A 134,059-nucleotide genomic window follows, 5' to 3' on the forward strand; every position below is an offset into this window, starting at 1 on the left:
TCTATATTTACTGTTGTTACATCCTAATTTTTCAACCGACCATCCATTGATGTAAAACTGTCACTGTAACCGTAACAAAAGTCAAATTACAGCAACCACTGCTATAGTTCTCAAATATTCATGGAGATGTCTTTTTTGGATCGATGATGAAATTTGGAATCCGGCCTAGATTACATAAAACCACTTGGAATGCAGGGCAAATTTTAAATAAATCATTATCCCTTTTTAAACTTCAGTTACACCCATCATCACTCTAGTCAATTTCTAGTGCTTATTAATAAAAACATGGATTAGTACTCAGACGTAATAGAAAAAAAAAATCATGAATAGGTTTTGCACTCACCTTTCACTGTATTCGTCCATATGAGCATACGATTGCACTGAATTTTCTTCGATGAGAAATTTCACTCTTTGGTAAAATGATGCTGTAACGGAAGGAGGTTGCTTACGAAGTAGAACCTCTACTGGGTCATTGGATGCCAAACACATAATGTGCTGTGCACAGATTGGATGGGTACAACACTCGCTATCGGAACAGTCGGTCATTCCATCTGTGAATATTAGATAATAATATGTGTAATGTTAAATTTTAAATAATGAATATTTTACAAACAACTTGCGCTCAACTACTAAATCACAGACAAACAGACGTAACTCATCATTGTGTATCTTCGTTCATGCATTTAACGGTTGATTTGAATATTATCAGTTCCACGAACTACTCGCCGCAGCGCTGGCATCGGATCACTTTGACGTTTCTATATATTCTATTGAACTTTTATGCAATATTGTTTATGAGTTAGCGAGCAAGCTTGTTTTGCGCGAGAAGCCAGAGAGATGTCGTTACTGAGGTTATATGTTTTGAGATACTATGTTTTCAAGAACAAGTTTTTCAAAGAGTTACGTCTGTTTGTCTGTGACTAAATAATCCCCAGATTATGTATAGAATCATTATATTCAGAAGCTGATTATTACGGTTACCTTACAACAATTTCAACAACAAGCTTATTCCATGTGTAGTTAACTCTCCCTTACTCGATATTCTGTATCTCGATAATTTTCCTAACTCGATGATTTTCAAAGTCCCTGCAATTTTACAAGAATTACTCCTTTCCTAACTGAATATATCCCTATCATGATGTCTCCCTTATCCGATGAATATTTATTAATTTCGCTTTGTATTTTTACCACCATTTATTTATTTTTTTCGATAATTTTAGATGAATTCGTAGCACTGCGATTCAAAATTATGCATAATTGTGATCTACTAAAACGATTGAAGTATAATATCATGATAATTTTTAGGTCGATTAATGTAACAAGTTTACAAATAAAACATTAAATTATGCTTTCAATTTCATATCAAACTTAAAGTTAAATAGACTATTTTATTCATGATTAATATGAGGAAATTTAGAAATTACGGTTTTTCTTCAGTTGTTCTGAATTTCAGAATCTCCTTTAGTTGATAGTTGAATATCGGGTTAGAGCGAGTTGACTGTATCAAGGTATAAATAATAATAACAATAAAAGGAACGTACTGCTGTATTTTGTTTTCCTTGTTGCTAATCTCTGCGGCTGAAAGCCTCTTTAACAAAGAAACCTAATAGAGGCGAACCAGCCTTTAGGCTGAAAACCTCTTAAATAAAAAAAAAGAAAGAAACCTAATCTAATCAGCTAAATTCTATTGTTCCTTCCTAATGAAAATTAAATCAATAATGCATTACTTTAGATTTAATTTTATAATATAGTCATGGAACACGTATGCGAAATATACTTTAATTAGTTTACTAGAGTAAGTGAAGTATTATGAAGTATTTCTGATGCAATATCATTGTTATCATTTTTTTTTCCTTTGATTTGTTTTCCGTCGATCTTGTTTTCCGTGCTGAGCACCAAAGCTACCGACGCCAGGAAGGCAGCTCTCACACCTGGACCCTACCTATCGACCCATCAACTCATGAACCGGGGACCAACGGCTTTACTTCCCTTCCGAAGGAAGGCGTGATCAGAGATGTTATGTCTCAGAACATCCCGGCGGCGCCGACTGGGATTGAACCCAGGCCTGCTAGGGTGAGAGGCAATCACGCTTACCACTACACCACCGGCGCCGCTGTCGTTATCATATGTATCATATTGTCCAACCAATTAGATTCATTTATATATTACTGATCAGAAAGCTGGAAAGATAACCGTTTTTAACCTAGACGCATCTAAGATAAATCTGAGTTCTAGATTATTCATCCATAAACAATCTTTTAATATGATAAAAAAAAAATCTCCTCCTATGGTGAAATCCTTTATGTATTCTACGTAATGAGCATTCTATTTCGCTCGCTTAAACAACCCAAAAATGACTTAAACTATTAATCTCACAAAAGCTAACGACACAATTGTAGTAGACAAAGCAGAAGAAAAGAAAATAAATATTTGTTCATTGAGGCTTACCATTATCATTATCGGTATTATCTTTGCAGCTCAACTCCAGTGCAATGGAGCAATCCGTTCCAGCCCAACCTTCGATGCAGACACATCGATACTCGCCATCCTCCAGTGTGCATTGGCCGTGACGAGAACAACCATTGTCACAGCCGGCTGTGGAGAAAGAAGCAAAAAAACGGATAGTATTTGTTTTGTTGACGGTTTATAATAATTTATTTGATAAGGCTCAATCGAATTAACTTTACAGAGCCGAGGATTCTTGGTTACTATACAATACATCTTAAAACTATAGTCATAAGGTACAAAACAATAAACACTTTATCTTCCGCTATCCAAAAAGCCTCTTCAGTCAGAACGGGAGTCGCTTTCAGTGGTTTCATTAAATGGCAGTATTGCCAAGTGGGTCAAAGCGCTTCCATTGCAGCAATGGACGCAAAACGTGGTCAGCACTCACACACTCATCACTAAACGGTTGCCTTCCAAAGTCGATGACGCATCGACCGAAAGAACTGCTGATGAAGAACAATGAGGAGGACCACACAATGGTTGCTGCCGAGAAAACATACGATCGCGTTGCACGCATCGAAAGTGGCCTGCTTTTGTCGACAGCCGAGTGAATACGGTTTTTTTTTTTTTTTTTTGTTTTTCTTTATTTAACATCGGTCTCTGTTCCGCAATCTAGTGCCAATCACCGACGGACATCGATTGCCATCCATTGACGGCAACCGAATGTGCAGGAAGGCAGCTTCCACACCTGCGTAGGATATCGCACCCATTCACAACACACATGGGCCGGGACCAACGGCTTTACTTCCCTTCCGAAGGAAAACGTGACCAGAGATCCCAAAAATCCCACCGACCTCGGCTGGGATTGAACCCAGACCCATTGGGGTGTTAAAAAGCAGTCACGCTTACCACTACAGGGTGCGTGACGAATTTTTGCAGTAAATGGCATATTTGAGAAAAAATACACCAGTTAGTTATTCCAGCAATGAATTTTGTGCGATTTCTTTCGCAACATATGGAAGTTGTAAGTAAATTTATTCAAAAAAATTGCCTTCCCTTTCGACGACTGTAGTTAGATGCTTCCGGAAACTGCAGTATGCACGTTTTAAAATGTTTCGATCCATAGATGTCATCACTGCCTTGATTTTAGCTTTTAGCGACTTAAGTGTGGTGTGAGGGGTTCTATTGGTATCCCGTTGGACGACGCCCTATACAAAATAATCCAACGGATTGATATCGGGACTGCTTGGGGGCCAAATTTCTTCCTCCCAAATTTACGAAATATTTTCCGTAAGTCATTTCTGTGCTTTATTAGCAGTATGAGCAGGTGCTCCGTCTTATCACTTTCCCAAGCCTTTTTTTAATATTATACACTGTTCTTTCAGACACATTTACCGACCGAATTATTTCTTTCATGCATACTCCGGCGCGCAACAAAGCGACAACGGCTGACAGATTGCTCTCTTGTTTCGACATCTTTACGTTTACTCAACATTGCCTTGCTTCCAACATTAGAATCATATCTCAAGCAATTGACTGTTTCATGGCCCCTCCTTGCATCAATCATATCTTTCGATGGATAATTCGTCGAACGAGGTTGTAGATATGATCACTGTGCTACAGTGGAGCTGCCGTAGTCTAGTGCCTAAACTAGACTCGTTCAAATTTTTACTCCACAATTCTGAATGTGATATATTTGCTCTCTGTGAAACATGGCTTTCTTCCGATAAAGAACTCAACTTCCACGATTTTAACATTATTCGCCTGGATAGAGACGATTCTTATGGAGAAGTACTTTTAGGGATCAAAAGGAGCTATCCTTTCTACAAAATTTCCCTTCCTGCTCTATCAGGCGTCAAAATCGTCGCTTGCCAAATAAATGTGAAGAACAAAAATCTTTGCATAGCTTCAGAATATGTTCCACCCAGAACCTCCATTAGCCGTAGCCAACTCTGGAATCTAGTTTCGATTCTTCCATCCCCAGTATTATTTCTGGGTGATATGAACTCCCATGGTACGGGTGGGGCGATCTATACGATGACAATAGAGCGGCTATTTTTTACGATTTATGTGACGATTTCAACTTGACTATTTTGAACACTGGTGAAGTGACACGTATAGCTAAACCTCCGGCTCGAGAAAGCCGACTCGACATATCTTTGTGTTCAAGATCACTATCATTGGATTGACTGTGGAAGGTTATCAATGACCCCCATGGTAGCGATCATTTGCCAATCATCATTTCATTTAAGTGTGGCCCTCAATCTGCAGAACCATCTCGAGTTCCATTTGATCTTACAAGGAACATCGACTGGCAGAAATATGCAACGGCGGTGACAATCGGTATCGAATCAATAGATACGCTCCCACCATTGGGAGAATATCGATTCCCCGCCGATTTGATATACAAAAGCTCAATGGAAGCACAAAAAAGAAAAGTTCCAAGTGCACCCTTCAAAAGGAGACAAACCACAACTGGATGGGACGAAGATTGCACAAAATTGTATGTAGAAAAATCTGATACTTTCAAAGCTTTTCGTAGACACAAAACCTCCACAGACTTCGAGGAATATTCAAAGCTTGAGGCAAAGCTGAAACAATTAATCAAAGCAAAAAAACGCGGTTATTGGCGCAATTTCATTGAGGGACTCTCACGAGAAACCTCAATGAACACCTTGTGGAGGGTGGCTCGCAACATGGATATTCGATTTCGCTAAAAAGGTCTGTCCGGACTCAGTTCCAGCACAACACATTCTTCGAGAAGCGTCTCCGAGCGGCAGCTCTCTGGATAGACCATTCACAATGCTGGAATTCTCTATGGCTCTTCTTTCATCGAACAACTCCTCACCGGGAAGCGATATGATTAAATTCAATCTTCTGATAAATCTCCCAGATATCGCTAAAAGACGCTTGCTAGACTTATTTAATTCCTTACTAGAAAACAACATTATACCGCCTGAATGGAGACAGGTCAAAGTAATAGCATTCGAAAACCTGGCAAACCAGCGTCTGACCATAATTCATACCGTCCGATTGCGATGCTTTCGTGCATTGGGAAATTGTTGGAGAAAATGATCCTTCGGAGACTCGATCAGTGGGTCGAAACAAATAACTTGCTATCAAATACACAGTTTGGGTTCCGCAAGAGCAAAGGAACAAACGATTGTCTAGCGCTGCTTTCCACAGATATTCAACTGGCCTTTGCGCACAAGGAGCAATTGGCTTCAGTATTCTTGGACATTAAGGGGGCTTTTGATTCAGTTTCCATTGAAATCCTGTCAGACAATCTGCACAGATGTGGACTTTCTGGAATTTTAAATAATTTCTTGTACAATTTGTTGTCAGAAAAGCAAACGAACTTTTCCCTTGGACAACTGATAACTTCCAGAATTAGCTAAATGGGCCTGTCCCAAGGCTCATGTCTCAGCCCTCTTCTTTATAACTTTAATGTCAAAGATATCGACAACTGTTTGGCAGAACAATGCACGCTTAGACAACTTGCAGATGACGGTGTGGTTTCCGTAAGAGGTTCACATGCCGTGGACTTGCAAGGACCATTGCAAAGCTCCTTAGATAACTTGCCTTCTTAGGCTAGGAATCTAGGGATCGAATTCTCGCCGCAGAAAACTGAACTTGTAGTGTTTACTCGAAAGCGGTACCCAGCCCAAATGCAGCTTAATCTTTTGGGCAGAAACATTACCCAATCATTGTCTTTCAAGTACCTTGGGGTCTGGTTTGATTCAAAGTGCACTTGGAATACCCATATTACGTATTTGAAGCAAAAATGTCAGCAAAGGATCAACTTTCTCCGTTCAATTTGCGGCACATGGCAATTTGCTCATCCGGGAGACCTCATTACGCTTTATAAAACAACTATTCTCTCTGTTCTAGAGAACGGCTCTTTCTGCTTTCTCTCGGCAAGAAAAAGTCACCTAATAAAATTGGAACGAATTCAATATCGTTGTCTGCGTATTGCCCTTGGCTGTATGCACTCAACGCATAACATGAGTCTCGAGGTTCTGGCAGGAGTAACACCCCTCCAGAACCGTTTCTGGGAGCTCTCTCTCAGAATACTAATCAAATGCGGAGTGACGAACACACTTATAATTGCAAATTTTGAAGAAATTCTTGGGCTGAACACACAATTTCGATTTATGAGAATCTACCACCACTACATATCGTCGGATATGTGTCTTCCTTGTTATACTCCAGACCGTGTTCACTTCACCAATCGCAGTTCCTCAATTGAATATGATCTGACCATGAAACAAGCAACTCATGGGATTCCCGATCAACTTCGACCTATTATTATCCCACGTATTTTTACTGAAAAGTACCAACAAGCCAATTGCATGAAAAGATATTTTACAGACGGGTCCCGTTTAAATGGATCCACTGGCTTCGGTGTCTTCAATGAAAACTCTAGCGCCTTCCGCAAACTTCAGGAACCTTGTTTCGTTTTTGTTGCTGAGCTGGCAGCAATCAACTTCGCATTGGGGATGATTTCCAATATGCCCACAGACCATTACTTCATCTTCTCGGATAGTCTCAGTTCGATTGAGGCTATTCGGTCGATGAAACAAGGTAGGCACTCATCTTATTTCCTTTCAAAGGTAAGGGAGCAGATGAGTGTACTGGCCGAAAGATCATATATGATTACCTTTGTATGGGTCCCCTCACATTGCTCAATCCCAGGCAATGGGAAGGCGGAATTTCACACGATGAATTTTACCATTTAGTGCGTCAGAGTACCCTTTCGAGTTGGCAAACCGATTGGGTTACTGGAAATCTTGGACGGTGGTTACATTCAATTATTCCTAATGTTTCTTCGAGAGCGTGGTTTAAAGGCTTGGGCTTAAGTCGTGACTTCATTCGGGTGATGAGTAGACTTATGTCGAACCACTACTCGCTAGATGCTCATCTCAATAGAATAAACCTCGTGGACAGCAACATCTGTCGGTGTGGAAACGGTTACGATGACATCGAACACGCAGTTTGGCAATGTACGGATAATGACGCCGCCAGAGAGCGACTTTTGAATAACCTCGAGGCCCAAGGAAGACAACCCTATGTTCCTATCAGAGACGTGTTGGCAACCCGTGATCTCTGCTATATGCAGTCCGTTTATGTGTTTCTTCAAATGTCTAGTATAAGAATTTAATTCCTTTGTCTTTTGTCTCTCTTTATTAGTTTTTGTTTGTCTTGTCCCCCCGTCTCGATGATTCTCATCGTCGCCCACTGGTCACCATAGCCGGTCGAACTCCAGACGAAGCTAGAACAGCACTACCATACTGGCGACAACGCTCTGATGAGACAACGAAACCCTACCCCAAGCTCCTCCCCTGATCCTATCCTTCGAAAATGTACCCTTCTAACCTCGAGTAAGCCGCGAGTAATCGGCCCAACTCCTACTAGACATAGAATTAAGTGAATTTTGTTACAAACAGTGAACAATGAATTATCGGCTCCGTAAAGCTAACGCGATTGAGCCTTCCAAATAAACGAAATGGATAAAAAAAAGCATAGTTTTAAAAATAACACTAGTTTACAAAACAACATAAAAAGTGTGAACTTTAGTGGTTGACCCACGTTTCTAATGCAAAATCCTACGCTGAATTCAATGCCGTGGTCAGAAAAAATTAAAGTAGAGCCATTTTTGAGATATACAAAAATTTTGATTTTTTGAATTTTGGACAAAAGTACGATTACTAAAATGTCAATATCTTTAGAACTAAAGCACCAATTTTGAATCTTTTTTATGAAAGTGAAGCTAAATAAATTTGCTATCGTTCATTAGAATATTATGTCTTAATTAAAAATTTAATTTTGAAGTCATTTAAAAATTTACAGCATTTTTTTTTATTTATCCTGCGAATTTTCCATAAAAATCTTGTTTTAATCAACATTTTTAATGGGATAAAAAGATTAAAAAAATCATCCCATAATTTATTCTTAAAGTCCATTAAAAATTGGAGAAAATGAGCCTTTAATGGATGAAATCGGTTGGAAATTGTTGAAGTTATGAAATTTTTTGTAAAATCATGGAAATTGAATGTTCCAAGATTGGCCGTTGTCCCGCTCCTAGGTTCATGCACCACTTCCATTAAGCCTTTCTGCGGACGTGTACGCATACGGTGCATTTCACTAACACTACCAGCTGTCACGCAAAATTAAATGGGATATTTTCAACAATATAATTTACGCTAGTGTTTGTGAGACCGCTCGGCGAGAACCTAACCCAACCAACTCAATTTGACAGCTTTCTTTCTTTAACATTGCTTAACGATGTATACGACAAAACGTGAATTCAAGTGTAAAAATGATCCTCAAAAGTTTTGTTACGCGTGTGGCAACTATATATTTACAAAATCGGTCAATTTCACTGCTTCGTTGCAAACTGCATACAGGCTTTATTTTAAAATTGATCCTGGAGACTTTGACGAACCGTGGATTCCAAAAGTATTATGTAGTTCGTGCAAAACGTGCTTGGCTAGGTGGATGTCAGGCGCAAGGTAAATTGATTTTTTGAATTACTTTCATATAAACAATTTATGTACAGCATGGTAGTGCTTTGTTCTTTCCTGATCGACATTATCTTACTTCATCTATTTTTGATAAGTGTTAATGTCTTACTTACTAACTCACTTATTTGTTATCTGTCAGTCGCTATTTGTCCTTTGACATGCCCACCATATGGCGTCGACCGTTTTGTCATGCAACGGATTGTTATTTCTGCTTGACAAAAGTTAAGCAACAAGGACGTCACAAAACAGTTGAGTATCCACAAGTGGCTTCTATGACAAAACCTGTTCCACATTCAAGTTCGGTCCCGTATCCTGTTTATCCAAAGCGGAAACGAGCGCCCTCTGTTGAATCGACCGTTACAAAAAGTGAGGAGGAATTCAAGGAGGAATGCGAGGAAGACTTCGAGGTGGAATTGGAAAGAAACCCAAAACTGTTTACACAATCCGAATTTAATGATTTAGTGCGAGATCTCGACTTATCGAAGGAGAAATCCGAATTGCTGGCATCACGCTTGAAAGAACACAACATGCTGAGCAAGGAGGTCAAAATTTCTTGTCACAGGAATCGTCACAAGAAATTCGACAAATATTATTCTACAAAGGACAAGGCATGTTTTTGCCATGACGTAAACGGCTTGTTTGAAGAGTTTGGTGAGCCATATGATCCAGCTGAATGGCGTTTATTCATCGATAGCAGCAAGTTGAGCTTGAAAGCCGTTTTACTGCATCAAGGGAATGAGAAACCTTCTATTCCATTAGCTCATGCCGTTAATATGAAGGAAACGTATGAATCAATGGCTCTTAAAGTGGTTGCCATGTTGACTGGATTGCAACAGGGATACACAAAATATATGTGTTTTTTGTGTAAATGGGACAGTCGAGCTCGTAAGGAACACTACGTCCGAAAAGATTGGCCAAAGCGGGATAATTTCACAATTGGTAAAGACAACGTTAAAAATGATCTTGTGGTAAAAGAACGCATAATACTTCCACCACTACATATAAAACTTGGGCTATTCAAAAATTTCATCAAAGCGTTGCAAAAAGAAGGGCCGGCATTCCAGTACTTGAAATCAGTATTTCCAAATTTATCTGACGCCAAGATAAAGGAAGGTGTATTTGTTGGCCCACAGATCAAAAAACTGCTCAATGATTCCGCATTCAATACAGTTTTGACACCTGATGAGGAAGAAGCGTGGAAATCGTTCCAGCGTGTTGTCACAACCTTTTTAGGAAATTTCAGAAGCCCAGATAATGAGAAAGCCGTCGATGAATTGCTCAAAAATTATGAGAAAATAGGTATAAATCAAAAATATTGTGTTTGTTACATATAATTAATTTCAAATCCTTTTATTTCACTGAACACAGGTGTGAATATGTCTTTGAAGATACATTTCCTACATTCTCACATGGATTTTTTCCCGGAAAATCTTGGTGACGAGAGTGATGAGCACGGCGAACGTTTTCACCAACAAATGAAGATGATGAAACGTCGTTACCAAGGGTTTTGGGATGAAGCAATGATGGGTTACTATTGTTGGTTTCTGATTCGAGAAACAAGTTCAAAACATCGAAGACAAAGTCATTCGATTCTCAATCATTTTTAATAAAACCTAAATAAATTTCTTTTGTATCAACTCGGTTTTAAATCCTGATATGCCTTAATCAAATTGATATGTAGAGAAAAGAATCTCCCATGAAAACTTTACATGCGATGTGGATGCTTACAACGACACCTAGAAAAGGAACTCTAAAGCTGTTGTATTTCAGCAACATTTTTAAGTGTTTTACAAAAATGCTCATAACTTCGACAATTTCCAACCGATTTCATCCATTAAAGGCTCATTTTCTCCGGTTTTGAATGGACTTTAAGAATAAATTATGGAATGATTTTTTGAATCTCTTTATCCCATTAAAAATGTTGATTAAAACAAGATTTTTATGGAAAATTCGCAGGAAAAATAAAAAAAAATGCTGTAAATTTTTAAATGACTTCAAAATTAAATTTTTAATTAAGACATAATATTCTAATGAACGATAGCAAATTTATTTAGCTTCACTTTCATAAAAAAAGATTTAAAATTGGTGCACTAGTTCCAAAGATATTGACATTTTAGTAATCGTACTTTTGTCCAAAATTAAAAAAATCAAAATTTTTGTATATCTCAAAAATGGCTCTACTTTTATTTTTTCTGACCACGGCATTGAATTCAGCGTAGAATTTTGCATTGGAAATGATCATCACCTTACTGAGTTCAAAAATGCTGTAAACTAGTGTAATTTGACTAAGAAATCGCATGATGATATCCTTGACGCACATTTTATAAAAACAGACAATAAGACTAATCGACTCTTCCTTGTTCAAGGAGGATTTGTTTCCACAGAGAAACAATCGAGTTTAACAATAAGTTCAGATTCAGATTCTGATTTTTACGGATTCGCAGAGGTTCCTGCTTTTGAGGTAGATAGACCCTCTAGTGCAGTAGAACCAGAGTGGAAATCGAAGCGTCGCACGAAGAAGCGAAGTCAAGAAGATTATGTTTATTATGGAATTTTAGATTCGTTCGAAGATGTTGAATTTTGTTAAGTCGATAATAGCTTTATGTAATTGCATACAAAAAATAAGTTTTAAATCAGTTAAACTTTTGATCATTAGCCTAAGGCTTTTCCTAAGGAAGGAGGAGTTGTGGTGGCAAGATAAAAAGACCCCACTTTCGGTAGAAACGATATTTCTTCTCAATTGAACGTTGCTTAGAGAATCGAGCAAATGAGAGAGCTTGCATGTAGCCATCGATGATAAATAAATCATTAGTACTTTGCAGACAATCGAGAGCAGTCTTGTTTTAATTATTTAGAAGAACGTCTGCCTTTATCAGATTAACTGTCCAGTTCTGATTCGTATCAGATTAACTGTCCAGTTCAGATTCATTTTCTTGCTCAAGATTTCTCTATCAATTTTTTGACCAAGCTTTCTCATTATTTTTCTTTTCAAGTGAAACTTTTCTCAAGCAGAAGGCTAGTTAAAAACAAAAATGGGAATTTGATTTGATTTTCTTTTGACTGATCCTTTTTTTCCTTGATTTGTTTTCCATGCTGAGCATCAATGCGACCGACGCCAGGGACGCAGCTCCCACACCTGAACCCTACACGGAACCGAAAAATTACCCAAAATTAAGTTCTTTTCACTCATCTCCCATGTTCCGTTCAATAAGCTAATTTTCAGTAAACCGCTTATATATACATTTTACTACGGTAAAAATAATTACTTACTCGTAAGTTTTTTCTATCCATAATTAAGTTCAATTGACTCAAATTTGAGAATATCTCATATACTCACTAGTAGTTTATTGAACGATAATCATGAAAAAGTCGAATCTCTCCTTCCCGTTTTTGACAACAGTGAGAGTGGGATGCAAAACTCAAAATTACCCAAAATTAAGTAAAAAATAACTTAAATTTAGGGTAATTTTTTTCTCCGTGTACCTATCGACCCATCAACTCATAAAACGGGGACCAACGGCTTTACTTCCATGGCGTGCGCAGCCCTCTTCATGTGGGGAGGCTCGCTTTATAGCTTTGAGGACGCCAATAATTTTGAAGAGTAAATGTTTACTTACTTACATTTTCCTTGCTTTCCAAATTTTCACGATTTCCTTTGAAAAATTTCGAGGTTTAACGAAATCTTTAAAAAAATGTTGTTTATATCTTATCAAAAATTTAGTTTATAAAGTAAATAATTTAACACTGAGACGAAGATCTCTTTAAAATAATTCATCCACTGAATTATGTTTTGAACTCCACGTCCAAGTACAAGAGAAAAAACTTTCAATGCACCAAAAGCTAACCATTTAGCTAACACTAAGTTTAAAGCGGTTTCACAAGAATGACCATCCTGGTATCCCAATTGTTTCGGTATCAACAAACAGTTATTATTTAATTATTCTAACAGTTGGCCTTTTACAACAAGTTCCAAAATTTTCTCTAATGTGTGCAAAATGTTGATGGGACGAAACTCTTCGGCTTCAATCGTCCCAGCCAGTTTTTTTATAGGAACTAAAGATTCTTTCCAAATTTGAGCACTTGCCCAGATTGCAATGATTGATTAATGAGGTTCAGCTCGTGAATAACTCTAGCATTAATATTATCTACTCCAACCGTTTTTCCTAAAGAAAAGCAAATATTTTTAAGTTCATCTAATGTAATTGGGTGAAAACCAGCAAATCTATAGTTCTATCGGCTGTTTTATGTCATCCGGTATATTGACCAGTTCAATAGATTGATTGATCAGTGAAACGCTCTCCACGAAATAGTCATAACACTTAGAAGCAATTGCTGGTTCTATCTGTTCTAATATTGGTCATTCCTGCTCAAGTGGGTACACCATCTGTGGTCTATGTCACCGATTTGAGCCAAACTTGGCTAATACGCTTATTTTGGCATTCTGAACAAAGACCTTTTTTATTTTGCACTAAATGTGCCTAGATCCCTCTTGACTACAACCCTGGATTTTCACGATTTTTTTTTTTGAATTTCATCTTTCAAAAAAGATTACTCCACAACCAAATAAGCTATTCGTGATCTTAGAACGTCAATTTGAAGGTTTTTTTTTAATGTAGATTCTTGTAGTTGTACCCTCATTTTGTTTTTGTTATAGTAACTATAGTAAACAGGATAATCACCGGCAGGTATCGAAATTGTCAAAAAATTACCTATTTTCATCATGGGTGGGATTTTTTATTTCTTAATATTTTGGGCTCAAATTTTCACCACACTTTGGAAAACTCTTCTAAAATGTGTTTCCAAGGGCAAATGATTTGGACAAATAGTTTTTGAGTGAGAGGTATTTTTGAGCTTTTCTGGTAAAAAATCAATGCTTTTAAATATATTTTAATTTTTTTCTTGAATTCCTTCACGCTAATGGCACAATCATATTTTTATGGTATTTTTCACATTTTCTGGGCTGGATTCTCGTTATATGAAATCATAACTACCTCATTTATTTACTTCTGTCCATAATTCAATTTTGGTCCTAAAAGTGAAAAATACGTTCCTATGGGATACAACCAGAACGTCGTACTTCTACGATGAAATCAGATAGATTAGCAGATATACAAAATTTCAGTTATGGATGACTGCTGCAGGTACAACTGATTCTTTGACATAAATAGTGTGAGTGCCTCAAATGTGACAAACAAGCAGCAGCTTTATATCATAGAGGTAACTCTAAGACCACAAGGCCCTGAAAATAAAAAATAAAATCAAATTCAATAAAAAAAAAGACCCCTAGCGGCCCCCTATTGCAACAGAGATGGTTGAAGCCATCATTTTTAAAATGCAAAAGAGAAGCATGCATATCATCAAAGTTAAAAAAAAATCAAAGCAACTAAAGACCGCTTGCGCCCTTGTTGCTTCAGTGACATTTTTACCAGCAGTTACAATTTCATCAAACATTACAAACGCTTTCTATTTGTATTAGTATAACCAAAATTTAAAAAAATATCAAATTCAATGAAATACCCCTACACAGCAATACATAAATTTTAGTAATGATGATGATTGCGTTCTTTTTGGCATGTAATATTACACCATATTTTCGACACGATTGAAGTGTATCCACTTTGACGTGATATTAAAATTGACTTTTTGCTGTGTAGTGCCCCCTGTTGCATCAGGGATATTTGAAACCGCACATCCAATTTTCTCATTTTTCAAACAGCCTCCAGCATTCCGGTCAAGTCGCATCGGTCTCGTTGTACGACACTATCATTTGAGTTTCGAGTTTTTCCCCACGCGAGGGTTTTTTCTCGCCAAAGTTAGTTGGCATAGTGTTAAGACAACTAGTGCGCGAGTCAGGAAGCCGTTAATGATTAGCCGAGTGCTTTCATTACGGTCCAGCTTTAACCCAGCATCATCGCAACATCATCAGCAAAATCATCACCACTATCGGTACATCACACCATCGATAGCAAGAACGAAAGAGCGTCATATTGCCTACCGAGTCGACCGAGGCACACCAGCATCGAGATTATTGACTCTGCAGCCGTCCTATCTTTCCAGTCTGCTGCCGCCTCAGTGCAATAGGTATAAATTATTTGGCTTGTTTTGTTCTCGACAGTATCGCATCTCCCTTGTTTCCCTGGTCCAATATTAGGCTGGTGTTTAATTAGGGTGATCCATTTTTTTTTCTCTTGATTTTTTTTTGTATCACTTAGGGTGATCCAAAATTTTGTAAATAGTTTGTATTTTTTTTCTTCTTGTTTTTTTTTTCTTCTTTCCCATGTATTACTCTTTAGTAGAGTGAAACTATATCAACTTGTTTATATATATATATATATATATAAAAAAGTTATAGTGTGTCTCAGAATTTCATGAAAATTGGTATAGTTCTTCCTTATCAAAAAATATTAGACTCGTATTTTTTTATTGCGCCATTAGGGTGACCATTTCCGTGTTAGGGTGGTCCAAAATTAATTTTTTTTCAAAAATGTATTTTTTCAAAAATTTATAACTTCTGAACCTCTTGACCGACCTTTCAAATGAAAGATGTTTTAATGTAGTTTTTAGAAAAAATATGAAACACTCGAGATATTTGATTTTGTAGGAAAAAAATATGTTACAAATGCTTTTTCTTGATTTTCGATTTTCTTGATTTCGATGTCGGAGAAGCAGTTTTGGAGATACAATTTTTTTAAAATAAAAAAATTATTGTTCCGCAATATATGCACCACACGTGCATGGAAACGATGAAGACGCAAGGTAGTTCACAATGCGTCTCCATCGAGTCACAGCAGCTGTGACTAATGAAATCTATGAGTAACTTACAAGCTGGGTGCAACATTCAGTTCAGCCTGGAGGCTGTCCATAAACCACGTAGACCAATTTTTAAACATTGCAGATCCTACCTCCCCCCTCGTATACTTTACTAAAATTTTAAAATATTTTTACCGAGCGTATACTGTGGCTGGACTCCCCTCCCCCATTGAAGTCTTCGTGGCTTTAAAACAGGCCCCAGTTTGACATTATTAATTTTGGTATCAAAATTCTGGGAGAAGTACTTAAATGCTACAAATAATGACGAGGTCGAAGAAAAATAAGTAAAACATGAAGCATTTATTTTCTTTAATTACAATTTCACACATTTTTCTTCCGTTGAAAATGAATACCGTTTGACAATAATATACTTTTCGTTTTGAGGCTTAAAACTATGGAATGACTGTGTCCCCGAAATTTGGTTCACATGTATATAACGGTTTTTCAATTTTCTTTCCATTTTATTGTAATCGGATTCCGAAAAAAACTGATAGTGTATTTTTGAATCTGGCTTAGAAATAGCTCATGAGTAAAGTTCTTGGGCCGTTGTTATATGGTGGCCTTGCAAACTCGCTTTCGCAGCGTTTCGTTTTAATACTCCTCCCAAAGCATCACAAGGGCCCTTTCCATGACAAGTTGCGAAAAAATTCCACTCGGCAGCAATGCCAAAATCTTTTTGCATGTTGCATAAATTAAAAGCGGTCATTTTATTTTTATATTGGCTTCCTGATCCATCTGAGAAAAAGTAAATCTGTTGTAAGCTTGGCAATTTACATTTTATGAACGCTAGAAATAAACGAACTGCGACATGATTATGTTTAGTGAAATCAGCAATTGCAATAAAACTAGTAAATTTCAAATCGTTAGATTCTTCGTCTTTAAAATAAATAGCACAAGGGTGAATAGTACATTGGGCGTTCGCCCAATGAAAGCCTTGAACTGCATCCTGCACAACGAAAGAATAATTCTCCGAAAAATCACAGATTATGATGCATTCTGTAGCTTTCAAATTGCTTTTGACGTGTTTCATGTAATTTGCCTGTTGCTCAGCTATAAAGTTATGCGGCAATAAATTGAATAATTTTTCTATAAAAGTATCAATAAATTCCTGTGTGTCCATTTGAACTAAGTCCATAATGCATCTCTCTACTTGACGCCATTGTTTGAATTGTATTGATTCAACATGTCCGTTACTAAACGGCGCCGGTGGTGTAGTGGTAAGCGTGATTACCTCTCACCCCAGCAGGCCTGGGTACAATCCCAGTCGGCGCCGCCGGGATGTTCTGAGGCATAACATCTCTGATCACGCCTTCCTTCGGATGGGAAGTAAAGCCGTTGGTCCCCGGTTCATGAGTTGATGGGTCGATAGGTAGGGTCCAGGTGTGAGAGCTGCCTTCCTGGCACGTCGGTAGCATTGGTGCTCAGCACGGAAAACAAGATCGACGGAAAAAACAAACCAAAAGAAAAAAAAAAAAAAAAAACATGTCCGTTACTAAGAATAGTAATTAGTTCTGTGGCCAAAATTTGCGTTCCTGAACAATTTTTGCAACACTGCAGCCAGCATTGTTCACTTGGATTTTGACAAATTATTTTTTTTAAACAAATCGTGATAGGAATCAACACCATCTGGGAGTGATTGTCTGCTTTGTAGTGTTTTAAAAATAAGTTTAACGTTCTGATGATATATACAAACGCATACGGTATGCGTGCCACTTGTCCCTGCCAAAATGCAGTGTTTCGGACGGTTACTGGCGAACATGGAAAATCCTATTTTAATATCAGGATATGTATTTTTAAAGATGGAGTACGCTTCCTGCAAGTTACACAAAACTAATCTTCTTTGTACGTAGATTCCGCCTTCATCATTTTTAGATATTACATAATTTCTTTTCCCCGGACAAACACGACTTATATCGTCACTATTGTAAAAATCACGAACAAGCATTATCGTTGGTTCTCCTAATGAAGCTCTGCTTAACCTCTTTACAGGCACCGACATTATTCCTTTCTCTTGCTGCAGTGCTTTTGCTTGGTTGGCCATATGTTGAGAAACATTGAACTCCTTCATAATTCTATATGTAGACCAACTTTTGGGAAGTGTGGTTAAAATCCTGTATCGCTCATTGCTGTCTCTTGTTTCTTTATATTTATCCTTAAGTTGTATAAGGAATTCATTTTCGTCCGACAAAGGTGCGTTGTAGGTGGTAACGATCGATTCAGAACTGGTTGTTTCCACTGATTCTGAAAATAAATATAAAAAATTGATTATTAGAAAAAAAAACATTCAAATGATTTATTTTTTATTATTTACCTTGGCAGGGAAAAGGAACCATTCTGGACTGTCCCGCAACGGAAATTGATTCAATGCTGGTTGCTTCGATGGACTCTGAAAAATGATTGCAAAAAAGAAGAGTTTAAGCTAGTAGTTAGAAGAAAAGAATTGAAATTTAAAGAAGAATCACATGAATTTTCAAATAACGTACCTGCAGCAGCGATTCTGGATGGTCCTGCAACGGCTTCTTCGGTCACGGCATCATTGGGTTCATATAGTTTGTGGTAGCATCGTTGACAAATGAAGGAGCTACTCTCATCTATTTTAATCTTTTTTTTCCCTGCATAATCGTACAATTTATTGGTGATTTTTCTGGCACATGAACTCAACATCCAAACATCACACATTGAACACTTACGTTTCATTTTTAGACATTCTTCAATTCAACTGTTCTAGTAGGAAACTTTGATTTCTAACTGATCATTTCTTTGATAACATTCGTTGTTTTATGTGAAGCATTATATCGTACCTACGAGTGAGTGATATACCTACGAGTCTAAGCTGTAACTCATAGGTATATCACCTGTTCGTAAGCAATGACGTCACTTCAAACAGCTGTTTCAGGTAAATAGATGAATATTGCGAATAAATACAAACACCACCAAACATTTCCAAATGTCACTAACACCGCGAAGCCTATTGGGCTGGAGCTTATGTAAAAGTCATTGCCTACGAACGAGTGATTTACCTATGAGGTACAGCTTGGACTCTTAGGTACTGATGCAACATGCAAAAAAATTTTGGCATTGCTGCCGTGTGGCATTTTTTCGCAACTTGTCATGGAAAAGGCCCTATGGGAGGAGTATTGAAACGAAACGCTTTAAAATTTGAGTATACGAAGCGAAAGGTAGGATCTGCAATGTTTAAAACATGGTCTACGTGGTTTATGGACAGCCCGCAGGTTGAACTGAATGTTGCACCCAGCTTGTAAGTTACTCATAGATTTCATTAGTCACAGCTGCTGTGACTCGATGGAGACGCATTGTGAACTACCTTGCGTCTTCATCGTTTCCATGCACGTGTGGTGCATATATTGCGGAACAATAATTTTTTATTTAAAAAAAATTGTATCTCCAAAACTGCTTCTCCGACATCGCTAATTTTTTGTTATGTTATGTAAAATTAAATGATCTTTCAATTAAAAATACTAAAATAAGAAGTTGTTGAAGACCCTCGCAGTGAAAATCAAGAAAAAGCTTTTGTAACATATTCTTTTCCTACAAAATCAAATATCTCTGAGTGTTTCATAATTTTTCTTAAAACAACATTAAAACATCTTTCATTTGAAGGGTTAATCGTAAAAATCGGTCAAGAGGTTCAGAAGTTATAAAATTTGGAAAAAATACATTTTTGAAAAAAAATGATTTTTTGGACCACCCTAACACGGAAATGGTCACCCTAATGGCGCAATAAAAAAATACGAGTCTAATATTTTTTGATAAGGAAGAACTATACCAATTTTCATGAAATTCTGAGACCCACTACAACTTTTTTCTATGGAATTGCTATATATATATATATATATATATATATATATATATATATATATATATTTATATATATATATATTCTTTTTTTTCCATTTTTGATATTATTTGAAATTACTGTTATTATTTGTAAAAAAAATACCAAAAACACCATTGCAGCGATATTTAACCGAAATGGATGAAAATGATAAAGGCGGGGGATGGTCGCTTTCCATCTCAGACGACGAAACTCTTAATTCCACCTTAGTTTGAGTCCCATCTCATTGCTCAATTCCGGGTAATGAGAAAGCGGACTCGCTAGCTAAGGTGGGCGCTATGGAAGGCGATATTTTTGATCGACAAATCGCCTTTGCGGAATTTTTTTCAATTACCCGTCAGCACGTCCTCACCAACTGGCAACAAAAATGGAATGAGAGTGATCTGGGAAGATGGTTACATTCTATTCTCCCACAGGTATCGAACAAGCCATGGTTCAAAGGATTGGACATGAGCCGTGACTTTATACGTGTCATGTCAAGGCTTATGTCCAATCACTACTCGTTAGAATCGCATTTCTTCCGAATCGGGCTCGCAGGCAGCAATTTGTGTGCTTGTGGTAGTGGCTATCACGATATCGACCACGTGCTTTGGTCATGCACTTTACATTGTGTTGCTAGATCCGAGTTATCCGCATCCCTCAGGGCCCGAGGAAAACAACCTATGCGGCCCGTTAGAGACATCTTGGCGAGCCAAGATCTCGACTATTGCAATTTAATGTATGTGTTTTTAAAACGGATAGATCTGAGGATTTAGTAGTTAGTGTCATCTTGCGTTCTCCCAAGTTGTTAGCTGCCCATCGGTGTACCCCCATGTTTGTCTTTTTCATCAGAGTGTCGCTTAGTTCGAGATCAAGAGCATATTGCTCTCCAAACCTTGTGTTCTCAATCCCTATCGGCTCCGCAAAGCTACGGCAAATGAGCCTGGAAAAATAAACGCATTATTAAAAAAAAAAACAAACAAAGAAACGCCCTCCAGAAACATGCATATAATCAAAGTAAACAAGAAACAATCAAATTCAATTCAAATTCAATTGCTGCAGTGACATTGAATCCAACAATTACAATTTCATCAAACATTACAAACGCTTTTCAGTTGCATAAGTATCATCAAAGCATGAAATAAAACTCAAACAAAGATTCCTAACACCCCCTGTTGCGAACCAACAATGCTGAATTCTGGAAACAATCTTAACGCCCTGCAAAAGCATGCATATCAACAAAGTAAAAATATCAAATTCCATTAAAGACCCTTTAGCGCCCCTGTTGCTTCAGCAACATTAAAACCAGCATTTCCAATTTTATCAGACATTACAAGCGCCTTTCAGTTGCATAAGTATCATCAAGATATGCAAAAGAATTTCAATAGAGACTCCTAGCGCACCCTGTCACAAACCAATAATTACAATTTCAGGAAAGGGGCTGTCCATGAACTACGTAGACAGTTAATGGGGGTGGGGGTTGACAATTATCCACGGCCCATACAAATTTTAATTTTTTTGTATGGACAATTATCTACGCAGGGGGAGGGGGGTCAAGAATCTCAAAAAAACTGTCTACGTAGTTTATGAACAGGCCCAAAACAAAAATAAAAAATAAAATCAAATTCAATTAAAGATCACTTGCCCCTGTTACTTCAGGGACATTAAAACAAACATTTCCAATTTCATAATACATTACAAACACTTTTCAGTTTCATTAATATCACCAAAGTTAACAAAATATCAAATTCAATTAAAGACCTCTAGCGCCCCTTGTTGCAGCAGAGATATTTGAAACCACACATCCAATTTCCCCATTTTTCAAACGCCCTCCACGAGCATGCTGATCATAAAAATAAAAAAACAAAAAAATAAATTCAATTAAAGCCCCCAAGTTCTATTGCTTCAGTGACATTAAATCCAACAATTACAATTTCGTCATACAAAAGTTTTCCAATTGCATTGGTATCAAAGTATGAAAAAAATCAAATTAAGATTCCTAGCGCCAATAATTCCAATTTGAGGAAACGAAAATTAAACAATAAAATAAAATTCAACTAAAGACTACTTGCTTCCCCAAGCAGCACACTTCCATCGAAATAAGTTGCTGCAACTTGATTGTGACTGGAATGGGTTGCACACAAGCAACCACAATTGTTCAGTGACAAGTGTGCTGCTAGGGTCAGTGACATTAAACCAGCAGTTCAAATTTCATAAAACATAACAAACGCCTTTCAGTTGCATAAGTGTCATGAAGGTATCAAAAAGAAATTAAATGAAGATTTCTAGCGCCTTCTATTACAATTCAATAATTACAATTGCAGGAAACCAAAAATTGAAAATAAAATCAAATTCATTTTAAGACCCCTAGCGCTCTTTTTTGCTTCAGGAACATTAAAACCAACATTTCCAATTTAATCAAAAATTATAAATGCTTTCCAGTTACATTAGTATCACCACCAAACTATAAAAAACAACAAATTATATTAAAGACCTCTAGCGCCCCTCTGTTGCATCAGAGGTATTTGAAACCACACATCCAATTTCCCATTTTTCAAACGCCCTCCACGAGCATGTTCATCATCAAAATAAACACAAAAAATTCAATTCAATTATAGACCCCTAGCGCCCCCTGTTACAAACCAACAATTTCAATTTCAGGAAACAAAAATTAAAAAATAAAATCAAATTCAACTAAAGACCCCAGCGCCCCTTTGGTTCAAGGAAATTAAAAGCAAAAATTCAAATTTTCACAAACTTCACAAGCGCCTTAAATTTGCATTAGTATCTTTAATAAGAAATAAAAACAAATACTCTTAGCGTCCCATAATGCAAACCATTTGAATTTAATAAAAAAATCAAAACGCCTTCCAGAAGCATGTTTATCATCAATGAAAATATATTTGAAATCAAATTCAACTAAAGAAACCATCACATTAAACAAATGATATATATGTGTCAGACTCACAGTTCTTATGTGTACACACAAAATTCATGTGTAACCACACATACTATTTATTTAACTAATAAATTTCATGTGTACTTCTGATAAGATTCTGTTTATGTATGGACACATGAAAATCATGTGGAATTTTTCATGGAAATTCGCCAATAAAAATGTGTCGAATTTTATGAGTGTAGCGCCCCCAGTTGTAAACTAACCATTCTTATTTCACGAAACATTCTAACAGCATCCAGAAGCATGCATGTCATCAAAGTAAAAAAAATATATATATAAAATTTAATCAAATACCCCTGGTGCCCTCTTGTAGAATTAGAGATATTAAAAATCACACTTTTAATTTCCTTATTTTCCAAACGCCTTGCAGTTTCATGAGTATCATCAAAATAAAAAACAAATCAAATTTAAATTAAATACTCCTAGCGCCCCCTGTAGCTTGTTGTTATTTAAAAACAAAATCTTAATTTTTAATTTCTCCGCCGAATTTGATTTTGCATAAAAATTATAAAATAAATCAAGTGTGTATGTGTATGAAACAATAGGAGGGGTTAATAGTAAAGATCTAGCATAAGGAGAATCAGGAGGGCGCATGGGGTATAGAAACACAGATCATTTGGAGGGGCCATGGGGGAGGCCCCTTGCTTCACATCAATACGAACTCAATTTTTGCAGATGAGCAGTTTGGATTTCTCCATGGGCATTCATCTACTCATCAACTATTTAGAGTTACCAATTTAATTCACTCAAACAAATCTGAAGGCTGCTCTTCTAGACATATAAAAATCATTCGACAGTGCTTGGCATGAAGCTTGTTCAAATTGTTATGAAATTTGTTCAAAATTATTTTACTGACGGAACTCTGTAGGTAAATTATCAAAATTCCAAATCTGAACGACTACCTGTTAAGTGCACCCGACACGCCAATTTTTATTGACAATAATCTATTGTAAATACATTATATATTGACGTGAATACATCGATATTGACAAAATTTATGTATTCACATCATCAATAATATTGTCAATACTTGTAAGTATTGACAATATTTCTTACCAAGTGGGGTTCACTTTAGAGCAGGAGTTCTTCGGGGTAACATTTTTGGGCCTATATTATATAACATTTTCACTTTGAACCTCCTTGATTTGCCTCAGGGTTGCCACAAATCTTTGTTCGCTGATGACACAGGCATTTCCGCTAAAGGAAGAAGTCTTCGTTTTATTTTCAGCAGACTACCAAAAAATTTTACATATTTTCTCTTCTCCCAACGCTTCTAAAACTCAACTTATAATATTTCCACATAGGCCTAGAGCTATCTCTTTGAAACCTAGCAGTAGTCACATAGTCACTATGAACGGAGTTCTAATTTCTTGTTCAAGTCAAGTGAATTACCTTGGCAGTACTTGACCAAAAATTTACTTTCAAAGTTCACATTAGGGGCATTCAAGCCAAATGTAATAAATATATAAACAATTTGTATCATCTTATAAACAAGAAATCCAAAATTTGCCTGAAGAATAAACTTCTAATATTTAAACAAGTTTTTAGATCGGCCATGCTTTATGCTGTGTCAATACGTTTCCAGTTGTTGCACTACCAGGAAAAAGCACTTCAAAGGATTCCAAGTTTTGAAGATGATTTTAAAGTTGCCTCCCTGGTACAGTACTATCGAGGTGCATCGAATTTCGAATGTTGAGACTTTAGAACAAATGTCCAAGAAAATAATTAATTATTTCATGCAACAATCATTGCAATCCTCAATTGCAACAATGTATTCCCTTCCTATTTAGATAAGATTTAGTTTATGTTTTTAGTTTTAAAATGTCAATTGTTATACTGACCTGCAGGTATAACAAACCTGTTTTTAATTCTGAATTACCAAGGCAGGAACAATATAAAAACACTTAGATATATATCATAACAATTAAGGCTGGTTAGTAGCTGTAGTAGCTGGAGCACCTAGGTTAAACAATTAAATGTTATTTATTTGAATTTATAACAACTAAAGAGTTAAAAAAAGAAGCATAAACATCGTTTATGGTGCACCACGAGATAGTAAAATGTATCGAAATGGGTCGCTCAGGTTGTTAGTCATTAACGTATGTTAACGTATTCAATGGGGATTTGCTTGAAGACTTTAACGGATTTCTTCTTCTTCTTCTTCTTTTTCTTCACATTTAAAGTTTTTTGTTTATCGCATATTAGCTAATTACGTGCTTTGTGTTTTATATGAAATTTCAAAATTATTAATTGAGAGCTTTCGATGTCTACAGCTTTTTTGCATTAGCCTAATTGTGTGACAAGTACAATCATACTCTATGCCCAGCAACCCGGAGGCAACTTGACAACTATATATTGCCCCGACAATTTGATGCTGGTGGTTCTGTCAAACTCACAAATTTCAGAAGTGTTATCTAATTAGAACGAATGCCGGAATGATGTACAGTAAATAAAATATAAGTTTAAAATTCATTTGTTTACGGTGCGTGGTGACATCTACTATTTTTAAGTGGGTACGTGAAACTAACACCCTGTCGGAGGCTTGATGCTCAGGGATGTCAAGAAAATTTACAATCCGAGACCGGACTGGGAATCGAATAAAGCTACCTCCAGCCTGGTATTGCTTTGTAGTTGCGCCTTTACCGACTGAGCTAAAGGAGGCCAATCGTCATTGACATCCCTGGTTGCACTCAACGAACGAATGATTTCTCATGTTTTATTCTTTAAAAAAATATGCTTTCAATTAATACTTCTATCCTTGCAGTCCAGATTATTTTGGTACATCTTGCTTTAAATTCGATATTTTCGTGTATTTAGTATTAAGTATCTCATATAGCTACGTAATCGCGCACGGGAGGGATCCCTACGTTGTGTTGTTTATCTTTCAATTTCTGATCCCGATCAAGATGGATAGTAATGAAACGCATCTATTGCTTCGCCGTCCTGCCATGTCGGAAGCCCGAGCAGGAAAAAATAACTTATTAATACCAAATTCAGATATGAAAATAGCATAATTGGCAACCTAAATATGGTATTAGTGAGGCTGACATAAGAGGTAACATACCAAAAATAATACCTCAAAAATGTTCTACGAATCACGAACTAATAAATAATTTAGTTATTACAATAACAAACAGATAACAGACGCTTTTTTAGATGCCAGAATACCAAAGTTTGTTATTTTGAAGGTCATTTAATACCAATTCAATAACTCGACTGACTGAACCCGAGCAGGAATGAATATCTCGATACTTTAAATTGGTATGGATGAATACCAAAAAATAATACCAAAAAAATGTTCCCATAATACTATTCCAATACTAATTTATGATAATGTAATACCTGAGCAATACTACACAGGTATTCTTCTGGTATTCAAGTATCAATTTTTGGTATTTACAAAGTATTTTCCATGTAATTTTTTGGTATTATTCTTTGGTATTTTACCTCTTATGTCATGCTAGTCAATACCAAATTTTGGTATCAGATCAGAATCAGGTATCCATTAGTTGTTTTCTCCTGCTCGGGAAGGTTCACATTTTGTTGTTTTGGTATTCATTTGATATTTTACAAAATATTTCGATAACTGAATAATACCAAAACAAGGTTTTATACCACAAGCATACCGAAATCTTATATCATACCGCATTAAGATATTAATTTGTTATCGATTAGTTATCGGTTCCTGCTCGGGAGCATACGACACACTAATTTATTGTTGCTTTGTTTTGTATAGTGTAGTGGTACAGTGGGTAGGGTAGTTGCACATATAGATGACATTGCACAAACACTACGCAATGTTAGCAGTCTATGGTATATAAATCGCTAGACCATGCGAAAACTGGTGCAATTTTGAAACAGTGTTATAACTGGTGCATCTTCGCTATACGTTGGAATTGTCTTCTTCTATAGATACAGTCAACGCTCCACAACTTGATGTCCACTAGCTCGATATCGAGTTATAGAACCATAGTAAAAATTAATTTCATGGTTACTGTGATAACGATTTCCTATGGGATTGTTATTCTATAACTCGATGGTCCCTTTAATCGATTTGTAGAGAGTTCACTTTATATTCAAGTGAGAATGTAATATGCCAGAATAACGGATGGTTGAAGTTGTACTTACGTAACGTGCAATGTCGTCCATTCCATCCCTGCGAGCATACACAGGTTCCATTTTTACATTGACCATGCTCGGCACATCTTGCATCACAAGTCAGCTGATCACATAAGCTTCCGGTCCATCCTTGGTTACACCGGCAACGTCCTGATTCACATATGCCATTTGGACCGCAATCAAGGCTGCATACGGCTGTGGAAGCAAGATGTAATAATCATATTTAGAGATGCCGATTCGATAACTGGCACCGATATGTGTACTGACAATAAACTTGCCTGAAGCAGAAATAACTTAATTTGAAATATGTACCTTGAGAACAATCCACTCCGGCCCAGTGACGGTCACATACACATGATCCTGTCTCCAGGTCGTAAGTGCCATGATCGGAACATGTAGGAAGACATTGATATACTTGCTGATCAACGATGCTACAATCATCTCCTTGCCAACCAGCCTTACAATAACACTGCCCTGACACACACGTTCCATGGCCAGAGCACGATGGGTCGATACAGTCCGCTGCGCAACGATTTATGGTTAATTATTAGTTTTTGAAAGATTCATGCTTAGCTTGTTTTTAGTTTACAGTGTCAACATATATGTATGTAACATGCATGATCATGAATGCGATAAAGGTAATTTCTAGTACTTACGTTGCTCGCAGTATAATCCTTTCCAGCCTCGTTCACAGTGGCAGTCACCTTCAATGCATCGTCCATGATTAGAGCAGCTAGGAAGTTCACACTCGGCCACCGGTATATCACACTCGGAGCCTTTCCATCCTTCTTCGCAATGACATACACCACCCCCATAGTGACCATGAGATGAGCACAGCACCGGACACACGCCTGCAATATTAAATATTAAATAAATCTGTGATATATCTGATCCAGATTAGCAGTACAGTTTCCCATCTTCGTTCGTATCCGTTACACCATTAGCGTAATTTATTATTTTTAAAAATGTTTTGATTTTAAAGAAAATAATTCGTCTTTTTGCCATTCTCGTATATCTAGGGTACATACACCTTCAAAATTATATGGTGTTATTGTTTTTGTACACCAACGAACTGATATTTCAAAAAAAAAAAAATCTTCAGTTGAGTGACACTGAGGTAAGTTTGTTTGATTGCAGTTTTTTGGTACATATGGGATATTTTGATTTTCAAAGGAGGTTAGTGTTATCTTAGCATAATGCAATTATGCTTTATCCGGCCAAAACACGTAGTTTCCGTCTGCGTGATGTTTTTGAAGAAATATAATCAATATTTTCTTCAAACATTGATTTTGGTACACACGTTTAGAAAAATTCATGTAAATTTAAGTGTTCTGAGACTGACATATACGAGCGTCAATTTTGACATAAAATTGAGTAATAATAGACGCGAAATTCAACTCAATCAAACGTACTTTTCGTCGAGTCACGAACTTTTCAGTCTCGGAGCACTTAATTTTACATGACATGTTTGTTTACGTCTCATCCTTCATGTCAAAGATTGATTCCTTCACATGTAAAATTAGGTGTTTCTAAGTGTGCACTTCTTGGTTGATAGCCAAACCGCTGGGCTTGAACCATGGCTTATAAATTCCTCTCTCCGATATGGCAATATACACCATCACTTCACCGGAATTTGAGATTTTGAGAGAGGAAAGTAACTTCCATCATCCAAAACGAGAAATTTTCTTGAGGGTTTTTTGTCATCCAACGGCATTGAGTTTTCACGTTCGAAATTTGTTGATCGGTGTATTCTGGCGCTCTTGATTTGTTTCGACAAACTATTCCTATCCTTTTCAACGCTTTAGATCATTCCGTATCGAGCGCTGAGTCGGTTAGCACGGGCCCGGTCTCTCACACGACATTAAGTATTAGTTGTGTTTTTTTTCCACCCGCGTGGTTTTTTTTCGCATCACAGTGCAGTGTCCAGGTGATAAGCGCGCGTGTCTCGGAAGCACCGAAATTCGGCGAGCCCGTTTATTTCGAGTGTCCATCTTTACCCATCCCGGTGAAAGATCACCATCATCACGACGTCTCCATTGTATCGCAGTTATCGACGTCTCCATTGTATCGCCACCTGCAGCTGCAAGCAAGCAGCAGTAAACGGCATAAGTATAATAGGATAGTTTTTTTTCGATTGCCTTGCTATTGTATAGCAAAGTTGCCTTGTGACAGTTTTTTTTTTTTTTTTTTTTTTTTTTTTTTTTTTTTTTTTTTTTTTTTTTTTTTTTTAACTCTTTATTTGTTTCAAATTCAAAATAAATTACATTTCATTTTAACCTAGGTGCTCCAGTTACTGCAGTAACGTACCAGCCTTAATTGTTATGATATATATCTAAGTGTTTTTACATTGTTCATGTCTTGGCAATTCAGTATTTTAAACAGGTTTTTTAACCTGCATGTCAGTATAACAATTGATATCTTAAAACTAAAAACTAAAACTAAATCTTATCTAAGTATAAAGGGAATTAATCGTTGCAATTGAGGATTGCAACGATTTTTGCCTGAAATTATTAATTATTTTGTTGGACATTTGTGCTAAAGTCTCAACATTCGAAATTCTATGTACCTCGGTAGTACTGTACCAGGGAGGCAACTTCAAAATCATTTTCAGAACTTTGTTCTGAATCCTTTGAAGTGCTTTTTTCCTGGTAGTGCAACAACAAGACCATATTGGCACAGCGTAAAGCATGGCCGGTCTAAAAACTTGTTTAAATATTAGAAGTTTATTCGTCAGGCAAAGTTTGGATTTCCTGTTTATAAGAGGATACAAACATTTTATATATTTATTACATTTGGCTTGAATGCTCTCAATGTGATCTTTAAAAGTTAATTTTTGGTCAAGAACTAATCCAAGATATTTCACTTGGTTTGACCAGGAAATTGGAACTCCGTTCATAGTGACTATGTGACTACTAATAGGTTTCAAAAACGAAGCTCTAGGCTTATGTGGAAATATTATAAGTTGAGTTTTGGAAGCGTTGGGAGAAATCTTCCATTTTTGTAAATAAGAAGAGAAAATATCTAAACTTTTCTGCAGTCTGCTGCAAATAACACGAAGACTTCTTCCTTTAGCGGAAATGCCTGTGTCATCAGCGAACAAAGATTTGTGGCAACCCTGAGGCAAATCAGGGAGGTCCGAAGTAAAAATGTTATACAATATAGGCCCAAGAATGCTACCCTGAGGAACTCCTGCCCTAACAGGTAGTCGATTAGATTTGGAATTTTGATAATTTACTTGGAAGAGTTCTGTCAGTTAAATAATTTTGAACTAATTTCATAATATAAAGTGGAAAATTAAACTTTTTCAATTTAGCAATCGAACCTTCATGCCAAACACTGTCGAATGCTTTTTCTATGTCTAGAAGAGCAACTCCAGTTGAGTGGCCTTCAGATTTGTTTGAACGAATTAAATTGTTAACTCTTAAGAGTTGATGAGTAGTTGAATGCCCATGGCGAAATCCAAACTGCTCATCTGCAAAAATTGAGTTCGTATTGATGTGAAGCATCATTCTATTCAAAATTATCTTTTCAAAAAGTTTACTTATTGAAGAAAGCAAACTTATTGGACGGTAGCTAGAAGCTTCAGCTGGATTTTTATCCGGCTTCAAAACTGGAACAACTTTTGCATTTTTCCATTTATCAAGAAAGTATGCCAAATGGAAACATCTGTTAAATAATTTTACCAAGAAAGACAAGGTACTCTCTGGGAGTTTTTTGATGAGGATATAGAAAATTCCCTCATCACCTGGAGCTTTCATATTTTGAAAATTTTTAATTATAGACCTTACTTCGTCCAAATCAGTCCCCCAGGAATCATCAAAAATATTTTCCTGAGAGAAAATATTCAGAAAATCCCGAGCAACCTGATTCTCAATAGGACTAGTAAGACCCAAACTGAAATTATGGGAACTCTCGAATTGCTTAGCAAGTTTCTGAGCTTTTTCCAAATTTGTGATCAAAATTTTACCACCTTCTTTAAGCGCTGGAATAGGCTTTTGAGGTTTTTTCAAAATTTTTGTGAGTTTCCAAAAGGGTTTGGAACTCGGGTCTAATTTAGAAATATTATTTTCAAAAGTTTTGTTCCTCAGGGCAGAGAATCGCTTTTTAATTTGTTTTTGCAAATCCCGCCAGATAACTTTCATGGCAGGATCGCGTGTTCTTTGATATTGTCTCCTACGGACATTTTTAAGACGGATCAAGAGCTGAAGATCATCGTCTATTATAATTGAATCGAATTTAATCTCGCATTTTGGTACTGAGGCAGCTCTTGCTTCAACTATAGAAGTAGTCAGAGATTCAAGAGCATAATTAATTTCATCTTTGGTTTGCAAAGGAATGTTTGGATCGAAGTTATATTCCATAAATGTTCGATACTGCTCCCAATCAGCTCTATGGTAATTGAAAGTAGAGCTGTTGGGATTACAAATTATTTCTTGGGATATTTCAAAAGTTACTGGAAGGTGATCAGAACCGAAGTCAGCATGGGTAACCAATTGGCTACAAAGTTGACATGAATCAGTTAAGACCAAATCAATAGTGGAGGGATTTCTTGCAGAAGAAAAGCATGTTGGGCTGTTTGGATATTGAATAGTGTAATAACCTGCAGAACAATCATCAAACAGAATATTACCATTGGAATTGCTTTGAGCATTATTCCATGAGCGGTGTTTTGCATTAAAATCACCAATAATGAAGAATTTAGACCTATGACGCGTAAGTTTCTGGAGGTCACCCTTGAGAAAATTCTTTTGCTGGCCTACGCATTGGAATGGCAAATAGGCAGCTATAAACGTAAGTTTTCCAAATTATGTTTCAACAGAAACTCCCAAAGTTTCAAAAACTTTGGTTTCAAATGAAGAAAGAATTTTATGTTTGATTCGTCTATGAATAATGATGGCAACGCCACCACAGGGTCCATCAAGACGATCATTTCTATAAATCAAGTAATTTGCGTCCTTCTTAACCTTATGGGCAGGTTTAAGGAACGTTTCAGTTATAACGGTAATATGCACGTTATGAACTCTAAAAAAGTTAAATAGCTCGTCTTCATTATCTTTAAGAGATCGAGCATTCCAATTTACAATATTTAAAGCTTTAAAATCCATTACTGAATTTTAAAGTCATGACAATATTATTTGCAAATTTTACTCCAGTTTGAATAGCATCAAACATGGAGTTAGATTTAAGCATATCAGAAATCATGTCAATTAATGAATTCTGTAAAAATTCCATTTTGGGGGCAGTAATGCTTCCTAAGTCAAAATTGTCAAAATTTCCGTTAGAACGGTGGTTAGTATTTTGATTTCTACCCGCTGCAATAGCAGCATAGGTAGCTCCATTAACTCGCTGAACATTGTTAGCAGCGAGGGGAGTAGGTACAGATGAAACATTTGAAGCAGGGGAGATATTTGTACCTACGGGTACGAATGTAGAATTTGTTCCTCGCTGACCGTTGTTAACAGCAGAGGAATTTGTACCTGGTCGGAAACGTGGAGCGTTTCCTACCTGACGGTTAGAACGAGATTGTAGGATCGCTTTGCGAGTCTTACATTCCCAAAAATTGGATTTGTGGTTTTCATCACAATTTGAACATTTAAATTTCTTAGGATCTTCCTTCACAGGACAGTCGTCCTTTGCGTGAGAGGAATCACCACAATTCATGCATTTAGCTGGCATGTAGCAATTTTTAGTTCCGTGACCCCATCCCTGGCACTTACGGCACTGGGTGAGGTTTTGGAAATTTCCTCCAGTCTTCCTGAAGTGTTCCCACTTCACTCGGACATGGAGCATAAGGCTAGCTTTTTCTAAGGCCTTAAGGTTGTTTAGTTCACTAGATTTGAAGTGAACTAAATAAAAATCATTAGAAATCCCGTTGCGCGAATCTCCAGGACGGGATTTCATTTTCATTTTGATTACTTGGAGTGGCACAACTCCAAGTAATTTTGCCAGTTCATCTTTGATCTGATCCAGGGATTCACCACTGGGCAGTCCTTTCATGACAACCTTGAACACACGTTCAGTTTTGGTGTCGTAAGTAAAAAATTTGTGCTTCTTCTCAGTAAGATACTTGAGAAGACATTTAAATCCGTCCAAGGTTTCAGCCAATACACGGCATTCACCTCGACGTCCAATTTGTAGTGAAAACTTAACTTTCACGAAATTCAAAAGTTCCATGCGAAGAGCATGGAAATCGGTAGTGGTTATCACAATAGAGGGAATCTTTTCCTTCTAGAATTTTTCTTGGATGATGGATCATTCTCATCATCCGTGAGCAAATCAAATTGATTACTCAAATTAATTTCATCAGAAGGGGGGTCAAGAGTTTGCCCCTTTCTTTTGCGTTTAGGCGCCATGGCGGCAGTAATTTTTTATCCAAATCGACTTCCAAGCAGATTACTATAAGAATCTGAAGGATCGAAGAGGAATTTTCCAAATCGATATCCAAGAAGGATTACCTCGGGTAGGGTCCAAACAAGGATCGAAGAGGAATAAGAGTTGAACAAGGTAGAAAATTTTTACAGGTTGAGCACTGAAAAGTGCTGTTTAAATTTGTTGTAGCTTTAGGTAGTAGTAACACTTCCTTCAGCAAAAAGCAAATAGATCCGCACGGCAAGAGAGCACGATGTGGACTGCCTTGTGGCAGTGTGCTCTCCCTAATAAAGTGGGGCATTTTTGCAATTATTAAAAAGTTAATTTTTTTTTTAATAATTGTTTTTTGATGATTTTTTTTTGTATGGTTGCTCGCACACCGGGCTGAGAAACATTAACAACTAGTAGTTAAGTAAATTAATTGGTGAAGGTTATTTTTAAGTTTTTTTTTTCAATTTTTAAGCGGTTGTGCACCGCTTTTGCGCAACACTTATGGTGTCTTCGGATGCCTACGTTGCGCGAACCAGATACTACCAACCGTCTTCGAAAGGACCATGGGTTGTCTTTTTTCAGCCCAAAAATTAACCTTTGAAAACTCTCGAAATTACGAGAGACTTGCTGCGAAAGTATCCGGGAATCTTGGTACACAAGGAAAGATTCAACAAACAGCGGGTAGAGGCACCGACTTATGATGTGGCAAATAAAATTGCTGAACACGAGCTTTTTAGTGTTGAGTATAACATCTACATCCCTTCTCGAGATGTGGAGATAGAAGGCGTGGTCTCCGACGCGAGTCTGACTGTCGAGGACTTGAAACGTGCCTCGGGAAGTTTTAAAAGCTCCACATTCGCTACCGCGCTAGTGAAGATACTGGATGTAAGGTAACTGCATTCAGCATCTTTGCTAGACGGTAAAAAAGTTTATCGGCATTCAGACTTGTTTCGGGTGACTTTCGCTGGTTCAGTTCTCCCAAACTTTGTTAAAATTGATGGGGCTTTTTTTCCGGTGCGGCTGTTTGTACAGAGGGTATAGAATTGTACCAACTGCAAAAAGCCTTTGCGGCAACAAAACTCGTTGAAGCAAATGTGGTGAAAACCACAAAGAGGATACATATATGCTCAAATGGTGAAGGCTGCAGAGCCGTCCAAGAGGCAAACCAATTTTCGATTTTGTCAGCTGAAGAATCGGACTCTGACTCATCCGATGAAGGTGATTCTACGGTGGTACACGCACCTTCAAAAATGGACGGATCCTCAAAAAGAAAATGCTCCTCCCCGAAAGTGCGCCGTAAGAAAACAAAAGTCACCTCCAGAAGATTGGCAAATTCCCAGGGTAATGGGGATTATAAAACTAAACCGAAGGCTCCTGCTGAGCCAATCCCTGGATGCAGCAGGAATTTTCCACCATTGCCAAAAAAAGATAAGAAAAATAATAAAGCTGCTCCTCAAACTTCTCAAAAGAAATCCAAGTCCGAACGAGGTTTGCTAGCTTTTTTGGACATTGTGGAATTCATATTAAACATGTTCATCATACAAGACCCTCTAAGAAGCTTAGTTTCTGCCTTGCTTCCAACGGTAGAATCATATCTTAAGCAATTGGCTGTTTCATGGCCCCTCCTTGCATCAATCATATCTTTCGATGGATAATTCGTCGAACGAGGTTGAAGATATGATCACTGTGCTGCAGTGGAACTGCCGTAGTCTAGTGCCTAAACTAGACTCGTTCAAATTTTTACTTCACAATTCTGATTGTGATATATTTGCTCTCTGTGAAACATGGCTTTCTTCCGATAAAGAACTCAATTTCCACGATTTTAACATTATACGCGTGGATAGAGACGATTCTTATGGTGGAGTACTTTTAGGAATCAAAAAGTGCTACCCTTTCAACAAAATTTCCCTTCCTGCTCTATCAGGCGTCGAAATCGTCGCTTGTCAAATAAATGTGAAGAACAAAGACTTTTGCATAGCTTCAGTATATGTTCCACCAAGAACCTCTATTAGCCGTAGTCAACTCTGGAATCTAGTTTCGATTCTTCCATCCCCAGTATTAATTCTGGGTGATATGAACTCCCATGGTACTGGGTGGGGCGATCTATATGATGACAATAGAGCGGCTATTTTTTACGATTTATGCGACGATTTCAACTTGACTATTTTGAACACTGGTGAAGCGACACGTATAGCAAAACCTCAGGCTCGAGAAAGTCGACTCGACATATCTTTGTGTTCAAGATCGCTATCATTGGATTGTCTGTGGAAGGTTATCAATGATCCCCATGGTAGCGATCATTTGCCAATCATCATTTCAATTAAGTGTGCCCCTCACTCTGCAGAACCATCTCGAGTTCCATTTGATCTTACAAGGAACATAGATTAGCATAAATATGCAACGGCGGTGACAATCGGTGCCGAATCAATAGATACGCTTCCACCATTGGAAGAATATCGATTCCTCGCCGATTTGATTTACAAAAGTTCACTGGAAGCACAAAAAAGAAAAGTTCCAAGTGCTCCCTTCAAAAGGAGACCAGCCACACCTGGATGGGACGAAGAATGCACAAAATTGTAAGTAGAAAAATCTGATGCTTTCAATGCTTTTCGTAGACACAAAACCTCCACATACTTCGAGGAATATTCAAAGCTAGAGGCAAAGCTGAAACAATTAGTCAAATAAAAGAAACACGGTTATTGGCGCAATTTCGACGAGGGACTCTCACGAGAAACCTCAATGAACACCTTGTGGAGGGTGGCTCGGAACATGCGTAATCGCTCATCTTCTAATGAGAGTGACTCCAACCGATGGATATTCGATTTCGCTAAAAAGGTCTGTCCGGACTCAGCTCCAGCACAACACATTCTTCGAGAAGCGTCTCCGAGCGGCAGCTCGCTGGATAGACCATTCACAATGCTGGAATTCTCTATGGCTTTTCTTTCATCAAACAACTCCTCACCGGGAAGCGATATGATTAAATTCAATCTTCTGAAAAATCTCCCAGATATCACTAAAAGACGCTTGCTAGACTTATTCAATTCCTTACTAGAAAACAACATTATACCGCCTGAATGGAGACAGGTCAAAGTAATAGCATTCGAAAACCTGGCATTGGGAAATTGTTGGAGAAAATGATCCTTCGGAGACTCGATCAGTGGGTCGAAACAAATAACTTGCTATCAATTACACAGTTTGGGTTCCGCAAGAGCAAAGGAACAAACGATTGCCTAGCGCTGCTTTCCACAGATATTCAACTGGCCTTTGCGCACAAGGAGCAATTGGCTTCAGTATTCTTGACATTAAGGGGGCTTTTGATTCAGTTTCCATTAAAATTCTGTCAAACAATCTGCACAGATGTGGAATTTCCGGAATTTTAAATAATTTTTTGTACAATTTGTTGTCAGAAAAGCAAATGAACTTTTCCCTTGGACAACTGACAACTTCCAGAATTAGCTACATGGGTCTGCCCCAAGGCTCATGTCTCAGCCCTCTTCTTTATAACTTTAATGTCAAATCACTTTATGGGGTGGCTTTCTCAGTCTTTTAGTAGAAACGATTATTTTTTTACGTTCCCGACGTTTCGACCGTTTGGTTGTGGTCTTTCTTCCTTGAGAAAGACCACAACCAAACGGTCGAAACGTCGGGAACGTAAAAAAATAATCGTTTCTACTAAAAGACTGAGAAAGCCACCCCATAAAGTGATTCCAATCAACCAGTCGAAACCACCATTAGCTTTAATGTCAAAGATATCGACAACTGTTTGGCAGAACAATGCACGCTTAGACAACTTGCAGATGACGGTGTGGTTTCCGTAAGAGGTCCACATGCCGTGGACTTGCAAGGACCATTGCAAAGTTCCTTAGATAACTTGTCTTCTTGGGCTAGGAATCTAGGGATCGAATTCTCGCCGCAGAAAACTGAAGCGGAACCAAGCCCAAATGCATCTTAATCTTTTGGGCAGAAACATTACTCAATCATTGTCTTTCAAGTACCTTGGGGTCTGGTTTGATTCAAAGTGCACTTGGAATATCCATATTACGTATTTGAAGCAAAAATGTCAGCAAAGGATCAACTTTCTCCGTTCAATTTGCGGCACATGGCGGGGTTCTCATCCGGGAGACCTCATAACGCTTTATAAAACAACTATTCTCTCTGTTCTAGAGTATGCCTCTTTTTGCTTTCTCTCGGCAAGAAAATGTCACCGATGGAACGAATTCAATCTCGTTGTCTGCGTATTGCTCTCGGCTGTATGCACTCAACGCATAACATGAGTCTCGAGGTTCTTGCAGGAGTAACACCCCTCCAGAACCGTTTCTGGGAGCTCTCTCTCTCAGAATACTAATCAAATGCGGAGTGACGAACACACTTACAATTGAACATTTTGAAGAAATTCTTGGGCTGAACACACAATCTCGATTTATGAGAATCTACCACCACTACATATCGTCAGATATGTGTCTTCCTTGTTACACTCCAGACCGTGCTCACTTCACCAATCGCAGTTTCTCAATTGAATATGGTCTGACCATGAAACAAGCAACTCTTGGGATTCCCGATCAACTTCGACCTATTATTATCCCACGTATTTTTACTGAAAAGTACCAAAACGTCAATTGCGCGAACAGATATTTTACAGACGGGTCACGTCTCAATAGATCCACTGGCTTCGGTGTCTTCAATGAAAACTCTAGCGCCTTCCGCAAGCTTCAGGAACCTTGTTCCGTTTTTGTTGCTGAGCTGGCAGCAATCAACTTCGCATTGGGGATGATTTCCAACATGCCCGCAGACCATTACTTCATCTTCTCGGATAGTCTCAGTTCGATTGAGGCTATTCGGTCGATGAAACCAAGAAGGCACTCATCTTATTTCCGGGGTGCGCAGGAAGGCGAATTTTATGACAAGCAAATTTCACACGATGAATTTTACCATTTAGTGCGTCAGAGTACCCTTTAGAGTTGGCAAACCGATTGGGACAATGGAAATCTTGGACGGTGGTTACATTCAATTATTCCTAATGTTTCTTCGAGAGCGTGGTTTAAAGGCTTGGACTTAAGTCGTGACTTCATTCGCGTGATGAGTAGACTCATGTTCAACCACTACTCGCTAGATGCTCATTTCAATAGAATAAACCTCGTGGACAGCCACATCTGTCGGTGTGGAAACGGTTACGATGACATCGATCACGCAGTTTGCCAGTGTACGGATAATGACGCCGCCAGAGAGCGACTTTTGAATACCCTTGAGGCCCATGGAAGACAACCCTATGTTCCTATTAGAGACGTGTTGGGAACTCGCGATATCGGCTATATGCAGTCGGTTTATGTGTTTCTTCAAATGTCTAGTATAAGAATTTAATTCCTTCGTCTTTTGTCTCTCTTTAATCGTTTTTGTTTGTCTTGTCCCCCCGTCTCGATGAGTCTCATCATCGCCCACTGGTCACCATAGCCGGTCGAACTCCAGACGAAACTAGAACCACACTACCATTCATACTGGCGACAACACTCTGATGAGGCAACGAAACCTTACCCCCAAGCTCCTCCCCTGATTCTATCCTTCGACAATGTACCTCTCTAACCTCGAGTAAGCCGCGAGTATTCGGCCCGACTCCTACTAGAAATAGAATTAAGTGAATTTTGTTACAAACAAAGAACAATGAACTATCGGCTCCGTAAAACTAACGCGATTGAGCCTACCAAATAAACGAACTAGATAAAAAAAAAAAACACATTAGATGTGAGAACCACATTTCCCATCACGGAAACGCCTCGTTTTCTGATGTTAAAATTACGCATTTTCGTGCTCAAAACGCATAGAACTTTTGGTTTATTCAAAAGATAATAAAAAAGCGCATTGGTTGGAGGAATTATTGCTAAAAAAATTTCAATCACGAGATATTCGCGATAAATCATATACATTCGAGATATATTTGCTTTTTATAGCGTCCTGGAGAAAACCTTACGAAGTGTTTCTGGTCATTTAACATGGTTATGTGGTATTCATGGCTTAAGAAAACCATGACCCTTCTCCTACCAAACTACCCAACTCCGTAGAATCTTTGGGGCGTCGGTGAGTTGCTGGCCTTCCGTTTAGTAGAAGTTACATCAAAAATATCCTTCCTTTACCCATAACCGAGAAGACGGGCGTGGTAATTGTCATGCTTTTCCTGTTTTGAACAATCCCAAATAATTTTCCTTAAGCAATCAGAATAAGAACGGGGAGCTGCCTCCCTGGCGTTGGTAAGATTGGTGCTCAGCACAGAAAATAAGATCAACGGAAAATAATGTCAAGAAACGAGCAGGACTACGTTCTACATGAATGAGTGTCTGCAAAACCGACAGCTTCCGTTTCTCAAATCACACAACGTTCCTACCATTTTTTGGCCGGATCTAGCTTCTTGTCACTACTCCAAGGACGTTCTAAAGTGGTACAATACGAATGGGGTCAATTCGGTGCCGAAGATCTCAATCCCCCAAACACACCGGAGTTGCGGCCGATCGAAAAAATACTGGGCTATAAAGAAGCACTAACGTCGTAAGCATCCTAAAGTTGTCACTGCGGAGTAGGAAATGTTGAAATCATGGATGAAAGCAGAAAAATGTCGATTCAACCGTTGTACAAAACCTTATGAGTGGAATTAAGAAGAAAGTTCGGGCATTTGGATTTGGTGAAGAAATAGAGTGAAATAAGATAGCTTAACCAATCTTGTATATATTATTACATTCCCTGAAAATTTCATGACAATCGGTTGAGAGACTTATTTTGACGAGCACTTCTATGAGATGCAATTTAACTGTGGACACTCTTTAATCACTCCTATTATCTATTCCGTTTGAAACGAAATTCCCATAAAAAATATAGGAGCTCCGTTTCGAGTGGAATACAGAATAGGGGTATAATATCACTTATGAATAATAATATTAATATTTTAATATCATTTTGATATTAAAATAATATTTTGGTGTCCGACTCGGGCGTGGTGCCTACATTGAACTCTCTACATCTCGATGTTGAAGGGACCTTCGAGTTATAGAATTACCGAGATATAAATAAACAATCCCATACAAAATCGCTAGCAGCCATAAAATTCATTTTTACTGCGGTTCGAGTTAGTGGACATCGTGTTGTGGAGAGTAACGGGTGTTCAATAAAAAATAAGAATGATTTCAGTGCCGTCCAGCGCTCTTGTGAGAGCATCGCGACTAATTTGCGTCGTACGGCTGACCAGGGCCCCTTTTCCAATATTCATTGATGTTTTTTTGAAGAATAAACATTATGTTTTTAATAAAAAATACTGAATTCGTTGAAAAAAATAAATTTTTACACACTGGGGGGCGACCCCGGCGTAGTGGTTTACATCCATTCCTCTCACGCCAAAGTCACGAGTTCAAATCTCACCCCCGGACAAGTCACAAATGACCCAAGAGTGTTAAAGTGACTATAATAAAAAAAAAAAAAAAAAAAAAAAAAAATTTTTACAAGCTACATGACTGAAAAAATTCTCATTTTTTATTAAACATCCGTTAGACTGTATGTCCTATAAACAAGGTAAAACTGAATATGACAGAAAAAAAGGTGCAATCAACTCATAAACTTGAGAATACAGGTTCAAAATTAACTAAAATCTTTAAAGTTTTGTAAAAAAAATAGAGTCAATATTTGCTACAATGAGTGTCGGCATTGGGAAATCATTTAAGATATAAAAGCATACTTACTAATGGAACAGTCGGGTCCTTGATAACCATCGATGCAATCACATTTTCCTATGTAGCATGATCCTCTTCCAGAACAATCATTTGGACAGGTGGTTCGAATACCTTCAGCTTCGCCCACAATCAATGATATACCATGCGGCAAAAGTTCATCATTGTACACTGACAGGAACCACCTTCCGACGTCCAAGTACTGAAGAATTGTAACATTAACAGTCATGGAGTCCATATCCAATTTTGGCATCGCACTATCCGCTGATCGTTTGGTTATTATGTGTTGATCGACATCATCTAAATGAAGATCAGCAAAAGCAAATTCGTTGCTTCGGTGGATTTCAAACGGAGACTGATGCTCAGGATGAGGATTTTCGTCAAAATTGCTTAAATCTTCAAGTGGGTTTTGTACAGATTCATCATCATTCACCAAACTTCGCTTTCGTCGTAAGCGGTGATCTATCCGTCCGCCTTTGATAAATTCAACAAAATCATACTGCGTAATACTTGGTCCAACATTTCGCCGACCGTATACGGCAAAGTTGGCACCCCATGGTAAAGTAAAATTAAATTGAATAAAAGCGGGATGTTTGTTGCGGAATTCTGCGTTCCAAAACTGGAAAGGTGGAATGGTTGCACGGTGAAGCTCATTAAAACCCTTCAGCTCTACTATCGCAGGCCATTTTTGTGCTGCTAGCGAGGACATGAGCTGGTCTTGTGCTTGCTGCTGTTGCAGCTGTTGGTCCTGATAATTGAACTGTGATAAACTGCCTTGCATATTTCCATAATGATTAACTGTTGTAAAACTATTGTGATCGGCTGTACTTGTTAGAAGTGATTCCTCCGTGGGTAACAGTGTTGAACCACCATTACTTCCCACCGTTGCAGAAACCGTGCCAAGATTGCTGGTGGAGCTAGCAGCATCTGAAGTGACCTGATCCTGTGCACTCGATTTCACATCCTGTACCAATATACAATTAGTTGAATCGATATTTGGCTTCATTGAACTCGTTGCTGTAAAGAGAGGATAAAACATACAATTATATACGAATTCATTTAAGGATGGTTTATAGAACCTGAAACAGAGATGCATGTCAAATTAGTTGGTTAAGTTTTTTTTTAGTTTTCCACATTTTCTGTTCAATTACGATTCAATATAGAATTCATGCATCACATTGCTTCATATTGCTTCTTATTGGAGAAAAGGCTTTTCTTCACTATTCAATGCTACTAAATTAGAAGTTCTAAGTCTCTTGAGAGTTTGGCCCTTATTACCGATGTCACTTCACGGTGAAGTGACAACTAATCACTCACGGTGAAGTGATTCCCATTAAATTTACACGGCAATCACTTCACCGTGAGTGACAAGTGGTCACTTCACTTCGTTTTCACCGTGAAGTGACATTCGTAATAAGGGATTTTATTATGTGACTCTATGGTGATTTTTATTCGCTCGACATCAAGTCCACTCGTTCAACTGACTGGCCACGTTCAACTGATTAAATAGACTCATCGTTTGCTTAGACAAGTCCTTTTTTATTTAATTTCTCTTGCCATCACGATATCACTGAATGTGTTTTAACTGTAACATGACTGTTTAAATTATACAATAACATATGTTGGGTTTGATGCTATTTATCAATGGAAATGTTGAAAATTATGAGCTTTATTATTTGCTAATTGAAGAATAAGCAGAAGAGTCATGAACATTAATTCCCTTCAATTACAATACCAAGCCAAAAATTATATTTTTCTACACGTAGGGGGAGGAGGGGCATAGTGAATAGAAGGGGCATAGTGAACAGGTGGGACATAGTGAGCATCCCACAGTTTGACCCTGGATCTCTAGCTGCATGAAACAAATCAACTGGTAGTAGGTTCAATATCATTATGATTTTTTTTTTATAATCCATTTATTTGTCAAGGCTCAAATGCGTTAGCTTTGCGGAGCCGAATATTTTTTACATGATTGTGTGTGAATATCATTTTCTTACAACTAATGTTAGTAGAACGGGGGCCGATTACTCACGGTTTACTTGAGATTAGGGATTACATTTATTGATCATTTGGAGGGAGGACAAGGGAAAGCATTTTGAACTAATTTAAAACATAAACGTCTTCTTCTTCTTATTCGGATTTCAAGCTTATTGCTTAGTGCATATTAGCTTATTGCGTGCTCTCAACTTAGTGTTCTAGATTCACTTCCACAGTTATTAATTGAGAGCTTTCGATGCCAATACCATTGCATGAATTTGTATATTGTGTGGCAAAGCACAGTGATACTCTAGCCCAGGGAAGTCGAGAAAATTTCCAATCCGAAAGATTCCCTCGACCGGACCGGGAATCGAACCCGCCGCCTCCAGTTTGGTAATAAATACCGTGCCTTTACTGACTAGACTATGAGGCCGTAAAGGATGACTAAAACACAAAACATTAAACACATACATCAACAGCTTTAAGAAAGTCGTAAATAAGCTTCATAAAGTCGATATCACGGCAAGCCAAGACGTCTCTAATTGGCTTAAAGGGTTGTTTTCCTCGGACCCTAAGGGAATCACACAGAACGGATCTCGCCTCATGATGCAAGGAGCAGGACCAAACAACATGCTCGATGTCGTGATAACCGTTTTCACAGGTACATAAGTTGCTGTCGGTGAGCGTAATACGGAAAAGGTGGGCGTTTAACGAACAGTGATTGGACATGAGCCTGGACATTACACGAATAAAATCACGACTCATATCCAACCCTTGGAACCAGGGTTTGATCGACACCTGTGGGACAATAGAATGTAACCATCTTCCCAGATCACCACCATTCCACTTTTGTTGCCAGTTGTCGAGGACTTGCTCACGAGAAATCGTGAAAAATTCGTGGTAGGCGATTTGTCGCTCGTAAATATCGCCTTCCATAGCGCCCACCTTGGCCAGCGAGTCCGCTTTCTCATTGCCCGGGATAGAGCAATGAGAAGGGACCCATACCAAGGTGATGACATGCGAGCTGTATGATAAAGCACTCAATGACGATCGTATTTCCTGGAGGAAATACGCCGAGTGCTTCATCGGCCTCATTGAAAGCATAGTCTCCAGGGAGCTTAGGCTATCCGTAAAAATGAAATAATGGTCAGGTGGAAGTGAGGCAATACGCTCTAACCTGTACGATATAGCTGCTAGTTTAGCAACGTATACCGAACACGGCTTTTGAAGCTTGTATGAGGCACCAGTGGAAGCATTTATCACCGACCCATCTGTGAAAAATCTCTTCTTGGTGGGGACGTGGCGGTATTTGTTCGCAAAAATAGTTGGGACAATCAGGGAACGGTGAGGCTCTGGAATTCCTTGAATCTCCTGCCTCATTGAGAGATCGAATCTCACGGAAGAACAACCGAAATGATGGGAGACAGCGCGATTGGGGTTGAACGAGGAGGGGCCGATGTCCAGAGTCATGTACTCGTAGTACAAGCTCATGAATCGTGTTTGAGGATTCCGCTCTAGAAGCTTCTCAAAGTTCTCGAACACCAGCGGGTTCATACTTCACAGCGGATAAGGAGCCGGAACGATAAAACCGCAAAACGATTTGTTAAGGGGAGGACGCCCGCAAGAACTTTAAGACTCATGGTATGCGTCGATTGCATACAACCTAGCGCGATTCGAATGCAACGATATTGAATCCTTCGGAGCTTCAATATGTGCGTCCCCGCCGCCAATTGCAAGCAAAAGCTACCGTATTCCAAAATCGAGAGAATGGTGGTCTTGTAGAGTCTTATCAGATCTTCCGGATGGGCTCCCCATGAAGTGCCGGTAATGGAACGAAGGAAATTGATTCGCTGTTGGCATCTCTGCCTCAGATACGCTATGTGTTTTCCCCAAGTGCACTTGGAATCGAACCAGACACCTAAATACTCAAACGACATGCTGTGAGTGATTGTTCTACCCTTAAGTTGAAGCTGAAACTGTGCTGGATAAAGCTTCCTAGAAAAAACAACCATCTCTGTTTTCTCCGGAGAGAATTCGATACCAAGATTCATTGCCCAAGTAGACAAATTATCCAAGGTATCTTGCAATGGTCCTTGCAGGTCCGGTGCTGTTGGTCCAACCATGGAAACCACGCCGTCATCTGCAAGCTGCCTTAACGTGCAATTTTCGGCCAGACATTCATCAATGTCTTTGACATAGAAATTGTACAGGAGGGGACTTAAACATGAGCCTTGTGGAAGACCCATGTAGCTGATTCGTGCAATTTCCGAGTTACCATGAGAGAAGCTCATTCGTTTCTCGGACAACAAATTAAACAGGAAATTGTTGATAATCGGAGAAAGCCCACTCGCATGGAGTTTGTCCGAAAGTATGTCGATGCAAACAGAATCAAACGCCCCTTTAATGTCCAAGAAAACTGAACCCATCTGCTGTTTTTCAGCATAGGCTAATTGGATTTCAGTTGAAAGCAGTCCATATCATCGTTTTCCAGCGGCGGATCGCGAGTGTTGCATCGAACCGGAACCGAATCGGGACAAACCTTACGCGTGAAGTCGAAATACTCCTTGTCCTCGGTGACCGACGATGCCGCGTTACGCATTCTCCTGCCGACATTCCAGAGCGTTTGCATGGAAGTCTCTCGCGATAGCCCTTCGACGAACCGACGCCAGTAACCGCGTTTTTTGGCCCTGACCGAGCTCTTAAACTTTTCCTCCAGCTCCGTATACCGCTCAAAGTATTCGCGGGAACCGTATTTACGAAACTGTTTAAACGCGGTAGACTTCTCGTTATTCACGTCGGTGCATTCCTGGTCCACACAGTGGGAGGACGTTTGCGAATGGTAGTGCCAGGAACAGGCTTCGTTTATGCTTGAAGCGCGCAATCTACTATAAGCCGCGATAGGAAGGAGTACTCATCCAACGGAGAGAGAACGTCGACCGATTCTGAACCGTCACGGACCACGTTCGCGTATTCTTCCCAATTGATGATTCTCGTGATTGGACACTGTGAAGATGAACCGTTGGAAATCGAAATTTTGATGGGCAAATGATCACTACCATAGGGGTCTTGGATTACCTCCCACATGCAATCCAATGATAGTGAGTTCGAATAGAGTGACAAGTCTAGTCTGTTCTCTCTTGCTGGAGGTTTGGCTATTCGAGTTACTTCACCGGTGTTTAGAATGGTCATATTGAAATCGTCGCATAGGTCATAGATGATGGTTGAGCGGTTGTCATCGTACAGCTCTCCCCAGCCTGTACCGTGGGAATTAAAATCCTCTAAGATCAACCGCGGCACAGGTAGCACTGAGCAGAGGTCAGATAGCGCTCGCCGAGAAACAGCCGTTCTCGGAGGGATGTATAACGAGGCAATACTGAAGGTTTTACCTCTAATATTCACCTGACATGCGACAATTTCAATACCTGACACTGGAGGAAGGTCGATTCTGTAGAATGAGTGTTGTTTGTTGACCCCTAGGAGCACCCCACCGTACGAATCTGCACGATCGAGACGAATAATGTTGTAGCAGACGCCGTCGCAAAAAACGAGTCCAGTCGACTATAGTGCGAACCAAACCAACACAAACTCAAACCAAACCGCTCCCAATGCGAACCTAGCTAAAACGACCTCGAACCAAGCTTTCCGGCCTCGGTTCGAATCAATCTCGGCCAAAGCTTTTACCATGCCACCACCGAAACAAATTCCCCAACGTCAACAACAGAAGCTGTTACCACCAGTTCTGACCGAACAGAATTTCCCCACGTTAGCCCCTACCTCGGCTTTGATTCCCCCATCGGACAGCGGGTCGTTGACTCCCTATACAAGTCAACAACCCCCCGCTGGCGGCGGAGTGGATCGCAAAACTGCTAGTGGTAAGTCCGATGGAAACGAAACAGATTCGTCTGTAGGGTCATCCAGCTCCAGAAGACACCTCCGCACTCGACCACCAGGCAAGAAGCCTCGCGTGGATGACGACTGCGACGACAAGCGAGATGGGAGTAACCAACCGTCCTAATGGCTGAGTTCTCCAGTTACAACCTCGCCACCATCAACATCAACAATATTACGAACGCAACGAAGATTGACGCTCTTCGAACCTTTGTACGAACACTGGAACTGGATATCGTTTTCCTCCAGGAGGTGGAGAATGAGCAACTCTCTATCCCTGGCTTCAACGTTATCTGCAATGTGGACCAAGCAAGGCGGGGAACGGCAATCGCGCTGAAAGACCACATACAATTAACGCATGTGGAGAAGAGCCTGGATGGTCGTCGCATCGCTATGAGGGTGCAAAACACGACGCTCTGCAACGTATATGCGCCATCGGGGACAGTTGTTCGTGCGGAAAGAGAAAGATTTTTCAACGGCACGATCGCGTACTACATTCGGTACAACACTCAAAACGTCATCCTCGCTGGAGATTTTAACTGCGTGCTACGTAAGAGCGACTCAACGAGTTCCAACACAAGCCCGGCTCTCCAAGCGACCGTACGGCAGCTACAGCTTCACGATCTGTGGCTGAAATTGTACCCCACAACCCCCGCACCCACGTACATCACACACAATGCGGCATCCAGGCTCGACCGCATGTATGTCAGCGCTGGGCTTTGCGAGCATCTGCGGAGTGCTGCCACGCACGTATGCTTATTCAAGGATCACAAAGCGCTAACAGCGCGCATTTGCCTTCCCCACCTTGGCCGCGAACAAGGACGTGGTTACTGGTCCCTCCGCCCTCACCTCTTAACCGCCGAGAACTTAGAGGAATTCCAAGTGCGATGGCAGTTTTGGACCCGCCAACGGAGAAATTTCCCCAGCTGGATGACATGGTGGCTCTTATGCGCGAAGCCAAAAATAAAATCTTTTTTTCCGATGGAAGTCAAGTGAAGTTTTCAGGACATTTAACGCAGAACAACAACGACTCTACGAGTAATTACGACTCGCATATGATGGCTATTACCAGAATCCCACCATGCTGGTGACCATCAACCGCGTAAAAGCACAAATGCTCACGTTGCAGCGGCAGTTTGCGCAAAACTTCATCCACATCAACGAGACGTTTATAGCCGGCGAGAGCATATCCACTTTCCAGTTGGGTGATAGACGACGTAAAAAAAACAACCACAACAGGACTGCAGAACGAACGAGGAGAGCAAATACAAGACTCTCTGGAGATCGAGCAACACATGTTTTGATACTTCAGGGATCTGTATGCGGTGGAAGAGACGAGGCAGGTGGGGGAAGAAATGTTCGAAACTGAGAGAGCCGTACCCGAGAACGACGAAGCCAACGCAGCTCTAATAGCAGAGATCAGCATTGACAAGTTGAAAAACTCCATCCGAACGTCGCAAAAACGTAAATCACCGGGGATCGATGGTTTGCCGGTAGAGTTCTACCTACGAACTTTCGACGTCATCTATCGAGAGCTCTACTTCGTTATTAATGAAGCTATGACGAATGAGCTCCCATCTGAATTCGCCGATGGCACTATTGTGTTGGTTAAAAAGCGAGGTGGGGATGGGACAGCAAGAGCATACCGTCCGATCAGCCTGTTCAACGTCGATTTTAAAATCCTCTCCCGTGTGATGAAGGCTCGCCTGGAACGAGTACTGCGGATCCATCGAGTCCTGAGCGACTCTCAAAAATGCGCAAATGCCGACCGTTCTATTTTCCAAGCTACACTCTCGCTCAAAGATCGTATTGCACAGCTAAGAGCGAGGAAGCAGAAGGGGAAGATGATCTCATTCGATCTTGACCACGCGTTCGATGACTTCTAGTCAATCGTCACCTGCAGGAGATCGTTTCCCTTCCATATTATCAGTCCCTTCTCGCCCAAAATATTCCTCCCTCCCGCCGATCTTCCTTGCCTAAAACTTCTCTCACAGCAAATTCCCTTATTTCCACACCACATCCAACAAAATCCCTCCAGCGATCAAATCCATCGTTTCTACTTGGAACAAACTGAGCTACCCAGAGTGGAACGAAACCATCCAGGCATCAATTGGAAAAAGATCTGAATGAACATATCATCGAGAAGGCTATCGTCGAGCCAGCGTACTGATCTCTACCTGCTAGTGAACGAGAAGACGGAGCACCGTAGACTGATGAACGTCATCGGCCGTGCAAACGACCCAAACTGTGCGGTAGGAATCGAGACTTTGCAACATAAGTTTTGCGAATGCCCTCGAGTTGCTGCAGCTTGGGCACACATCCAGCGAAAATTGACGACGACGCTCGGCGGCTGGCAGAGGCTGAGCTTCGACGATCTTTTTTTTTATATTAATTTATTCGTACAGGCTCAATCGAATAAACTTTACAGAGCCGAGTTATCATTTGCATTATACATGATTAATGTCTTAAATCTAGAGTTAAAGGAATTCAACCGATTACTCGCGGTCATCTCGAGGTTAGTGGAGATTTACAATTTTTTGGATGGGGAAAGGGAGAAGGAGGTTTGAAATATGATTTATTATACAAATATTTAATTAATCCTAAAACATGAATTTATTTCTATGCATCTTGAAAACAAACATTAAAAAAAACTACACGCACAATACACAAACTAAACACAAGGTTAATAAAACTTACAATCTAAGGTTAGTATTCTTAAAGTAAACATATATGAGTTTCATAAACTCCAGATCACGTCTAGCCAAAATATCCCGAACTGGAACATTAGGTTTTCTACCTCGAGCCCGAAGGGAATCGCACAGCTCAGATCTGACTCCACGATGCTCAGCACAAGACCAAAGGATGTGATCGGCGTCTTGGTAACCTTGTCCAAATTCACAGAGATTGCTGTCTCCCAGCCCAACACGAAACAAGTGAGCGTTTAACGAATAGTGATTGGACATGAGGCGAGACATCAGACGAATGAAGTCTCGACCCACATCCAACCCCTTGAACCAAGGACTCTTCGACACCTTAGGGATGATCGAGAATAGCCATCGTCCCAAACTTCCTTCACTCCATTTATTTTGCCAGCTGGCGAGCGACTGTTGACGATAAATGAAGAAAAATTCATTGTAGGCGATTTGTCGATCGTAAATATCACCTTGCATAGCGCCCACCTTAGCAAGTGAGTCCGCCTTCTCATTGCCCGGAAGCGAGCAATGAGATGGGACCCATGCAAAGGTGATGACAAAAGATCTTAAAGATAAAGCACTCAGAAGCTCTCGTATTTTCATGAGAAAATACGAGGAGTGCTTTACCGGCCTCATGGATCGAATAGCCTCGACAGAACTGAGACTATCCGTAAAAATAAAATAGTGATCTGGTGCAAGTGAGGCGATCGTTTCTAGCGTATAGTGTATTGCCGCCAGTTCAGCAACATATACGGAACAAGGAGCTTGAAGCATTCGAGAGGCGCTATGAAATTCGTTAAAAATACCAAAACCAGCGGACGACTCTATTAGTGATCCATCTGTGAAGAACGATCTTGCGGAATCAACTTGGCCAAACTTTGCAGCGTAAATCGACGGAACAATCATGGAACGATGATGTTCTGGGATTCCACGAATCTCCCGCGTCATAGATAAATCAAAACTAACTGAATTGCCGAAGTCGGAGAAGCATACACGATGGGGATTATGCTGTGAAGGGCTGACATCCTGAGTTATGTACACGTAGTACAATGACATAAAACGAGTTTGAGGGTTTAGCTCAAGAAGCTTCTCAAAGTTTTCGATTACCAGTGGGTTCATAACTTCACAACGGGTGAGGAGCCTGAGGGACAATTCCGAAAACCAATCCGATAGTGGCAACATGCCCGCCAACACTTCGAGACTCATCGTATGAGTCGAGTGCATGCATCCTAACGCGATACGAAGACAACGATACTGGATACGTTCCAGTTTGATGATGTGAGTTTTAGCCGCCAATTGGAAGCAAAAACTACCGTACTCTAAAACCGATAAAATCGTTGTCCGGTACAACGTTAGAAGATCTTGCGGATGAGCTCCCCACCACGTTCCGGTAATTGTTTGGAGAAAATTGATCCTTTGTTGGCATTTTCGTCTCAGATACTCAATGTGGGATCTCCAGGTGCATTTGGAATCGAACCAGACCCCAAGATATTTGAAAGACATGGAATGAGTGATCGGCTTACCCAAAAGTTGAAGCTTCGGTTGTGCTGGGCTATGCTTCCTAGAAAAAACGACCAACTCAGTTTTCTCCGTGGAGAATTCGATACCTAGCTGGATAGCCCAAGTAGACAAATTGTCTAAGGTATCCTGTAAGGGTCCTTGCAGGTTGACCCCTTTGGGCCCTGTCATAGACACTACGCCATCATCTGCAAGTTGTCTCAACGTGCAGTTGTCACTTAGACAATTGTCAATTTCTCTGACATAGAAATTGTACAAAAGGGGGCTTAAACATGAGCCCTGGGGGAGACCCATGTAACTAAATCAAGAAGCTGTAGAGTTTCCATGAGAAAAGCTCATATGTTTCTCTGACAGCAAATTGTACAAAAAGTTATTCATTAATGGGGAAAGGCCACAAGCGTGGAGTTTGTCTGAAAGGACTTCAACCGATACTGAATCAAAAGCCCCCTTAATATCCAAGAACACAGAAGCCATTTGCTCTTTTTTAGCAAAAGCCAACTGGATTTCTGTGGAAAGCAACGCGAGACAGTCGTTCGTTCCCTTACCCCTACGGAAACTAAATTGAGTATCTGAGACTAGGTGGTTCGTCTCAACCCATTTGTCAAAGAGAAAAAGGATCATTTTCTCCAACAATTTTCGAATGCACGATAACATCGCGATGGGACGATACGAGTTATGATCTGACGCGAGTTTTCCAGGCTTTTTAATGGCTATAACTCTCACTCGCCTCCAATCATCTGGAACAATATTGAACTCCAGGAACTGACAAAACAAGTTCAACATGCGCCTCTTAGCGACGTCTGGGAGGTTCTTCAACAAGTCGAACTTGATCCTATCAGCCCCCGGAGCCAAATTGCGACACGAAAGGAGCGCGAGTGAGAGCTTCAGCATTGAAAAAGGCTGGCTGATCTCGTCTACCGAATTCGTCGTTTCGCAAGGAATCATCTGTGCCGGCACGGAATCAGGACATACTTTTCGCGCGAACTTGAGAATCCACCGATCCGAGTACTCCTCGCTCTCGTTGTTTGAAGACCGGTTACGCATCCTTCGCGCCGTGTTCCAAAGCGTATTCAACGACGTTTCGTGCGATAAACCGTCCACGAATTGCCGCCAGTATCCACGTTTCTTGGCTTTGATGAGGCTCTTGAGTTTGTGTTCAAGAGTCGAGTACGCTTCGAAATACTCGGGTGTTCCGCGTTTCCGGAAAAGCTTAAACGCGTTGGACTTTTTACGATAAACCTCAGTGCATTGCTGGTCCCACCAAGGGGTAGGAGGTTTCCTACGAAAAGACGTTCCTGGAACCGGCCGAGTTTGAGCTCGAAGCGCGCTGTCCAAGATCAGATTGGAGAGGAAGTTATATTCCTCCAACGGTGGAAGCTCTTCTACCGACGACACGGCTTCATCTATCGCGGTCTTGAACGTTGTCCAATCGATATTACGGGTTAGATCATACGCGACGTTAACGGATTCTGACGAGTTGAACCCACTGGCAATCGAAATTTTGATCGGCAGATGATCACTACCGTGGGGATCCTGGATCACATTCCACGTGCAATCCAACGATAATGAATTAGAGCAAAGTGTGAGGTCTAATCTACTTCCATTTGAGGATGGACCAGCCAGACGTGTTACTTCTCCATTGTTAAGAATTGTCATATTGAAGTTATCACAGAGGTCATATATCAAAGTAGAACGGTTGTCATCATACAGTTCCCCCCAGCCTGTACCGTGGAAATTAAAATCTCCCATAATCAACCGTGGAGTAGGAAGAACTGAACAGATATCTGAAAGTTGTTTTTGACTAATCGAAACTCGGGGAGGAATATACACAGAAGCAATACAAAGGCTCTTGCCTTTAACAAAAGCCTGACATGCGACAACTTCAATACCTGGAAATTGTGGAAGATTCACTCTATAGAAGGAATGGCACTTTTTGATCCCCAAAAGTACTCCTCCTCCACGCGAATCCTCACGATCCAGTCGAATAATGTTAAAATCATGAAAAGGAAGATCGATATCTGAAGAGAGCCAAGTTTCACACAGAGCAAATGCATCACAATCATTATTGTGAACCAAAAACTTAAACGATTCTATCTTAGGAATAAGACTTCGACAATTCCACTGTAGAACAGTGATCAAATCCCCGACCTCGTTTGGAAAATTATCCATCGAAGGAGATGATTGCTGCAAGGAGGGGTCACTTCAATGTCAACTGCTTCAAGAGGGTTTTCACAGTAGGAAGCATTGCCAGAACAATGCTTTTCAGAGGATCAGAAATATCGAGGTAATTGAGGATACTGTCCACAATGTTATCAAATGAGAACAACCCAGATGAAGAAGGGGCTTGTGTTCTGAAAATTGGGGCATCGGGGGTTTTGAATGTCCCCGGGAGAGGTGGAAAATCCTGGGTATAATCAGTTCTGCGGAATCCAGGAGGAGTAGAAGTCTCCTTTTTTCCACCACTCCTTGATTTGGGCAAGCTGATTTGGGGTTCTTGATCTGCAACTTTCCGCGAACGGATGCGTTTTCGTTTCCGGGCAGAACCTTCCGGAAAACTGAAAGAAACTCCCTCCTCAGCCAAGTCAGAGCCAGACTCGTCATCTGACAAAAGAGCGAAGGGATTTGTTTCGTTGGTCGATGGCTTGGCTGTCTTAAGCATTTCTGCAAAAGACCGCCTGGAACGTTCTTTAAGAGAGCGCTCTAGTTTTTCCCCGCGTTGTTTGTACACCGGACACGACGAGAGACCATGAGGAGGAGATCCTTTGCAGTACACGCATTTTGGTGCCGTGACTGTGCAGGCGCCATCCTCGTGCTTCTCCCCGCATTTGGAACAGCGTGCCTTGCTGCCACAGTGAGAGGCCGTATGTCCCAACTGTTTGCAGTTTTGGCAGATCATGACCCGAGGAACAAACAAGCGCACAGGTAGCCGAAGTTTTCCCAACTCGATGTACTGAGGAAGGGCTGAACCAGAAAAGGTCACGCGAAACGAGTACTGAGCCCAGTTTTTGGACATCCAGTATCTTCACCGGGGGGAGCAAGGGGTTCTTGAAACGGCCAACCACCTGCTTCTCCAAGATCTCGGGGGTCAGACTCGCTTCGGTGACCACACCTTCGATCTTCACATCACGAGCTGGTATGTAAAACCTGTACTCAATCGTAAAGATTGGGGAGGCAGCAATCTCGTTAGCCTGCTTCAGGTTAGAAACGACAACACGAAGTTTATTATGCCTAACCTTCGTGATTTCGGTCACGGCCGAGTATCGCTTCGTCAGATCAGTGGAAATTTGCATCAAGTTCAAAGGTTTGTTTTTGGGCTGAAAGTAGACAACCCATGGCCCAGTCGAGTCATCTGGATAGGCTCGCGATCGGGGGCTTTTCTGAGACGAACCATGAATGACAGGACGTTTTCGTCTTTTCTTGCCATCGAGTGGCAAACTGAAGAATATGGTGTACCAAAACAGGCGGCATCTGACGACTTGGAATCCTATCAGCGTCATCTTAACAACCAGAGGATCCAACGCCTGCAGCGTATAAGGAAAAGCGCCGACAAATTTCACAGCCCGAATTTTCGGAAGCAATGACTCCTTTCGACGAGAAAGAGGTAAATAATAATAATAATGAAAATATTTTATCAACCGACGTACTTCCAACAATTTCTTCACATAAACAGAATGCGACTGAAATTTTGATTTACTGTCAAAATTTCAATCGCATAAAAAGCCCAGCTAAATGAAGGAAATCTATCAAAATGTATTATGCTTATCCTTCTCGGTCATTTTCGCAACTGAAACAAGCTGGGACGAAAGCGTGAAAAGTGAAGAAATCTTTGGAAATGCCTTTAATGTATTCAGAGATGAAAGAAATTTTCATGCGACTCAGAAGAAGTCAGGCGGTGGAGTCCTTATAGCTCTTTTGGCCAGTTTTACCTCAGAACTCATCTTTACACCACAATTTACAGAATTTGAGCATATTTGGGTGAAATCACACATAGCCGGTGAAATGCACGTGTTCGCCTCAGTGTATTTTTCACCAGACCATGCTCATAAAAGTACTTATGAAGCATTCTTCCAAAGTGCTGAACAAATGATATCTGAGGTTCCTCCTGAGGTTAAAGTTCACATCTATGAAGACTTGAATCAACGCCATGCTGACTTCATTCTGGACTCTGAAAATGAATGTATCTTACTCCCAGTCGTTGGGGATAATGAAACATTACAGTTCATTTTTGACATAACTGCTAATTTAGGACTGAACCAAATTAACCACATCAAATACCAACAAAATTGCTATTTGGACTTTTTACTAATGAATATTTATGAAGATTTCTGTGTGACCGAATCATTAAATCCACTGTGGAAAAATGAAGCGTTTCACACAGCAATTGAATATTCCTTATTTGTGCATGAAAACCAAAGACCCAACGACTGCGAATACGAAGAAGTCTTTGAATACAAATTAGCAGACTACGAAAAAACTAAATTTAAATTAAACAGTGTCAATTGGCAATTAATTTTAAGGAATGTAGGAAATGTCGAAATTGGTATAGACGTGGTCTACAAAATTTTATGAGAAATAATTTGGGAAGAAATTCATTTGAAGAAAAAAAAAGATGCAACAGAAACACTCAAAATCCAGTCTGGTTTAACAGACAAATAAAAAACTTGAAAAATCGGAAGCAAAAAGCACATAAAATTAAAAAAAAACACAATAGTAGTAATAATTTATTAATTTGTTTGGATATATGCGATCAACTGAATTTAGCTATCAGTACTGCATTTGAAGAATATAATGCAAAAACAGAACATGAAATAAAGTCCTGTCCAAAGAACTTCTTTAATTACGTAAAAACCAAATTAAAATCTGACACTTTTCCTTCAATAATGCAACTAGACGAAAATGTCGGTGATAGCTCGGAAAAATCTGCAATCTATTTGGAATTTTTTTTTAAGAAATCTATACGACATTTTCTGAAGAAGATCGCAACCGCGATTATTTTACATTTTTTCCAAATTTAGATGCCTCAAAAGGTCCTGGACCTGACGGAATTCCTCCAGTATTTATTAAATGTCTAGCAATGGAACTCACTACTCCATTGTTTTGGCTTTTTAATATGTCCCTGGAATCTGGAACCTTCCCAAAAATTTGGAAAAGCTCATTCCTAGTGCCTATCTTTAAAACTGGCCGAAAATCTGACGTACGTAATTATCGTGGATAGCCATTATCTCTGGCATTCCTAAACTTTTCGAGGCAACGAAAAATTATTTCTCCAAATCAAAAATAGAATTACTGACATGCAACACGGCTTTTCAAGGGTCGACCTCGACAAATTTACTTGAATTTATAGACTATTCATTGAATGCAATGGATAATGGAAACCACGTAGAAGCTCTCTATAAAGACTTTAGCAAGGCCTTTGACCGCATAGACATACCAATGCTACTTTTTAAATTGAAATAAATTAGAATTGAGTCAGGGCTCCTAAATTGGCTTGAATCATATTTAACTAACCGCCAGTCCAATTCAAGTCACTTCAGGCGTACCCCAAGGCTCTCATTTGGGACCTCTTTTTTTTTTTTATTCTATACGTAAACGACATTTTATTCTGATGTGAAGCAAACCGAAATATGAAGCTGAAACAAAAAGTAAAGGGTGATACGGTCAAAATTTGGTCAAGGGAAAACGCGTGTAAATCGGTGAAATCGTTTATTTAAAAAATCAAATTAAATTTCTTTTTCAAGTTCAATTAGTATAAAATTCAGGAAAAATATTCAGTTAGGCTTCCGCTTTTCCAAATCCGAATTGCCGGGCCTTATGCTTGACCCCTGCCATCAGATTTTGTACAGCCACCTTGTCCACCTTCTTCGCCGCAGAAAGCCAGTTTGCCTTGAACTGCTGCTCGCCCTTAGCAGTTTTTTTTGGTCTTCTTTAGGTTCCGCTTGACAATAGCCCAGTATTTCTCAATTGGGCGGAGCTCTGGCGTGTTGGGAGGGTTCTTGTCCTTGGGAACCACCTGCACGTTGTTGGCGGCGTACCACTCCATGGCCTTTTTACCGTAATGGCAAGATGCCAAATCCGGCCAAAACAGTACGGAACAACCGTGTTTCTTCAGGAAAGGCAGCAGACGTTTATTCAAAAACTCTTTCACGTAAATTTCTTGGTTGACAGTCCCGGAAGCTATGAAAATGCTGCTTTTCAAGCCACAGGTACAGATGGCTTGCCAAGCCAGATATTTCTTTGCGAACTTTGACAGTTTCATGTGCTTGAAAACATCTGCTACCTTTCCCCTTCCTTTTGCCGTATAAAACTCCTGTCCCGGAAGCTGCTTGTAGTCGGCTTTGACGTAGGTTTCGTCGTCCATTACCACGCAGTCAAACTTCGTCAGCATCGTCGTGTACAGCCTCCGGGATCGCGCTTTGGCCGTCGTATTTTGTTTATCATCGCGATTTGGAGTCACTACCTTCTTGTAAGTCGATAGTCCGGCTCGTTTTTTGGCTCGATGCACGGTTGTAGACGATACACCCAGCTTATTTGCGACATCGCGGAGAGAGAGGTTAGGGTTTCGCTTGAAACTACCGGCAACTCTCTTTGTCGTCTCAGCGGCTTCCGGTTTTCGATTTCCCCCCGATCCAGACTTCCTGGCTGTCGACAAACGTTCCCCAAACACTTTAATTACATTTGTAACGGTTGATTTGGCAACTTTTAGCGATTTTGCCAACTTTGCGTGCGAGTAGCTCGGATTTTCGCGATGCGCGAGCAAAATTTTGATACGCTGCTCTTCTTGCTTGGACGGCATTTTGACAACTGAAGAGTGAATTCCAAAATCAAAATAGGAGCAACATTCTACACACACACACCTTCAAAATGAGGGGTGTTCAGGTTTTTTAAATGCAAAATTGAAAGAAATACGTCAAGTTGATATTGACCAAATTTTGACCGTATCACCCTTTGGTAGGCTTTGTAATTAATCAATTAGCTAAATAATTTCCTGTGAGATTATACTCATTCTCTTTTGCCAATAAACCACTGCCTCGACAACACCTTTCAATAGGTTATAATCCCAGGCGCGCGGTTACCATAGCAACGTGGTTTGTTTGGCGTAGTACGGAACGCGAAAAAAAAATTCACGAGCAAAGTGAAAATTTCGGGTCGATCGATCGAAGTAAAAGTGTCGGTTACGGTTTTACGGTTCGGACAACTGGAAGCGGAATGGACGAAGAAAGAACGCAAAGGGTGTACCTGTTCGACGGAACGAACTTCACAAATTGTAGCTACAGGATGGAAGCGTACCTGGAAGAATTGGGGTTAGAGCACTGCATTCGGAAGAGCCTGGAAGAAGAAGATTTTTTCGTCGATGCGGCGGCGGACACCGCCGAAGTGAAGACGCAGAAAAACCACTCCGAAGGAAATTTGGTCCACGCTGGAACGGCTGTTCAAGAAGAAAGGCGTCGCTGGCATATTCTACCTGCTCAAGCAAATGTCAGTGATGCGATACGACGAAAATCGCCCGTTGGAGGAACACATTGTTGCCTTCGAGAAGAATGTTCGAGATTTGGAATCTGCTGGAGTGAAGTTCGACGAAAAGGTGACCGTTTTCAACTTGCTTCAGTCAATGCCGAAATCCTACGGGCAGTTGATTATGGTGCTGGAGACTTTGCCAGTGGACGAGGTTGCTGAGCGAAGATGTGAAACGACAGCGAAGTGCGATCTGAATCAGGCACGGCGTTTACTGGAAAAGGTGGGAAGTTCGTTTTCACGTGCCACGCATGTGGTAAACCCGGACATAAGCGAGCCTCCGAGCACATGGTCAAGGATAAGAAGTTTCTGCACAACGTGTATCGTCTCGACCAACCGGTCGTTATCACAGCAGCGAAGTCTGGACAGCAACTGGTGAGTGAATTTGCTGGTGAAGTGAAAATGCTTGCGAAAGTAGGCAAGAAAAAGCTGTGGTGCGTTGTCTACGAGGTCCTTTTAGTTCTTAATTTGACCATCAACTTGTTTTCCGTCAAGAAAATTGGGGAACGAGGAATGCGCACCATGTTCACACGGGATGATGCGTACATCACAAAGGCGGATGGTTCGCAGGTTTGTACGGCCACACGAAAGACGAAATTGTTCGAGCTGGATGTCGAACTGATCCATCCACCAACTGAGTCGGCTCTCGCTGCAGATACCAAAAATCGAATGGTTCTGTGGCATCGATGATTCGGCCACATCGGAAGTTCTGGTCTGAGGAAGCTTGTTCGAGACAACATTGGAAGTAACCTGGAAGAATTTGTGAATCGTGCATGAAAGGAAAGCAAGTGTGTGCGTGCATGAAAAGGAAGCAAGTGTGGCTACCATTTGCGGACACACCGCAAGCAAGATCGAGTCGTCCGTTGGAATTGATACACACATATGTGTGTGGACCATTCAAGTCGGAAGCTTGGGATGGAGGTAAAATGTTCGTGACCTTCATCGACGATTTCACGCACTTCACGGCGGTGTACATCGTAAAGACGAAAAGTGACGTTCTGGCAATGTTTAGGAAATATTCGGCGATGGCGGAGGCACACTTCGAGCGCAGGGTGGCGCGCTTCCGGTGCGACAACGGTGGCGAGTACGTCAACGAAGAATTCATCAGTTTTTGTGAAGCCAAAGGAATAGTGATGGAGACTACAGCGCCTTACACGCCACAGCAAAACAGCGTTGCGGAGCGCATGAATCGGACCATCATGGAACGATCTCGAGCGATGATGGACGACTTTGGATTCAAGCGGCATATGTGGAACGAAGCGGTGCAAACAGCAGTCTACACGATCAACAGAAGCCCAACATCAGCGTTGCAGGAGCCGGTGACCCCCTTTGAAAAATTGAACGGAAGTAAACCCAATATTTCGAAAATGCGAGTATTCGGAAGCAAGGCGTTTGTCCACATCCCAAAAGATATGAGAAGTAAGCTGGACGATAAGAGTAAGTTGTGCAATTTCGTCGGATACGCTGTAAACGGGTACAGGCTGTGGGGCTCGGAAAAGCGGAAGCACAAAAGCACAAAATGTCACCAGTTTACACGTCGGACCACCTTGTGTCCGATAGGGAAAAATAAAGCACTTAAGTCGCCGAGGAAGAAGAGGATCAAGAAATCAATGACCAGGAAGCTGCATCCGAGAAAAAAACGAGCGGAGAAACAGAATCGGAACCGGATGAAGAAACAGAAACTGTACGGAGCGTTTGCGCTGAATGCTGAAAGCTACACACAAAATCTACCGGAAACTATAGGCGAACTGAAGCAGCGGGATGACTGGGAGGAGTGGAAGCTGGCGATCGACGATGAAATCAAGTCGTTGTAGAAGAATAACATTTGGAACCTGGTTGACCTTCCTGATGGCTGCCGGGCAGTGCCCTGTAAGTGGGTCTTCATGATCAAATACAACAACGACAATTCTGTAAGCAGGTATAAGGCGCGACTAGTAGCGAAAGGCTGCTCTCAACGGTTCGGACTGGACTACCAAGAAACGTATGCTCCAGTGGTTCGAATGAGTACCGTACGCACGTTACTGTCAGTGGCCGTACAGCAGAAATTGCACCTGCGTCAAATGGACGTTCGGACTTCCTTTCTGAACAGAACATTATCAGAGGCGGTCTACATGCGGCAACCACCAGGATTTGAGAGGGAGAAGAAGGTGTACAAGCTAAACAAATCCCCATATGGTTTGAAGCAGGCTCCTAGAAGCTGCAACGAGCGGTTCCACAACTTTATGGTGAAGCTGGGTTTTCAACGATCGCAGTATGACAGTGGTCTCTACACAAGAATGGAAGGAAAGGTCCAGACCTACGTTGTCCTGTATGTGGACGACATCATTCTGGCATGCAATTCGTTGAAGAAGTTGGAGTCGACCAAGAAGCTGCTGGCTGCAGAGTTCGACATGATCGATCTTCACGAATTGAATAATTTCTTGGGATTGCGAATCGAATACGACATGAAGCAAGGTACGTTGTCTATCAATCAAACTAAATATTTGCTTGATCTTTTGAAGCGATTCGGCATGGAAACGTGTAAACCGGTTTCCACACCATTGGAACCAAACACCAAGTTGGAAAAGCTACAAGATGACCGGGAACAATTCAAGTGTCCCTATCGAGAGCTGACGGGATGTCTGACATACCTCAAGCTGTCTTCCCGTCCGGATATTTGTGCCGCTATTAACGTCCTCAGTCGGTTCCAGAGTGCGCCATCAGAGGAACATTGGAAGGCTCTCAAAAGAGTCCTACGCTACCTTCAAGGGACGAAGGAGTTTTCGCTTGTCTATCATCGTGACGAGGAGTACGTTCCACTGCTCGAATTTGTGGACGCAGATTGGGGCGGCAATGTGAACGATAGAAGATCCACGTCGGGATTCTGCTTCAAAGTTTTCGGCAACGCGGTGACATGGGTTACACGCAAACAAGCAACCATTTCGTTGTCCTCATCCGAGGCGGAATACTTTTCTCTGAGCCAGGCTGCATGCGTGGTAATTTGGCTAGGAAATCTCGTTACGGAGTTTGGTTTTGTGCTGGATGCACCTCTTGTCATCTTCGAGGACAACCGGTCCTGCATCCAAATTGCGAAGGAGTCAAGGGACCAAAAACGGCTCAAACATCTTGACATCCGGTACAACTTTGTTCGAGAGCGAATCGAGCAACTAGAGATCGAGGTGAGATATGTACCGACTCAGGACCAACTTGCTGATATCTTCACCAAGGGCCTTCCGACGGAGAGCTTCAAGAAGCATCGTACCACGCTTGGTTTGAGAGGGGGTGATGTGAAGCAAGCCGAAACATGAAGCTGAAATAAAAAGTAGTAGGTTTTGTAATTAATCAATTAGCTATGTAAGTTCCTGTGAGATTATACTCATTCTCTTTTGTCAATAAACCACTGCCTCGACAACACCTTTCAATACTTTCATTCTCAAAAAACTTAAATTGCTTATTTATGCAAATAACATGCTAGGCTTAATCAAACGCTTTTGCTATAACATTACAGCGTATATCACGTGATATACGTTGTCTTGCAATGAGCACTCATACATCTAGTTTTCACTGGAAATCCTATGTATGAGAGCTCATTACAAGACAGCCTATATTACGTGATATAGGCTGTAATGTGAACGGGGTATTACCATCAATACGAAACTAACGATTTTAAATTGGCTCACTACTTGACTAGCCTACTGGTCCCAAGCAAATCGATTAACGTACCCCATTCTAGTCGAAATTCTACTACTACACAGCGTTTGTTTTGATTCGCTATGAAAGTTTGACAGATAAAATGAGGGGTTAGTGGATTTTCCTATGTTTCGAGGGGTGAATTGATTAGCTTGGGACCGAAGAGAGTACCAGAGCTGAGCCAAAAAGTTGAGCACGTTATTTCGGAACCTTCTAGTCTTAGAGTTACCTCTATGGTATTACTCTCTACTGGTGTGTACGAGAATATATGCGTGTGGTTGTATGAGTCACATGGGTTTTATGCTTGTAGCATTTATTTATACTGTGTTACGCTCTTTATCGCAGTTCTCGCTCTAATGGTCAGCCGCCTGGTCATCCTACTTTCTGAAAAAGGGGTGTTCAGTCACGTCTTCCGTTTCTGTACAAAAACTAAAAAGAAATGGTTTCCGATGGTTTTTATGAATAACGTACTTGTGCTTGCCACACGGTTATACTAATGCAGCATCAAAAGCTCTCAATTAATAGCTGTGCATCCAGACGGCGCTGGTGGTATAGTGGTAAGCGTGACTGCTTTCTCACTCCAATGGGTTTGGGTTCAATCCCAGCCGAGGTCGGTTGGATTTTTCTGAGGCATAAAAATCTCTGGTCACGTCTTCCTTCGGAAGGAAAGTGAAGCCGTTGATCCCGGCCCATGTGTGTTTGAATGGGTGCGATATCCTACGCAGGTGTGGGAGCTGCCTTCCTGCACATTTGATTGCCATCAATGGATGGCAATCGATGTCCGTCGATGATTGGCACTATATTGCGGAACAGAGACCGACGTTAAATAAAGGAAAGAAAAAGAAATACAGCTAGAACACTAGATTGAAAACACGCAATAAGCTAATATGCGTTAAGCAATAAGCTTGAAATTCGAAGAAGAAGAAGAGGAAGAAGAAGAAGAAGAATAAGAAGAAGAATAAGAAGAATAAGAAGAAGAATAAGAAGAAGAAGAAGAAGAAGAAGAAGAAGAAGAAGAAGAAGAAGAAGAAGAAGTGTGCATTACTAAATATGTATTTATCGGTGACCTATCACATATGTTTTATTGTACTTCGAATTTAATTCCAATTTTTTGGTAATTTTTTGGCAAAATGTTGTAAAACATTGCAATAAATATGATTTTTTGGTAACTTTTGGCTCCTAGGAAGTGGTGCCATGTTGTCAGTAGTTGTGAGATCAAAGCTGACGGTGCACGCTTACCCAAGTAACCACCATACACGTTAATAGCACTCTAATCGCCCTTGTTGCGATATAAGGTTGTTATAGGGCTTTCAAACTCTGTATCAGCCGTATATCAGCATTATATTGCAAAAAGGGCGATTAGCGGGCTTGTTGGTTACTTGGGTATCCATAGGAATCGAACTTCCAATCTCGGATAAATCACTGCCACCCTTTTTTTTTCCTTGATGTGATTTTCGTAAATCTTGTTTTCCGTATCCTACCTATCGACCCATCAACTCATGGACCGTTGACAAACGGCTTTACTTCCGAAGGAAGGCGTGATCAGAGATTTTATGTCTCAGAAAATCCCGACGGTGCCCACTTTGATTGAACCCAGACCCTTTGGAGTGATAGGTAGTCACGCTTACGACTACACCACCGGAGCCCTAGGTGCCTAATACAAAGTTGCCACAGAAGGAAGAATTGTTAGTTTGTTTACTTAAATGAACTATGACGATTGTATATGGCATGTTTTGCTATAATCAATCCTCCTCGTCTTTATTCGCGATATTCACATCACTTGCGTAGGAAATCACCACCAACATACACCGTCTGGTCATATTAAACAGATACAAATCTGTCCAAATCTGCCCGTAAACTTTTTTAGTTTTGGCACCTTATATGACAAAATAGTGACCTTTTCATGAATATTAACGGCAATCAACTCACCAACAATAGCCGACCGTGAGTTCTTGACTACCTTTACATATATCCATCTAGACCGCCGCCGCTTTGGCCTTGGACTACAGTTCACTGACGCCATAAAATGTGACACATCAAACACTTGATACTCAATATTTGGAAGTTTTGAAGTGTAAATGTTTAGGACCACTTTCACTGCATATCAACATTCTTTATTCCATTAGCTGAATTATTAATATGTAATAACGGACAGATAGTTCCCGTAGTGTTATTTTTGTATTATGGAATTGCATTACGTAACCCCTATATGCCATTGTACTATGAAAAACATTTTGGAAAGCTCATCCCTAAAACACATGTCATGTTCAACTATATGTACACTTTGAGACAAAAATAGCTACCGTCGCGTCGCCAGTGGATGACACAAAAGCACAAAGGCGAGATATTTATCCCTCTGGAAAATAACAAATTTTTAAGGACTCAGAGAAAAACGCACTGCTTTAGGACGAGTTGGGTGTATGATTAGGTATGTATGTAGATGTTGTAGTAAATAAGACACTTGCACAGTTACAGTTGGCGGAATACGACAGATGTCACTGGATTTTTACGAGCATTATTTTTATTTCATCTTTGCTTTTTGCCGAAAAATGTTCCTTTCTCTCTGAAGTACACATTTTTATTAAACTTTCCTTCTCTCGACTGGCTTTGTCCTTTTTTCCAACTCCTTCTCGCCAACATGTATTTTATCTGCGAATATTATGTTTGCGTTACTGGTATGTAAATATACTTGACTTCTTCTCAGCTTTCCTTTTTCTCTGTTTGCACCGATACCCTCTCGCTTAATATCTTATTTGATACGCACATGTATACGAAATATATTTGTGTGAAAATTGGATGAACTCGTTTTATTCTAATTGTATCTGCTTACGTTGATTTTAAAGCAAGCCTGGGCCCGTTATTTAATACCCCGTTCACATTACAGTGTATATCACGTGATATACGCTGTCTTGCAATGAGCACTCATACATATAGTTTTCACTGGAAATCCTATGTATGAGTGCTCATTGCAAGACAGCCTATATTGCGTGATATAGGATGTAATGTGAACGAGGTATAACTCTCATGTTGTGTTGTATAGAGGATAATTTGAATATCCTTGCGTTGTTTCAATAATAAAGAAAGGCTTTTAAGGTGATTCCTTGCAGAGTCCACAAATGGCCGCCACGTAGGCTATGCATGCACTTCCACTTCGAATTTTCAATTACACAAATCCCGAAAATCGGTGCCCCATTTCACCTGAAATTGCTACTTCATGTATGCTGCATTGCACCAAACGTGGAGTAACAATTTGAATGTTGCACGTCTGGTTGAAGCTGATATTTGTGCACTTAATGTTTCGAAGTGGTTCCGAGAATAAGGATGTAACAGCGATTCACCTTAAGCGTAATCAGCAGTGAGTAGGGTGATTTTCTCAATTTTGGCCATGTATAGTATTTTCAATTGGCCGGCGCCGGTGGTGTAGTGGTAAGCGTGACTGCCTTCTAACACCCCAATGGGTCTGGGTTCAATCCCAGCCGAGGTCGGTGGGCTTTTTCTGAGGCATAAAAATCTCTGGTCACGTCTTCCTTCGGAAGGGAAGTAAAGCCGTTGGTCCCGGCCCATGTGTGTTGAATGGGTGCGATGTCCTACGCAGGTGTGGAAGCTGCCTTCCTGCACATTCGATTGCCGTCAATGGATGGCAATCGATGTCCGTCGGTGATTGGCAGTAGATTGCGGAACAGAGACCGACGTTAAATAAAGGAAAGGATAGTATTTTCAGTTTATTTTAAGAATTATCTGTAATGATGGTCAACTGTGAAATGGTTTTATTTTTTACTTTTAATGAAATTAAAATGCAGTGTTGAACGTCTCAAGCAAGCGGCGTCGGTGGTGTAGTCGTAAGCGACATTGCCTCTCATACCAAAAGGCCTGTGTTCAATCCCAGTCGGCGCCGCCAGGATTTTCAGAGGCGGTATAGGGAAGTAAAGCCGTTGGTTCCCGGTTCATGAGGTGATGAGTCGATAGGTAGCATCCAAGTGTGGAAGCTGCCTGCCTGACGTCATTGATACTCAGTACGGAAAACAAGATCGACGCAAAACAAACCAAGGAAGAAAAAAACATCCCAAGCAGGAAAGAGACTTAGGGTATGTCCACAAGAAAAGGGAGAGGGTGAAGTATAGAAAAGTTTTGCAATTGGTTTCACTTTATTAATGCGAGTACTCAGTAAAGTTACGTGTAGCGTTGAGTTTTCTTAGCAAATTCTGAATTTTTTTATCAAGGCGAATTAAGTACCAAGCCATGTTTAAGAATTCTTCTTCTACTACTTCTAATTGGTAGTTCATTCGTAGATTAAAAAAATCCAAAGATTTGTAAGAAAACTTACCGTTACACGTAACTTTACTCAGTACACTTAGTTCATATTCATTATGAACTAGCTGACCCGGCAAACGACGGAAAGAATGGTTTATAACGCCACCATGGTGTAGAACGCACTTTTTCATTTTATTTTGAGCTTTTCTTGGCATTTTTAATCCAATTCTAGGATTTATCATGCAGCATTTTGAGTTCAAATGCTAAACAAGAAGTGCTGCTTGATAAGTCATAAAAAAAATACGGAAAAACCTCGAAAAAACAAATGAAAGTCCGCTGGAGCGTTCTGCCTAGGGGGTGCGTTATGTCTGTTACTGTCTAGTTGGTTGATATAATTTATTCAAAAATAATAGCAAAAGCAAATCACAATCTGCACACTTAAAACCGATTCTCGAGCCCGGCAGAAAAAAATGCTGATCGGCAATTTAACATTTTGCTGATATTTCGGCAATCAAAATATTTAAAGAGACATAAACAGTTCCTGAGCATATCAGCAAACAGAATTTATACCGAAATCCTCAGATGCATTGACCTCATCCATTACCGAATTTTGGTATTTCAGCTGTCACTTGTTTCACTAGTCGTTTATTTATGAAGTGAGTAGAAAAAAAAAATTAGATATATTGTTTTAGTGCAACTTTTATTTAAAACTTTAACCGCGGAAGTATAACAAAAAACGTTTTCATGAAGGCATTTGAAGTCGTGTGGCAGAAAACCCAGACTCGTAGGTGATCTTGTAGGTTTAAACTTGCTGGCAGCTGGACGATAAAATCCTTCGGAAACTGAACCCTCGTAAGATCCCAAACGTTCTATTGAAAATATTTTTATTTCTTTTTGAAACTGTTAGCCACACGAGAGTATACTGATCCACACATTATAACTATTGGACAAGACTCGGTTTTGTGGTTTTTTAAGGTTGCATGCACGTCGCCCCACAAACTTCTCGCGGATGTTTAGCAGGAGATCGTCACTAGTGCACAAGCATCCGATTTATTAGTCTTTTTTAACATAACACGTTAAACAGGGAGATATTCAATCCACATATTTACAATAATTTGATACTGCTGTTTTTATTTTGCAAAATGATTCACATTACATATGCAGAATCTCGTTATAATCTTTCAAGTGGTTATCGAGATGGCTTCCAAGCAAGAAGTGCTTCGACGAAAAAGTATGGGAGCGGTCGTGGAAAATACAGGCCAGTCCCACAGGTGGATCGCGAAACAGTTTGGAATCGACAATTCGACCATGTTCCGTGTGGTAAAATCGTTCAAGGAGATTCAGACGACCCAGCGGAGAGCTGGCAGCGGAAGAAAAGCGTAGACGACCGACCCCGTGAGCGCAAGGGAGGTGAGGGATTACTTCAAGCGCAATCCGAACCTTTCGATTCGGTACGTGGTCAAGAAGGTCAATTCTTTCGTTTGGTTCGTCCAGCCGATAATGAAGCGGGCCGGATTTCATGTCTTAAAGGTAAGGAAGCCGTCTAACCGAACAGATTAACTGAATAAGGTGGCCAAATCCCGCGCCAGCCAGCTGTACCGCGAGTGGTTGGTGCAGCCGAAATGGTTCGTAATGGACGACGAGACGTACATTAAAGCGGACGCCAAGTAGATCCCCAGTCTGGAGTTTTTCATGGACAAGTCCCGCCTGGATGTTCCGCAAGAAGAAGGTCGACAAATTTGCCAAAAAGTACTTGGCGATCTGTGGGTGCGGCAAACTCAACAAGCCGTACATAACAACCGGCACCATCAACGGCCAAATTATAATGAAGAATGCCTCCAGAATCGCCTGCTGTCTTTCCTCTGGTCCCACGAAGGTGACACTCTGTTTTGGCTGGATCTGGTATCGTGCCATTACGCGAAACCGGTGATGGAGTGGTATGAAGCCAACGAACGACGTTGTTTTTGTGCCGAAGGAGGCAAATCCACCAAACTCGCCAGAACTTCGCCCAATAGAAAAATTCTGGGCGATTATGAAGGGGAATTTCCGGAAAACAGGGAAGGTCTTCAAAAACGACAAGGATTTGAAGAAAGAGTGGATGAAAGTGTGTAAGAAAGATGGCGCAAGTGTAGCACAGGATTTGATGGGTAGCGTTAGGTCCAAGGTGCGGGCATTTAGCCTAGGAGAGGAGGTTGAATAAACCAACTTTGCAAAACATAGCAAATTCAGGGTGCCTTGGATTCATTTTGGCTAAAAAAAATTGTTATGAAATTATGAAATAATAATATATTATGATAATATTTTGTTTGTGTAAGCAACAAGAAAAGATTGTAAGGTTTGTGTTTGACACAAAATATGCGCCAATTTTGCTACATGAGAGTCGCAGTGAGCGATTTTGTCATTTATCTCACCCACTCTTCGCTCTTTACTCTTCGGGAAGAGGGTATCAGAAAATCGCTCATTGTGACTATGTCAAAGCTAAATTTGCAGGTTTTATGTGTCAAACACAAACTTTAAAATATTTTCTTGTTACTTACACATACAAAATGTCATCATTATATTTTATTATTCCATAATTTCATAAAACATTTCTTAGCCAAAATGAACGGAAGGCATCCTAAATATGTGTTTATTTATTCCCTGCGAGAATGAATTCTTGGTATTAATTTTGTTTTTTAATTTTTTTTTTTCAAGTTTAAACCCAAAGCAAAAATTTCGAAATTCAAGAATTTATATTTGCTCCGGAGGTGCTTTTGCCAAGCAGTCATTTTTTTTACTGCTCAGCAAAAAAATGACAACCGTGAATTTTGAGATTGTCGAGTTCCCATTTTTTTTTCCAAGGCGTTTTCAGTGAACTCGGTGGTGCCCATCTCGGCAATGTGATTGTCGATATTTGGCGAAAAAAAACCTAGTGTATAGGCTTCATCATGCGGAAAACGGATCCCCACAGTTTGCGATCTCCATACTACTCGTTTATGCGCCCTGCTCAGTGAGGGTTAGGGCGCGTTGTCGAGGCAGATTTCATGTGTGAGTAAGTCCTGGACATTGTTATGTGCAATTCGCTTTAAAAGGTGCGTTTCATATTTCATCATATTGTCGCGCTTATGTTAAATTCTCATTTGGTGACGGTCAAAACGCGCCACTCATAAGCGCGATGCAACCCCGTTCATAAGGATTATACACAGGTGTGTAACTTTGATAGTATTTTATAGCAGCGGCTTGAGGAGCGAATCCTGGATAAATAGCCGCCGTGTGTTAAATCAATGGGCGCAGTCGTACGGCCATAAACAGAAAACAGATGGTATAATCCCTTTTTGAGAAATTATCCTACCATACACAATATGTAGTTCCAAAGAGCCTGAGCGAAATGTGGCGCTTGCGAAGATCACTTGAAGAAAAGATATAAAGGAACATTGATGCTAATTGTATAAAACACAAGTAAATTCTTTCAGGAATTAGTTAAGATTTTTTTTCTATTATTTACTTTATTTGTACAGGCTCAATCGAATAAACTTTATAGAGCCGACTTATCATTTTCATTATACATTATTAATGTCTTATATTTAAAGGAACTGGACCGGATACTCGCGGTTGTCTCGAGGTTAGTGGAAATTTACCATTTTTTTATGGGAAAAGGGAGAAGGAGGTTTGAAATTTGGTTTACGATACAAATATTTTATTAATCCTAAAACATGAACTTATTCATCTTGAAAACAAAGATAAAAAAAAACCCACACGTACAAAATACAAACTAAACACAATAATAAATAATAAAACTTACAATCTAAGGTTAATATTCTAAACATATATGAGTTTCATAAACTCCAGCAAAAGTCAACTGAATTTCTGTGGAAAGCAACGCGAGATAGTCGTTCTTTCCCTTGCCCCTACGGAAACCAAATTGAGTATCTGAGAGTAGGTGGTTCGTCTCAACCCATTTGTCCAAGCAAAAAAGGTTCATTTTCTCCAACAATTTTCGAATGCACGATAACATCGCGATGAGACGATACGAGTTATGATCTGACGCGGGTTTTCCAGGCTTTTTAATGGCTATAACTCTCACTTGCCTCCAATCATCCGGAACAATATTGAGCTCTAGGAACTTACAAAACAAGTTCAACATGCGCCTCTTAGCGACGTCTGGGAGGTTCTTCAACAAGTTGAACTTGATTCTATCAGCCCCCGGAGCCAAATTGCCACACGAAAGGAGCGCGATTGAGAGCTCCAGCATTGAAAAAGGCACGGGTGTTCCACGTTTCCGGAAAAGCTTAAACGCGTCGAACTTTTTACGATAAACCTCAGTGCATTGGTGGTCCCACCAAGGGGAAAGACGTTCCTGGAACCGGCCGAGTTTGAGCTCGAAGCGCGCTGTCCAAGATCAGATTGGAGAGGAAGTTATATTTCTCCAACGGTGGAAGCCCTTCTACCGACGACGTGGCTTCCTCTATCGCGGTCTTGAACGTTGTCCAATCGATATTACGGGTGAGGTCGTACGCGACGTTAACGGATTCCGACGGATTGAACCCACTGGCAATCGAAATTTTGATCGGTAAGTGATCACTACCGTGAGGATCCTGGATCACATTCCACGTGCAATCCAACGATAATGAGGTAGAGCAAAGTGTGAGGTTTAATTTACTACCTTTTGAGGATGGACCAGCCAAACTTGTTACTCTTTTTTTTATAATCTTTTTATTTGTCAAGGCTCAAATGCGCTAGCTTTGCGGAGCCGAATATTTTTTACATTAATATCATTTCTTACAACTAATGTTAGTAGAACGGGGCCGATTACTTGCGGCTTACTCGAGATTAGGGATTACATTTATAGATCATTTGGAGGGAGGACAAGGGAGCTAATTTAAAAAAGAAAAATCTCTTCTCGGTGGGGACGTGGCGGTATTTGTTCGCAAAAATAGTTGGGACAATCAGGGAACGGTGAGGCTCTGGAATTCCTTGAATCTCCTGCCTCATTGTGAGATCGAATCTCACGGAAGAATAGCTGAAATGATGGTAGACAGCTTGATTGGGGTTTAATGAGGAGGGGCCGATGTCCAGAGTCATGTACTCGTAGTACAAGCTCATGAATCGTGTTTGAGGATTCCGATCTAGCAGTTTCTCAAAGTTTTCGATCACCAGCGGGTTCATGACTTCACAGCGGATGAGGAACCGGAACGATAAATCCGCAAAACGATTTGTTAAGGGGAGGACGCCCGCAAGAACTTCAAGACTCATGGTATGCGTCGATTGCATACAACCTAGCGCGATTCGAATGCAACGATATTTAATCCTTTGGAGCTTCAATATGTGCGTCCCCGCCGCCGATTGAAAGCAAAAGCTACCGTATTCCAAAATCGAGAGAATGGTGGTCTTGTAGAGTCTTATCAGATCTTCCGGATGGGCTCCCCATGAAGTGCCGGTAATGGAACGATTCGCTGTTGGCATCTCTGCCTCAGATACGCTATGTTTTTTCCCCAAGTGCACTTGGAATCGAACCAGACACGTAAATACTTAAACGACATGCTGTGAGTGATTGTTCTACCCATAAGTTGAAGCTGAAACTGTGCTGGATAAAGCTTCCTAGAAAAAACAACCATCTCTGTTTTCTCCGGAGAGAATTCGATACCAAGATTCATTGCCCAAGTAGACAAATTATCCAAGGTATCTTGCAATGGTCCTTGCAGGTCCGGTGCTGTTGGTCCAACCATGGAAACCACGCCGTCATCTGCAAGCTGCCTTAGCGTACAATTTTCGGCCAGACATTCATCAATGTCTTTGACATAGAAATTGTACAGGAGGGGACTTAAACATGAGCCTTGTGGAAGACCCATGTAGCTTATTCGTGCAATTTCCGAGTTACCATGAGAGAAGCTCATTCGTTTCTCGGACAACAAATTAAACAGGAAATTGTTGATAATCGGAGAAAGCCCACTCGCATGGAGTTTGTCCGAAAGTATGTCGATGCAAACAGAATCAAACGCCCCTTTAATGTCCAAGAAAACTGAACCCATCTGCTGTTTTTTAGCATAGGCTAATTGGATTTCAGTTGAAAGCAACGCAAGGCAGTCGTTCGTTCCTTTGCCCCTACGGAATCCAAATTGCGTATCTGAGAGTAAGCCATTCGCCTCGACCCACTTGTCCAGACGAAGAAGAATCATTTTTTCTAACAGCTTCCGAATACACGACAGCATCGCGATGGGACGGTACGAATTATGATCCGACGCGGGTTTACCGGGCTTCTGGATAGCGATAACTCTCACTTGTCTCCAATCATCCGGAACAACGTTGAGCTCCAGGAATCGATTGAACAAGTTCAACAATCGCCTCTTTGTGACGTCTGGGAGGTTCTTGAGCAGGTTGAACTTGATTCGATCCATTCCCGGAGCCGAGTTATTGCATGAAAGAAGAGCAATTGAGAATTCTACCATCGAAAACGGGGAGTCCATATCATCGTTTTCCAGCGGCGGATCGCGAGTGTTGCATCGAACCGGAACCGAATCGGGACAAACCTTACGCGCGAAGTCGAAAATCCACTTGTTAGAGTACTCCTTGTCCTCGTTGACCGACGATGCCGCGTTACGCATTCTCCTGCCGACATTTCAGAGCGTTTGCATGGAAGTCTCTCGCGTTAGCCCTTCGACGAACCAACGCCAGTAACCGCGTTTTTTGGCCCTGACCAAGCTCTTAAACTTTTCCTCTAGCTCCGTATACCGCTCAAAGTATTCGCGGGTACCGTATTTACGAAACTGTTTAAACGCGGTAGACTTCTCGTTATTCACGTCGGTGCATTCCTGGTCCCACCACACAGTGGGAGGACGTTTGCGAATGGTAGTGCCAGGAACAGGCTTCGTTTGTGCTTGAAGCGCGCAATCTACTATAAGTCGCGATAGGAAGGAGAACTCATCCAACGGAGAGAGAGCGTCGACCGATTCTGAGCCGTCACGGACCGCGTTCGCGTATTATTCCCAATTGATGTTTCTCGTGAGATCGTACGCGATGTTGATTGGACACTGTGAAGATGAACCGTTGGAAATCGAAATTTTGATGGGCAAATGATCACTACCATAGGGGTCTTGGATTAGCTCCCACATGCAATCCAATGATAGTGAGTTCAAACAGAGTGATAAGTCTAGTCTGTTCTCTCTTGCTGGAGGTTTGGCTATTCGAGTTACTTCACCGGTGTTTAGAATGGTCATATTGAAATCGTCGCATAGGTCATAGATGATGGTTGAGCGGTTGTCATCGTACAGCTCTCCCCAGCCTGTACCGTGGGAATTAAAATCCCCTAAGATCAACCGCGGCTCAGGTAGCACTGAGCAGATGTCAGATAGCGCTCGCCGAGAAACAGCCGTTCTCGGAGGGATGTATAACGAGGCAATACTGAAGGTTTTACCTCTAATATTCACCTGACATGCGATAATTTCAATACCTGACACTGGAGGAAGGTCGATTCTGTAGAATGAGTGTTGTTTGTTGACCCCTAGGAGCACCCCACCGTACGAATCTGCACGATCGAGACAAATAATGTTGTAGTCGTGAAGAGAAAGGTTAACATCTGGAGAGAGCCATGTTTCGCAGAGAGCAAACGCATCACAGTGTATGCTATGCAGTAAAAATTTGAATACATATGTCTAGTTTTGGTAAAATGCTTCTACAATTCCATTGAAGGAGAGATATATCATTTTTTGGAAAATTATCCATCGAAGGATACGAATGAAGCAAGGAGAGGCCACTTGGAAGCAAATTGCTTCAGAAAAGGTTTCACGATTGGAAGCATCATGTTAATGATGCTCCGTAGAGGGTCAGGTGATGTTGAACAGATCGAGAATGCTGTCCACAATTCCAGAAAGCGTGAACATGGCGTTCTGCTGTTCTGGTTGCGAAACTGGGGCATCTGGGGTTTTAGATGTTCCCGGAAGCCCCGGAAATTCTTTGTCATAATCGACAGGCTTAAAACCCGGTGGATTGGGTTTCGGTTTATTTCCGTGACCTCTTGATTTATCCAAGGGGGCTTGGGAGTCAGTTTTTTTTAGTTTTCTGCGTGTCATTCTTGGATCGCTTCCTTGAAGGACCTTTGAAAACAAAAGGACTTCCGTCATTGCGTCATCTTGCGTCATTGCGTCATCTGAGTCAGTGTCGTCCTCGTCAACTGGGAGAAGATTGAACGGATTATTGTTTTCTTTTTCCGGAGTGATTTTGGGAGGAGGATTGAAAGTCTTCAAGATCTCCGCAAAGGAACGCTGAGAGCGCGCCTTCAGAGACCGTTCAAGTTTTTTTCCTTGCTGTTTATACTTCGGGCAATCTGCGAGAGGATGCGGAGGTGCCAAACAATAAACACATTTAGGAGGAGCACCACAAGCACCCTCCGCATGCTTCTCGCCGCACTGATCGCATCGTGGCTTGTTGCCGCAGAAGGCGGCGGGGTGGCCTAATTGTTTGCACTTGGTGCAGTTCATTGGTACAAACAACCGCACAGGAAGTCGAATCCTCCCAATTCGGACATAATCCGGCAGAGTCGATCCGGAGAAAGTCACTCGAAACGAGTCAGTCAGCGAGTAGATTTTTTTTTTGTCCCGTCGAGGGATGCTGACTGCATTTGGGTGCAGTCAAGTATCTTGACTTCTGGAAGAACGGGGTTCTTGAAGACACCAACCCCCCTCTTCAAGAAGTCATCGCAGGTCAAACTCGCTTCGGTGACCACTCCTTCGATTTCCACGTCACGACTGGGAATGTAAGCGCGGTACTCCAACGTAAAAAGCTCGCAGGCAACGATCTCATTTGCCTGCTTGCGGTTATCAACAGTGACGCACAGTTTGTCTGGCCTCACCTTCAAAATGTCGGTCAATGACGAGAAACGTTTAAATAGATCTTTTTCGATCTGATTAACGTTAAGCGGTTTTTGTTTGGGTCGGAAAAAAACAACCCATGGGCCTGCTGGGTTTGGTGGTGCGAGGGGTGACGGTGCTGGTGGTTTTGGTGGCGATGGATTAGGCGGGGTAGGAGGAGATGGGGTAGGCAGTACGGGCTCCGGTGCTCGTTTTCGCCTGGGCCGCTTCGGGTTGGTCCTGGTGTATTTCGTCACCGTGGCTGTCGTTTCCACGTCGGACAGTTCGTCTTCAGTGGGAAGGGCAAGAAGGGTATTCCCCCCGCCATCACTATTACCATCCATTGCGGGGCAACTACCACCGCAATAGATAAAAAGCAACTACACACAGAGAACACACAGGGACAAGAGAACGAGAAACAAAAAAGAAAAAAAAAAATATTTGCGTGGGATTGGAGAAGGGGGAAACGAAAACAAAGGGGCAATAAATAAAACTTATTCGCTACTTAACTACACCGGCACAAAGCGTGTGTGTGGAAACGCTGCTATCACGTGGTGTGTTGATGTTGGTCCACGCTGCTATCCGGTGGTGATGGTTGATGTTGGTGGGTCGGCACGATGATGATACGACACGCTTCACTATCACTTGCACACCCACGCGACGGCGTGAACAATGATGGGCTTGACGACGCCGTTAGCTCCGGTGATGGATTACCGGGATGAATTAAAGATGGATGGTAACTCCAAGGGGCTCGGCCGATGGAATTCCACTTCCTCTGTTGGACACTGGTCACTTGGGGCACCCAATGGGGGGTGAAAAAAACCGCTCGGGCGGAAAAAACACCGAAAAAACTAGATGCCACGCTGCAAAGGCCTCAAATTTCAATATCAATCTGAGTAAGAAATTAACCAGTAATAGACCCCCATGCGGTAGGAGAAAATACACAACTTAACAGCAGCAGTGACAATGTCGCACAACGGCGCTGGTGGTGTAGTGGTAAGTGGTTCAATCCCAGTCGGCGCCGCCGGGATGTTCTGAGGCATAACATCTCTGATCACGCATTCCTTCGGATGGGAAGTAAAGCCGTTGGTCCCCGGTTCATGAGTTGATGGCTCGATAGGTAGGGTCCAGGTGTGGGAGCTGCCTTCCTGGCACGTCGGTAGCATTGGTGCTCAGCACGGAAAACAAGATCGACGGAGAAAAAAAACCAAAGGAAAAAAAAAAACAATGTCGCACATTTCCAGGGTCAGTTGTTAATAAACAGTTGCTACCACGTCGTCAGCGATGCGCGCTGGCTTAACTAGGTGCTTCGCGAAAGGTCAAAGTAAACATTGATGAGTAAGCATCCTACATAGCCGTTCCTTACGCGAGGAGCATTAATTCTTGAAAAAAAACAGACACCGACTTTCCAAGAGAAAAACTATCTGTCTCGCTTTATATATGTTTTTGATCCAATTAAATTCGCGTGAAGGCAAGATAATACCAATATCCATAAATTAATAAGGGACTGAGAAACAGTCGCATTTTTACTCGTTTGCTTCGAAAAAGAAACAAAAATGGCAGAGTTCCCAACTGTAAGAGCTATTCAATGCATTCCAGAGTTCAGAGGCGCGGCCTCAGAATTACCATCGTTTCTATACCAGTGTGATTTCTTCGCTAAGAAATTGCCAGTAGAAGAATCGCATGAACCTTTAATTCAGGTAATTTTGATGAAATTGAAAAATCCGGCATCAGGGTATTTCAAACGCATTTATGCGAAAACATGGCCCGAAGTGAGAACCAATCTCGAAAGAGAATTTGGGACAAATGTTAAACTGGAAGAAATTTTTCAGAAAATCGAAACTTTGGAGCAAGGACCAAACGAATCCTTTCAAGATTACAAAGATAGGGCATTAACATTAAAAGAACACGTGGATGAAAAATAACACCTTCAATGAACTAGTTAAATATTTACAGGAAGAGTGTATCTACGAAAAACAAATTGAGGATATCGAAAAAAGACTTCAGTGTATTCACATCGCTGAAAAATCAAAATCACAAAGGAACCAATATAATTGGGATAATCATGTTAATCAACCCAAATATTTTAACCAGTATCAACGAAAACATCAACAAAACAATTCGTTTGATAGAAAATTCAGACCTTATAGAGATTTTCCGAATAATTTCGTTAGGTCTAATCAAAGGCCATCCAATGGAAATCAAAATGGTTACAGGGGCACGAGTTACGAATACCAAAAAAATAATAATTTTAGCAGAAATATGAATAACAATAATTCACCGAATAGGTCAGACAATTACAACAGGAATGATAACGGAAACTACAACAGAAATTACCAAGATGAATACAGCAATAGATACAATGACGAAAACCGCAGAGAGAATTTCAGTATCAGAGATAATTTCAACACAAGACATAAAAAACTAAAATTCGGGAACCCTGGAAAGACACATGTTACAGATTCCCAATGTTTTCACGCTGGTATAAAATTTGACCCAGTCATTACAACAAAGCATAAATATCCAATGTTCGGCGGAAATAACGGAGATTTCTACTGGTATATGTCAACAGCAGAAAACCCGGAGTTCTTTTGCAGATACTATTTTAACACAAGTAAAACCGAAAATTTTATGCACAAAAGTATAGCATTGAAAGTGGGAGCAAAACTGATGAACCCACTTAGTGTGGCATATACAGAGATAGACGGAGAAGAAGAAGAATCATTTGGAGACATTTGGGTCGATTTAAAAATAGGCAGAAGTAACATACCAATAAAATTTAACTTAGTTCATAATTTAGCTGTACCAGCCACGATAGGCACAGCATTCGCAAGAGATCATATCGAAAGTATAGGTGGGAGCTTCAGATTTGCAATCTTCAAAAGCTTCTCTCATCCTATAAATAAAGAATATATTGATTATATACAAAGAGAAAGTAGTGTAAAAGATATTAAACGATATGTGGAAATTGAACCATACGTTTTTAAAAAGGACATAGTAGGAATTACAGCGGATGAGAATATAATCGAGAGAAATAAGGAGCTTTCATGTTAAAAATAGTCATGAAATAGAATTTACTTTTCATGCAGTAATGGGGAAACAAAATAAAAATAACCAATATAATAACAACGAATCAACCCTTTATAATATAATATCAAATAAAATAGCACTTAAAAAAATCCATTCTAGAGATAACTTTTTTTTTGTCGAGATACCTACATCTAATAACCCCGCATATAGGCTGCGATGTTTACTCGATACAGGTTCATCAGTAAATCTGCTCAGATATGAAGCAGTCAAATCGCTAAGAATAGACCAAGTAAATACAAATGATACTATAACAATAGCAGGAATTGGTGGAAATACAAAAACAATGGGATCAGTTAATATAGGTTTAATCATAGGAAACATAGTATTCCCAGCAAAATTTCATTTAATGACACATTTATTAGTACCATGTATACTCGGAGGAAAGTTCCTTCAAAAACATGTAGCACAAATTGGAAGAAATTTTGAAAATGCTATTTTTGAGCTTGACAATTGCAAGAAAAACTATAAGGAAGACGAGTGTAAAGATTTTACACAAGTCCATACATTCAATGGAATGGAAATAGATGACCCGTTGGAAAATGATTTTTATCATGAAGAATATAATGAAGAAGGAAGTGAATATGATGACAGAGAAATGTTGGACTTAAATGCTGACATAGACTACGATATTGTCAAATACAAAAATATTAAAATGCTTCAAGGACACGAACGATATAACGATAAAATCTTCGAACAGATCAAACTTGATCATTTATCACGAAGCGCTTTAGAATAAATTGAATCAATTTTAAGTAATTTTAGTGATGTGTTTTTTCTTGAGGGTGATAAACTGACCCACACAGATGCGGCAGTGCACGAAATAGAAACTTCAACGAACGTACCCATTAATAAACGGCAATACAGATTCCCAGAAGCAACAAAAAAGCAAATTAATGAAGAAATCGAAGAAATGTATAGGCAAGGTATCATCAGACCAAGTAAAAGCCCATGGAATGCACCAGTCTTGTGTATACCAAAAAGAGACTTGGATGCAGCTGGAAATAAGAAATATCGAATTGTAGTGGACTTTAGGGCTTTAAATTTGATAACTAAGCCTTTTGTATATCCAATTCCACTCATCAATGAAATCATAGATAATCTTGGAGATAGTGTATATTTTTCAACATTGGATTTAAAATCAGGATTTTATCAAATCCCAATCGATCCAAAAGATGCCGCTAAAACAGCCTTCTCAACCCCAAAAGGACACTTTGAATTTACAAGAATGCCTATGCCCATCAACTTTTCAAAAATTAATGAATACGGTACTATACGAAATCGGAGATGTTCGAGCCGTTGTTTATCTGGATGATGTCATCTTTTCAGGAAGAACAATCGAAGAACATAATGAAAACTTAAATAAAGTGTTGCAAGGACTACGCAGACATAATTTAAAATTGGAACCGGTAAAATGCAAAATTTTAAAAACAGAAATCAAATATCTTGGTCATATAATAAATCAATATGGTATTAAACCAACCAAAGGAAATGTAGAAAGTATACAATTGATGAAAAGTCCATCTACAGTGAAAGATGTTCGATCATTTTTAGGTACAATTAATTTTTACGGAAAATTCATTCCCAACATTGCAAAGTACAGGAAACCTTTGAACGATTTATTGAAGAAGAATGTAAAATTTGTATGGACTCGCGAATGTGAGGAAGCTTTCGAAATGCTTAAAACATGCCTCATATCTGAACCTTTGTTAGTAAGGCCTAATTATGAGGATACATTTGTCATCACCACAGATGCTAGCAATTACGCGATAGGAGCGGTGTTATCTAATGAGAAAACTGTCGATAGACCGATCGCCTTTGCGAGCAGGGCATTAATAGGTGCAGAAAGTAGATACCACACAATCGAGAAAGAATTATTAGCGATCGTTTGGGCGGTTGACTATTTTAGACATTTTATATTTGATCAAAAATTCATTGTTTACACAGATCACAGGCCTCTAATTTCAATTTGGCGGTTAAAGGAAACGTCGCCCACATTAACAAGACTGAGACTTAAGCTGCAAGGTCTTAAATGTGATATACGCTACAAACAAGGGAAAGAGAACATTGTTGCAGACTTTTTGTCAAGGCTACCATGCACGAAGGAAAACAAAAACGTCAACCAGATTCAACCAACAAGTTATTGTCAGTGGCAATCAAGGTAACAACGTTGGAAGGTTAAAAAAGGTAGCGTAGACATTAAGAATCAACAACATACGTCGGTAGAAAAAGAGCAGGTAGTTGCAGTCGTTACGCGACAGCAGCAAAGAATGCAGAGGCAGACAACCCAAACAAAAATAAACAACAAGCCATCAAGTGATTCCACTGACCAGAATTTGAGAACTTACCAACCTTAAAGGGACTCAGTTTTTAATGAATTAGTAAACATGGATATAAGGGACAATGAGAACACCACAAAGAAAGAGGATAACCACAATTTATACAATGATTTTAAAGCAAGCGTAGAGCAATCATTAGTAAACACAGATGAACTTTTGATTTCAGGGAAATTAACTAAATCAGCCTACAAGGAAATTTCAACTCTGTGTAATTTACCACATGGATTGAAGGATTATGATAAAAATGGAATTATAAATATACCAAACGAAAAGATTGCAGGATTGGGGAAAAATAACTCTTTGCTCAATGGTAAAAGATTCCTAAAGAAACTCAATAGGAGCTTTATGGAAGGTCCTGACTATCAAAAGCAAGCAAAACATGTCCATATAGGGTAAATTATGGCTTCGGCACCCATTGACTGTTTTCGGCAACCGAAATTGAAACGTTAATTTCACTGTATTTCCCCATCAAAACTCTTCGCTGAATGTATTCAGCCGATTCCTTACCTTTTCAGCTTCGATCTGATTACATTTTTACGACTGTGCAATCCTGTTATGCCATATTTTTCTTTAAATTAAATATTCACACTACAAAATACGGCTGATTTCGAGTTGCCGATAATAGAACAGCTGGTTAACACGCAGTTCAAATGGAAAGGGTGCCGAAGAAAAAGAGACTGCCGACAATAGTCACACTCACCTGAGAAGTTTGAAGCGTTGTAAAAACATGTTCAACCCGTTTTGATCAATTCTGTCGATTGGAATTGGTAGAACAGCAAGCAGCAGATAAATGTCAACAGACAAACCTGTCATGTATGTGTGTGACGCTGAGAAATCGCTAATAGAAGTTCGGACGCTGCTTAGACTGACGAGAATACGTAAATTCCCCTATTATCATTTCGCAAAATAAAAAAGTTTGAAGTATTACAAATGATACAATTCATATCATTGAAATTTGATAAGAAAATTTCTTTGTACAATGCAGACTCTGAACGTATTCAAATAGAGGGTGAAGAAATTGAAACAATTTGAAAAGAATTTCATGACGCACCCCTAGGTGGACATGTAGGAGCAAAACGTATGAGTTGGATCTCTTTTTACATGGAAAAATGTGAGACGAGACATTGAAGATTATGTAAGAAAATGCGATTCGTGTCAGAAAAACAAAATTTGCAAGTCCAACAAAATTCCAATGAAAATTACTACAACAGCTACAGAGCCGTTTGAAAAATTATTTATGGATATCGTTGTTTTACCCGAATCGAAATGGGGTAATAAATACGGATTAGTCGTTCAAAATGACTTAACCAGATATTCAATAGTCGCATGTATGGAAAATCAGGAAGCACAAACAGTAGCAAGAACTTTTGTCGAAAATGTGATCTGTAAATTCGGGTGTCCAAAAGAAATAGTGACCGATCAAGGTGCGAACTTCATGAGTTACCTCATGAAAAACATATGTAAAATTTTGAAAATTAAAAAAATCAACACAAGTGCATACCATCCACAGGCTAATTTAGTGGAACGTTCAAACAGAGAGTTAAAAATCTATTTAAGACAATTTGTTGGAGGGAATCAAAGAACATGGGACCAATTGATACCATACTTCAACTTTGAATACAATACAACGATTAACTCTTCAACAAATTACACCCCATTTGAGTTATTATATGGACGAAAGGCAAAAATTCCTACATCCATTTATAAAAAAGGTAATTCCACAATGGACTATCATGATTACGTTGGTGAAATGAAGAGTATTTTGAGCAACATTCTTGATAACGCAAGAGAAAACTTGAAAATATCAAAAGAAAAGCGGAAGGTTCAATATGACAAAAATTCAAATCAATGGCAACCAATGTGGGGAGATTTAGTTTTAGTGCAATCAAACCCTATGGGGGTAGGACAAAAATTACAGAGTATGTGGCGTGGCCCATACACAGTAATAGAAATTCCTAGTGAACAAACCGTGGTAATACAGAATGGGAAGAAATTAGAAAAAAATCCACGTCAATCGTATAAAGTGATACAATGATTAATCATCAAGCACGCGGAACAAATTCGTCAGTACAGATAAAGATTCCTATAATCAAAATAAGTGTTTATTTATCGATTATTATGTACATAATATTTATATTATAATAAGAATAGAGAGACATACATATTAAAATAACAATTAAAATTTGGATGTTCCTCCAGGAGATGGCTATGAAAATGGAAAGAATACTGCGAGCAAATAATAAAAATCATAAACTGTAGCTAATGTATAAGAGGGATACATGGAATGTTTGTGAGAGAGTGCGTTAGACAAGGGAAGACGTTCCCGGAACGAATGATGTATATGGTGATGATTAAATTGAAACGTAATATAAATAAATAATAAGAATAAAAATCGAATGGATATTATTGACTAAATGATAATGACCCCGGGGTATGTAGATATAAAATTAAGTATTGTTATTTGAAAATGAATATATGGAGTTACCAGAATGATAAGAGACCATTGAAAATTGTAAAGAAAAAGTATATATTAAATTTAAATTGGGATTAATAAGGGATTGAACAAAATGTTCAAAACATGCATATGGAAACATAAAAGCGAAGCTTCAGATAAAGTTTCAAGAAAATGAAAACAAAGGTAAAAACATATATAATTAATAATAGTAAACAGTATTTTGTAATATAATTAGTGATGAAAACATTTCAAAGAGATACAAAAAATGTCGACCTATATGTAATGCATGCAGTAATTGAATGATTCAGCTAATAAAACAAATGTATTCATCAAAAAAGAGCGAAATATTTTGCAGTACGATTTTGAATGGATCGAAGAGCTAAGGATTGACACTACAGCACATATACAATAATTTCATAAAAAAAATTAACACGTTGAAAAATAATACTTATGACAATGATGAAAAAAAAAACGGTGAAAAACAAGATCAAAGTGGACAAGAAGATTGTACCTACTAAGCGCTTTGGACTAACTGTGTACTAGAATCTCTCAGCGAGATTGAATACAAAACAATTTTGAACGGAAAATACCGTCAAAACACAGCATTAATATACTGTAAATGATCCCAGAGTCGTAAATGATGTTACGATTGACAATTTATTAAAGGCCGTTTTATTTTTTACAGACCGTTACAGATGTGGAGATGACCAATTGGACAATGGCATTCGGAATCCAGAATGCACGAGAATTTATGAATGAGTCTTACTGAAATTTGAGTTTACTTACAGATACCCACCATTTCCACTCAATTAGCGAAGACGAGCACTTGCAGCAATTTGGCCACTTACAAGACATTAATTGAATTGACTAAATAAAAAGTTAAACGTATGGCCAGAGGAACCTGGAACCGAGCATAGATGAATCGAATTACAGATACGTGCCGTTTTAAACCTCATTAGGAGAAAGAGAGTACTTGCTGCAATATCATGACGTAGCCATCCAGATGCTTTGATTAAATGGTGAGTTACAACTACAAACAAAAAAGTTAAACGAAGTAAGAGAAAAAGTATGGTAATAAAATAAAAATACTAGCAAAACATGATGAAAGCAAGGTTGCAAATACTCATTTCAGCTAAAATAATGTTTTTCGGAATAATAAAACCAAAAGATGGTATGATGGCATGTTTTACTTGTAACTTACAAGAAGAGGTTACAAAGTATGCGTTTGAAACATAAAACCTGTAAAATTTGCTTTCTATGAGTCACAATCAGCGATTTTCTGATCGCTGAGTGAGTGAGTGAGTGAGTGAGTGAGTTTGTGAAAAATCGCTGATTGTGACTCTCATGAAGTGAAATAAACAGGTTTAATATGTCAAACACATTCTTTGCAACCTCTTCTTGTATCCTACCAATTCAAAATTTGATCATGGCATCTAATTATTTCATAATTTAGAAAAACATTGTTTTAGCTGAAATGAGCATTTGCAACCTTGGATGAAAGATATCAGAATAAGAAGTATGACACAAAGGAACAAAGTTAAGAGTAGAACAAGAAGTGTATTATCGACAATCAGATAAGAATGTTCAGTTAAAGTTATTAATTGTGAATTTGTTTGCTGCAAATAGATAGTATACTGATTATTTATTGTGTAGATAAAAATATGAAATTGAAAAAAAATAAGAGCAGCAAGCAACTAACGAAGAATATTATTAATCATATCATGTCAATGATATCAAAGTATGTAAACCATGTTAAAAAAAATATAATAATTATAGTTGATTCAAAAGATGAGTAGAAAATAATTTGAATATACCAAAGTAATAGTTTAATGAATGTTTTAGAGTGAAATTGATAAAACAAAATTATCTAAAAGAAAATTATTGGTGATACAGTGAGAAAGGGAAAATCGATTTTGGATATCCTTGGATGTACCACGTGGCGAATCTAAGAGACCGTCAACAGCGAAGGAAGAGTCACATTCACAATGGCTAGATGACAATCGAAAGACAAATCATGCGGAAGATTGAAGATTGACGGTGTTGGGTAGGATCATCGGAAAAGTATAAGGAACAGGAAGATGGAATCGAGTGGTTTATCGAGGATAACAGAATTGATCAACACATTATACTGTATAGATGAGCAATCTTTGGCATAAGCTCATCACACAGCATATAAAAAGACAAACTACTTCAGCAACGGTTTCGCAAACATCATCATAAAACTACAGAACATACAACGTAACGTTTGATATGACATCTTTAAACATCAAACTCAAAAATGGCAATGAAGCACAATCAAGTACACAACTAACGCATGGCATGGCACAAACAATAAATTGACTAGCTGCATATATAAACTCAGATAGAAAACAGTAGTGGATAAAATGCAAAACAAGTTTACATCTTATAACGAAAATCATCGAAGATGTGGAATCATACTACACCATAGAGAAATTTGAAGTTCTAAATAGCACTAAAAAGGTTTCAAACAGAAACATACATAATGACGAGATGCGATCAGTACAAGACATAGATATGAAAGACGATGAAGGGTAACCTGAATGCGGCAAACAACGAATCATAGATGGTGGGGAATGGCAGATACACCCACACCTGATATCTGATATCAACCAAATGACGAGTCAGGAACAGTTTTCAATCGCATGGATGAACGAGCAGAAACGAAGGACCTTTAACGAAAGGTACAATTTAGGATCACCCTAAGGTTAGGAGAAATATGGCAAAAAGAAAGCACGAAATTTTCAAATCGAAGATTACCAATTTTTGCAAAATGATTCTCAAGCTCAGTAAGTAAGGGGGTATGCAACAACCCCAAATTCTAACATCAATCCTTATAGTGAATTATTCGTAATGATTCTATAGAATGTTAACATTAAATATCAATTGCAACAAGAATGGTATAACTCAACTAAACGCATAATTAACGTAAGTCAGTTAGGCAAATTTTCATATCAGCAAAACGCGTGATAAAACTTGTTAACACAGATGATTTAGCCAAATGACAAAATTTAGTTAAAGTATGAAAGACTGAATATGTTTATCAATAATACAAAGTAGGGTCTTAAGAAAGAAACAGTAGGAGTAAGAACCATAGTAAGAAGATCCAGTAAAAAAAATTAGCAAATATAGAATAGATACCAGCGCATATCCTTGAGAAGAATCTCTTCGATATTATTCTCAAGCTGGTTAAGTAAGAGGGAATGTAAAGGCCTCAAATTCCAATATCAATCTGAGTAAGAAATTAACCAGTAATAGACCTCCATACGGTAGGAGAAAATACATAACTTAACAGCAGCAGTGACAATGTCGCACATTTCCAGGGTCAGTTGTTTATAAACAGTTGCTAACGCGTCGTCAGCGATGCGCGCTGGCTTAACTAGGTGCTTCGCGAAAGGTCAAAGTAAACATTGATGAGTAAGCATCCTACATAGCCGTTCCTAACGTGAGGAGCATTAATTCTTGTTAAAAAACAGACACCGACTTTCCAAGAGAAAAACTATCTGTCTCGCTTTATATGTACATACTGGAGAAAAACTATTGTGTAGAGTTTAAGTAACAAATTCATGTATAAAAGGTTTCGAAGAATAAAGAATCGGGGCATTTGTTCTGATGAGTTTATTATCCGAGGTTTGCTAGGTGCGGACGATCACAGTTCCAACCTCAGGATAACTGATTCATCGAAGAGCTTTTTTCCATACAGTAGAAATGGAATTGCACTGTCTTTCATTTTACGGAAAAAGAAAGACCACGCTAGTTGTTGCTCTACGTTGGGCACTTCAACGCAACTGTAACCGGGACGTTGTTAACCGACTGAATGCTCAACTAGGAAGGATGAAAACTTGTTACTTCTCCATTGTTAAGAATTGTCATATTGAAGTTAACACAGAGGTAATATATAAAAGTAGAACGGTTGTCATCATACAGTTCCCCCAGCCTGTACCGTGGGAATTAAAATCTCCCATAATCAACCGTGGAGCACGAAGTACCGAACATATATCTGAAAGTTGTTTTCGATTAACAACGGCTCTAGGAGGAATATAAACAGAACTACAAACGCTCTTACCTTTAAAAATAGCCTGACATGCGATAATTTCAATACCTGGAAATTGAGGAAGATTCACTCTATAGAAGGAATGGCACTTTTTGATCCCCAAAAGTACCACTCCTCCACGCAAATCCTCACGATCCAGTCGAATAATGTTAAAATCATAAAATAGAAGATCAATATCTGAAGAGAGCCAAATTTCACAAAAAGCAAATGCATCACAATCATTATTGTGAACTAAAAACTTAAAAGAGTCTAATTTAGGAATAAGACTTCGACAATTGCACTATAGAACAGTAATCAAATCCCCGACCTCGTTTGGAAAATTATCCATCGAAGGAAATGATTCCTGCAACGAGGGGCCATTTCAATGTCAATTGCTTCAAGAGGGTCTTCACAGTAGGAAGCATTGCCAGAACAATGCTTTTCAGAGGATCAGAAATATCGAGGTACTTGAGGATACCGCCCACAATGTCATCGAATGAGAATAACCCAGATGAAGAAGAGGCTTCTGTTCTTGGATGTCCCCGGGAGTGGTGGAAAATCCTGGGTATAGTCAGTTCTTCGGAAACCAGGAGGAGTTGAAACTTCCTTTTTTCCACCACTCCTTGATTTGTGCAAGCTGGTTTGAGGTTCCTGATCAGCGACTAATCGTGAACGGATGCGTCTTTGTTTCCGTGAAGAAACTTCCGGAAAACTGAAATAAGTTCCCTCTTCAGCCAAGTCAGAGTCAGTCTCGTCATCTGACAAAAGAGAGAATGGATTTTTGTCGTTGGTCGATGGTTTGACTGTCTTAAGCATTTCTGCAAAAGACCGCCTGGAACATTCCTTAAGAGAGCGTTCTAGTTTCTCCCCGCGTTGTTTGTACACCGGGCACGACGAGAGACCATGAGGAGGAGATCCTCTGCAGTACACGCATTTTAGTACAGTAGCTGCACAGGCACCATCCGCATGTGGAACAGCGTGTTTTACTGCCACAGTGGGAGGCCGTATGTCCCTGTATGCTTACAGTTTTGGCAGTTCATGGGGGAACGAACAAACGTACAGGTTGTCGAAGTTTTCCCAGCTCGATGTAGCGAGGAAGGACTGAACCACAAAAGGTCACACGAAACGAGTCTTTGGGGGTAAAACTCTTTTTACCCTTGCTGACAGATACTGAGCCCAGTTTTTGGAAATCCAGTATCTTCACCGGGGGAAGCAAGGGGTTCTTGAAACGACCAACCGCTTGCTTCTCCAAGATCTCGGGGGTCAGACTCGCTTCGATAACCACACCTTCAATCTCCACATCACGAGCTGGGATGTACACTCTATACTCGAGCGTAAAGAGCTGGAAAACAGCAATCTCATTAGCTTGCTTAAGGTTAGAGATGAAAACACGAAGTTTATTGTGCCTAACCTTCGTGATTTCCGTCACGGCCGAGAATCGCTTCGTCAAATCATTTGAAATTTGTACCACATTCAAAGGTTTGTTTTTGGGCTGAAAGTAGACAACCCATGGACCAGTCGAGTTATTCGGATAGGCCCGTGATCGAGAGCTGAGTGCTGCACTTGATCGAGGCGCAGCACTCAGCGCACGATGATTGATGAACGATGTAGATGAAGAGACGGGTGCTCACACTCGATGATGATGATACGTGAGCAGGTATGCGTGACCACGCAACGATGATGCCCAAAGTGGTTTGCAAATTACCAATCGCACGGATTTATCTTTCCGAAATCACACTTTCTACTAAAAAAAACTCACTTTTCGAACAATTTACCGGGAACTATGCCAGGAGTCACTTAGTGAGAAAAAAACTGATAATTTATATCCAGCGAATACCGAGAAAACTTCCTAGGACGCAGTGAGGAAATTAGTTAAGAATGTGTTAATTTTTAGTCAACAAATTTAATGTTGCATTGCAATACTTTAAAATATGTTAAATTTAAATGTTCCCTCATTTCACATCCGTTGAATCATTCTGAACGGCCCTCCATGTGGCCATGTGGTTATATCACATCATTGATAATAATGTATATATCAACAAAGTAAAAGTGCAACAATAGCTGCAAAATGGGGCACACGCGCATCGGCAATGGAGTGACGCTCGTTAAAAAGATACTCGGAGATACTATCTATTTTCCGCACTGGTGTTACGATTTTATAAGACGCAACTAGGAACAAAGATAATGGACGTCTAAATGTCGTAGAACACATCAAAAATAACATAGGAGACTTTCGGAGACTAGTAGCGACAAGCAGTGATGCAGAGAAGAACAACGAGTTCACAAATAGGCACGAAAATTGGACAGAAGGGTGAAGAAACAGCGAAAGTTGGTAAGATAGTTTTTTTTTTTTGCTTTATTATAGATATTTTCATCCCGCGGCTGGTTCGTATCTTTTATAAGAGGGCGCCTAAATGGGCTTTCGACATAATTACAATGCATGTACTAACTAATCAGTGCTCATATACACAAAACAATGCTGGGATTGGGAGGGATTATTGAAGCGATTTGGATGGAGATAGTGAAATTGTCAACTCCCTGTTGTTAACATCTCGTGGAAAAAGGGCTGGCTCTTCTCCACACTCATTGGGGTATGCTTCTGTCAGACGGCTCGTATTTTGACCAATTGTATGATCATGTGGCTGGAAGGAGATTCTCTAACATCCCATGGAGGCGTATAGGTGAGTTTGCCTATCGATCCACCAAAACCGTTTTTGGTCCTGCATACAGTGGTTATTAAGCTTGATCAAATGAAATAGTTAGGAGCGCCCACTGCTATCGGACTTAGTTTCCGTGCTACAATAGACAGTTATCATCATCATATCATCAGCCGGCACCGGTGGTGTCGTGGTAAGCGTGACTGCTTTCTAACACCCCAATGAGTCTGGGTTCAATCCCAGCCGAGGTCGGTGGGATTTTTCTGAGGCATAAAAATCTCTGGTCACGTCTTCCTTCGGAAGGGAAGTAAGCCGTTGGTCCCGGCCCATGTATGTTGTTGTGAATGGGTGCGATATGCTACGCAGGTGTGGAAGCTGCCTTCCTGCACATTCGATTGCCGTCAATGGATGGCAATCGATGTCCGTCGGTGATTGGCACTAGATTGCGGAACAGAGACCGACGTTAAATAAGGAAAAAAATAAATCATCATATTATCATCATCTATACTACTCTCTTGTGCGCCAAACCTTGAAACGGCATGCTTAGTTTGGAGTACGTTTACGATTATCTGGATGACCAGAATTGAAGCTATCCAGGCTAAATTTACTAGATATACTCTCAGATTTGTTCCTTTAAACAACGTAGCCTTCATACGAAACATGTCGGAAGTTCAACAATGTATATGAGCTGTTCGATAACAACATCTCTGCATCGGTATTGAAAAACATAATGAAAGAGCGTCAATTAGAATCCTAATCAGGTGAGTTTCTGTCAATTATATTTAAATATGATGAATTTTGCTTCTAGCCCAGCTTAATTTCAGTTAAGGGGAGGTTCTCATTCAAATGGCCAAAAAGTAAGCAAAGTTTGGCATTTTTTGTATGCCAATGATAAACATAGAAGGACGCGGTTTTGAAATTCAAAAACCTTAGAACTTCGTCTTTATTTCCAAATTTTTACAAGGTGAAAAAACAAAATGGCGTGGTCACGTTTTGAGTAAAGTAGTGTACGCCTTTAATTGCCAAGCTGCGTTCAGCCTGCTACCTCAAGATCAATCTGAAACACAACACGATTAATGAGGTTTTAAAGTGAACTAAGGAGGAATGACCTAAGAACGGACGATTTTTCACCCCTTTTTTCCTCTTTAAGGCTTCAGAAAAAACAGTGAATACAAAGAATTTGTAGATTTTATAGATCATTCCTCAAATGAAAAAGGTTTTCTTTCGAATGGTCACAGGTACAAGTCGTTAAATTGAACCGTTTTCAAATGAGATTGAACGCAATTTTGAAAAAACGCGAGATAAAGCTGAGAGCGTCCCATGGCGACCGGGACGCCGCTTTCTAGTGCGCGGATCGAAAAACCTTTTCGATGCAATATAGTAGTCACTTATACCTTTCAAAAATTCAGTAACAAAAAAATTGGTTTTTGAAAATTTTGAATGAGAACCTCCCCTTAACACTGCTCCTGTATCATGACCATGAGAGACTTCCACTTAGTGACGTGCTGACAGCAACCTCAGAGGATGCATATAGTTTTACCGAGTTGACTATTGGAAATGTTTAATATATTTAATGTTTAATGTATGTTCTGTAATATTATATGATATTTTGAAAAGATATGGGTTTTTTCACCTTTTTGAGTGAGCATTATGTAATGTTTACCCATAAAGGTTCTCTTCATCGTATCCCTCATTAAGACAGTATCGTTAGATAAGGTTATAAAAATACACAAACAAATATAACACACATAAAACAAGGAATTCAAATTGTATCGCCGAAACGACTTCTCCGACATCGCTAAATTTTTATATGTTTTGCAAAATTAAATGATCTTTCAATTTAAAATATTAGAATAATAGTACGTTCAGACTACAAAGTTATAACATGTTATAGCGCTATCTTGATGGTGGTTTCTGTGTTACAATTATTTGACAACCGTTATAACATGTTATAACTCTCCAGTCTGGACAGCGTTTAAGAAGTTGTTGAAAAACTTCGCAATTAAAATCAAGAAAAAAAAATTTCATACATACCTAATTAAATATTTCTGAGTGTTTTGTAATTTTTCTTAAAATTACATCAAAAATCTTTCATTTGAAGGGAATTTTTGAAAAAAAAAAGATTTTTGTGACTACCCTAACACAGAAATGATCACCCTGATAGCGGAATAAAAAGAACTATACCAATTTTCACGAAATTCTGAGACTCACTACAGCTTTTTTCTATGGAATTGCTGAATAAAGAAGAATATGAAGAAGAAGAGAAGAAGAAGATTACTTACCAGCAAAATACGCCAACATTGCTGTTAGTATCACTGACAGTAAGATTAAGGCAATACTAAAACATTTCCACGAGCATCGATGCTGGCATCTTTTATCTATGTGAAACCTGAGATAAGAAAAGAGTAAATAAGATTATTATTTTTTAATTGTCTTTTTGATATTTAGTATCACGAACCGGATGTGTCTGGAAATGAATCCGTTATTTTTAATAATGTTCTAAGCTCTGACGAACAAACAACAACTTCATCTGAATACATTCTACGGAAATTGTGGTAGGGTAAATGGCTCTAATGTTGGCATATGGATCTAAGATGAAGCCATCGCTAAAAATCTACTATTTATCATTTTAATCTAGTTGAAGGCGTCATTGGGACGGTACTAATGGAAATTTTTTAATCCCGTAACGTGGGTAGATCACCTTTTCGTGGTACGTTACGGGATGTAAGATCTACCACCGATTCCTAGTCCCGACTACTTCAAACTAGGCGAAGAGGATTAGTAATCAAAGGAACACATCTTAGTCCTTGTTAATTTTTATGCCTTGTTGATAGTGATAAGACTCGGCTTTGTCCACGGAGGATGATCTTGAAACAAAGAAAAAATGAGTAAGTTAGTCGTCATCTATGTGGTTCCTTATCTTCTATTCGTTGTTCTCTAGTTTGAAGTGGTTAAGGGTTCTGATGCATGGTCATTATCGGTGTCATTTCTTAATTTTGTTGCTAAGGAATCCAATTTTCACTGACAAAGGGGCGCGCCTTTGGAGGGTATTCCAACACTCCGAAGGATATAAATAGCGGGACCTTTCAATTAGAGTTGGATCCTTGCGATAAATGCAACTGTAAAAAAATCGAATACTTCATCATTTCTCAATAGTGATGGAGTAATACGACATGCACTAAACTAAGGACACGGGATATACTACAATAGATCAAATTACTGGTCGCAGTGGTGTTAGGTCCCGAACAGTGGAAAAAAAATGGATATTTTTGGTCGCTATTGAAAATTTAGTCGATTGAATTTATGTATGGGCCCAAATTAGGGGCATTTAGAGCCGACATTACATCCATTTCCCTTATCATCAGAATTATTACCTTGCATTTCATCCAATGTTATTTTTGATGGAAAGCTGCACTATTTCATTTTAGTTTTGTTGTAATTGAAGAAGTATCTTCGACATGATTTAATTTCATTCTCAATTGTATGTTATTCTCAGACAGTGCCAACAAAATCGCATCATTAAGTTGATCATAAATACGTAAATACTTTTCGAGATTATCACGATTTTTTGTTTTCTGTATATTTTGTGAGCTTTTTGTTAAGGATTTTTTCAAGTTAATGATAACCAAGTAGAAGCTCTATATACGAACTTCAGCAAAGCGTTTGACAGAATTGATATCCCAATGCTGATTTTTAAATTAGAAAAATGGGAATTGGGATGAAGCTTCTCACCTGGATTAAGTGGTATTTAGTTGATCACCATCAAATTGTAAGATTCAACGAGAAAACGTCTAAGCCAACTCATTCCACGTCAGGGGTTCCCCAGGGCTCACACCTAGGTCCCCTTTTTTATTTTGCACATTAAGACATCTCTCTTATTTTAGAAATATCAGAGTACTTATATACGCTGATGACATGAAGCTATTTTTAGAAATAGGAAGAGATAACTATATGAATGTGTTTCAGAATGAAATGAATGTTTTTTACAAATGATGTAGTAAAAGTTTATTGAAACTTAATATTAAAAAATCTAATCTTATAACGTACAGTAGAAAACTAAACTAACAAAATCTTCGTATTCGTCTTCGGGCGCGGACGCATTTGCATTTTGGTCCGCAAGTAATTTGTATATATATAAATATTTTTTTTTTTTACACTTCGACAACGACGCGTGTGGGTCTCGCTGGCCATTTGTCCTTATAGTATTCGTCGAATATTTACAACATAAGCAGTTATGCCGTGCGGTGTAATATCATGCAGTATCAACGACGACCGCTTTCTATGGAAGTGCGAATTCTGCAACAAAAAATACCATGCTGCCTGTGTCGGAGTACAGCGACAACGGGAGCATTTCATCACGGCATTCATGGTGCCAATGTGTGCTGACTGCCAGCACATTTTACGGAAGGAAGCCGACGTGAGGAAGCTGCTTCATCAACAGGAGCAACTTGTGGAAGCAATCCACTCTCAAACGGACGCGAATCACCGCATTGCTGCTGACCTAAAAAAATTCTGCTTAGTATCAGAATTATTCGACAGCATTGAGCACCTGCTCAATGACGTAAAAGAAACGTTGGCAGTAATAAATAAAAATAATAATAACATGTGCAGCGCGGTCGGCCAGCATATGAAAACGTGTGATTCACAAGCGCACGCGACAATAACCGGCATCAACGAATCAAATTCATTGATGTCACAAAAAATTACAAAATTACTTGACGAACGGCTATCAAGCTTATCAAATGACATGGCACTTTCAATAAAAGGGGCCGAATCATCACCTCATCATCATCATCCAGAGCCAAAACTTCTGGAAATTCTCGAGGAAGTGAAATTTGTATCTGGGGCTGTTTCTAGTCTTCAGATAAATGCTGCAGAACCTCATCAGAAGACCTTGGAGGAAGAATTAGCTGAAAGTCCTCCAGTACACAAAAATACAATATCTCCAAAAACTGACCATTCATCTCCTGGATGGCGGTTTTTAGGCAACAAATGGCACTGGAAGCAAGACTGGTCTAAATTTGACGCAAAACAACGGACTCGCAGGTTGCAGGAAAAAGCTGCAGAAAAAGCCAAACGCTGCAGAAAACGACGAAAACAACAACAAATTCACACCAGCAGTACCAAAAACATCATCCAAGGAAATGAATACAGCCGCTACAACAACGCCACCTCCGACAACAACACCATCAACAATAACAACAACACCAATAACAACAACAACAGCAACAACGACAACAACAACAACAACTACAACAACAACAACAACAACAACAACAACAACAACAACAACAACAACATCAGCAACAACGGAAATGGAAATATCACATGGACATCATTACCCCTGGACAAAGAATTATTAGCCGCAGCACGCATACAATTTTCTGGACCACCAAGTAAAGACAGTACACCGAAATTTATAAATTTTCAAAAGGGGGAAACTATTAACCCTTACCGCATAGAAAAACCTAACCCACCACTCCTAGACCCTTGCGCCAGCCTGTCGTAAGGCTTACGGAACAATCTGCAGCCGGCGACAGACGCTTTTTGAAGGCACTATCTCTTGCATTCCTAAACTTTTCGAGGCAATTGTCAACGAAAAATTATTTCTCCAAATCAAAAATAGAATTACTGACATGCAACACGGCTTTTTCAAGGGTCGCTCGACCTCGACAAATTTACTTGAATTTATAGACTATTCTTTGAATGCAATGGATAATGGAAACCACGTAGAAGCTCTCTATACAGACTTTACCAAGGCATTTGACCGCATAGACATACCAATGCTACTTTTTAAATTGCAAAAAATTGGAATTGAGTCAGGGCTCCTAAAATGGCTTGAATCATATTTAACTAAACGCCAACAAATAATTAAATTCAACGGAAAGAAATCGAGTCCAATTCAAGTCACTTCAGGCGTCCCCCAAGGCTCTCATTTGGGACCTCTTCTTTTTATTCTATACGTAAACGACATTTCTTTCATTCTCAAAAAACTTAAATTGCTTATTTATGCCGACGACATGAAGCTCTTTTTAGAAATAAGAAATGATGAAGACATCAATATATTCCGGAATGAAATACACATATTCTACATATGGTGCAAAAAAAGTCTACTAGAATTGAATGTAAAAAAATGTAACTTAATATCATTTAGCAGGAAAAGAACAACTTCAAATATTTCAATTGCACTAGGAAATCAAAATGTAGAAAAATATTTAGGAATTATCTTAGACTCTAAACTAACTTTCATAGACCATAACAACACAATTATTCACAGGGCAAATAACATGCTAGGCTTTATCAAGCGCTTTTGCTATAACTTTCAGGACCCATACACAATTAAAACACTATATATCGCCTATGTGAGGTCAATACTGGAATATTGCAGCATTGTATGGTCTCCTTTTTCAATCACGCACGAAGAAAGATTAGAATCCGTACAAAAACAATTTCTATTATACGCTCTTCGTAAATTAGGTTGGACATCATTTCCTCTTCCATCATTTGAAGCACGCTGAATGCTTATAAACATACAAACATTAAAAGAGCGTCGTGCATATGCAATGGTTTCATTTGTAAACGATATCGTTTCGCAACGCATTGACTCCACAGAACTTTTATCAAAATTAAATTTCCATGCACCTACTCGGCAACTCCGAAATCGAAATTTATTTGCCATAAAACATCATCGTACAAATTATGCAAGATATGGGCCATTAAACCGCAAGATGGCCTCTTACAATCAATACTGCGAAACCATTGACTTTACAATGTCTCGGCATAAACTAAAACAATATTTTTACTCCATAAGGCATTATAACTCATAAAAAATAGGAAAGCTGACACTGCTTAATTTTTATTAAAGAAAAAATTATACTTTTAACCTTTTGTCCAAAGTTGACGAAATAAATAAATAAATTTAAGAAAACAAAACTGTATTCTAATATGTACTAGTCTACGTTGATTGACGAAATAAATAAATAAATGAAAATGTTCAAAAATGTGAAAATATAAGAGAGTGAAAATATAAGATCAATTGACAATTGTGGACCATAATACCACAAACGAAGTGACAGACGGAGCGGCTCGAAAACTTTGGTGACTAACCTTCTATTGCAATTTTTCAGTGTACCACATGGCAACACCACTACTACTAGATTGTACCACATGGCAACACTACTATTGGATTAAACTAGCATTTTCACCAAATGTACTAGAATATTTTTGTTCTATCTCTTTCACTCTACTCAAAACTGAAATGCATAAAAAAATGACAAAATGATACGCACTCTTTGCACACTGTCAAAGAATCATTGTACACAAAATCAACTTTGTTCAAATCAAAACAAAAAAACTAACCCATCTGGTGGATGATGGCACAAGCTTCCAAGAAAATTCTATTACAGTGAACCACATTATTTTAATGGATTTCTTCGCCAGTAAGTCGTGCTTAATTTTATAAAACATTTCGGTCTCCACTTTAAAGATCCTTATACAATGAAATCACTTTACGTTGCTTAGGTGAGGTCAATATTAGAATGTTGTAGCGTTGTTTGGTCACCTTATATGAAAAAGCACGAAGAACTAATAGAGTCAATCCAAACGCTTTTTTTTATTATATGCACTACGTAACTTAAGTTGGACGGCTTTTCCTATCCCGTCATATGAAGCACGTTGTTAGTTGATCAGCATTCAAACATTGAAAGATCGTCGGGATTACGCAAAGATTTCTTTATTGAACAATATCATTTCGCAACTCATTGACTAAGCTGATCTATTGTCAAGATTAAATTTGTATGCACCTTCCCGGCAATTATGCAATCGACACTTGTTTACAGTAGATCGCTATCGGACCAATTACGCTAAATTTGGACCGGTAAATCAGATGATGACTGTTTATAATCATCATTGTGAAATGATTGACCTTAATATGCCCTCAACAGGATTAAAAATATATTTCAGAACCCTGCGAAGTCATAGAACAGTCATAATGTTAATATGTAGTCTACGATTTGATTGATTGTCGAATAAATATAAATAAATAATTAGAATAAACAAATATATCTTATATGAGACTAAAAGCAAATAAGAAGGGCTCATAGCATGAACATTTGATTTCCCATGTTTTTCTGTTGAGCTGGAATTCAAGCGAATCGAAGCAAGTGTGTGCGTCGTTCTACAATGTTATAAATAAAAAGCTTGGTGGTAGGGTTTATGATCTAATTTCCGTCCTACTAAGCACAACCTACGTTTAACTTCTCTTGATTGAACGGGTTTTAACAATAAATAAAATGTTTCTACCAAAGATGGCTTCTTTCCATAAGTAGCGTTGAATTTCATAAAGAAGAACACATTGTTGAGATATTGTTAAAATCTAATACTGCTTCTTGATTCCAAATTCGTCCTACGAGTTTCAATTCCGTCCAAACGCATTGAAAAGCCATTGGATTTTCTTCGTCCTACGGATGAAGGTAGAAAAAGCGAATTCTCTAGGAACGCTTCTTTTGTTTTGAGAGCAATGAGTGTAAATATGCACACAATACGCTCTAATAGGCTTTGTGTTGTAGCTTGTGAACTAACGCATCGGTACAAACGTATTACTGATTTGTGCGTCTTGAAATCATTCATTATAGGGGAAACGCTCCTATAGTTGCGGTACGTTAGAAGCGTTAGGTTCATATAGTTGTGCATGAAGACTCAATACACAACTATAGGAACCTAACGCTTCTAACGTACCGCAACTATAGGAGCGTTTACCCTACTGATGTTTTCTGCTCGATAGAACGGAAATGGAAGATTACGACGAAGTAGCGCTCTACCCTACTTTCGAAAATATCGAAAGAAGACAAAATAGAAGAGACAAAAAATAATTGCATCTTCTGCATGCCCAACTTATATCATTTTCTGCGGTATTCGCTGCGAAGGATGATAGGAAATGTAACTAACATTGAATGTAATAATTTTTTGGTTTGCGTGTTCATGCGATGAAACATTACAAATTCTGTATTCTTTTTATCCAAATCTGTAATGAAATCTTATATTTTTTGGACGGGTGTATTGTAAACATAATTTTCTCAGCTTGTTATTAGGAAATAGATGAAAAATTTAAAAACCGTAAAGCGAGTTTCAATTATTTCTTTCGTTGTATGCTTAGAATTTATAGATGGAATAGTAATATTGTGGTTATTTATACGAGTGTGTACAACAAATTGCAAGTTTCTATCATGTTTTTAAGAAGATGATTTGTGATCAATTAAAGAAAATATCTACCATTTCTTTGTTATTATAGGAACAATCAATTTTTAATAGTGATGGCTCAATACATGAATTGTGCGAACAAATTTTCGGAAATCCAGAAAACTTTATTTTATTATGCTTAATTATTATAAATAATCTTGATTTTCAACACATCCACTCCAAATAAGTTTTGCTATTTTTGTAAGACTTCATTTCGGACCGGACTTTCTATAATGCTTCATAGTAACACCATTCATGAGTTCATGGGTGGGTCAGCATTATTTTCAAATTTATTGGGGGTGGCACCCATTTAGCACACTTGCCCCACCCTACCCTACTACTTTGAACTTATTTTCTACCATCAACTTTCTACAATTCAAAGTGTGTCTGAGATACTAAAACAACAAAACTCCTGTTGACCGACTTTCTTGTTGGTTTGTTGTCTTTGGGCACTCTTATACATTGCTGGAGTCAAATTGTCGAACAATATCTTAGGCAGGGCTCTACATTTTCGTAGCTCTAAAATGAACTCGAGTTTTTGTTTTGCCTACAACGTGTTCAACGCATTGGAGTCCGCTTTGAGGATCGTCCGAGAACGGTTGTGTGTTTTTGCTACGCGGCGTGCTTTTTTTTAGAGCCAGGGCTATCTTTGTGCTGCCGTGTAGTTTTTCGGTGCACGCATTTGAATAGTTTTGTGTCCCGGACGCGATAATTTGATTTAGAATGGTTTGTGCTGATGTTTCCCCCCCGTTGCTTAGGTGCCTAGTGTGCTCTCGCTCCCTTTGTTGACGGTGTGACTCGACCGCGCTGATCTATTATTAGGTTTTTACGGTGTGCATTGCTTTTGTGCACAGAGTGACTTGAAGAATAAAAGTGATATTTAGTTATTGTTTGGTTGGATTCGCTGGAGGAGGAATTGTTTAAAAATGACAAGAGAAAATTAAGCATCGGGAATATTGATTTGGTGAATACGTTCCAGTTGAAGATTGTTCTTATACATTTCTCGATTGCACGTCCCCTGTCTGTTTTTGTGGGCAGTGCGTTTGATAGTCGGTTTGGTGTGGCTGGTGGCTAGCCCGCGCGTGCTGCGCCGCTATATGGTTGAGGAAAATTTCCCGTATCTGGTGGTGGTGTTGACATGCGTGGGCGGGATGCCAGTTGCGCCGGATTGGGGATCGGATGCATTGTTTGTGGGAGCGGATGCGACCCTTCGGATGGAGTAATCGAGATTTATTTTCATCGTTCGCATTTGTCAGAGGGATGACCTCGATCGCATGAAGCTTGTTCCTCTGGTTTCTACGAATAATCGATTATGATTTTTTTTAATGTTGAAGCATGTATCGTTAAGAAAATATATGTCGCTATCGAATATGCAAGCTTGGCACTTGACCGATCAGTTTTTGTTGTGTTGTTAGGTGTGTCCTTAACATGATCATAAGGGCCGTGGTTGAAGTCTGACGGTAGTCACGGCGGGTCGTGTTTGATTGTGGGGTCTGGTGATTTTGACGACGAAATATGAAAGAAAAAACAGTCGTTTTAAAACGCAATAGAAGTTCGGTCGACATCCAGGTTTAAAAGATCATCGGTAGTAGAGGCTTATCCTTGTGTAAAGGGCACCACCGTGGAGTTTGAGTTTGAATAAATCTCAGGTCATAGTATATTATTATAATATATTCAATGATCAATATTTAAAACAGGATCAAAACACATCTGGAAGAAGCAACTTAACATCATCGTAACAGTGCAATTACCCATTTTATTTTTCCTTTCGAGCAGAGAAAAATACATTACTTGTTTGATATATTTATTTATTCACTTGTTAATACTTATTTAATCAGATTCGGAATATGAGTTATGAGGGAGCTTATTATGTTCGCCAGTCCTCCGTTTATTCCAGCTGGGTTTATTGATTTAAATCTTTAAGTTTAATGAGAGAGAGAAGGATTAGTATTTTCCATTTACTTCCACTACTTTATTTGCTTATCCTTGACAGATACGCGTATTTCGTCTACAATGTGCAGACTTCTTCAGTGTCTTGTACTAATACTCGACTGTCAAGTATTAGTACAAGACACTGAAGAAGTCTGCACATTGTAGACGAAATACGCGTATCTGTCAAGGATAAGCAAATAAAGTAGTGGAATTAAATGGAAAATACTAATCCTTCTCTCTCTCTCATTATACAGGTATTCCACTAAGACGCCCACATTCATCAGGATTCTTTAAGTTTATTTTCAGCTCTTTGATGATGGGACATTTTTAGATTAATATTATAATGATTCACTTTTTTCAGCCTTCCTTTAGGAAAATATAAAAAAAATGTACTGTTAACTGTCCAAATAACCTCGATTTTTGTGACTATTGATTCATTATTAAAGTTTGACAATATTTTTAAAAGCATTCCATATTGAGTTAAGCCATTCCCTGGTGTATAATAAAGTGTTTGTTTCAATTCCAATAAAATATCAAAAGTTGAATGTTAAATGTATTGAGGTTAACTAAAATCGAGCTTATTTGTATTTTGTAATACTTGTTTATTTTACAATAATTATATTTTATATATTGCATAACTTGTAAATTATATTATCATTATTTCATTATAACTAAAATTTTCATTTAAAGAAAATAATTATCCTGCAGATCCTGAAGGACCAGAAGCTGTATCAAATAGTATATCATTGGTATTTTATTATAATATTATATGATCTATGGTTTTCAGAATTTGGATTACCCAGAGAATCAATTGGATATCATCATACATTAGATCAATGTTAAATTGTTTTACCTTTGCAGAGTTTAGCTATTTTAAAAATTATTCATGGATACTTGTTTTTATAACTCTTGCATGCTCAAATAACCTGGATTATTTAACAAATGGAATCTTTACTTAAATTGTGGATTCATTCAATAGGCAAAATTGAGTTCAATAATACCATGCAATTAAAGTATTCATATATAGCATAAGTTAAAAAAAATTGAGTGAGAAGATCGAGGTTGTTTGTATTTTGTTATATTTTATTAATTATATATCGATGAGATGGATCCGGAATTTCGGCGTCTGTGTTTGAAGGAGATACCTGCGATGGGTCGAAGAAAGTCTACGAGGAGGCCAGTTGCTGTTGGTGCAGCTCCACTTGGTTATTTGGGTGATATCATTCCCTTTTATTTATTTATACAGTATCCCCTCCCTATCGTTAGGGCATGAATTCAGCTTATCGTTTACCAAAACGAACCCTGCTGCAAACCCTACCCTCGTATCCAACATCCCAGTGATTCCTCGTGGAAGTGTAGAGGATTTGTCTAGTTTGAGATCACCAGTTTTTATACATTGAGGATGATTGCTAGTCCCAGCATCGTCTATTGGTTATCTGTGTAAGTACAGCTTATCTGGCAATAACAGAGTAGCAACCGTGGGCGGTCAATCATGCTCATGCCAATGCTCTACAACGTGTTCAACGCATCATTTCTAGACTATCAGCAAGCTTAGAACAAAAGGCTCGCTTTCAATGAAAGTAATGTCGATTTTTTAATTGAAATGGTACCTTATTATGGCTTTCAAATCATTTCGTCGCATCGATTTTGTCGATTGAAGCTGATCTTGTGACGTCCTGATCTTTAATGGTTCAACACGGGTGTCCTTATGACCCCAGGACAAAAAGACGTCAAACAAAGTTTTATGAATTTCGTCTTTGAAGGTGAACATACAATCATAGCTATTTTTAATATTCCTTTCTATTTCGACAATCCTTTACACAGGCAATTTAGTCAGTAACTCCACGGAAAGGCGCATAATCGTCTTTTACACCAAACAAATTTAATAGGACCGAAGTTTTAGTCTTTAAATAATATAAATTTGAAGAATTGTTTCAATATTTAAGAATATGTTGAGTAGATTTCATAAATACTATCTAATAAAGCAATTATTGCAGATTGATGGATGATTGAACGGGTAGCACATATATACAAGAAGATAGATATTTACCTTGAGGGTGAGTATGGCGAGTAATGAGGCGCATGCCCAGAATGTGATGTTCTTAGGGGGAATACTGGCATTACTAGAGGTGAGGATCCACCTAACCGTGATCCTGTATTTGTGTTCGTACTTGACATACCCTGTGTCATCTGTTGTTGACTTGATTGTAATGTTGGTTGAAGTCTGGGAATTAAAAATGAGTAAAATTTAGTCTTACGATATCTCGGTTCCAACTTTATGGAAATGTGCTTGTAGTAAAGCGAAAAAAGATTAAAAAAATGCATAATATGCCCAATCTAGTAAAATATGAAATTGATGCAATTTAAAATAAAAATATGATTTCAGGAAGGGATAGCATACTGAACTGAACTAAAATGAAGACAACGTCATTATAAAAGGCATGCACTGTGTCATGAAACATGTCCTGCTCAAAGGAATTCACGAATACTGAATTTAACACAAAAGCACACCTTCAAAAAAATCCTTATCGCAAAATAAATTATTCATAATCCAGAATGCGTGGACGAAAAAAAAAAACGAAATTGATTTGTTTTAGGATCCAGACTGAAATTGAAATTGAAATATTGATAAACATGCATGGGGTTTTGTGCAAAATAGAATGAAATCAGGTTTTAAATAAGGAGAGGCATAGGTGGAGGAGCGTTATAATAAGGAATGTCGGGACAGGCAAGCAACACAACATGGTAACCAACGTAGGCCGTCTCGAATGAACGTAGCGTGTGGCAGTGCTGACACGTTGAACAAGTTTTGAATATTCGCGTGAGATGGTGAATAAATCATTTGAGCTCAGAATTGTGAATTCAGTTTGACGTGCAGAAATTGATTAATATAAGGGTGATGCAAAAATTTTAGGGTGCTGTTATGGATGTGTCTTAAATGGAACGGTTAGATCAAAAGTGGCGTGATTCAAAGTGATTGAAAAATTGAGTTGAACTTGGTTTTATTGCCGTTTCAACGAATGTCATGTTTCATATTATAAAGATTGGCAGAGACAAAATGGATCATACTGGAGGACCTATTGGATACTGCTGCTGTTAGTTCAATGAGGAAAAATATGAAGCTTTCAGTATGCAATAAGCATCTAATGGGGCCTCTCCAGCCAGCATATGCGTGATATCCCAGTCTGGCTAACACTCAGAACACGCTGCCTCCAGTAAAATGTGTAACAGAAAAAATGGCAATGTTTGAAACATCATTACTCAGCAATTCATCGATCGATTTTATACCGAATACAATTTTAAAGTCTGCAGTTTAAAGTTGCGCCAATAGATTTGAAATTCATCAATAAATGGCACTATTCACTACAAGGTTGACAAACATTGTTTATAATGTACAGTAGAGTGTTTCAAAATAGGTCAAATCTGGGATTTCAAACGCTACCCTCTGGAATGGTAGTTTTGGGGGTCAGAAACACCCTACCAAAATTTGAAGTCATTTGGTTCACGGGAACCCCTCGCTCAAACGGCTTGAAGTTTGTATGGGGAAAATCGACAAAATGTATGGGGGAGCGAGCCACTTTCACATTCGCGGCTCTAGGTGGCGCTGTAGTGGGTCGATTTTCTTCGTGTACAAAATGTAGCACCTTTGGAGTATTGGGAACATCTTGGCTGAAGACCGGATGTGAATCCGAGTTACCCCCGAAAAGTTATTGGCGTTTCAAACGAACACCACCTGCTTTACTTCTGGGGAGGGCCTAACGCGCTTGTGCAGTTTTTATTTTTACGAACAGGTATACGAATAGCAATGTTTGCATAGGTATAACTTTTTTGTTTAACCATGAAATTGGTTGAAATTTTCACAGTGAGTAGAAAAATGTTCGAAGTTATAGTCTACTAAAAATTGGAACAGATTGGCCAAGTGGTTCCGGTTTTATTCCGGGTTTCCGAGAGGCCATCGGGAGGAGAAAAGGTACCAGTCGTCTAGAACAAGGTGGTGCTGGTAATCCACAGGAACAGGCATCTATGGGTAGTGCTGATTAATATTTTAACAAAATCAACCCATAACCTTATTCTAAATACTGAGCGTCCACCGGAAGGCCTTCCGATGACCCGGATCAACCTTAATCTGGATTATTATGTATTTTTTATCAAAGTAGGCCTTGATTATTCTCTGCAACTATATGAAATGTAGTAAATTCATGATTTTAGATATATAGTGTTTCAATGGCTCCAAGTGGTCACCAGATGATCCGCCGGAAGATCCGAAACATCCGTAAAATTTAGTGCTACATAAATTCGATCAAAGTAGGCCTTGATTTTTCTCTGCAACAATGAGAAATGTTGTAAAATGGTGATTTTTTATGTGTTAGCAGTTCAATGGCTCCGAGTTATCACCAGGTGGTTCGCTGGTAGATACGGAACATCCGTAAAATTGATTGCTGTGTAAATTTGATCAAAGTAGGCCATGATTTTCCTCTTCAATTATATGGAGTATAGTAAAATGGTGCTGGTCGTTGGATCCAAGTGGTCACCAGATGACCCACCGGAAGATCCGGAAGATCCGTAAAATTTATTGCTGCGCAAATTTGATCAAAATAGGCCTTGATTTTGCTTTGCAACAATGTGAAATGTAGTAGAATGCTGATTGTTGATATGTTAGCTGTTCAATGGCTCCGAGTTATCACCAGATGCTGGTAGATACGGAACATCCGTAAAATTGATTGCTGTGTAAATTTGATCAAAGTAGGCCTTGATTTTCCTCCACTATTATATGGAATACAGTAAAATGGTGATTTCTGAAATATTAGCTGGTCATTGGCTCCAAATGGTCACCAGATGACCCACCAAAAGATCTGGAACATCCGTAAAATTGGTTGCTACGTAAATTTCATCAAAATAAGCCTTGATTTTTCATTGCAACTGTATATAATGAAGTAAAATTATGGTTTTTTATATATTAGCTGGTCACTGCCTCCAAGTGGCTCGCCGAAAGATCCGGAACATCCGTAAAATGTATTGCTGCGTAAATTTGATTAAAGTAGGCCTTGATTTTGCTCTGCAACTACGTGAAATGTAGTAAAATGGTGATTTTTGTTATATTAGCTGTTCAATTGATCCGAGTGGTCACGACATAACCCGCTGGAAGATCCGGAAAATCTGATAAATTTATTGCTGCGTAAATTTGATCAAAGTAGGCCTTGATTTTACTCTGCAACTATGTGAAGTGTAGTAAAATGGTGATTTTAGATACATTAGCTGTTCAATGGCTCTGAGTAGTCACCAGATGGTCCGTGAGAAGGTCCGAAACATCCGTAAAATTGATTTATGTGTAAATTTTATCAAAGCAGGCCTTGCTTGTTCCCTGCAACTGAATGGAATGTAGTAATATGGTGATTTTTTATATATTCGCTGGTCATTTGCTTCGAGTTATCACCAGGTGGTCCAGAAAATACGGAAAATCCGTAAAATTTATTGCTGCGCAAATTTGATCAAAGTAGGCCTTGTAAAATATAGTAAAACGATGCTATTGATGTTGCTTCTTACAGTCGTTAGTTATCTGCCTCCTGTCAAAGTTCATTCATGAGTAAATATTCATCTTAGCTTTCTTCAAATTGAATTCAACATTTCAAAACAGCGAAAAAAAAATGTGGTAAGTATAGGGTATAACATATCAGCATACACATGCAATTAATGTTGAAAGTTGTTGAACAACATCGCCGCACGTTTCCAACAAGTTTACGGACTACATTAAAACAAAGTAAACATAACATTTATCTTCCACAATAAAATGCAGTGTTCAACAACAACTAATGGGAGATTTTAGTGTAATATTAATGAGAAAAAAATCATGATGTGGAAATCTACTTTCTGTGAGGCAAGATTAATGTATTTCATACTTTGTTTTAATGTAATACGTATACTTGTTGGAAACATGCAGGGATGTTGTTCAACAACTTTCAATGAAAACTGAAGATGATCTTTATATTTTGTTATCTTACCAAAAAATGCCTTTTTCTTCAATAGATGGTTTTGAATAGAAAAATGGCTTGGCAACAAGTCCTTCTTAAGTAGCATTAAGTTTTGATGAGTTTATTTTATACCTGCATTATAAAAAATATTGGTATAAGTATTAAATAAAGAGCAATAGGCTGAAGTGTTTTTGCAAGACAAAGATCATTCCACGCAAATAAGGAAAAAGTATCCAAGTATTTTGTTGTTAAATGATGTTTAAATTTTGTTTGTTAAATTTTAAACAAAATATGCAAAGGACGGGTATACACTACTGCTAAAAAAACTCAGAGTACACTGGAAAAAATAAACTCATAATTTCATAAATATATTACTTTTGCTTTCCTTTTTGCTCGGGTATGCTCCTGGAGTTAAAAATTTGACTCCTTAAAAACAGCTATATTAAATTGCTTCTTGTAATCTTTTTTTTTTATTTTTTTTTTATTTTTGTGATTTTTAGCCGTAGGCTAGTTCATCACATTTGATAGTAGAAGGTCAGGCTTAGGGCCTGCCTCTAAGGAAACGTTTCAGTCTAACATTAACGTAACGTAAAACTGGCTCTGGAACAACATTTAAAAAAAAAAACTTAATGTAAAATGGGAGTTACATCGGGACTGTGGTGAGGAATGGATGCGCGAACAAGGTAGAGCTCCACCGTAAGAGACAGTGAGACAGTCCGGCAGAGATACCCCGACGGCAGGAAAATAGGAAGGTGGAAGAACGCGGACAGCGCAGCCAACGACGAGAGTGCTAGATTTGGTTGTACAGGTGGGCGTCCTTCAAGAAAGCAATCAGCGCAGCCAGCGTCGAGGGGTCGTTGCCAAGTAGCTCCCTGATGTTCTCTGGGAGTCGGTGTTGTTCGCGTAGCCTTTGAAACTCTGGGCAGACACACAGCACGTGTTCCACCGAGGCAGGGATGCTGCAGATTGGACAAACCTTGTGGAAGGGTGTCCCACCAAAATTGTGGGAAATCCTCGCATGGCCGGTCCGGAGTCTTGAAATGATCCGTTGGTCCTTGTACTTGTGACTGTCTAGCCAGGGTCGTACGGTTTCTTTGATCTTTCTCAGGAAAGTGGTCCGCGACTGAAACCATTCCTCCTGCCAGGCTTCCATGATAATATTCGCGATCCAACGCTTGACGTCTAGGAGTGGTACGTTCTTGGTGAAGCGGGGACCAGATGGACCAGATCCCGCCAGCCTGTCCGCAGCCTCATTTCCAGGAACACCGCAGTGCCCGGGAATCCACGTAAAAACGGTTGAGGGTGGGGCATATCGTGTAATGGCTTGTATCCAGGGGTGGCGCGGGGCTTCGGCTTCCAGCGCCTGGATGACGCTGTGTGAGTCCGTTAGCACAAGGATCGGTTGATCTGCAGGAGTGATGGCTGCATCAAGAATAGCAGCGGCTTCTGCGGAAAAAACGGAACACTCCTCCGGTAGACTTTGACTTGTTGCGGAGTTTGGTCCTGCCACTCCGAGTCCCACTCCAGCCCGTGATCGCGATCCGTCCGTAAAGCGAGGAACGTGCCCCGGATAGACCGACCCAAGAAGTTCTGCAACTGAACGCCTCAACGCTACAGAGTTATCTCCGGCTTGGAATCCTCTCTTAATCCGCTTATCTATTTTGATAACGTTAGATCGCCAACTTTTCTCTCCATGCCAGTGGACCCTGGCCACCGGGGGGAGGTCAAGGTTGGCTGCAGTGCGGAGGGCTCTGTTCCCCTCTTTGAGGAGAAAGACCCTATCATTCCCGGATGTCTTAGCAGCGAGGGCAGCGGCTTTCGTAGCAGTAGCTGCAGCAGATCGATAGCGGAAAGGGAGGACTCCGATTTCTGCACAAGCAGCGTCTGCAGGCGTGGATGGTAGAAGGCCGGATACGATGCGTACGTAGGTATTGTATACCGGAGCGAGGATGCGGTTCAGCTTCTCGGTGGCTAAGCAGGTAATTTCAATGCCGTAGAAAAGTCGACTGTCGATAACAGCCCGGGCGACACGAAGGCGGATCTCGCGGTTACTGGAGCGGTGCGGGCGGGAGATTGTCCTGACGATGTTGATGCGGCTACGACAGTTTTCTTTCACCGATCTGAAGTGCTGGTCAAAACTTAGAGTCCGATCCAGAACTACCCCCAGAACACGTACTGTTTTCTTAAGCGGAATTGGATGGTCCTGGATGGTGATCGGTGGTTCCTGAATCAGATGGCCCGAGTGGCAGATATGGCACCGTACACTCTTTGGAGCGGAGAGCTGGAAACCAACAGAAAGCGCCCACCTGCTGACGGCGGAGACAGCTGCTTGGGCAATATTCCTGGTCCGTTTAGTCGTTCGTCCCGTTACGACGATGAGTATGTCATCGGCATAGACGATTACGTGCACGTTCTTGGGCAGTCGGCTGAACACCCCGTTCATTGCCACCAGGAATAGCGTAACCGCTATGACGGATCCCTGGGGCACTCCAGTTTCCTCGGGGAACGGATCCGATCGAGTGTTCCCGACAGTCACCTGGAAGGTACGATCAAGGAGGAAATTCCGTACAAAGTGCGTGATGTGGCCTTTCAGGCCCCAGCCGATGAGCTGCCTGATGACGCCAGGCGTCCACGTCCTGTTGAACGCCTTTGATATATCAAGGGATACTAACTCCGCATGGTGACCGTTGTCCTGGGCTTCCTTGAGTACATTCCCGAGGGCTGCAAAGTAAGTGGAGGAGCCATGTCCTTGCCGGAATGCATGCTGCCGTTCGTCAAGGAGACTGTTAGACTCCAGGAACTGCCTAAGTCGACGATTTACCATTCTCTCCATCACTTTTGCCGCGCAGCAAGTGAGCGCAATCGGCCTAAAAGAGGAGGCTTCTCCACTCGCCGCGTTGTTCTTCGGAATGGGCACTACCAGGCTTTGTTTCCAGAGGTCCGGATACGAGTCAGTGAGCCATAGGTCGTTGAAGAGGGCGAGTAGCCTCGTTTTTCCATCGAGGGAGAGGTTTTTTAACACCGGGTATCCAATCTCGTCCGGCCCGGCAGATTTACCAGTACCAGTAAGGGACATCGGGTGGAATTCGCAGGTCACGAATGCAGCTTGTGGAAGGTTTGACGCTCTGGACGAAATCGCTGTCGTAGCCACTAACAGCGGACAGGCCGGCAAAATAGTTCCCTAAATTGTCAGCGATGTCCTTCGGTTCTGAGATCGTGGTGCCATGAGCTTGGATAGTAGGTGGGGTAGACCGCCGCTTGCTACTCAGAGCGTTGACGGGATTCGTCGATTGAATCCAGGAAATCCATCCAGCTGGATCGCTTTGCGTCACGGATCACCTGTCTGCACGAGAGATGGCGTTCTCGGTAGACCTTCAGCGCTTCCTCCCTACCAGGATCGTCTAAGGCTAGGCGCTTAAGCCAGCGTAAGGCTTTGCGTCGCGCTTTTACCGCACATTTGGTATCCTCGTTCCACCAACGTAGGGCTTTTCGCCCGGGTACGCTACTAGTCCTAGGGATGGATAGTGTTGCAGCGTCGTAGAGTACTTCCGTGAAGCTTGAGATGTCGTTCGGTTCGCGTTGCTGAAAGAGAGCGTCGGATTTCTCCCTGAAGGCGTTCCAGTCGGCTTCCTCGAAGCGCCACCTGGGTCTCCGAGTCGTTGGGGGAACCGCACCTACGGAAAGCTGTATGCGGATCGGGTAGTGGTCACTACCGTGCAGGTCGGTACTGATATTCCACTGTGCCCTGTCCACTATAGATCGGCTGGCAGTGGCAATGTCGATCGCAGTGGTGTGCCGTCCATTAAAAAAGGTGGGAGCGCCATCGTTCAGCACCACCAAGTCCTCTCTCTCAAAAATGCTCGCCAGGATAGAACCTCTGGGGTCTGGGCGAGGGCTGCCCCAGTCCGGATGGTGCCCGTTGATGTCGCCGACGAAAAGCCGCGGTTCCGGAAACTTGGAAATAACTGCACTTAAGTCTCTATCCAGATTGGCTGTCCGTCCGCAGGGCAGGTACGCACAACCGATAGCTAAGTTAGCGGCGTTCTTAAGGCGGACGCCGACGATTGGCAGGTCAGTTTGGAGGTCAAGAACTTCGTGTGGAATGCTCCTAAGCACCCCGATGGCGACGGAGTGCCTGAAATTGGCACAGCGCTTGTAACTCCAATCGTATCTCCCTCCCAGCGAACGATTGAGTTGGTCGGTTGTGACTTTGTTGACCTCTTGTAGAGCGATTATCCAGGGGGCATCGCTTTGGCAGAGGAGCTCCAATTCCCTTAGGCGGCCATGGAATCCGTTTATATTCCACTGGAGAACAAGGTTCACTGGCTTGGGCAGTGCAGGCGTGGGGTACAAGATGGTAGACTTGGCGTTGTCACGGTTTTGACTGCCACTCGGGTTAACAGGCTGGTCAATATCGTGCTGGAGAAACCCATTAATGTTCCATTGAGTCAGAGAGTTGACGGGCCCCGGTAAAGCTGGCTTCGGAAAGGCGGTTGCCGAGTCGACACTTTCGTAGCTCGGATTAGCGGAGTGCCGGATATCATAACGATCCGAGGCGTCGAAGTCGTCCGCGTCGCCCGCTGCGTCGTTCGTGGTGTCCATGTCGGACGGAGATCCACGGTATCCAGGCGGGGGGGATCCAATAGTCCAGGGCGTTGATGTAGCGGCTGTAGCTGTTGATGGGCTCGAAAAACGATCCGAATGAGACGGAGCCCCACCAGAGGCAGAGAGAGGGATTCCTCCCACCAGAGGCAGGGATGTTCCAACGGGCGAAAAGAGGTTCAGGTGGTTCCCGGCTGTGTGGTTGGATGGGTCAGCATCGGACGGATTCTTGTAATCGTTACTTGTTTGTTGACTATTATATCTCCAATAAAACCTTTGAGGCCGTATTTCACTCAGCAACTCATTTTGCTTATTTCTTCCGGGGACTTTATTTTATGTATGTATACTATCTGGAAGTGGGCAAATATTGTGGTTGAAGGGACTATTTCATGCAAAAGCATGTTTCAAGTAGACCTGTAAGCCGGTCATGTCATCGGCAGCGGTGGCGCAGAAACTATTTTCGCCTTGGTAGTACTTGCCACAAAACGTGATGCCGCTGGTTTAAATCATTGATAGAATAACCTGAAAAAAGTGTCTTGATACATACTCCCAACAAACCCCCCGCCGACTGTAAAATGTCAGGAGCGACAGCACAATACCGAACAGCAGCTTTTTATCCCCTCGGAACTCAAAAATAAGAACGGCTATTTCGTAGATATCCTCCACGGTTCCATTAATACCGAAGAAACCAAAAGAGCTAGCTGCCAGGACACCCAATTTTGTCCTGCCGCTCATCAGAGAAGTGATAATGATCTCTGCCCCCAGAATCAAAGCCTGGAGCGGTAATGTCACCAGCACACTTAACGGAAACCTGACTAATTGAGTGTTGTTTTCAGCACATAATTTTAAAATCGTTCATAATTTTTGTAAATAAACCGATTTAATTAAGTCGTAGCTGGAAGCTAATTGCCATGCTTATAAAGGGCCATTTGTTTCGTCGTCACGCATTTCTCTCGGTGAACGGACTACAAATCTGGAGTGACAGAGTCAAAGTAATCATACATGGGAGTATTCGCCATTAAGCAGTGGTAGTGGTTAAGTAGCATTGTCATCACGGGCAGCATCCTTCCCGCAGCCAGAGTAATAATCCGCAGTAGTAGCGTCGAAATACACTGCTCGGACAGAAACACCATGAAGCTCAAGTAGTGGTAAAGAAACGGTGGACGGAAAACGGCGAAAGTAAACAGTAAGTTCACTATGCTTTCAAGTACTGTGGTCGTAAGAACACGAAGGTTCGAAGCAGCAGCATCAACACAATGCGAGGTACCTGCTAAACTGGTGTAGTGTGTAACTCGTATCCTGATTAACTGATTCAGAAGATATTAGTTAGTAAGTTTTTGAGGTTAAGGCCCAGTTAGGTCCAGGGGGATTGCCACCGTTTATTGGAACCCTAACCGATGAGTTTAGTTTCCGTCGGCGGGCACTCTCTAAAACTCATCGAGCCGGTACCCCATACACGGAACCCTTGGAGTCTTCATTCCTTGAAGGACGACACCCAACAAACCATCCGCGACCCTATGTAGGATGAGCCAAAGAAGCTAAGTCACACACAATAACCGTGAGCCCAGTACCCACGATTCAGACTACGAAATATCCATCATCTTAGGTATAAGTTTGATCATTTATTCCCTCCTCCTCGTATGTACTAGCGAAGCTCTTACCCTCATTTATGTGTTTACCTGAATAAACGTAACCCTAGCAGCACACTTGTCGCAAACGGCAACTCCTATGTGATTTATTCCGGTTACAATGAAGTTGCCTCAACCTTTAGAGACGGAAGTGTATTGCTTGGGAAATTATGCTTAGTGTGACTAATACACATTACAACCTGATTGTAAAACTCAATTTTGAGACTTGTTTTGGACACGGTATCTCTGTTCGAAACATAATTAACAGTCAGAGTACTAAGGATGCAAAGCGCGTGACGATGCTGTGAACAAGCATGGTTCTCAATAACGGGACAGTCATGCAGTGTTGCAGCATCGTCATGTATTTTGCTCCCTTGGTCTTCTGATTGATTAAATAAATAGTACCGTAAGACGGGGTGACATTGAAACTAGGAAGTCGCATTGGGCCAAAATTGAAAAATGTTTATTGATGCAAATATCTTGAATATACAGAAAATGATGTCTAGTATATGGTTTTTGAGCTTCTGGAGTAAAGTGTAGGTAACATTAACTACTTGTTTTATTTAATTTGTGTTGTAAAGTAAAGTGCCATAAATAGTAGTAGATTTTTTTAAATGTCCACAGGCAAACAAATGTTTGAACATACTTTTATGAAAATAGACGAAGGCTACAAGCGATCTTTGACCATGCATACGAAGTACATTGTGATCATATCCAAGTGTAGTCCTAATAGCTACGATAAATTTACATATTTTAAGATATTTTAAGATATTTTAATTAAATTTATGTGTTGGCCCAATGTCAGCCGCCATAAGGTTTTACATTGGTCAATTTTTTAATTAATTTTAGTAAAATGAGCTTTCAATTTCAATCAACCATTTCCATGACAGTCGTAAATATATCATTGATGAATATATTCACATGCTTAACATTGTTTTCCTTGCTAAAATGTGAACGTTGTTAGGTAGGGAACGAATTTGTTTGATTTTTTGGCCAAATGTCACCTCCACTTACGGTATCACTGAAACACTTACAAAATCTTAGACTATCCCATTTAGTTTAAGGGTAAAGTTAAAATGTTCCCCGGAAATTACATTTGAACACTACCCTGAAATGAAAGGGGATAACTTAAGGCTTCGTTGGATGTGTGGCTCAGAGATACTGATTTTTTTTTTAATATCCTGAAATAGGGTAAATGTCGGCTTCGGCACCCATTGACTGTTTTCGGCAATCAAAATTTAAACGTTAATTTCACTATGTTTTACCATCAACACACTTCCCTGAATGTATCCAAATGATTCTTTAGTTTTTCAGCTTCAATCTGATTATATTTGTAGGACCGAGCAATCCTGTTATGCCAGATTTGTCTTCAAATGAAGCATACGTAATACAAAATGGGGCTGATTTCGAGTTGCCGATAATAGAACAGCTGGTTAACACGCAGTTCTAATGGGAAGGTTGCCGAAGAAAAAGGTGCTGCCGACAATAGTTACACTCACCTAAGAAGTTTAGAGCGTTGTAAAAACGCTTTCAAACAGTTTTGAAGAATTCTGTCGATTGGAATGGATAGAGAAGCAAGCAGCAGATGAATTGAAACAAACAGACACGTCATATATGTGCGTGACGCTGTGAAAATGCTAATAGAAGTGCGGACGCTGCTTAGATTGACGAGAATACGTAAATTCCCCTATTTTATTTGATGATGGAAATGTGTGTCAACCTGTTTGCCAATCGATTTAAATATTTGCGATGTTTGTGTGACTTACACACCTACACACTTGCTAACGACTACGCCGGAGCTGTCCTCATACGAAGCAATTAATTTTACTGATGTTACAATGAACAGCTAATATATAAAAAAAATCACCATTTTACCACATTCCATATAGTTGCAGAGAAAAAGCAAGGCCTACTTCGTTCAAATTTACACAGAAATCAATTTTACGAATGTTCCAGATCTTATTACGGACCATCTGGTGACTACTCAGAGCCATTGAACAGCTAGTGTATCTATAATTACCATTTTACTTCATTTCACATAGTTGCAGAGCAAAATCAAGGCCTGCTTTGATCAAATTTACACAGCAATAAATTTTACGGATTTTCCGTATTTTCTGGACCACCTGGTGATAACTCGAAGCAAATGACCAGCGAATATATAAAAAATCACCATTTTACTACATTCCATTTAGTTGCAGGGAACAAGCAAGGCCTGCTTTGATAAAATTTACACATAAATCAATTTTACGGATGTTTCGGATCTTCTCACGGACCATCTGGTGACTACTCAGAGCCATTGAACAGCTAATGTATCTAAAATCACCATTTTACTACACTCCACATAGTTGCAGAGTAAAATCAAGGCCTACTTTGATCAAATTTACGCAGCAATAAATTTATCAGATTTTCCGGATCTTCCAGCGGGTTATGTCGTGACCACTCGGATCAATTGAACAGCTAATATAACAAAAATCACCATTTTACTACATTTCACGTAGTTGCAGAGCAAAATCAAGGCCTACTTTAATCAAATTTACGCAGCAATACATTTTACGGATGTTCCGGATCTTTCGGCGAGCCACTTGGAGGCAGTGACCAGCTAATATATAAAATACCATAATTTTACTTCATTATATACAGTTGCAATGAAAAATCAAGGCTTACTTTGATGAAATTTACGTAGCAACCAATTTTACGGATGTTCCAGATCTTTTGGTGGGTCATCTGGTGACCATTTGGAGCCAATGACCAGCTAATATTTCAGAAATCACCATTTTACTGTATTCCATATAATTGTGGAGGAAAATCAAGGCCTACCTTGATCAAATTTACACAGCAATCAATTTTACGGATGTTCCGTATCTACCAGCGGACCATTTGGTGATAACTCGGAGCCATTGAACAGCTAACACATAAAAAATCACCATTTTACAACATTTCTCATTGTTGCAGAGAAAAATCAAGGCCTACTTTGATCGAATTTATGTAGCACTAAATTTTACGGATGTTTCGGATATTCCGGCGGATCATCTGGTCACCACTTGGAGCCATTGAAACACTTATATATCTAAAATCATTAATTTACTACATTTCATATAGTTGCAGAGAATAATCAAGGCCTACTTTGATAAAAAAAAAATACATAATAATCCAGATTAAGGTTGATCCGGGTCATCGGAAGGCCTTCCGGTGGACGCTCAGTATTTAGAATAAGGTTATGGGTTGATTTTGTTAAAATATTAATCAGCACTACCCATAGATGCCTGTTCCTGTGGATTACCAGCACCACCTTGTTCTAGACGACTGGTACCTTTTCTCCTCCCGATGGCCTCTCGGAAACCCGGAATAAAACCGGAACCACTTGGCCAATCTGTTCCAATTTTTAGTAGACTATAACTTCGAACATTTTTCTACTCACTGTGAAAATTTCAACCAATTTCATGGTTAAACAAAAAAGTTATACCTATGCAAACATTGCTATTCGTATACCTGTTCGTAAAAATAAAAACTGCACAAGCGCGTTAGGCCCTCCCCAGAAGTAAAGCAGGTGGTGTTCGTTTGAAACGCCAATAACTTTTCGGGGGTAACTCGGATTCACATCCGGTCTTCAGCCAAGATGTTCCCAATACTCCAAAGGTGCTACATTTTGTACACGAAGAAAATTGACCCACTACAGCGCCACCTAGAGCCGCGAATGTGAAAGTGGCTCGCTCCCCCATACATTTTGTCGATTTTCCCCATACAAACTTCAAGCCGTTTGAGCGAGGGGTTCCCGCGAACCAAATGACTTCAAATTTTGGTAGGGTGATTCTGACCCCCCAAACTACCATTTCAGAGGGTAGGTTTTCCAGACTTTAACTTTTTTCCATTTAACGCTGAAACACTCTAATGTACAGTGTATCTCAAAATTGGTTGTACAGCTGTATTTAAATTTTTGCAATACGGCTCGATAATCACAAGTTAAAAAGACACGTCTCTGAATTTTTGGCAGCTGACTCAGCATACATTTATCAATTAATGTCTCAGTATTTGACATGTTTGGTTGATTTTTCAAAAAGTTAGAAAAATTTAAGAATTTGAACGTCTTTTTCTTGAAAAACATTATTTTCTTGAAATAAAATGATCATAACTTCTTAAAATTTTGCTCATTTTTTGTCGCAGTAAGGAGCATTCATATGCCACTAATTTTACTAAAATCCGTCCACTAGGTAAAAAGTTGAAAATCAAGCGTTTTACTAAATTAAATCTAACTTCATACAGGGTTTTCCAATAAAGACCAAAAAAAAAACAATAAACATCTGTTCAACCACCAGACACGATTTAAAAAAAAAACATATCTATTCACCATGTTTCAAAAAATTGTCCTCTAGGGTGTACGATCAATTTTGAGATACACTGTATGTCAAGTTTGTTGTGAATATATTTCTATTCATCACAATAGACTAACCACACGTGCCCCCTCTACTTCTCTGCTGGAGCCGCCAAACACTAAGAAGTAATCCCGCCAAACACTAAGAATAGATCCCGCCAAACTATAATAAGTGATCCTAAACGTGAAAAAAGCTTTAATAAAATTGATGATTCCTGTGTTGAAAATTCTTTTTAAGCAACTAGCCATTTCACAATAGACCCAAAGCAGCATTTAGGAAGACAATCATGTTTGCGCTTAAACCGTTAGTTTTAGGTGTCTTCAAGGAAGTTTTTATACATTTAAATATATATCCAAACATTGTGCTGATCTGATAGAGCTACACAATGGTTAACAAAATTATGGAAATATTTATTTGAACCAATTTGGCTGAAGATAGAAGTTTTCTATCTCTTACGGTTCATGGTTCACACTGGTTTTTATAATAATGGTGACCACTAACAAATCGGATTTTTTTAATACATTAATTATTTTTTTAAATTGAATGCTTTGAAAATTGTTTATTCTAGACATTATTAAAACTTTGGATGACGCACATTTTTGCTCAAGTAATCAATTTGCTATTGCAATTAGTTGAAACGTTATTAACGGTTTTCATGAAAAAGATATGCTCTTTTTAAAAATTAATTAAACGAGTAGAACAAAAACTTTATCGTTTATTTTGATATTATGATCTTTAAAATGAAACTAACGGGCGTTCAATAAAAAATGAGAATGATTTCAGTGCCGTCCAGCGCTCTTGTGAGAGCATCGCGACTAAGTTGCGTCGTACGGCTGACCCTTCTCCAATATTCTGTGACGATTTTTGAAGAATAACCATTATGTTTTTAATAAAAAATACTGAAGTTGTTGAAAAAAAAAAATTATTACTATAATTAATCAAGAGGCGGAAATAAAAAAGATATCATCTAAACCTGTGTCGACAATGCAATCCCCAAAAGTCAAGCATTGGCCGGTAGTTAGTGAATCAACGCGTGCTACTAAACGGCTCCGTGAAATGGATCCAGTAGTACGTATATCATTTAAATGACAATCCGGATCGAAACAGCTCAATCAGGATGTAGTTTCTGTACCCGTCAGCGTAAGCCAGCTATGCAAGTTCTGGCTTTATCTATCTCAGATTATACCGTATTAGATGTGACGAATGAAGCGATTTCGGAAATGGTGAAACCGAATTTGGGACAGGATATCGATCCTGATGTAGTAAAACCAAAGGTTCTGAAACGAGCAGCATGTCCTTTATCACGTTCAAAGATGGACTCGATCTATCTTTGAAATTCTTGTAGAAAATCAGACACCGACTTTCCATAAGACAAGTTCATATGCTATCTAAATCTATCTGTATCGATTTATATGTACATACTGGAGAATAACTATTGTGTAGAGTTTCAGTAGCAAAATCATGTATAAAAGGTTTCGAAGAATAAATAATCGGGCAGTTGCTCTGATGAGTTATTATTCGAGGTTTGCTAGGTGCGGACGAGCACAGTTCCAACCTTCAGTTCCAGCATTCCAGATTTATCTGGATTTTCCAGATTTTCAGTCTTCTAGCCAGATACACAGACAAATCACGTTTATATCCAGGTTTTTTAAATATGTTCCAGATTTTCCCAGATTTTCAAAATGTGTTGCTTTATAAATGTCACTGCAATTAATGGACCCTTTAATAAAAAAAAATTAAAAAAAGCCAAACTTAAGGGGAGGTTTACTTGGATTTGGCTGAAAAACCGTTGAACTTTGGAATTTTTTTTCAGGAGAATGAAAAGACATACGAACTTCCGGTTTCGATAGTTATATTTGTCCACTATTCCTGAATACTTTGAAATTTTTTGAAGGTAAAAAAACAAAATGGCGGCTCAAAATGGCGGCTCAAAATGGCGGCTCAAAATGGCGGCTCGCGTGGAGGAGTGTCAGTCAGGTTTTGCTGCAGAACTTCTAATGCACACCCTCTGGTGGTGAACTGAAATGAAATTTTTTTATTGTGAATAAAGTTGATAATATTCCCTATGGCTTATACCTAACTAGAACGAAATCCGACAAAAATTGACCAAATTATGGACATTTGAAAATTTAGTGCTTTTTTTTACCCCTTTTTTTCTCACTTTGACCTTGCTTAAAAAATAGTAACTAACATTTTTTTTTCATTTTCAGTATAAGCCATACAAAAAATAGTATCCTTCAAAGCGCAATTTTTCGATTGTAAATCGGATCATTTGTTCAAGCCCTATGCTCTAAGTTGTTATAAAAAATATGGTTTCGAGAAAAACGCGTTTAAAGTTTTTGTTGCGTCCCTCAGCGCGCATGACAAAGGTTCACTCAAAGCGCCATAACTCACTAAATATGTTTCGGATCGTAAAATCCTTTTGGCCACATATTCTACACACTTGTAGCTTTCATTTTATGCAAAAAAATCAATTTTTTTTGAAAAAATCCAAGTAAACCTCCCCTTAAGTACTACTTTAATTACTAAAGGCCATCAACGTTGGACATTATTGCAACGTCATACATGGAATTGTTACAGCATGTTTGCAATGGGTTATTAGAGTATACTGAGTGCTTAGAGTATACTGAAGAGGATTAGTCTGAGAAAAATTTGTTGGTCATTCTGAAGAGCGTACCAAGGAAATTATTAAGAATATTCTAAGGGAAGTTCATAGAGAAAAATTGAGACAAAATTATGCCAACTATTGGAAATTATTACCAGTTTGAGGGAATTGTGGAATCAGAGAGCGATATATAAGAGATCACAAGAGATAATGCTCAGCACTCTTAGAATGTTACTGAAAAAGTTGGATGATTCATATTGAACTCTGTAAATGAAGTAAATTCAGAATAACAAAACATTCATGATCTGGGAGCCAGGAAAAATATAAATTCCAGAATTTAGAATCAGTTCAAGATCCTAAGACTTACCTAATACCTAATAATATTATTCTTTGGCATAAAATTATTTGCAATGGTGATGAGGTGTTACCCGTAGTGAAGGTAAACTGTGTATGAGTACCACGATGTTAGGCTTTGATTCTCACTTCAGAAAGGAGAATTTTAGTTTAAAATAAAATTGCGTACGTTTCTACTTAGTGTTGTGAGTTGTATTATGTCAAGAATAAAATTGGAAGCCTGATCAATCTCAGAGAAATATTACAATTATTTAAAACTAATAAATAAATTAAGACACATGGTATCTGGTATCGACTAAAACACACCTTTTAGCACCCTTTTTCGTGAAATGTCTAATCGAAAGTCACAAACCTAAATTCTAATCAACATATATAATTTGAAATATGTACTTTCTGCTTTTTTTAATCATATTTCGTTACATAATTTGTGGATGACTCCAAATGATGGAAAAGAGAATAAAGATCCAAGAAAATTATTTTTTCCATAGCTTACTAAGAAAATTAACATGTAAAAATACGTTTTCAATTTCATCGATTTTCTGCGGCTTTGGAGCTCGTATGACACCCAGAAAAAAGAAGAAATAAAACATCAACTCCAAATAAATATACCAGCTAGCTACTGCGTACCATCAATTTCAGCCTAATGCAAAAATACTTGCTTTTTGACCCTTTGATCGATAATGATATTACAAGGACACACACTATCCAATAATTAGTGTATGGAATCGATATTTCAACGTTTAAATTTCTAACTTTACACCCTAAGGATTCAAATTTTCATTTTATAGCGCTCTGGCTGATCGAAAATAGTAACTTTACAAAGACTAAATCTAGTATTTTACACTTGCTTGACGCACTGAAAGCAAAAATGACAAGTTTTATGTGTCAAACACCTATTTTACAACCTTTTCTTTTTTTTCCTCTGTTCGGGACCTAACACCACTGCGACCAGTTATTTGATCTATTGTAGTTTATCCCGTGTCCTTAGTTTAGTGCATGTCGTATTATTTCATCACTATTGAGAAATGATAAAGTATTCGGTTTTGATACAGTTGTCATTCTTGCCTTCATCGCAAGGAATCGATTCTAATTGAAATTTCCCGCTATTTATACCCTTCGGAGTGTTGGAATACCCTCCAAAGGCACGCCCCTTTGTCAGTCAAAATAGGATTCCTTAGCAACAAAATTAAAGAATGACATCGATAGTGACCATGCATCAGAAACCTAGTCTTAACCACTTCAAACTAGGGAACAACGAATAGAAGATTAGGAATCACATAGATGAAGACTAACTAACTCATTTTTTCCTTGTTTCAAGCTCATCCTCGGTCCAGGCAACCCGAGGACTAATCACTATCAACAAGGCATAAAAAGTAACAAGGACTAAGATGTGTTCCTTTGATTACTGAAAAATCCTGTTCCCCTAGTTTGAAGAAGTCAAGACTAGGAATCGGTGGTAGATCTTACATCCCGTAACGTACCACGAAAAGGTGATCTACCCACGTTACGGGGTACCTTTTCTTGGAACTTACAGGTACTAATTATCATTATAATATCTAATGATTTCATAATTACTAAAAATATTTTTTTATAGCAAGTGAGTGGAAGCAACCCTGCTTGTCAGTAGTAATGTGGCATCGAATGGTAGCGACTCCGGGTAGCACCTGCGTCAGCAGCCATCAAGTTTCGGCATTAGGATCCCCTAGTTCTGGAAATCTACCCGCTATTTTGTGCCGTTTACATTTTTTTTTCTTTTGGTTTTTTTTTTGTCGATCTTGTTTTCCGTGCTGAGCACCAATGCTACCGACGTGCCAGGAAGGCAGCTCCCACACCTGGACCCTACCTATCGATCCATCAACTCATGAACCGGGGACCAACGGCTTTACTTCCCATCCGAAGGAAGGCGTGATCAGAGATGTTATGCCTCAGAACATCCCGGCGGCGCCAACTGGGATTGAACCCAGGCCTGTTGGGGTGAGAGGTAATCACGCTTACCACTATACCACCGGCGCCGTTTTGTGCCGTTTACAGTTTACCAGAAATTCTGACAAATACGAGCTTCGTCTCTACGGGATCCTCAGCAGCTACATCTCCATCTCCACCCCCAACTCCAGCAACAATCGACCCAACGTCACCTCAGGATTCACACCGTTCTCTTTATTCCTTTAGAACACTCTCTCACGAAATGAACTAGCCTTCGGCAAAAATCTCTATAATAAAGTTAAAAAAAGAACATCCTCTCAACCGACTACGGCCAAGCCAGCTGCTGTTGGCATCGTCTTAAGTCACCATCGTCCCCCGCCATCGGTAATCCTATCGCCTTTGTCGTGGTCTTCCTTTTCAAATGCAGATGTTATCACATGGTAGATACTAGATGGTTGCAACAAACATTTACAGTGACAACTTGATTCAGTTGGTTGCAAAACGAAGTTTGAAAACTTACAGTTTCATACGCTTAATTGGAACAAGATTGCAAATAGGTTCTTCAACACATCTTGATTCGTCAACTTTTTAGTAAAATTTCGAAACAGTTACTCAATAGGTACAAAAAACATATAGTTTATTCTCTGTTACACCATAGATTCAAGAAACATAATGTTTTATGGAACTCTCATTCAACAAATACAACACAAGTTAGATTTGTTGCTCAAGTGTTTTGGTCAATCCTAGACCATTGCAGGAACTGGTGGAGTTTTCGGATTACTGAGGCCTCGATGGGTGATAGCTCAACCTCGAAAGAAAGTTCAAAAACTCTTATTCGGTCTTGTAAAGACCAATTCGTTTCGGCTGGACTGGGAGAATAAGAAGGGCGCAAGTAACAAAAAAAAAACGAATTTATTCTTCGAACTGGTGGACTGTATATGACGGGAATTTTCTAAAATCACTTATTTATAATAACATTCTTCTTCATTTTCTTCTCTGAATTGCACCAATCAAGCAACGCGCTGTTTATTTCGATGTGGTGGTGAAGCTCTGCTTGGGAAGGCACCGTTGGCGGCTGGTCGATAACGACGTTCGTCGTTTTGCACCACACACACACACTTGCACTTGGTTTGCGAAAAGTAAGGGGGATGGGAACGATGAGATTTCAATTTCAGGAAAGGGGTTGCACGTTAACTGTTACATTTTCGCACTATAGTTGCGAATATTCACGCCGAGCAACGAAACGGTGGAGTGCTGCTATAAACGCAGTCGAAGACAGATCCGACACAACCTCGAAGTGAATTGCCACAATCCTTGCCGCGATGGGAAAGCGTTCTTCCTCGTCACTAGCCAGCTGCTTCAGAGTTCAGGTAGCCAGAAAAGGTGCGCTAGATGTCCCGTAGGTGACAGTTAACAGTTCTAGCACTTCCAGCGGATCAGTTATTTCTTTCCTCCAGAAGATTCGCAATAGAGATGTCTGGCTGATTTTTTTTTTCCTTTGGTTTGTTTTTTCCGTTGATCTTGTTTTCCGTGCTGAGCACCAATGCTACCGACGTGCCAGGAAGGCAGCTTCCACACCTGGACCCTACCTATCGACCCATCAACTCATGAACCGGGGACCAACGGCTTTACTTCCCATCCGAAGGAAGGCGTGATCAGAGATATTATGCCTCAGAACAACCCGGCGGCGCCGACTGGGATTGAACCCAGGCCTACTGGAGTGAGAAGTAATCACGCTTACCACTACACCACCGGCGCCGTTATGTCTGGCTGATGTAGAGGATGATCTGACGGTACATTTTGGAAACGTCCGCAGTAAAGACATAGCGATGCCTACGAAATCTAAAAAGGACATTCGGGCCTATCATCAACATCTCATTTAAGGAAAGGCTAGAGGATTTGGCTGAGGCATCAAATACGACCCTGAGCTTAGTCGTGGAGCTTGTAGGTTTTAGGACCACATGGTGAGGTAGATAATACGTCAATTTGTTTGGCGAATCATCACACTCAAACACACGTTTGCAGTGATGAAGATTCTTATATTCGTCGATGAACTGACAATACAACGGCTTCAATTCGGAATTCTTCTGGAGCCTCTGCTCAAGCTTGAAAAATCGACGGAGGGCAAGGGATCGATTGTTATCCAGATTGGACACTGAATTCTTCAAGGGTAGCTGGACGGTATAGCGACCACTGCAATCACGACTAATTGTGGAACGATATATGGTTTCGCATTGCTATTATTCATTAGTCAGCACTGGGGAGGATTCAACAGCTTCCAGGGACCAAAACCTTTCCATAGATTTAGCTAGTGGTTCAAGGACGACAATATGGCATTGCTACTAACTGTGGGATGGATTTACGTCATCAACACTACCGGCGATAACCCAACCTAGGCGAGTTTCTTGAATAATGGGAAGTTCGTCGGATAATTTCAGCTGACTGGGCATCAATAACTCGAAAAAGAGCTTGATTCCAATCAAGAGGTCCATTTCTCCGGGAGTATGGAAGGTTGGGTCTGCAAGCGGTAATCCAGGTGGTAGGAGCCATGATTGTGTATCGAATTTGCGAGATGGCATCACACCCGTGATCTGATCCGTCACGAGACACTCCAACTGTGTTTGGAAATCGGAATGTATAGACCGAATATGCACCACGACCATTTCTGAAAGAGTGGACTTCTTGCCATTGCACAGTGGTTTGAATGCTCAATACCACGAACTTTTTTATTTGAGCCTTCAATGTTGGTTTTTTCACTATGTTGTCTTTAAAAGAGTTTTTGCATAAAATAAGGCGCAAAGACTAGTGATAGGTTTTCGTTCGGAACTCCAACACAGGCGGCGCTGCAAAATCTAACTTTTTACATTTACAAGATAGGTATGTGGTGTCTTCAGCAAAGTTGTAGATAATTTTACTACAAAAATCTTTGCTGAACACACAAATACTCTGTATTCCTTAGTTTTTGAGATACGTAGCGTTTAATATGACTGTTCAATAAAATTCAATTTTTTCAGTTTTTATAATATATTGAAAAAACTATACGTTTTAGAAGACAATAATGTTCTACAAATATTTGTATTTTATCACAATACAAAACTTTGTTTAAGGCCAAGGTGCGGGCATTTGCGTATGCACTGTAAATAAAATACGAGTAAAATGGTAAAATGAAGTTTAATAGTTATTTCTCAATCCCTGAAAATTTGATGGCAATCGGATGAAAACTCGAATTTTGCGAATCAATTTTGTGTGTGGCAATTTCATCGTGGACACCCTTTAGTAGTTTCGGAAACGTCTGCAGAAGTGAAACTAAAGGATCTCTTGAAGCACACGACAATGAGGATTGTTGATGCAAATGCGTGCATGCTGGAAAAGTTTAGTGATGACGAATTGGAGAAAATGACGATTAAGTGGGGATTTGATGGCACAACTGGATTAAGTGAACAAAATATGCAAATATGTTTGTTACATCCATTGTGCCGATCAAATTGGAATCAAATGGAAACATTTTCTGTTCTTCTCATCAGCAGCCTTAGAGCATCTCGAGAAAAGCCGATTAATGACCTCTGTAGCGATGCAAAATACATGCTTGATGTGGAAGAAAAGGTGAAAATGTTTTTGTTATCAATATTGTGTAACCTTTGTTTATATTTTTGAAATATTTTTATATTCAGACACACAATGATGTATAACGTAATACATTAAATCATTTAATTATAATATAATAATAGCTAACTCAAAATTATATATTACTTTCAAGTAGACTACTGTGATTTATGATTATGGCAATTAGTCTGATGTCCGTGGTCAAGACCTTTTTGAATGCAAAATAATCAACGAGGATACTAAAAGGGACAAATGTTTCAATGGAATTTGAGATCACTTTTGAACAAGCTTTCATCCTATTCAAGATTCACCTGCCGGATTTTGCCGGATTTTTGTCTGTAAGGGCACAAAATATGTAATTTTTTTTACTAAATTTGTGAATAACTCAGTCTGTGTAATCGATACCTTTTGGACGTCTTGAACAAAGTTTTGTATTGTGATAAAATACAAATATTTGTAGAACATTATAGTCTATTAAAACCTATTGTTTTTTTTTTAAATATGTTATAAAAACTGAAAAAAATTAAATTTTGATGAACAGTCATATTAAACGCTACGTATCTCAAAAGCTAAGGAAAAAGAGGATTTGTGTGTTCAGCAAAGATTTTTGTAGTAAAATTATCTACAACTTTGCTGAAGACACCACATACCTATCTTGTAAATGTAAAAAGTTAGATTTTGCAGCGCCATGGAATTTACCATTGCTATCAACAATATTCACAACAGCGGTCAACGACTGTTATCAAGACGGGGAGTTTTGCTTACTGAACAAGAGGTGGTAACTGGGAGAACAGGCTTCACATCAGGGGATTTGGGTGGCAAAAAAAACGAATTTATTCTTCCAACTGGTGGACTGTATACTAATTTATAACAACATTCTTCTTCATTTTCTTCTCTGAATTGCTCTTATTGGCTACCAAATGGCACCAATCAAGCAACGCGCTGTTTATTTCGCTGTGGTGGTGAAGCTCTGCTTGGGAAGGCAACGTTGGCGGCTGGTCGATAACAACGTTCTTTGTTTTGCACCACACACACACTTGCACTTGGTTTGCGAAAAGTAAGGGGGATGGGAACGATGAGATTTCAATTTCACGAAAGGGGTTGCACGTTAACTGTTACATTTTCGCACTATAGTTGCGAACATGTTTCATACAATATCACGTAGCATATAACTTCATACCAATTTAAGTGTAACATGTTTGCTCCTCCCATTTGATGCAATATTTGACAGGGCATCCAAGCAGTATATTGAAATACACTGAAGTCTTTTTTTTATGCGGTTTTTTTACACGGTTATTTTTGCACGGTTTTTCGCGATTTACACGGTACGTTTTTAACGATTTCTCGACAACGATATAACCTATCGACTTGATTCCAATCACATTATCCGTTTCAAGCTATAGGTAATCGAATGACTTACTTAGAAAAAAAATCAAAATTTTTGGTGTAAATACAGAATTTTTTAAAACATGTCTATATGGACCATAGCATGCTATAATTACAAATGGCATCAAAATCCGATTTTTTAAAAACATTTAAACATGTGAAAAATCAAAATCTCGTAGGTTTTTTTTACACGGTACGGGGGATACGTGTAAAAAAATACCTGAGTGTAGTTGAGTTTCATTATTGGGACCTAAAGTAAATCAAGCTACACACTTGAAACTGTTTTGAAGCCAGATGCATTTCTTGTACCATTTAAGGGATTTCTGAGCAACTTAAATAAACAAATAAAATAATTGACGATGTTTTCTGTGTTGCTTGGGAAAGGTAACCGGAGTCGATGGCCTGCCGCCGTTACTAGTAAAAAATTACGCTGCTTCATTGATTGCACCTTAAACACTACTGTTTAATAATTCATTAGGTGTTCATGGAGCACTACTCCGTTAAACCGTTAATCTACGAGTTCCAGCATGGGTTCGTTCCACACCGCTCCACCACGACTAACCTGTGCTATATGAGCGTACTACTTCGAGAAATTGAGCAACAACGATTTTATCTACATCGACTTATCAAAACCGTTTTTATGCATATGGTGTAGAGATGCTAAAATATATTGGATTACCTGAGAGGATTATGGACTGGCGCAGTATTTTGGAATACGCAGTCCCAGTTTGAACCCACGTGTATCACAGAAAACATAACTGCGAAGATGTTTCGCGGTATCGAATATTGCTCAGTCTAAGGATTGTGGAGCTCCGCTGCATCTGTATACACATTTAGAATTTTTACAGGAGTTAGTATTTTTACTGGATTTTTGGATTACTGACTCGGTTAAAATTCAAATGACTGTTACTCGTAAATATTGGATAAAATCGAAAATTTTTATTTTTCATCATTACACGGGGCTTAAAGAAGTTATTCTGTAAATTTTCGTAACAAATTTTCTCAACTTTGAATTTTTCACAGATTTTTTAAATTTAACCAAAGAGTTCTGCATTTCAAAAACTCGGTAAAAATTACTGACTCGATAAGTGTGTACTGATGTATGGTTGGTGAAGAGGCTAGCATCTGGAGGGTATTCTCGGGCTAGTGAATGCCACCCATCCCCACTTATAATCCAGTAATAAACTATTTATTCATTACTGTTTGATATGTTTACAAAGTTTGCAAACAGAAATGAGCATTGCAGTGTAGTTACCAATTTTCTAAGTCATAGACTTCAGATAACTGTTCAAAGTCCAAGATTTTTCATAACGGAATCATGAACAAAAAACCAAAGACCACTATGACAAACGCCATCGGTCTGAAGGGATCTTTACATAGAAATTGTTTTAAGGTGATACGATCCAGAACCTCGGGCTCTGGTTCCACTTCGCTTTTTCCAGGAGTCCATTATCTGCTACCGGAAAACATACAATAACAAAACTGTGATGATAATTTAGTGCCTCAAATCGCAATAGTGCCCGAGATTAACTCCCTAGAAAACTCGAAGTGGCAGTGAAAGTGCCTGTGGACGCTGAATCGTATCACCTTAAGAACTCAGTATGTTCCATTCCCAGGTTGGAAATTTTCTCAACTTCCCTGGGCATAGAGTATCACTGTGCTTGTAATAATACAGATTCATACATTGGTTGGCATAGAAAGCTTTCAATTAATTACTGTGACTGAGTTCTTAAGGTGGTATGGTTCAGCGTCCACAAATCATAGGCGTCCACAAATATATATATATATATATATATACGTATATACGTTTCATGTTTTTGTGTCGTTTGTGAGTAAACTTACGGTCACCCGCCGGCTATATATCAACGTTTTACCCGTGTGTTTTAGAATTGATTCAGTCGTGTTTCGTGTTGTTGAGTGAAGATTTGTTTGCCGTACCTCAGGAAAGTGGAGGTTTTTGCGTGACTAGTGATTTAGTAGAGAAATTCTGTGATCATAATTATCGTCCCACACACCGGTGGTGGCGACTATCTGTTATTGTTCACTCTATCACTCTTTGTTTGCATCCTTGCTGCACTGCACTGTGTTACCGTACTTTCTGCTCAAGTAGTGTCCCAACTATAGTTTTTCGATACGTGGTAGTCGTGGTTTCACGTGAAAAATAAGATTTTAACTTTTGTGACCATGGCTTGCAAAAAGTGCACCAAAACCGTTTCTGACTCAGACCGCATCGTCTGTCGTGGATTTTTTTCACATTTCACGTGATTTGTGCCAAAGTTGATGTCGAACTTCTCGATCAGCTTGGACTGTACGCGAACAACGTTTTCTGGATGTGCGACCACTGTGCGGAACTTTTTTCCAACGGTCACTTCCGGAATATTGTCAGCCGCGATGCGAGTTTGGGTTCTGTAATGCCAAGTGCGGTCGATTCGATGAAGGAAGACATTAAAAAACTGAATTCGGCTGTTACTGCATTGGCAGCCAAAGTGGACTCAAAGATTCCGGCTAGCTCAACTCCACGTTGGCCTAGACCTGATCGTTTTGATTCTGGTAGTGGTTCTTCGAAGCGTCGCCGTACTTCTAGCTCGGACAACAAATCGATGCAATGTGGGACGAAAGGATCGATCGATTCAGTTAGAACCGTTGATCTGAACGATGATCTGGTGTGGATCTATTTATCGGCTTTTCATCCTAGCACTACAAACGATGAAATTGCATCTCTCGTCACCGATTGCTTGTGTATGGAGTCCAACGAAAAACCTCGGGTGACCAAATTGGTTCCCAGAGGGAAAGATCCATCTACCTTGAACTTCGTCTCCTTCAAAGTTGGCGTCTGTGCAAACAAACGAGATGTCGCTTTTTCCTGTGAGTCGTGGCCGGAAGGTATACAGTTCCGCAAGTTGATGATTCCCGGTCAAAGGTGACGAAAATCACTCGGATTGGCCCGGCACTGTGACAGGCCCATTCCAATTCGAGAACTGGTACTCGACCGGGTGGATCCGGGACGCAACAACACAGTGTCTTGGAAGCCTCTGATCCACAAACGAAGTGACAGACGACTAACTGGCGAAGAAATCCATTAAAATAATGTGGTTCACTGTAATAGAATTTTCTTGGAAGCTTGTGCCATGATCCACCAGATGGGTTAGTTTTTTTGTTTTCATTTGAACAAAGTTGATTTTGTGTACAATGATTCTTTGACAGTGTGCAAAGAGTGCGTATCATTTTGTCATTTTTTTATGCATTTTAGTTTTGAGTAGAGTGAAAGAGATAGAACCAAAACATTCTAGTACATTTGGTGAAAATGCTAGTTCAATCTAGTAGTAGTGTTGCCATGTGGTACATTCCAGTAGTAGTGGTGTTGCCATGTGGTACACTGAAAAATTGCAATAGCAGGTTAGTCACCAAAGTTTTCAAGCCGCTCCGTCTGTCACTTCGTTTGTGCTCTGATCCCTCCGAACCAGTCGTGCTGCTTGAAGATCCATTCATCCGAAGTCGTCCCGGCCCTGGTTTCGGAATCGGTGAAGAGGTCTTCCAGCCTGTACTAACAGGCAAGTACCGCTTTGTATCAAAATTTTCTCTTCCTGAGCCGGCCTCCATTTCCAGTAACAATTACTTAACGCGTTGCGTGGACGTAACAAGTTCAACGCCTTCTAGACTCCTGACGTACCATGCTAGCCAACCAGGACGCATTGTAGAAAGTTTATTGGAAGTCCCCAGTTCCTCTAACACAGTCGTGCACGTCCCTGCCTGCGTTCATCACAGTCGTCCTGGACCTGAGTTTAGATGTGGGCTGGGGGTCTTCCAACCTCCTATGACAGGCAAGTACACACTCAACCATTCAAATTCGATACCTGATGCCGATCGAACTTTCAGCACTTTGAATGCCGCTGTGCCAACTCCGTCTCGAAACTCGGAACGCATCGTAGAAAGCCTCATGGAAGTCCCCAATCCCTCCACCTCAGTCCTGCTACTTGCTGTCTCCGCGCATCATCGTCGTTCCGGGCCTGTGGTCGGATGTGGAGAGGGGATCTTCCACCCAACTTATTTTGGCGAGTATTCTTCCGATCTTGACATTGGTCAGCTACTTCCTGTCGTTCCTGTGATTTCCAGGAAGAACCAAAGCCCGCTGACATGCCGTTTGCAGAACACCGAGACCCTCAATCACAACGACCAATTCTCCGTTTCAAGCCGAACATCAGCCGCCATTTCATCTAGCCTGGGACGCACGTCACAAAGCAGTATGGAAGCCCTGGACCCACCTAGCTCAGCTGCGCCCACTACTGGTTCCAGTCCTGGTCAGTTCACACGCCCCCACCATCTAAGTCGTCCCGGCCCTGAGTCTATTGCTGGGGACAGGGCTTTCCAAGCTGCCATCCACGGCAAGTACCCTTATTCTTTCGACGTTGCTCTGCCTGATGCTGCCTCCACTTCCAGATTGCAGCCCGCTGTTCCATGCGTCCCAGCATCTCAAATTCTGCTATACTACCAGAACGTCGGTGGCATGAACATGCTACGACATATACGCCTTCTCGGAAACCTGGCTGAATAACAACACTTTGTCAAAGCAGTTGTTTAACGATACATATTCCGTCTACCGTCAAGATCGATCAACCCTCAACAGCAACAAGACCTCCGGTGGTGGAGTCCTTCTGGCCATTCGCTCCTGCTTCGTATCTCGCTTACTGAAACCTCCTGAAGATTCGACGGTTGAGCATCTGTGGGTTGCAATTTCAACTCTAAGTGGTAAAATCTATATCTGCGTGATATACGTTCCTCCCGACCGGGTTAACGACCACAGCCTGATTGAGAAGCATGCACTTTCGCTGGATTGGATTGTCTCTCAAATGGATGCCAGGGACAGCATCGTCATCTTGGGCGATTTCAACCTTGGCACTGTATCGTGGCTTAGCGATGCTCACGGCTTCTTCTTTCCTGACTATTCCCGTTCATCGTTCAAACCGGCTTCTCTCTCCTTGCTTGACGCGTATTCAACCGCAAGGCTTCAGCAAGTGAATGGCGTTCTGAATGCAAACAACCGTTTGCTCAATCTGTGCTTTGTCGGGGAGGATTTGGGACAAAGCTGTTCTGTTACCCATGCTCCGGCACCGCTCGTCAAAAACTGCAGACATCATTCACCTCTACTGTTGACGCTTGCAATCGATCCTGAGAAACGCTTCCAAGACCACGCCGAAACCGTCTTCTACAACTTTCACCAAGGAGACTTCGAGCGAATGAATAACTTTCTCGCTAATGTGGATTGGAATGCGACACTAGACTCCGGGAATGCGAATCTGGCTGCCTCGACCATGTGTGGTATCATATTCTACGCTATCGATCAGTTTGTGCCTAAAAAACTACGGTGTAAACCTGCCAAACCCGCCTGGTCGAACTCTGATCTTAAGCATTTGAAAAAGGTGAAAAGGGCTGCACTGAGGAAACACAGTAAATATCACACAGATTCTACGAAGGCTAATTACGTCCGCGCCAACAACGAGTACAGAGATCTCAATGCAAGCTTGTACAACGCACATCAGTCTCACTTGCAGAGTCGTCTCAAAGCTAATTCTAAGGAATTCTGGCGATATGTGAACGAGCAACGGAAAGAAACGGGATTGCCGTCCAATATGACTGATGGCGTTACTGATGCCAACTCCGTCGCAGATATCGCCAATATGTTTCGCACACAATTCAGCAGCGTTTTTTCAGACGAAGTTCTTGATGCTCAGGAAATTGCTGCTGCCACGAGTAATGTCCCTCGTACGTCGGTGTTTGGTTCTCCATTCACCATCCACAGCGACATGGTGATTTCAGCCGGGAAACAGATGAAAACATCAACAGGATCTGGTCCAGATGGCATTCCCTCATTAGTACTGAAACGTTGCCTAGACACTCTTTCAGAGCCCTTAGCTAAGGTCTTCAACTTGTCAATGACCTTCGGAGTTTTTCCAGAATGTTGGAAGGATTCGTTTGTTTTCCCTGTTCACAAAAAAGGATGCAAGCAGACTGTCGCCAATTACCGCGGAATAGCTGCATTGAGTGCTATCTCCAAACTATTCGAGCTAATTGTCCTGGAAAAGTTGGTTCAAGACTGCTCGTACAGTATTTCTCAGGATCAACACGGCTTCATGCCTAAGCGCTCGACGACGACTAATCTAACTGTTTTTACATCGTTCATTATTCGTGAGATTGAACGTGGCCATCTCTAAATATGACAAAATGGGTGTTCATGGGAGTCTACTTACCTGGCTTCGCTCCTATCTGACTGGCAGATCTATGTCTGTTAAGATCGGTGACTACGCTTCTCCACCCTTCATTGTTACATCTGGTGTTCCTCAAGGCAGCCACCTGGGGCCATTGCTTTTCCTGTTGTATATGAACGACGTGAACTTGATCCTCAAATGCCTTAAACTCTCGTACGCCGACGACATGAAGCTCTACTACGTAATAAAAGGGCCTCAAGACACTCATTTCCTCCACCAAGAACTTGAAGTCTTTGATGATTGGTGCCGGATAAACAGGATGTCTTTAAATGTGTCCAAGTGCTCGGTCATCTCCTTTGGCCGTAAACGGGCGATGCATTTCCACGATTACACCTTAAGAGGAATAAGCTTGAAACGCGAATCGACTGTCAAGGACTTGGGAGTCATGCTCGATTGCAAATTAACGTTCAAGAATCACATTGCTTATGTTGTATCTAAAGCTTCATCGCAGCTAGGATTTTTATTCCGTTTCGCCAAAAGCTTCAAGGACGTGTATTGCCTGAAGGCTTT

General features: G+C 39.9%; 1 protein-coding gene across 1 annotated transcript; it reads right to left on the bottom strand.

The window, feature by feature from the left end:
• Nucleotides 1–6: 6 nt before the first annotated feature.
• On the bottom strand, nucleotides 7–103,067 carry LOC135714121 (teneurin-a-like). The gene is made up of 9 exons (XM_065237400.1): nucleotides 102,897–103,067; nucleotides 91,960–92,066; nucleotides 40,771–41,775; nucleotides 27,352–27,546; nucleotides 27,008–27,217; nucleotides 26,705–26,890; nucleotides 2,449–2,595; nucleotides 344–551; nucleotides 7–270 (listed from the first exon to the last, which is right to left on the bottom strand). Exons 1-9 carry the CDS (start codon nucleotides 103,034–103,036, stop codon nucleotides 258–260), a joined length of 2,211 nt encoding a protein of 736 aa, XP_065093472.1. The 5' UTR covers nucleotides 103,037–103,067; the 3' UTR covers nucleotides 7–257.
• Nucleotides 103,068–134,059: the final 30,992 nt, after the last annotated feature.

The sequence above is a fragment of the Ochlerotatus camptorhynchus genome, unplaced genomic scaffold (assembly GCF_037179485.1).
Source record: "Ochlerotatus camptorhynchus isolate MF236.1 unplaced genomic scaffold, CSIRO-AGI_Acam_v1.1 ptg000617l, whole genome shotgun sequence".
Lineage (NCBI taxonomy): Eukaryota > Metazoa > Arthropoda > Insecta > Diptera > Culicidae > Ochlerotatus > Ochlerotatus camptorhynchus.

What these genes read in the sequence shown, in the direction of transcription:
- LOC135714121 (XM_065237400.1), bottom strand. Translation starts at nt 103,036, where the DNA reads ATGACACAGGGTATGTCAAGTACGAACACAAATACAGGATCACGGTTA. An exon ending in TCGCCATACTCACCCTCAAG is followed by an intron (nt 92,067 to 102,896) that starts GTAAATATCTAT and finishes TTCTTATCTCAG; the next exon opens with GTTTCACATAGATAAAAGAT. An exon ending in TGGACGACATTGCACGTTAC is followed by an intron (nt 2,596 to 26,704) that starts GTAAGTACAACT and finishes CTTTCTCCACAG; the next exon opens with CCGGCTGTGACAATGGTTGT.